The sequence below is a fragment of the Miscanthus floridulus genome, chromosome 5, assembly GCF_019320115.1.
Source record: "Miscanthus floridulus cultivar M001 chromosome 5, ASM1932011v1, whole genome shotgun sequence".
NCBI lineage: Eukaryota > Viridiplantae > Streptophyta > Magnoliopsida > Poales > Poaceae > Miscanthus > Miscanthus floridulus.
The window spans coordinates 114,295,547-114,439,725 of record NC_089584.1 but is presented as its reverse complement, the minus strand read 5'-3'; the positions used below and the strand labels follow the sequence as shown (position 1 = coordinate 114,439,725).

The window sequence follows — 144,179 nt, the reverse complement described above, 5'->3', positions numbered from 1 at the left end:
ATGTGGCAGTCTTGAAAATAACACCATGAAACTCGTTGAGAATCACCAAAGAAAACATTTCCTTATCTCTCCTCCTTAATTGCAATGCCGCATCAGTATTTTGCTTACCTAGCGCCTTTAAATAATTCCCATGGAACCCACCCATTCGGTCCGGGCATTTGGTTATTTCGTTAAAATCGTTCGGTTAAATCAGCTATTAACTTCGGTAACCTGTTAATTGTAAAATACATACTATAGTTCTGCAAGAGATAAATGTAACAACATAAATATATTAGAAAGCACCTACAAGAAATGGTTCGTGTAATCAAACAAAAGGAAAAGCAACAAATAATGCTTCTAACAAATAAGATCCTATTGAAATACACTTAAATATGCAAATTGGCAAAATTTTAGTGTTTATTAATGTAATAGTTAAAAAAAAGTTTCGGTTAATACCAGTTTAAAACCGAAAAATTCCTAATAGCTAGTGCCAAAGTATTCACCGAATAGATTACAGAAATTTCGTTTAAATTGATTTCGATGAATTTTTGCCTGCCCCTAATGCTTGTTCACACCGTGAGCGGTGAGCCTATGACGATCTGTCGCAAGTCCAAGCTATAGCCTGCCAATCCCATGTTAGTTCTAAAGGGAGGGGGAAAAAGAATAATCGTTTCAGCTCGAAACTCCCCCATTTGTCGTGTTGCTTCCATCGAACCACTCAAATTTCAGCGAAACGAAGTGCCTGTTTAGTCCCCTTCCATTTTGCAAAATTTTTCCCTTCCATTTTACAAAAATTTTCAAGATTTCCCGTCACATCGAATCTTTGGACATATACATGAAGCATTAAATATAAATAAAAAATAAAACAAATTACACAGTTTAGACAAAATTTACGAGACGAATCTTTTAAGTCTAATTAGACTATGATTGGACACTAATTGCCAAATAACAACGAAAGTGCTACAGTGCTATTTCGCCAAAATATTCACCTATTTCGCCAAAAAATTCACCAACTAAACGAGGCCGAAAATGTTTGCGATTGGTGATGACGTAGGGCACGCATCAGATTCACCGTTGTCATGTTGCTTGCATCGAACCACCGACTGGGAGGCAAGCGGTAGACGTCGCCATTGATGGCTACATGTGCTGAGCTCGAGCCAGTCGCTCTCTTGACAGCAGGAGAATCCAGACAGACAGACAGAGATGGCTCCTGTTGTTTTGTGCTTTTTATCTGGGACTTGGGCTGGTGTGTGTGCTTATCCGGTAAAAGTCTGCTCGATCGGTTTCTTTCTGCTCCCAAATCTCGCTTCCCGACGAGCCAATTAGTTTGAACTTTGATCAAAATCATATAAAAAATACTAACATTCCTGATACAAAATTAATATTATTAGATTAGTCGTAGAATATATTTCCATAATAAATTTATTTAGGGACATAAATATTAATATTATTTACTATAAATTTAATTAAACTTGAGTTACTTTAACCAGCACGGATCTTATAATTACATTTTTTTTCCCGAACGTAGGGAGTATTTGTCGTACGTGCTGATGTTGGGTTTCACGTTACTTTGTGTAATGTACTTTGAAGTTGAAGGTGGGGAAAAAAAATAAAAAGAGCAAGACGTAGTATGGGTTTGTAATGTGGTGGCATGGTGCCGTAACGTAAATTAGGCTGTGTTTAGTGGCAGGAATTTGGATTTTGGGATACTGTAGCACGTTCGTTTTTATTTGGCAAATAGTGTTCAAACATGGACTAATTAGGCTCAAAACGTTCGTCTCGTAATTTCCCACAAAACTGTGCAATTAGTTTTTCTTTTCGTCTACATTTAATGCTCCATGCACGGGGCGCAAACATTCGATATGACAGGTACTGTAGCAACTTTTTGGAAGTTGCGATGGAACTAAACAAGGGCTTATTGTAGTATGCATTTGTTAGTCAGCTCTCCCGTCTTGTCAAGGAGGGGAACTCAAGACGAGAGCCATGTGCTTAGCCGTATCATATGCAGATATGCTATGACTGGATCTAACGGGATTTGGTAACCACATCCACTGATGCTCATGATGGTTGGTAAGATGATGAGCACATTGAAGTCGGCTGCTAGCAGCCTAGCAGGCTGTCGTGACTGTCGTCGTTTGCGTTGTGCAATCCGATTGCCTGCACACATGCCTGCATGCCTTGTTGCAGGCATGCGGCGGGCAGACGAGGCGATGATCGACGTTCAGTCAGATCGGAAGCCCGCGCATCCGCGGCGCAGGCGGCAGGCACGGACACACGGTCGCGCAGGCAGCAGATGCCGCGCCCGCCCGCACGTGCGTCCATACGTTCCCGGCCGGCGTCCGTCCGTCGCACGAGGCAGGTCGAGTGAGCACATGTCGCGCACGGACGGACGGAACCAATGCGACTCGATCAGTACGCGTCGGGTGTCGTCCAGCCAAGCACAAGATGCGCCTACACTTTTTAGCGGCCGCGGTGAATCCAAGGAGTTGTTAATCACTCAAAATGCGGCATCGGAAACCAAAATCGAGCGAGCGTGCGTGCGTGGGACCTGGGAGTGCGAGCGATCCCCCATCTCGGCGCTGCGAAGCCTGCCTGCCTGCCCCGATCCGCTCCCCGGCGCCTCTAAACAAACCTGCGCGTGTCGTTTCGTTCCTTTCGTGGCTACTACACCCTCTCTTTTTTTTGAAAATCGCGCCGGCGCCTCTAAACAAGCCGGTGAAGCTGTTTTCGTTGCGAGAGAAAAATACTGTAATAAGCCGAACAGGCCCTAGAGCCGGCAACCACTGTCATGTCACGATATACGCCAGGTCGGGCCGTCGGGGTGGGATGGGGGCGCAGACGAATTGGTTCGATTGGGCCGGGGCCGGCCAGCCGGGTGCCCAGGCCACCTGCCACAGAGAATTATGGTACCGCAGAGGAATTGGTTCCCCACTGGGACGGGGGGTCATGGCCCCGCCGGTGCCTCGCCGTGCCGCCCGTCTCTGCTCCCGTGCCCCGGCTAATTTACGCCGGGGATGGCACTGCGCGGCTCCGTTCCGGTCTGCTGCGTGCTAGTAATAGTCATACGGAGTACTAGTATCTGCTACGCCGTCCTGACGCTGGCAGTGAGATCGCTACCGGTTGATTGAAGAGTTGGCGCTGCCAGTGATCACCCAATGCAATCAAAGAGTGATTGCCAATACCAGTTGGCGCCGTCTGAACTCTGATCGGCTTGGCTGTTCTCAGAGGGCGTCGCGGAGGAAGCAGACATGACGGGAGGAGGTTCGATCATGTGTAGCAGTGTGTTCATGATTCCACACCACGTCATCACGAGCACAGCATAAGATCACCTATACCGTCCAAGCCAGGCTCCCAGATTACGTGCACAGGGAAGCTAATCTTTCGAGACAACCGCTTTCTGTTATTACGGAGTACCTCCGTTGAACGCTGGCATTCTCGGCGTACCGATTTTGAAAAGGTGCCTTTGGAGGCCCATAGGCCGAAGGCCACCATACAATATGCCTTTGGGCCTAATGTGTCACTGTGCTAAGTCGTTCGGTCTGTTCGCTCGTTGGTTTCAGCCAGTGCTTATCAGCCATGATATAGTGTTTTCCTCTCACAATAAACCAGCATCAGCTGGACTTATCAGTCCAGAAATCAACCAGCGAACAGGCTGGTTGACCTAAGCTTTTTTTTATTCGTTTTGAAAAAGCCTATTTTACATCCTCGAACTGTCGCCGTCGTTTGATTTTTCTCCTTGTCAACCTTGTTCCCTCTTTATACACCAATAACATGAATAGAAACATTAACTCAAACCAGGTTCATTTTACGACTAAAGTTTTCAAATGTAGTAAGCTAGTTATAATACACCTGGAAGCATTCACAAAGTTGGTCTAATAAGAAAATGCCATCCATTATACGTAAGTGAGGTCTTGTTTACAAGTGCTCTTGTGCATATAGATCACGACGATAGATGTAATTACATTTTAATTTTAGACAATTGGAGTGAAAGCTATGAAATTTTAAGATTGGAAATTACTTTTTGCATTCATAGATTCTTTTTTTTTGTTTCTTATCGAGATGACGGGAGTAAGGGTGCATTTGGTAGAGATCTAGATTCTTATAAACATTTCAGATCCAGATTCTCTCCATGTTTTGGGTGATGAATCAGAATCACTTTATGAAGCTGTTTGGCTAGTAGACTGGATTCTAATTTGGAAGGAAACATATTTTTTTCTTAAAAATCATATAAGCAAAAATATGCTTCAAAAAAATCCAAACTTTTTATGGTAAAGAACAACTTGATAGAACTCATTTTTTAACTTGTTGCACTAAGAAAGGATTATATTTGAAAAAATACAATTGCTGACATGTAAGGGAGGCAAAAGAAACATAAGAGAATCACTGCGAAGCCGGCCTTCAACCGATTCAAGAGTCCATGAAAAAAAAAACAGAAGAGAATCACTACTATCATGTTTGTTGTTGTTTCTCCCGATTCTATAGGGAATCGGGAACGATTTATGCAGCCAAAGGGAGCCTAAGTATGAGCGAAGTGTGGGAGCCCCTCATGCATACTACATAGAGGTGGAAATGCATTAAGATCTATATCCAAATTGAGAAGTCCAACTAAAATTAAAGGAAGAAAATCCAACATCCAATCCGAACCTAATGTAAAAACGACTAGTGTCTAATCCAATACTACTCCTTTTAGTTCAAGTCCATCCGATATGATCTGGTACTGATAAAACTAATTTGTGTACATATGGACCCTACATCTAACTCAAACCATGGAATTGAAAATCCATGCTCACACCTTCAAATTTTAGTTAGTTTGACTGAATTTTGTTGGAAACGACTCAATGTAATGGTAAGCAACTTTGTGCAAATCAGCATGGTTAGATCTAGATGTGTCTCATGTTAAAAATCGTACCTTGAAATTAAAACCTCATGTTCATAGCTTAAAATCATAGCAATATTGAGAGAAATTTATCAGAGATGACTCAAGCCAGCTACTTGGTGCATGTTAGTGTGGCAAGATCTACACCTATAGCCCACTTCAAAAGTGAGGACTTAGAATTAAAACATCATTCATACCTTAAAAGTTTAGAGAGATTGACTAAAATTTATTAGAAACAACTCAACGTGGCGATAAGTCTTCATGACAATTAGGATGTCCAACTCAACTCGTGGAGACAAATTAAGGAAGAACCTTATACTTGGGCCGCTATCCGTGGATAACACAATATAGAGACCAATACTACCAAAGCTTGAAATTGACATGGTTAAGCAATCAAGTGCACATAAAAAATCCAAATACATCATTATATCTAAATCCACTAAACACACAATCTAAAAAATGTATTTATCCATCTGATAATTCAAGTCCATACTACATGCTTTTAATCAAGTATCCGTCTAATAAGCTTACACTGCATTTTTACTTATTTAAAAAAAAAACTTACCTTCCAAAACAGGAAAGTCCGTAATAAAGAGAAGAGAAGAACAACCCAAACCAAACGGGAACGGGGGAAGAGGGAGGCGGGCGGTTCCCTTCCCGCCATTTCCTCCCCACCCACCCTTCCAGCGGCCATGGCCACCACCCAATCCCCCGCGCTATAGAATTCTCAGGTCGCCTCCTTGGGCTCCCCTACGGCTCCACAACCCCCAGCACCGTCATCCTCTCCGGGGGGGACGGACGCCGCTGCCCCTCCGCCGCCCCGTCGCCATGGGCAACTGCTGCCCGGGCTCCGGAGATTCGGAGCCTGCCCCCGCTTCTTCCGCCGACCCCTCCTCCCGCCTCCACTCCAGCGGCACGTCCCTCAAGGCCGGCGCTTCGGACGGGTCGGCCCCCAAGCCCACGAAGCCGCCCGCGCCCATTGGCCCGGTGCTGGGACGGCCCATGGAGGACGTGCGCAGCATCTACTCCGTGGGCAAGGAGCTCGGGCGCGGCCAGTTCGGCGTCACCAGCCTGTGCACGCACAAGGCCACCGGGGAGCGGTTCGCGTGCAAGACCATCGCCAAGCGGAAGCTGTCCACCAAGGAGGACGTGGAGGACGTGCGGCGCGAGGTGCAGATCATGTACCACCTTGCCGGGCAGCCCAACATCGTGGAGCTCAAGGGCGCTTACGAGGACAAGCAGTCGGTGCACCTCGTCATGGAGCTCTGCGCCGGCGGGGAGCTCTTCGACCGCATCATCGCCAAGGGCAAATACACCGAGCGCGCCGCCGCGTCCCTGCTCCGCACCATCGTCGAGATCGTGCACACCTGCCACTCCCTGGGCGTCATCCACCGCGACCTCAAGCCCGAGAACTTCCTCCTCCTCAGCAAGGACGAGAACGCGCCGCTCAAGGCCACTGACTTCGGCCTCTCCGTCTTCTTCAAGCAAGGGGAGGTGTTCAAGGACATCGTCGGCAGCGCCTACTACATCGCGCCGGAGGTGCTCAAGAGGAACTACGGGCCCGAGGCGGACATCTGGAGCATCGGCGTCATCGTCTACATCCTCCTCTGCGGAGTTCCGCCCTTCTGGGCCGGCAAGTCGTCCTCCATTTCTGCATGCACTTGCTTATTTTCAGCGCTTGCTTGCTTGTCGCTCCGATCCCACCTCCAGCAGGCATGTTCTGAAAGATGATGCGTTTCAGAATCCGAGCACGGCATCTTCAACTCCATCCTGAGGGGACAGGTGGACTTCACAAGCGACCCGTGGCCGCGCATTTCGCCGAGCGCAAAGGACCTCGTCAGGAAGATGCTCACCTCTGACCCCAAGAAGAGGATCTCTGCCTACGACGTCCTCAGTATGTTCTCCTTCTCCTCCTTCTGCACGCAGCTGACTCTTGTGCAGTTTTGACTTTTGAATCGCTGAATCGAAACGGCGGTATATATCTGTTTGCTGTGCAGATCATCCTTGGATCAAGGAAGATGGTGAAGCGCCTGACACGCCACTGGACAACGCTGTCATGAACAGGCTCAAGCAGTTCACGGCGATGAACCAGTTCAAGAAAGCCGCGCTGAGGGTAAGTGTATTTCTTCCAGGCACAACATTCTGAATTCAAGGACCTGCCTGACAGGTGAGGTGACCATTCTGAAATCCGGATTATCACTGAATCGAGCGAAGGTCATTGCCGGATGCCTGTCGGAGGAGGAGATCAGGGGTCTGAAGGAGATGTTCAAGAGCATGGACGCGGATAACAGCGGCACCATCACCGTGGACGAGCTGCGGCGAGGGCTGGCCAAGCAGGGCACCAAGCTCAGCGAGGCCGAAGTGGAGCAGCTGATGTCGGCCGTGAGTTTCCATTTCCATTTTTCACACACTTTGGCACCGGAATCCAATCCCTCACGTACGGGGTTCGGTGCTGAAGCTCTGAATGATATGGTTGCAAATAAAACAAATGCAGGCCGACGCGGACGGGAACGGGACGATCGACTACGAGGAGTTCATCACGGCGACGATGCACATGAACAGGATGGACAGGGAGGAGCACCTCTACACCGCGTTCCAGTACTTCGACAAGGACGGCAGCGGGTAACCCCTTCGCTCGCTCGCTCGCTCATTCAGAATCACACGATGCCATGCAATGCATCGCCGGTGTGAAACTGAAACGCCACAAAAAGAAAGAAAAACGCATGCCGCGAATTCTTAGCTGCTAGTCTCGTGGCTTATTGGCAGGTGCATCTCCATGGAGGAGCTGGAGCAGGCGCTCAAGGAGAAGGGTCTCCTGGACGGCAGGGACATCAAGGACATCATCTCGGAGGTCGACGCCGACAACGTAAGTCATCGGTTGCTGCATGGATTCTGAACGCGATGAGGTCGGTCGGTTGATCGATCGGTTGTTGGAATCTTTGGTGCTTGACGCAGGACGGGAGGATCGACTACAGCGAGTTCGTGGCGATGATGAGGAAAGGGACTGCCGAGCAGAACCCCAAGAAGCGGCGTGACGTCGTGTTGTAGCCTGTACCTGTAGGACCAGAGAGCTAGCTGCTGATATATGATATATCGAATGGTAATGGATCGGCGTCCAGCAGTTGATGCCACGACGTACGGATTGCTTGTACACTGGTTGAGCAGGGCAAGCCGCGGTGGCAGGGAGATGCATGCGCGCACTCGGCTGCGAATACATCGAAACATGCATGGTGCGCTGCAGCCTGGAGGGGCCAAGGATGCACGCATATACACCTTATTGACCGAGGACCCGTGCTGTGGAATCTGAACACAGCAGCATCTGTCTTAAATCTGTTGGTATGCATACTGACGGTTCGAGAATTCGTCAGTGACCACCTCTCGTCTCGACGTGCAATGGCCATGGACTGTGTATATATCTTCAGATGTGTAGGTGTAAACGTAAGGGAATAGCATATGTTGTTGGGTAAAGGGGCACGTTTGTGGACTGTTTTCCTTCCCTTTGTATCATTGGTTCGCGGTGACACAGAGAGAAGTAATGCATTAGACATCTGCACATTATTAGCACATGTATACATGGAAAAGAGATTAGATTCAGGCATTCAGCCAAGACAAGCTATTCCATGCAGGACTACAAACCTATAGCTTCTCTATGTAAGTCGAGAGAGAAATCGTGTCAAGGTGAAAGAACATTTCTATTAGGGCTCCTTTGGATATGCGAAAACCCGCCAGTATCCCCGCCGGTCCGCGGAAAGAGCTTGCTTCCCCGTCTAACCCCGGCACCCGTTTCGAGTCATGCAAGCCAGAAAAAGCGCGTGACTTTCTAGACTCTATCCTTCTCAATCGACGGGGGACAGAAAAAACTCCTCCGCACCCGTTTATTTCTTTCCCCGTCTGCTCGACGCTCGCTCGGTCCTTCCTCGCTGCTTCCGTTCGCCTCGCCCAAGAAAGCATGGCGGCTAGGGTTTGAGCGCCGCCGTCTCCATCGCTCACGCCAGCCGTTGTCGTCCTAGCCCCTCGTCACGCCGCAGCCGCCACTCCCGGATCCTACTCCGACTTTGATCCAGGCACACTTCCTGGATCGTTCCTGCCCTCGTCAAGCCGCCGCCGCCGCCTGTAATCCTCTATTTTTGTTTTTCAGATAGTGCACTGCAGCTGCATTTCAGAGTGTCAGTAGTAACTGACCATTGGAGAGTTCAGGTAAAGCTCAGTTGCAGACTTCGTGTTTCAGTCGGTTTAGAGATTTCTTTGTAGTAGTTGTTTGTTTTCCATCGGTTGCTAACTGTCTTAGCTCTTAAGTGCTTCATGTGCAGCTTCTGAATATTCAGGCTTTTGATAATAGTATTCACAGTTCAGTTCAGTGAGTGCTTTTCGATTCGTTTGGATAGCCTGTTAGCAGTAACACTTTTTATTAAATTAATTATGTTTACTCATTTCTTTCGTTTGCTTTCGTGATGTTTTAAGCAAGTACTCATTGTTCGTAAGGTCAGTATGTCACAAGTTGGCATAAGTGACTTTGACAATTAGAAGAGGGACGCGTTGGGTAATTTTAGAACATAGGCTTCAATTATAAATACATAAGTAGGCCAATATCTCAGCTGTTATAGAGCTGATGCTAATATCAGATATAAGGGTCACACTATGAATATGTGGACATGCCTCTGTTATTAGTTCGCCCATGCTTGCAGAATTAGTACTGCTACATGTGGTCTTGTACGGTTCAGAGAGAAAAATAAAGTACTAACACGTACTTTATTATAAATACATAAGTAGGCTAATATCTCAGCTTGTTTCTATTTGCAACTTTTAGATAATGGACTCTAAGAAGGAGAAAATTATAAAATTCATACAGATGGAAGAAGAAGATGATGATGAATTGTTTCTTGTCATTGTTCCTGCAATACTTGAATGTCTGAATGAAGAGAAGAGGTCAGAGCATACCTCCGAGTATACTGGTGCTAAGAAGGTGAAGGAAATTCTGGAGGGGCATGAGAATTGGTGTAAATCTGAGTTTCGTATAGAGACACGAATATTTAAGGAGACATGTAACTATCTTAGGCATGAGAGTCTATTGCGTGACACACAAGGTGTTACCGTTGAGGAGCAGCTAGGGATGTTTATGTATATGATTTCACACAATGCTAGCAATGATAGACTGAAGAAAGCATTTCAGCATAGTGGTGAAACTGTCCTCAGGCACATAAGGGCAGTTTTCAATATCATTCCCACTCTCACCTATAGATTTCTGAACCTTCCTACTTCCAACCAAACTCACCCCAAGATCGCTATGGATCCTAGATTTTGGTCCTTTTTCAGGTGAGGCATAACACTAGACCTTACTGTCTCTCCAATATTTTGCTCTGTTTTTAAGTTTCATTTTTTTATAGAATTGTATTGGTGCTATCGACGGCACACATGTGCCTATCACAATTGCAGAAGAGAAAGCCCCCATATAGGAATAGGAAAGGCACACTATCTCAGAATGTCATGGTAGCATATGACTTCAACCTGAACTTCACATTTATCTCTTGTGGGTGGGAAGGGTCTGCTTCAGATGCTGGAGTTCTTCAATCAGCTATTTCCAAGGGTTTCCAAGTTCCTGAGGGAAAGTTTTATCTTGTGGATGGTGGGTATGCAAATGCACCACAATTCCGTGCGCCTTATCAAGGAGTTAGATATCACATTGCTGAGTTTCGACGGCGCTCGTCTCGAAGAAGAGAATATGCTGATCACAAAGAGCTTTTCAATCATCATCATGCACTTCTTAGAAACCATATTGATTGGTGAAAGGATCTAGGATGTCGCCTAGAGGGGGGTGAATAGGCGTTTCTGAAAAATCAACACCTTTAAAAGCGGAAACGATTAGTAATAGGAGTTTTCAAAATGGAAACTCCAAATCAAAGTAATACAACCCCTCACAAGTTAGCCACAAAGTATATAAAAGATACTAGATAAACCTAGGGAGCCAAACAACGGCAACCAAAGAGTTGAATCAAAATGCACTAGTCAGTTAATGTCGGAAGTCCCGACAGTTTGGGTCAGAACTTCCGACGTGTCAGAAGTCCCGACGTTTGGGTCAGAACTTCTGACGTGTCAGAAGTCCCAACAGTTTGGGTCAGAACTTTCAACGCAATCTGTCAGCACTTCCGACCCCTACGGGAAATGAACTACAAGTGCTAAAATGAACTTTGTGATGCCGATAACTTACAAACCCACTTCCTAGTGGTAAGGTAAGGTGTTGGGTCACTCTCTTGACGTTGATAAGCCACCACTCCGTAGATCGAGGCCCAAACCCTAAGAAATAGCTAGAGAGAGGAAGATAACCAAATACATGTAAATTCGAGCAAATCACAACAACAACAAGCACGCGGGAGACAAGAATTTATCCCGAGGTTCGGCAGCCCCACAAAGGAGCTCCTACGTCCTTGTTGTTGAGGTGACCACATTGGTCGGAGTCTCTTCCACCTCCTTGCCTCACTCAAGGATACCACAAAGGTCACTTGAGTTTCTTCACTAGAAAACAAGGGTGATACAAACTTCCCAAGGCTCTTCCACAAGATGGAAGCTCTTGGGCGACGCCTCGTCGGCTAGGGGAAAATCCCCAAGAGTAACAAATGCAAATCAAACCGGCTTGACGAAGAAATCAAGTGCTCAAGCTTGCTCAAAGTGTTTTTCTCACTCAATCCACTCTCCAATCACTCAAACCCTTTAGGAATTGAAGTTGGAGGCAAAGGAGAGAAGAGTGGCGAGCCTAGAATGCTTGGGGGCTGTTTTGGCCGAGTGTTTGTTGCAATGAAATGAGTGGGCAACGGTTAGAATGAAGGAGACGGGTATATATACCCCAAGGCAAAATCTAACCGTTCAGATCTACGTCGGGAGTTCCGACGCAGATCTCGGGACTTCTGACGTATGAAGAAAACACTGTTCATGCGAGGTCAAAGTCCACCCGAGACAGCCAACGTCGGAACTTCCGACGAACGTCGGGACTTCCGACGGTCGGAACTTCCGACGAACGTCGGGACTTCCGACGTGCACAGTCAACCGGTCAGTAGAACCATCGATGCCGGGACTCCCGGCTTGGGTCGGGACTTCCGACGTCCACAGTCACCGCACAGGCAGTGACTGGGAGTCAGCACTTCCGGTAAGAGTCATGACTTCCGACTGTCGGGAGTTCCGGCTTACGTCGGGACTTCCGACGTCCACAGTCACCGCACAGGCAGTGACTGGGAGTCAGCACTTCCGGCAAGAGTCATGACTTCCGACTGTCGGGAGTTCCGGCTTACGTTGGGACTTCCGACACCGACAGTCACAGAAAATTATTCTTTGTGCTCGTGAAGTGCTAGAGTGTCTCTCTTTTGATTTAATTATTATGCTTGAGCACTCTATCTTCCTCAGACCGCCTAAACTTGCATCCCTCTTAATAGTACGGCATGTCTATTAACTCAAGATCAAAAGAAAAATGAAATTAAACCTTTTGAGTTGATCTTCTTTAAATTTGATGCCGTGTCTTTCAATCTTCATCAAGTGAGGGTGCAAACATGTCAATATTGATCTTGTCGCTTGAGCATAGCCATCTTGAGCACGTGACTTGATTCCATTCATCAAATATGAATAACTCCAAATGCATCAAGTCACTTTAATCAACTTGTCCAATATAGATTTGATCCTTCATATCAATATGACCATCTTAGCTTGATTAGTACCTCAACTAAATGCAAGTACTTTCTTCTTCACCCTAGCTAGGTTCTTCGGCCGCCAAGCCGTCGCTTGCCCTTCACCCTTGCTTAGTACCTCGAAGCCTTTCCTTGCTATCTTCACCATCTCAAGCCATTAAGTCACATCTTGTGTTGAATCATCCATTCATATGTATTGTTATCTTTTTCATTTCAATTTAGCAAGCTTCAAATATGAGACCATTCCATATGCAATCCCTTATGTCTCATTAACTAATACTCACGAGCTTGCTTTCACATAGTACATGGAAATCCCACAATAAACAAGCACTTGCATGAATTCCATTTGCATTGTTGTCTTGTGCTTGAACTAGATTGTTTATACATCAACACATCATTTTAGCTTTCATTAAGTACCTGTGAGATAACCTATTACCTGTCCACACTTAGCAAACGGGTTAGTCCTTTAATCACGTTGTCATTCAATCATCCAAAACCCACTAAAGGGCTAGATGCACTTTCAATCTCCCCCTTTTTGGTGATTGATGACAACTTGATTAAAGCTTACAAAATGATATAAACATTTAAACTTTTGGGTTCGATGATTTATGAGAGACTCCCCCTTAATATGTGCTTATGATTAGAATTCACAAAATGACCTCAAATGTCAATTGCACATACTAAAACATATAGGAGACTCCCCCTAAATCATTGCATCTGTGGGGTGCATGTGTGTGTGACAAAGAGAAACCGTGATGCATATGACAAGATATATCATACAAGAATAAATATAAAGGCATCACGTCAAATATTTTCATTCTAGCATGCATAGTCCTTATGAAAATAAATATAACACATGTAATTCACACATAGCACTCATTACACATTTTCTCAAGTCCACAAACCACTAAAATATAAATAAAGATCATGTCTCAAGAGATACATAGATAAAACATAAGTAAGTCTCATCTCACATATGATACAATCTATCTCAAATCCAAGATACATCAATGAAGCTCAAAAACAAGAACCGACAGCCTGCAGTACATATCTTCAGGTACAAAGATAAGCAAATGAAACTATCCTAAAGCTTTAATCAGTCTCTCTCCCCCTTTGTCATCTATCACCACAAAGGTCCAACAATGACATACTAAGGACAAAGGGGCTACAAGCTGTCACACAAAGCACAAAGGGTGCTTAAGGTTCAAACTTTGTACTAATCTCTCCCTTTGTATTAAACTCTCCCCCTTTGTCATCTTAAAGAGGTTGTACTTGTCACTTGTTTGCAATTCAAAATAGATCAAGTACATGGGTTTACTAGCTCATGAACAAACTCATACACTAACCACTAGATCATATAATCATTCAAGCAATAGTGGTAGTCTATGAATCTAAAAATTTTTATTTATAATGCATGATCCTATAAGCATGTACTATATGCACTAACCGCATACTAGTAAGGGATGAAAAATGATCATGCACAATACAATGATACCTTTGCTATATTGGAGAGGAAGATAGTCATATAGATTTCAATTCATTTCTCCAATAGCACCATGAAGTCCAATTATAAGCTTGGTGAAGACCAATAGATACCAATTCTTTGAATTCCTATTCTTCACCCATATGAATTGAGAATCACTAATGATCAAGTGCACTCTTCTTGTTGTGGTTGGCTTGCTTCTTCTTTGATCATTGCTTGCTTGAGAGAACTAAAAGATGCACCACTTGTAATACCACTTGAAATTTTATGATACCACTTGAAATTTCATGACTTGTTCTCTTTTGGGTGTTGCTTGCTTTCTAGACCAATCTCTTGATTTTCTTCAACCAAGTACCTCAAATGTCCCTTTAGATTACCACTTTGATTTTAGCCATCCAAGCCTAGGGCGAAGTGACCTCTCTCCAAAGAACCATCCTTGATACTTACTTGAAATAACTTAAAAGAAAATCACTTGATCCACTTGAAAGATTTTGTTTGATTGATCCATATTGTTGGACTTAATTTGATGAATAACTTTGAATCCTTCTTTAAGTCCTTTTCTTTCTACTTGTTTAAGTCCTTTTGTTTCTATCAAAAGATCTCCAATTATCACTAGAACTTAAACTTCATCTTCATCTTGATCTTGGTCTTGATCTCTAGCTTGAGTACCAAATGTGTACCAGATACACTCTTCAAACAAATTGTCTTGTACTCATCATTTGTCATGCTTCTATTTCAAACCAAAACCAAAACATAGGTACCTCAATCACTTATAGATATGATTCTAATTTGAGGACCTTTGAATCTAAGTGACTTTTGATCAATCCAATAATTGTCACTTTCCTGGCAGATTCTGTACTCTTCAAAGAATAAATCATATCTCCCAAAGTACATATCCAAAAACCACAAAATTTGGTAAAGATGTGACACACTAAGTCTTCTAGTAGCTGTAAAAATTTTAGCTTCTTTTGACTTCTATATTGCTACCAGATTTCATATCTTTCCACACTACTACATGCTGAAAACTGCTACACTATAGCTGACAAGATCTACTCCAAATCCGAAGTATCACTTATCCAAATCTCATGAAATTTGCACAGCAACTAATACCACAACTGTAGAGAATGCAGACCAAATTTCAAGCCAATACAAATAGATTTGGTTACTCAAACATGTCTATAATCACTGCTAGCTCAGATTTTCAATATTTGACAGATTTCAATAATTGAGCTATTTTTCTCCAAATTGAACCAAACTTGAAATCAACTTGTTTGAATACTCTCACAAGACATATGTCCATTCAAACCACTTACTAGAAGAAATCTTATGAACATATCCAATCAAACCAACTTCAAACTTGATTACTTAAGCATTTAATCCATTCAAACATCTCATAGCAAGCAACATATGCATATATATATCCAATTCAATTAACTCATATGCACCCAAATAAACTTTGATCAACAAGAGATATACCTTGATAGCTTATGATCATCTTTGCAAGCTTCAACTCCACTTATTTGCAGGCCTTCAAATACATCAATAAATTCCCACAACTTGAATATGACACTTGTATGTTGATAGCATATGGACTTCACTCAATTTTGACTTGGCATTGGGATAGAATTGCACTAGGTTTTAATACTTGACTCAACATAAGATGAACAATAATAATTTCATTGAATCAAGTCTCCAATGCCATGGTACCTACAAACGATCATCCACTTTTCGATGGTACCCAAACTAGTTTGGGTCCTCTCATGTTAGACGCAACATACTTAGGCATAGCCTTAGTATGAATAGCGGAATTTTCTTTTTGCAATACTAACCAATAAGGTACAATAACAAACCTTCCTAGGCATAATATTTGCATCAATTGAAATAGGCTTAGGATTCTCACTTAGGGGACATGTATTAGCTAAGAATTGATTTTCTCTTTTTCAAATATTTGGCAAATTTATGATTTTCAAAACTTGAGAGAGATTTTAGAGGGACATAGAGATTTTTATGGACTTGAGAGAACCATGTCACATGTGATTAGGCAAATAATCAACCAAGGGTAGCAATAATCACAATATGACATGACTAAGTCACAAAGACCCAAAAACCACATGATTTTCAAAAACCACACCACCTACACATGCTAGTTAGGGATTTTGAAAAACATATATCCTATATCACACAAATGCACACACTAGCATATAAAGGGCCTTAGATGCACTTACAATGCATGTATGTAAATACATACCTTTGCCTTGAGCCCACAATATCACCACTGAGATAATACATGGCATTACAAACATCATGTTGACCTCACTTGTCAAATAATCATACCATATATGAAATCAATTTTCATCTAAAGGACTACAAATAATGCTAGATAAATTTATTAGTCCACAATGGTGCAAAATAGAAACTGAGCTCCCCCTAAATAAGTATCACAAGTAATTTGAATGACTTTCAACAAGCACTTTATTCTTTTAAGAATTTGGGAGTCAATTTTCTATTTTTACCAACACAAAGTAATTTGCCATATTTAAATTTCGTTGAGACATACTCATAACCCACTTAGGTTTGATAGATCACAAGCTTCTGAGCGAATTAAGGATATATGAAATCAAATGGATCAAACCTCAATTGCATCTCAATTAGTGCTCTGGTTCCTGCCATACCGGACACGTCCGGCATGTGAAGAACATAAACACTTTTCCTTTCTGCCCTGGCCATACCGGACACGTTCAGTAGATGCAGGACAGAAACAATTGAAGCGCTGCTTGTGATTCTTCGTTTAGTACTTCTTGTATGCCTGCATCTGAACAAATGCATTGCTCTACTAGAGAGCCATTAAAAGCATCACATGGCAAATATGATAATGATTAAATAAAATTAATTAGTCACTTCCAATTATTTCACAAATATGCTTATTTGTGAGCCATTGAGCACTAAACACAAAGTGGCTATCCTATAAGGTCTTTAGATACTTGTTACCAATGGTAGAGATGAAGTAAACGATATGGTCATTGATTTATCTTTGGGTCAACCATATATGAGATTATGATAAGAATTGATTGATAGATTGAGTGAATATTTTCAATTTACTTGCTCAACCACCCCAAACCTTTCATCTCACCACCAAGTACCTACATTATCAACCTAAGCACATTTTGGTACCCAACTCTTGTTGGGTCCTTTTGGGTTAGTCAACAAGTGCTTAGGCACCCAAATGGCCTTAGTACTAGTTTGTGGTGAACACATCACCTTGCTAGTGCTAATTCCATTTGTGGTCTTCCTAAGCATATTATCATAAACAAATGTGTTCGGCTTAGGGATGTTACCATTTGGGCAATCATAGCTTAGATGCCCCTTTCTTCCACAAGCATAGCATATGCGACCTTTGTTTGCTCTACGCTTGTTTTGCTTGTATGGACATCTATCAACCTTGTGGCCCATCTCATTGCATTCATAGCATCTTCTTGTTGCAACTTGGGCTACCTTTCTTGACTCTTGATATATTGGGCATTTCTTGGTAGGATGCCCCAATTTCTTGCTCATGAGACAAGCGCTTTGTCCATCACTCTTCACTTGCTTGGCCTCCTTGATTGAAGCCTTTTGAGTGGTGGCTTCAACCTTGTTGGCCCAATTCTTATGTGGACACGTAGCCCACTCATGTCCATACAATCCACAACCATAGCACATACTTTTTCCATGTTTCTTGCTCTTGGTTGTGTTGGCCTTGCTTGAAATGTGATTCCTTTGTTGGGTTTTGAAGGAAGCAAGGTTTGAACCCTTCTCAAGCTTCTTCACCATGTTATCACGGTTATCTTGAGAAGGTTGTGCTTTCTCCTTACCCTTCAATCGAATCACATCTTTCTTTAATCTTTTCACCTCTTCTTTGAGCTCTATGTTTTCTATAAATTTTTGCTCAATCGAAGATTGGCTTGCTTGAGAAGCACACTCATTAGCACAAGAAATATTCAATTGAGATTGTGTACAAGTGAGTGTGTGAGTGGGAGGTTGAGATGATTTTACCGTTGTAATCACAACCTCATGAGCCACCTCAAGCATGATGCTTGATTCTACTAATTCTTCATGAGAGCACTTGAGATGAACATAGTTTGCTTGTAGCACATTATATTTGCCTGAGAGTTCATCTAATTTTGCCTTGAGCTCAAAGTTTTCCTTCTCTAGTTGTGAAACACTAGAAGAGGAGTTAGTAACTAAAGCATGCTCAATTGATAATTTTTCATACCTCTCATTTATGGCCTTTAGCTCTTGCAATTTGGAGATGAGAAACTTTTCTTGATTTTGAAGTGATTGCTCTTGTTTCTCATTCTCTTCCTCTAGCTCATCATTCTTCTCAACTAGCTTCATGAGAATGAGCTTGTCTTTGTTGCTTAGATGATCAAGAGTGTAGCTATCTTCAATTTCAATATCACTCTCTTCTTGATCATCTACTCGTGCTATCTCCTTGGCTTGATCTTTCTTGCTAGCCTTCTTCTTGCTTTTCTTGGCCATGAGACACAAGTGATGAGTATCATGAGATACTAAGGTTGACTCATCACTTGGCCGCCACCAAGCTTGAGCCTCATCATCACAGACTGCCTGCTGTCCGGCTGCCTCAGCCATACCGGACACATTTGGCAGGGATACCAAACACGTCCGGTATGTGCTTGCAGACAGCGCAGTCGCCTCGGCTTGCACCTCTTGCTCCAGCTCGACGCTCTTGAGGTCTTGTGAGGCTTCTTCGCCGCATGAAGACATAATGGACATATTTTCCATTGACTCGACCTCAAGTGCATCATCGCATTTGGATTTTCCATATACCTCAACGAGTTTGGTCCAAATGAGATGAGCACTCTCAGGAGGTGATTGTCCATTGAATATTGCCTCATCTTGAACCTCTACACTCAATGTACTCAAAATGATATTAATAGCTTGAGCATTGAGTTGCACGCATATTTCTTCCTCTTTTGATAAATTCTTATAGTTGCTCCAATCAACTATAGAAAGAGGTATGCTTGCAAACACAATATGCTCAACAAGAGGACTAATATCTCTAAAAGCATTGAGTACATGAATTGACCAAGATAGAAACTTTTGAACCATCATTTTGGAGAAGCATCGGCTCCAACTCGATAGGCGTCGACATCCTTTTCTCACGGCGGTGAAGCTTTAGGTGAGAACCTCGCTCTGATACCAATTGAAAGGATCTAGGATGTCGCCTAGAGGGGGGTGAATAGGTGTTTCTGAAAAATCAACACCTTTAAAAGCGGAAACGATTAGTAATAGGAGTTTTCAAAATGGAAACTCCAAATCAAAGTAATACAACCCCTCACAAGTTAGCCACAAAGTATATAAAAGATACTAGATAAACCTAGGGAGCCAAACAACGGCAACCAAAGAGTTGAATCAAAATGCACTAGTCAGTTAATGTCGGAAGTCCCGACAGTTTGGGTCAGAACTTCCGACGTGTCAGAAGTCCCGATGTTTGGGTCAGAACTTCTGACGTGTCAGAAGTCCCAACAGTTTGGGTTAGAACTTTCAACGCAATCTGTCAGCACTTCCGACCCCTACGGGAAATGAACTACAAGTGCTAAAATGAACTTTGTGATGCCGATAACTTACAAACCCACTTCCTAGTGGTAAGGTAAGGTGTTGGGTCACTCTCTTGACGTTGATAAGCCACCACTCCGTAGATCGAGGCCCAAACCCTAAGAAATAGCTAGAGAGAGGAAGATAACCAAATACATGTAAATTCGAGCAAATCACAACAACAACAAGCACGCGGGAGACAAGAATTTATCCCGAGGTTCGGCAGCCCCACAAAGGAGCTCCTACGTCCTCGTTGTTGAGGTGACCACATTGGTCGGAGTCTCTTCCACCTCCTTGCCTCACTCAAGGATACCACAAAGGTCACTTGAGTTTCTTCACTAGAAAACAAGGGTGATACAAACTTCCCAAGGCTCTTCCACAAGATGGAAGCTCTTGGGCGACGCCTCGTCGGCTAGGGGAAAATCCCCAAGAGTAACAAATGCAAATCAAACCGGCTTGACGAAGAAATCAAGTGCTCAAGCTTGCTCAAAGTGTTTTTCTCACTCAATCCACTCTCCAATCACTCAAACCCTTTAGGAATTGAAGTTGGAGGCAAAGGAGAGAAGAGTGGCGAGCCTAGAATGCTTGGGGGCTGTTTTGGCCGAGTGTTTGTTGCAATGAAATGAGTGGGCAACGGTTAGAATGAAGGAGACGGGTATATATACCCCAAGGCAAAATCTAACCGTTCAGATCTACGTCGGGAGTTCCGACGTAGATCTCGGGACTTCCGACGTATGAAGAAAACACTGTTCATGCGAGGTCAAAGTCCACCCGAGACAGCCAACGTCGGAACTTCTGACGAACGTCGGGACTTCCGACGGTCGGAACTTCCGACGAACGTCGAGACTTCCGACGTGCACAGTCAACCGGTCAGTAGAACCATCGATGCCGGGACTCCCGGCTTGGGTCGGGACTTCCGACTGTCGGGAGTTCCGACTCACGTCGGGACTTCCGACGTCCACAGTCACCGCACAGGCAGTGACTGGGAGTCAGCACTTCCGGCAAGAGTCATGACTTCCGACTGTCGGGAGTTCCGGCTTACGTTGGGACTTCCGACGTCCACAGTCACCGCACAGGCAGTGATTGGGAGTCAGCACTTCCAGCAAGAGTCATGACTTCCGACTGTCGGGAGTTCCGGCTTACGTCGGGACTTCCGACACCGACAGTCACAGAAAATTATTCTTTGTGCTCGTGAAGTGCTAGAGTGTCTCTCTTTTGATTTAATTATTATGCTTGAGCACTCTATCTTCCTCAGACCGCCTAAACTTGCATCCCTCTTAATAGTACGGCATGTCTATTAACTCAAGATCAAAAGAAAAATGAAATTAAACCTTTTGAGTTGATCTTCTTTAAATTTGATGCCGTGTCTTTCAATCTTCATCAAGTGAGGGTGCAAACATGTCAATATTGATCTTGTCGCTTGAGCATAGCCATCTTGAGCACGTGACTTGATTCCATTCATCAAATATGAATAACTCCAAATGCATCAAGTCACTTTAATCAACTTGTCCAATATAGATTTGATCCTTCATATCAATATGACCATCTTAGCTTGATTAGTACCTCAACTAAATGCAAGTACTTTCTTCTTCACCCTAGCTAGGTTCTTCGGCCGCCAAGCCGTCGCTTGCCCTTCACCCTTGCTTAGTACCTCAAAGCCTTTCCTTGCTATCTTCACCATCTCAAGCCATTAAGTCACATCTTGTGTTGAATCATCCATTCATATGTATTGTTATCTTTTTCATTTCAATTTAGCAAGCTTCAAATATGAGACCATTCCATATGCAATCCCTTATGTCTCATTAACTAATACTCACGAGCTTGCTTTCACATAGTACATGGAAATCCCACAATAAACAAGCACTTGCATGAATTCCATTTGCATTGTTGTCTTGTGCTTGAACTAGATTGTTTATACATCAACACATCATTTTAGCTTTCATTAAGTACCTGTGAGATAACCTATTACCTGTCCACACTTAGCAAACGGGTTAGTCCTTTAATCACGTTGTCATTCAATCATCCAAAACCCACTAAAGGGCTAGATGCACTTTCAATTGGGCTATTGGGATTCTTAAGAAAAGGTTTCAAATTCTAAAAGTAGGAACACATCATCACATAGAATCTCAAATAAAAATTCCAACAACAGCCGCTGCATTTCATAACATAATTAGATGTCTAAATGGTGACGAGAATTGGCTAGATCACCAACCTACTTATATACCAGAAACTAATCATGTTGATTTGCCACAAGGAGATGATAATCATCAAAATGATGTGCAGTCGCCGAATTTACAAGACCATGCTACGTGCTAAGAGATCCGATTGCCATGCAAATGTGGCAACGCTACAATCAAAATCATGCTTAGGAAGTAGCAGTCAAGTCGTAGAGCACGAAGATTATTTTGTAGTGTGTTATGTAATAAATGTTAAACATGCCAATGTGCTATTGTATAAGACATTTATGTCTATGACTTCCTATTTATGTGAGTTATGTTATATATCGTCAAACTATTACAGTTGTGTTTGAATGTTATTTTTTGTAAACTCTAGCTATGACTAAAGGACAAAGCTCAAGAGCATCATGGAGCTTTAATTATGAGAAAGGACTTCTTGATGTACTTCAAGAATACAATCATGAAAGGTTTAACGGCCAAAATGGTTGGTCACCTAAAGGATGGAGATGTATCATAAAGCATTTCAATGAGAAGTTTTCATCCGCTGGATTTTTTAAGGCACAGATTCAAGACAAGGAGAAGGACATTAAAGGAAACTACAAGGCCATTTGGGTAGGGATTAAGAAAAGTGGAGTTGGCTGGAATGATTCTTTGTGTATGATCAATACTTTACCAGACAAATGGAAGAAACTTATTGATGTATGTTGTAATATCATTTCACTTGCTAGATAAATTAGCTTGTTACTATGCTGTTGTCGGTGTTTCGAACAAACATCGGCAAGTAAATTTATAATTGTTGCGCGTTAGGCCCGTATGGTGCACTAAAGGACACAAGGTTTATACTGGTTCGGGCTAAATGTCCCTATGTCTAGTCTGTTGTTGCTCGTGTTATTAGTACCGAAAAAGGTTCGTAGTAGGGGGTACAAACGATCGAGAGAGGGACAGGTCCCAAGTCTCTGATGGAGTGGTCCAAAGGACGCCAAGAGCTCGGTTGCTGCTTGGGTGTGTGTTGTGTTGAATTGATTCGTCAAAAGTCGGTCCCTTTAGTCTGGTGCCCTGCCCTCCCTTTTATAGACCAAGGGGGGAGCAGGGGTTACAGATGGGAGAAAGAGGAAAAAAACCAAAGGCAGAGAAAGTCCTTCGAGGGTGCCGGGTCTTCCTTTTCTCTTGAGCCTGCCTTGCTGACATGGCAGACCATGCCAGAGATAGCATGTTCCACTGATCCTGATAGGGTCGGGCTCTGACTTTGTTACAGCGAGTGGTCATGTCCCATCCTCTCCCGGCGGACGGTGCAATGCGGTGCGGTGTGTCAGGGCTCTGAGCCATGACTCTACAGAGAGTAGATGGGGAAATGACTATACGCCTGTCACTCTAGATGATGTGAGTTCTTCCTTGGATTATAGCGGTTGTCGTATGCCTATGTTAGTATCCACGCCCGAGGGCTGATGACGGCGCCTACAACACTGTGGGACAAAAGTCGATGCCTACAATACTATTCGAGCACTGTTAGGTCGAAAAGGGCTTAAAGCGCCCATCCCATCGTATCCTAACGGTACCTTCCTGCAGGCGTGCAGGGCATGGTTCTCGATATGGCGGTTGACTCGAATGTCATGTCGTACCCTATGCTTGTCAGCATGAAGGAGCAGGGTGCAGTCATCGGGCGGGCGGAGCCCACCCTCGAACGTCGGGCGGGACGGAACTAGCCCTCGGACGTCGGGCGAGGCAGAACCAATCTTCCATCATTCGGGCAAGAAGCGTAGTAGCTTTCTTGTCTGACCGGAAGCGCCAACGTTCGATGGTTATTAGTTCCACCTTATTGGGTACCCTGGTATTAGGTCCCCGATAACTGCTAACTTTAGTTTGTATTTGCCAGGATCATCCAAGGCTTAAGAAGTTCCAAGCAAAAGCATTTCCTTTGTATCACGAGTGTGAGAAAGTGTATGAAGGTAAACTTTTTATTCAACTACTAGTGCAGATAGCTTTTTTACCTGTCCTACAATAGTGTTTAGTATTTAGATTTTTTGAGCTACTAGCATGTGTTTTGAGATAGTGTTGATGCAGAAGGGGATACTGCAAACACAAAGGGCTAATACCCGAATCGATATCCAAAGCGTGCCAGTCGATTTGACCTGCTAATCGACAAGGATGAAAATACGAACACTTTAGTCCTGACAACAGCGATACGCCCGGAAGTCACGGCCAAGAGGTGCTCACGCGGAACTCGAGAATCGCCGAAGGTCGCACTGAAACGATGCAGCTCGCCGATTCAATGAGAACTCGTAAAAAAGAAAAAGTATGCAAATTGACGAAGTCGCCGAAAAGTAAGTAGATGCAAATAGGAGTAAAAGTTGGTTTTGATGTTGATTGATATATCTTTTTTCTTACATTGCCCCTCACTCCATATTTATACCCCGATCTAAAGAGACACAACCGAACACAACTAGGACACCAAGCCCATATCTAAGGAAACACGTGACTCTTACATGAACCATACTCTAACAAATATAAAAAAGGAAATCAACTCCTATCTATTTCCCTGTCCGCCTTAATTACGATGAAAACCTCGCCATCTTCCTTCCCATCGGCATATCCCCTGTTCCATCGGTAGTAACCTTCAAGCCTTCCTTCATCGTCATACTCACTGTTGCATCGGCAGTAGTCTTCAAACCTCCTCTCATCGGCATACTCACTGTTACATCGGCAGTAGTCTTTAAACCTCCTCTCATCGGCATCGACAATAACACCTCTAACTTCATCGGCAACGCCCGAATCTAAACCAACCTTTCCATCGACCATCACCAGCTATCGGCAACTATCTTTACAAGCTGGCTTCCATAGGCTATCAAAGTACACAGTAACCTTCCCTTCACCGATTAATCCACTCCGATCATCATCACGTACAAAAAACGGTGTCAACACATGCCCCCCAATTTCGGAGTATAAAACCATTAATGTTCCAAAATTTACTCCAGATAACACTTGCCTTTGCCCGATTACCGTAACTCATTCTCCAAGCCAAAACTTGATTTGTTATCAAATCCAATCAAATCTAATCTTGATTCACGCATTTCAGTAAATATCGCACAATCACCAACCACTCTTGCTTTGATTATGGTTAAGATACCGAAACAATAACCCATCGGCAAGATCTTAACATGATAACGCTGCCATTTTCAGAATTAAAATATCCTGTATCGATATCCCTTCCAAGTCATGATTACTTGTCATCAACTCATCTGTACAATCCCCTGATTATCGTGCGAACAGTTACCATATCCTTCTGAACCGTCTCGACCTATATGCGCGCGACATAGAGATAAGTCCAAAATACCCTTACTCCGGGCGGCTTATAAATAGATTTCTCCGGAACCCTCATTTTCTACCTTCAGCCTCCAATCCTTGGCATTTCCTCTCTCCGGCGGCGACTCCGACGAACAACCGCGCGACCTCAACCAAGAAGAACCCTTCTCCGGCGCTAACTTCAAGTTTCCTCAAGACCATGGACATCAACTTCGACGTCCCCGCGGTTCGCTCCACTTCCATTATTCTTTACTTTGATCTTTTCGCAAATTCATTCAGTTGGTGATTTTTCCTTTCTTCTGTTCTCTGGATTCTATAACCTTAGGAACTGCGCAACAAATTAGTTATCCCAACCGATCAGCCGCACGTCCAATGCCTCGGTCCAATGGGCAACCCAGATCCAACCGATCTGATCAATGCAGAGGTTAACAGAATCCCCTTTAGAGCCCAAAATTTCTCTCTGAATTTGTGGAAAGACACATTCCGATCTTGGCCCAAAACCACCAAGGGGTGGAAAGATTGGTACTTGAGAGTTAATAGATCGATGCAAGTATACTGGGCAGAACGAAGATTAGACCAATGCATTAGGCTATCTATTGCCGATATGCAGAAAAATGAATCAATGATGATTGCAGCTGCTTATTTCTGGTCAGACACGACCAATACTTTTATGTTTGGACATGGCCCAGCTACTCCTACCCTTGCCGATATCCATATGCTTACTGGCTTGGACATCTCAACTGCCGATGAAGGCTCCATCTATGGTAGAAAGCCTGAATACAGGGTAAATACCCGCAACATCGGCGGTTGGACAGGATATATTCAAGAATACCAGAAGACCGGGACACTTAGCCAGAGGGAACATGCCACATTCCTGAATATGTGGTTGGAAAAATTCATCTTCTGTGGTCGATCAGTAGGACCAACCAACGCCTTCCTCCCTGCAGCTGAACTTTTGGCTAATGGCGTAAGGTTTCCTCTTGGCCGATACCTTCTGAGCTCCACTTATCATCTTCTTCATCAAGTGTCTCAGAAACTTTTGCTCGGCGAACCCATCGGCAACCTGGGAGGCCCGTGGTGGTTTATCAACATGTGGCTGAATGCCCATATGCACAAACGTTTGCAATGGGACTTTTTTGCTCAACAATTCCCACGAGAAATTGCTGAAGACTATGTGCTTGGGGATGATGAATCGGCAACACGCTCACCCCTCAATTTTGGTGAAGCCATAATTGTCCTTCCTGGAACAGAAGCCAACGAAGACCAAATCGGCAGATTCTTTCAAAGCTTCTACAATGGTCTTTCTCGTGATCATAGGGCCTGGGTGCCTTATATTGACGAAGAAAACAGATTCCCCCTTCTTTTCAACTTTGCCGATAACACTCTGAATCAAGATAATGAGCTCATGATGGCTATCATCACTCCCAGGACAATTCCAGTAAACACATTCGGCAGCGGGAAAAACACCAACATTACGTATGAATTTTACAACCCATCGGCAGTATCCCGCCAATTGGCTTTTGGGCAATTGCCGATCAAACTCTGCTTTGCCGATGTGATCAAACCCAGGGAAACAATCACCTGCGGAACAGATTGGAACAAGGTAGTACAACTCTCCCCCGATGCCGATACTATAGATGTTGATATATCCACCTGGACACCAATATCTTTCATCACCGAGTCATATAAGCAATGGTGGCGAGAGTGGAAAGAACAACTGTTCGCAACTTCTGCTCACACATATCGGCACATGATCGACCCTGAATATGCCATCCCTGACGACGCGATAAGTTCCCTTTAACTCCCTTCTGCTTTTCCCTTCATATATCAGTAACCGATTCTCTTGTAACAGGTTAACAACCCAGCACCATCGGTGAGCAAAAGTGGGAAACCCTTCAATCTCCGGCCTGTTTCCCCAACATCGCTGATCGGCTACAACGCTCCCACCTTAGCCGCTTTGACCCACCAGAAGATTCGTACCAAGACCATCACTTCCAAGTCCAAATTGGCTACATCCAGGGCTACTCCATCGGCTGCTGCTGCAACCTTGGTCAAAGCATTTAAGGTAACAACCTCGTTTATCTTTACTTATGCCGATCACAAACTGTATTAACCTTAATCATCAGGGGGTAAGAGCTGCTACTGGATCATCATCGGCAATTCCGCCGATATCAAGCACCACTTCTTTCGACGAACCTTCAGAGGTAGCTTCTTGACTTTACATTTTATTTGTTAAATATCATCTCTTACACTTGTTTTGCAGCAACAATTGGGTACATCGGCAAACGTACCAGATGTCCAAGCTTCACAACCAACAAGTGCCGATGCCCCCCAGCCCATCGTTGCCGATGCCCAAGCAAAACGCAAAGCTTCAACAGATACTGAAGCACAGCCAAAACGACAAAGGTCTATGCCGATCCCTACATCTGCCCCAATGTCCTCGGCCGTCATACCTCAAGAGCCCACCACCGATGAAGTCACAGAGGATATCCCATCGGCAAGCTCAGCCGATCCCCCACACGACATACTCCAGGTTGCTTCCTCCAGTCAAGCACAGGAAATTGCCTTGAAACAGGTAAACCGATCAGCCTAGTTGATTTACAATACTCATACTTACCCCTAACTGATCTCCCTCTCTCTCTCTCAGGAACAAGACTCCCCGAACAGCCTATTTTCCTTTGCCATTGACATTTCTGACGACGATGGAGAGGAGACAAGTTCTTCCCTTGCACTGGGAACAATATCGGCAGAGACTAAATCCAAGTTGGAAACCCTCCTGAACTTGCTACAACAAGGTACCGCCCAACTGGTAGATGACTCAGACCCCGCAAAGGCAATTTTCAAAACAATTCGGGGCCAAGTCCCTACCGATGTTGAAGAAGTACTCTTCCCAGCAGCTCACTTAGAAAGCCGCCAACTGCAATATCAACGGGCCGCTCAGCGCATCGCCGATAGAGCAGCTCAGGCTCAACTCAAAGAAGAGATGCTACAACTGAAACAGATTGCCGATGAGAAGCACAAGGGCATCGGCAACTTGCAGACTTCGGGCGCTGAACTTAAGCAGAAAATCTTAGATTTATCAGCAAGGAAGATGGCTCTATTGGCTGAATTGAAAGAAGTCGAGGCAGCCTTAACTCATGCCCAACAAGAAGAAAGCCAGCTACCCGATGCCATCAAGGCCCTTCAGCAAGAAAGAGATATCCAAGCTCGCAAAGCTTTAGCCATGAAGAAAAAACTCAAGCCTGTGGAGGGTGCCGCCGATGATGATATCAAAGAAATGGAGGAAGCCGACCAGATTCGCCTGCGTGCGATATTAGCTATCCAATCCTTGTTGAACGTGTAATCTTATTTATTGTATCGGCACTTTATGAGACATTGACATCCTTGCATAATTCTAACCGATAATACTGTTATCGGCACTTATACTTTTATGCATCTATCCAGATACTAGGGTAATATTTCTTTAAATATTTTCCATTTAACGCTCTGGGAAACACAACCCCTTCGAGGGTTTCTAAAATATATGCATTACCAGGAACAGACTGATTTATCCGATATGGACCTTCCCAATTAGGAGACCACTTTCCAAACTTTGAACTTTTAGTCCCAATCGGTAAAATCAATTTCCAGACCAGATCTCCATCGGCAAACTCTTTTACTTTCACCTTCTTGTTATACCATCTAGCTACTCTTTTCTTATTTTCTTCGATACTAACTAAAGCCCTTAACCGATGACCCGCCACATCTTCCAACTCATCCTTCATAAGAGTATTATAATCATCGGCTGTCAGCTGATTTTGAGAACGTATTCGTCTAGAGCCAACCTTAATTTCCCAAGGCAATACTGCATCGTGTCCATATACTAACTGATAAGGCGTTACTTTGGTTGCACCATGACATGACATCCGATATGACCACAAGGCTTCATTTAATACTGTATGCCACCTCCTAGGATTTTCTTCAATTTTGCGCTTAATGAGTTTGATGATCCCTTTGTTAGAAGCCTCAGCTTGACCATTAGCTTGAGCATAATATGGAGAAGAATTTAAAATTTTAATTCCCATACCTACAGCAAACTCATCAAATTCTCCTGATGTAAACATAGTGCCCTGATCGGTAGTGATAGTCTGAGGAATACCAAATCGGTAAACAATATGCTCTTTCACAAAATCAATCATATTGACCGATGTCACCTTTTTTAAAGGAATTGCCCCAACCCACTTTGTAAAATAATCGGTAGCAACCAGGATAAATTTATGTCCTTTACTCGATGGCGGATAAATCTGACCAATGAGATCAATAGCCCATCCCCGGAACGGCCACGGTTTGATTATAGGATTCATAGCCGATGCAGGCGCTTTTTGAATATTACCAAACTTTTGACACCCCTGGCACCCTTTAAAATACTTAAAACAATCTTCAAGAATAGTCGGCCAATAGTATCCATTCCTTCTGATCATCCATTTCATCTTGAAAGCCGATTGATGTGCCCCACATACTCCTTCATGAATTTCACCCATCAAGCTTTTCGATTCATCATTGCTAACACATCTAAGTAAAACTCCATCTATAGTTCGATAATATAATTCATCATCGAGGAGCACATATTTGGTAGCTTGGAACCTTATACGTCTCTCAACCTTTCTATGTGGATCCTTTAAATAATCGACAATCTCTTTCCTCCAGTCATCGGTATCAACTGCCGATGTTAGCACTTCCTGAATAGGCTGATACCCTGAAGCATGCTGAGCTAGTCGATTAGCTTCCTCATTATGCAATCGAGAGATATGTTCAAGACGAAAACCTTTAAATCCTTTCAACAATTGCAAACATCTTTCATAATACGAAATCAAAGCTTCACTTCGGCATTCATAACTTCCAGCCAATTGATTTATAACTAGCATAGAATCACCAAAGATTTCAACAACATCAGCACGTATCTCCTTCAACAATTCTAACCCTTTTATCAAGGCTTGGTATTCAGCTTGATTGTTTGTTGCTGTAGCAACAATCGGCAATGAAAACTCATACTTCCTCCCTAGAGGTGAAATTAACACAATGCCGATACCTGCTCCTTCACCACATGTGGACCCATCGAAGAAAAGTGTCCAGGGAGCAATCCCCAGAAAGTCCACTGTATTACAATGCTGAGTGACAAAATCAGCCATCACTTGCCCTTTAACTGCCTTAGTTGATTCGTAACGTAGTTCAAATTCTGATAATGCTAAAATCCATTTGCCGATTCTACCACTTAATATCGGCATCGACAGCATATACTTGACCACATCATCTTTGCATATGACCGTACATTCGGCAGATAACAAATAATGCCTTAATTTGACACAAGAAAAGTATAAACACAGACACAATTTTTCGATGGCCGAATACCTCGTCTCAGCATCCACTAACCTTCTGCTCAAATAATAAATAACACGTTCTTTCCCTTCAAATTCTTGAATAAGAGCTGAACCGATAACTGTATCATCAGTTGACAAATATAACCTGAAAGGCTTTCCATGTTGAGGTGGAACTAACACTGGAGGATTTGATAAATATTTCTTAATTTCATCAAGGGCTAATTGCTGTTCAACTCCCCATACGAATTCCTGATCAGCTTTTAATTTAAGTAGTGGGCTGAAAGCCTTGATCTTACCCGACAGATTAGATATGAATCTTCTAATGAAATTAATCTTACCGATCAAAGATTGCAATTCAGTCTTATTGGCAGGAGCAATCACCTTGTTAATTGCATCAATAGACTTCCTACTGATTTCAATGCCCCGCTGATGCACCATAAAACCCAAGAATTGTCCTGCCGATACACCAAATGCACATTTATTAGGATTCATCTTCAATCCATGCTTCCTTGTGCACTCCAGTATCTTTCGCAGATCGGCTAAATGTGCTGTGATATCTCCAGACTTAATCACTACATCATCAATGTAGATCTCTACTAATGTGCCGATGTATTCATGAAAAATAAAGTTCATAGCTCTTTGATAAGTAGCACCGGCATTTTTCAAACCAAACGTCATGACTATCCACTCGAACAACCCCACATGACCTGGACATCTGAAAGCAGTTTTGGGAATATCTTCCTTAGCCATGAATATTTGATTGTAACCTGCATTACCATCCATGAAGCTGATAATTTGATGTCCAGCCGCAGCATCAATCAACAAATCAGCAATCGGCATTGGATAGCCATCCATTGGTGTGGCTTTGTTGAGATTCCTGAAATCAATACAAACACGAAGTTTTCCATTTTTCTTATAAACAGGAACCACATTAGAGATCCACTCTGCGTATCGACATTGCCGAATAAACTTTGCTTCAATTAATTTAGTTATTTCGGCCTTAATGTCAGGAAGTACATTAGGGTTGCATCGGCGCGCTGGCTGCTGATGTGGCCGAAATCCAGATTTGATAGGTAACCGATGTTCAACTATCGATCGGTCTAATCCAGGCATCTCAGTATAATTCTAAGCAAAACAATCTTTATATTCTTTTAACAAATCTGTTACTCACTGCTTACACTTGGAATCTAACTTAGCACTAATAAAAGTAGGTCTTGACCTATCACCATCACCAATATCTATTTCTACTAAATCATCTGCCGATGTGAACCCTTGACCTAATTTTCCATCATCGGCAAACCTATCCATTAAAACTCCTCTTCAGAACCGACTGCTTGGATCGGTGGAATTTCATAATCAGCAACTCTAAGGAACTCTTTTTCCCAAGCTTCTCCTGATATGCATTTAGTTCGCTCATAAGTATCTGATTCTGCCGATGCGATGATATAAGAAGAATCACCAGGGACGACCTCAATCTTATCCCCAATCCACTGTACGAGGCATTGATGCATTGTAGAAGGAACACAACAATTAGCATGAATCCAATCCCTCCCTAGAAGCAGATTATATGCACCCTTGCCGTTGATAACAAAGAACGTCGTTGGCAAGGTTTTGCTGCCGATGGTCAGTTCCACGCACACTGCCCCTTTAGCCGGTGACACGTTGCCTTCAAAATCTTTCAACATCATATCGGTTTTGGTCAAGTCTTGATCCCCCTTACCAAGTTTCTGATACATCACATAAGGCATAATATTAATCGCAGCCCCTCCATCAATAAGTACCTTAGACACAGGCTGCCCATCAACTCTGCCCTTCACAAATAAAGCCTTAAGATGCTGTCTCTCGTCATCGGTAGGTTTCTCAAAAACAGCCATCATTGGATCTAGTGTTAACTGAGCTACTTGATCAGAGAGAACAACTTCTTCCTCATTATCAGATAGTGCCAAAAACTCCATCGGCAACATGAATACCATATTAACATCTGCCGATGGACCCTTATTTTTGTGTTTTACCTGCCACTGCTGACGACCAGGCTTTTCATTGGAGGAATTTTCCTCTTGGTATAAATCCTCCTGACGCTCACGTTGCATCCTCCTCCTCTGCGTCTTTGTCAGACCCTCTGGGCACCATCGAGGAAACTTGGTTTTCCAAACCGGCTGATAACAAGTCCTAGTTGGTTCTACACGACGTATATTAGGGTCCCTGTAGAATATTTCCTCATCGGGAACTCTTGCGTTTGCCATCTCCTCAAGCTCCTCTTGATTCCTTGGAAAATATCCAGCGCGTTTACCAAGCCTCTCATGTACACTAAGTCTGCCCCCCAGCCGATCATGCACTGATGCTCTGCCTCTGATCGGCTCATTGATAGACGAACCCTGATTACCAAGTTGAAACCTCCTTTCTGAGCGATTGACTCCGTAATAACCATTACACTCAGGGCAATTTTTAACAGTTGGCAATTTAATACCTTCTTCCCAGCAATGGATGAAAAACGGACACCTCCAATGATCTTTATGTCGATTCCATTCTTCCCGACGTCTCACTTCTTGCTGTTGTCGATATCGGTCATTACGTTGACGCCAACCCTCCTGTTGCCTCCGATGAGTAATCACAATGCCAGGTCGAGGAGGATTTTTGGAACTACTGCTTTCTCCTAGCAAACCCTTACTTTTTGCATCATCGGTAGTTATCCGATGTTGGGGGTCCACTGACGCGTTTTTCTCAGCAGCCTCTGACGTCAAAACCTTGGTCTTTCCTTTGGCATCCAACATATTTGCTGGAAAAGGGTGTTGATCAATTTTCATCGGCTTCTGGGCCTTGGAAGTACCAAACTTAATCCTCCCAGATTCAATAGCCGATTGTAACTGTTGCCTGAATACCTTGCACTCATTTGTACTGTGTGAAGTTGCATTGTGCCATTTGCAGTACAAGATCTTCTTCAACTCTTCTGCCGATGGGATCACATGATTAGGTGACAGCTTAATTTGGCCCTCTTGAAGCAAAAGATCAAATATTTTATCGGCCTTGGTGATATCAAAGGTAAACTTTTATGGCTCTTTTTGACCAAAGGGACATGATATCGGCTTTTTATTCTTAACCCACTCAGCTAAGCCGATAACTGGTTCTTCATCAGAGTCAGAATCTCCTACTTCTTCAACAAATGATACCTTTTTACTCCAATTCTTTTTAGGCTCAAAAACCCTAGTATCTTGATCAGAGATCCTTTGCACAAGATGACTGAGGCTTTCAAACTCCTGAGAAGCATATCTGTCTTTAAGATGTGGCAATAACCCTTGGAAAGCCAGATCGGCAAGCTGCCGATCATCCAGCACCAGGCTGTAGCACTTATTTTTTACATCTCGTAGCCTTTGCACAAAGCTCTCTACCGATTCATCATTACGCTGTCTCAATTTTACTAAATCGGTAAGCTTCTTTTCATGGATTCCAGCAAAGAAATACTTATGGAATTGTTTTTCTAGATCAACCCAAGTAATAATAGAATTTGGTGGTAATGAAATGAACCATGTAAATGCTGATCCCGACAAAGATGATGAAAATAATCGAACTCTTAATTCATCTCTGTTAGCTGCTTCTCCACATTGAATAATGAAGCGATTGACATGTTCCATTGTTGATGTATCATCTTGCCCAGAGAATTTAGTGAAATCCGGTACCTTGTACCGATTTGGGAGAGGAATTAAATCGTATGCAGGAGGGTATGGAGTCCGATAAGAATAAGTATTGACCTTGGGCTTTATCCCAAACTGATCCTTCATAATTTCTGCTATCTTATCGGCCCAAAAAGCATCAGCCTCCTGCTGACGAACCGGTTGAATTTCTACAGGTGCCTGCTGACATCCCTCCACATATCTTTGTGGCCCACGATCTCCAGCAATCGGCATATTTGCCGTTACTTGTTGTCCATTAGCCTGTTGGAAAGGATTCATCGGCTGGGTTGCCGATGCTTGATTCTGGAAACCAGCTTGCATATGACCTTGTTGAATCCCTGCAACCTGCTGATTTCGCTGAACTGTATGTTGAACAGGTAACTGTCCTGACCAATCATTATTAGAACTCATCGGTACAAAACTTACCGATGGCTGGTAATTTGCTGATATCGTCGGATAATTAAAACCGGTTTGAGGCATGAACTGAACCCCAGTTTGACTCATAGCAGGGGCTTTCTGCTGCATCGGCAGTAAGCTCGCCGATGGACTTGAATTGAATGTTTGAACCATAGGCATCTGGAAACCTCCTGGAGTTGGTTGCACAGAAGTAGTTGCGGCATATTGAGGCACTTGAGCCATCGGCGAAACGGCCGATGGTATAGGCGCTCTTCCTACTGCATCAAACCCTTGAGGTAATCTAGGATTGAAAGCAGATGACTCCGGAGGCATGCCATATCCCCACCAATTAGTAGGAATCTGGCTATTCTGAGACACAGGGCCTGACATAGCTGATGCCGATAGATCTGTATTAAGCTGAACTCGCCCTCCTGGTAGTACCTGGTCTGATCGTATTGGTGTAGATTGAACATTAGGTGAGCCCGCCAATACTGGAGGGGAAGTAACTTCTGTACCCACAACGGCCGAAGGAGCCGATGGAGTTTTGACAGACGCTGGCTCTGGTTGATGATAGGCAGGCCCAACGTAATGTGGTGCCGCTTGTCCTTCTTTGAGAGTTCGAACCACAGCATTATGAACAGTATTGGACAGCACACTGGAATGATTAATCAAAGCATGATTTACTGCAGAATTAACCATCTCTTGAAGTTTACCAGGATTGGAGTCAAAGGTAACCTGCCGAGGCAACGGCAAATCTTGCTTCTGGATGACTTGTCCACTCTTGTTCAAGCTAAATGATCTCAGACAAAGCTGCTTGTATTCTTCTACAGCCTTTTCCATAGCCTGCCTCTGTTCTTCCTTGAGATCTTCTTCTGATACTGTGATAATGTTCCCCGAATCGATCTCGGAATTGAACATATTGATTGATTGGTCCCACTGGGCGTGCCAAAAGATGTGTTGATGCAGAAGGGGATACTGCAAACACAAAGGGCTAATACCCGAATCGATATCCAAAGCGTGCCAGTCGATTTGACCTGCTAATCGACAAGGATGAAAATACGAACACTTTAGTCCTGACAACAGCAATACGCCCGGAAGTCACGGCCAAGAGGTGCTCACGCGGAACTCGAGAATCGCCGAAGGTCGCACTGAAACGATGCAGCTCGCCGATTCAATGAGAACTCGTAAAAAAGAAAAAGTATGCAAATTGACGAAGTCGCCGAAAAGTAAGTAGATGCAAATAGGAGTAAAAGTTGGTTTTGATGTTGATTGATATATCTTTTTTCTTACATTGCCCCTCACTCCATATTTATACCCCGATCTAAAGAGACACAACCGAACACAACTAGGACACCAAGCCCATATCTAAGGAAACACGTGACTCTTACATGAACCATACTCTAACAAATATAAAAAAGGAAATCAACTCCTATCTATTTCCCTGTCCGCCTTAATTACGATGAAAACCTCGCCATCTTCCTTCCCATCGGCATATCCCCTGTTCCATCGGTAGTAACCTTCAAGCCTTCCTTCATCGTCATACTCACTGTTGCATCGGCAGTAGTCTTCAAACCTCCTCTCATCGGCATACTCACTGTTGCATCGGCAGTAGTCTTTAAACCTCCTCTCATCGGCATCGACAATAACACCTCTAACTTCATCGGCAACGCCCGAATCTAAACCAACCTTTCCATCGACCATCACCAGCTATCGGCAACTATCTTTACAAGCTGGCTTCCATAGGCTATCAAAGTACACAGTAACCTTCCCTTCACCGATTAATCCACTCCGATCATCATCACGTACAAAAAACGGTGTCAACAGATAGCTTTTTGTTAGACTACTACAACTGTGCAACTGTCCTGTAGATAGCTTTTTTGAACTATTAGCGTGTGTTTCTCAGACTGTGCAGCTGTGCAACTGTCCTGCAGATAGCTTTTTGAACTATTGAAATAAACTTTTTATTTCAATATGTGTTTTGTATAGTGGTAGCTTTCCTGCTACTACTATCCTTTTCTGCTAATATTTTTGGGACATTCTTGTGACTTGAGTTTATTTATCCACATGAAACAAGAAGCATTGCAACAGGTGAATTAAATTTCACATCAATAGAGCAACTTGAGCTGCACCCATCGTCTTCCACTCAACATGTCAACACCAGTAACATAGATGCTCCAGATAGCAGCATGAACCCTTTCTCTGCAAGTATGGATGATCATAGGGCATCAAGTGAACCTATAGACCTCACTGGAGCAGAACCAGCTTCCTCTGCTTGTTTGGGACAAAAGGGATCAGGAAGTGGGAAAAAGAGAAGCATTGCTGGAGTTCTACAAGGCTATTTGGACCACAAGATAAAGCAAAGCAAAACTTTTGTGAAATCACTAGATGAAACAAGTAAAGGAGACTATTCTATCAATAAGTGTATGGATCTTCTAGAATCCATGGAAGAGCTCTCAGATGAAGAGAAGGTGCAAGAAACAAGCGTCGTGAAATGTGAGGTGAACAGAGAAATTTTTATCAACTTCACAAACCCAAGAGTTCACCTATTGTGGATCAAGGGTGAGATTGCTCCAAAGGTAAGTTTACTGTTCTTGTGACTACCTACCTTACTAGTACTACCCCTTGTGTAAGAATTTTATGATACTCTGAGAAGTACATGGTCTTGTAGAATTCATTTATGAAATCTGAACTTCTGCCAGTGCCTAGTGCTGCAATTGACATTGGAGTCTATGAGTTTTACAGTGCCTTTGACTAAAACTAAAAACCCAAATGCCTAATTTTATAGTACTATGTAAAGCAGGACACTTTTCATTAATTTGGTTGTACAAGCAAAGTTTCTAATCTAGTGTGCATGTAGAAGAATGATACTGTCCGGTTCATAAACCCGGGGTCCCCAATGGACCCGCTTCCCTGCAAAACCTAGCCCAGCAGGCGGCGCAGCGACAGCACGCGCCTGGGCCGGCCTAGATACATAATGACAGGCCGAGACAATGATCCAGTCCCTGATCGGAAGGCCTGGCCAAGGTGGGACCGCAGTCTGACTCCGACCCCCTTCTCCGACCGAGGATACGCCGGACCTCTACTCGTTGCTCTTTCCTAACTGACACGGTCGGGACCGACTGGGAACGACTGACCGAGGATGCCTACTCGATGTGGGCCCAGGGAGCAGGTGGAGCAGATAAGGCAAGACGCTCAAGTCAACCATAATACCGAGGACTATACCCTGCCATGCCCTGCGCACCTATAGGACGGTGCCATCGAGGCATGTTAGACGCACACGGTAGAGCCTGCCAGACACGTCAGAGTATAAATAGTATTGTGGGCGCTGTTGTTTGTTGTACCAGGCAAACATGGTAGAGCCTGCTAGATGTGTCTGAACATAAACAATATTGTGGGCGCCGATGGCCATCCCGTACCCGATGGTGTGGGCAACAAGACTAGGCAGCACATGTATACACTCTCTCTCTCTTTTTTCTGACTCGTAAAGCCATCCCCTTCAACAATAAAAGGGGATGAGCTCTCTCCTAAAAGCCCCCCCAAAGACTGGTCGACTCGGCAGCTCAATAGCTCTAGGACTTGACAGCTACATAGTCTATATGCTCTCAATAGCTGATAAGCTCGGACACACAGAGCATACGTTCCAAATACCTAGCGCATGTTTGAGCATGCGTCACTCTCTTCCACTCGGTTTAGAGTCTGACCGGGCCTCTAACACCCCCCTTCTTATTCTTTACTCGTTTGTAACCCCACAATAAACTTTGAGCACCTAGGCTTAGGAATAAAGCCACCAATCGACCTCAACTAGACATAGGGCCTGTTGCCCGCACCAGTATAAATCATGTGTCATTGAGTGCTAGGTCACATCCGATCACAACGCATGGTACAACTATAAATATTTACTTGTTGGTCACTTTTCGCACCGACAGTTGACGTCGTCCATGGGGAGGATGCCGTGTGTTCATGCCTTTGGTCATCAGATGGCCCACCTTTCCACCATCTTCGGCATGGCGGGCTCGACTGATACGATTCGCTTCGGCTCGCTGGAGTTTCCCACTCTCCCACTTGTTGGGATGTTGGCTCCTCCTGTCTTCGTGCCACTCCAGACCTTCCTCTTCGAGAGTCTGGACTTTGTCACCGACCAGCTCGACGTACTTTGCCTCCACGAAGAGGCGCTTGTCTCGGCACCCACTAGAAAAGGAGCGCCCTCCACCAACTACAATGGGCCACTCGACGACCTCAACATCGAGACACCCGCGCTTTGCCTTGAGCCCATGCTGGGTTCAAACCCCACGGTGAGTGATGTACATATTGTTCTTTACTCACTATTTAACACCTTCCGCTGACTCTCTAGAGAGACCCTGTTGTCTCCACCGCGACCACTGTGCAACTGGTTCCCCTATGGCTTCGCATCCCCCGTGGACACATGCGCGCGGGGACTCCAAAGGATGCTAACGTCGCCCCCTCTCACGTCTGAGTTCCTAGGGATGGCGGGCTACACTCCTGCCTCCTTCCATGACCTCATTGATGACAACGTCGAAAGCGATGGCTCCAGCGTTGATGATGTCATGGCACCTGGCCACCCTCTGTCCTTAGAGTGCGCTATGGCGGACGCCCTAGGACAGCCACCGGAGGTAGTGGAGTCTCTACAGACTCACACCCCTCTAGACCACCATGCGCAGGCCCTTGTGCATGTGTAGCAGCACGGCAAGGAGTTACTACAAAGGTGGCAGAGCTAGTCGCCGCCTACGCCGGAGCGCCCGGCGCATCACGCTGTGCCATATGCGTGTAACCTAGCAAGTGGCACTCAGGGTCATGCCCATTAGGTCCAACATAACATACTGGATGGAGGGGACGACCCCCCTCAGTTTGCTCAGGCTGGCCAGAACATCATTGCTGCATCGATGCTTCTGTGCGGCCTCCCCAAGCCTGCCGACCCCTAGGAACAGGCAATCCACTAGAACCTCCGAGTGCTGGTGGAGACCACCGCCATTCAGCAAGTGGAAAGCTCCATGTCGTGACACCGGCTCATGGCCTCTTGCCCAACCGAGGGACTGGGGCCGCACCAGTCGAATTGCTCCATCCACTCACCGCAGCAGTTGCCGAGGGTGGAGCGGGAAGCCGCGACTGCACTATAGCCCAACCCAACGCCCGCTCCACACCGCCACCTATGCACCAACGGCTAGGGCTGAACCATGATGCTCATAGCGTCATCAACAATCGACGCCACGCATGGCACGATGATAACACCCATCTCATGGTGGCGAGAGCAGGCGGCATAGGCCCCGGCTTAACCATCGAGGAGTGTGAGGACACGCACCCTAGGCATGGTGGCTGACCAAACGACTAGAGCCCTAGCCCAAATGGTCTGGGGCCATAGTCCTTTGGTCATCGCATCCAGAAAGCGTCGTTCCCATAGCGCTTCTGACCGCCCACCAATATTGCCAGGTACACCGGGGAGATAAACCCCGGTATATGGCTTGAAGACTTCTAGCTCGCCTACTGAGCCAGAGGAGTGGATGATGACTACTTCATCATCCAATACCTCCCCATCTGCGTGGGGGAGGGTGTTTGAGCATGGCTTGAATTCCTTCCGCCTGACAGCATCCACGACTGGGCGGATCTCAAGAGGGTCTTTGTCAGAAATTTCCAGGGGATGTATGTCTGTCCTAGGAATTTCTGGGACCTCAAGAGCTACCAGCAGGAGCCAAATGAGTCCCTACGGGATTACATCAGCATGTTCTCAAAGCAGTGCAACTCCCTTCCTGATGTCATCGACGTGGACGTCATCAGCGTATTCTTATCTAGGACAACCTACGAGTCCTTGATCCACAAGCTCGGCTGTGTGAAGCCCCGTACCACCCATGACCTGCTCGACATCGCCATGAACCATGATGAGGAGGCAGTAGGGTGGTCTTCAGTGATGGTCAGGACAGGGGCAAGGCCAAGCACGAGGACCAAGGCAAGTGCCCCTCCACACAAAAGGGCAAGAAGAACAACAAGGATCAGCTCTGACCGGCCAACCCAGCTTTGGTCGCTATGGCCGACCGACCGGGCAAGCAGCCCTAGCAAGGCTAGCTTGACCACTTTGACAAGCTCATGGAGAGTCCATGCACCAACCATGCCTATCCCGTCAAACACCTCTACAAGGACTACGAGCTCCTCAAGCGCTTCCTGTGGCAAGCCTCCAAGCCAAAGGAAGGGAAAGGTAAGGAGGAGGAGGAGGCCACAAAAGGAGGCATAGCGAGCAAGGATGAAGATGGCTTCCCCGACCCTGAGGAATGCCTCATGATCTTTGGGGGATTCAACACTATCCACTCCAAGCGCCAGCACAAGGTACGCTGCAGAGAGGCATGCACCACAGAGTCGGCCATCCCCTCTTTCCTTAGCTGGTCGAACTCCCCGATCACTTTTGATTAGAGAGACCATCCTTCCCCACGTCGCCCAACTAGGTCGCTACCCACTCGTCATCGACCCCATCATCCGCAAGAAGCACCTCACTAAGGTGTTGATGGAAGGAGGTAGCAGTCTCAACATTCTCTACGTCGACACCCTCAACGCCATGTCCATCCCCCGGTCGGAGCTCTGCTCAATGAGCTCTGCCTTCCACTACGTGATCCTAGGGGCGTAGGCGTATCCACTCGGGTAGATCGACATACCCATCAGTCCATCACGTTTGGTGACTGCGCCAACTTTTGCTCAAAGGTCCTAGCCTTCGAGGTAGTGGACTTTCCGGGGTCCTACCACGCCATCTTGGGGCAGCCATGCTACGCCAAGTTTACGATGATCCCCAACTACACCTACCTCAAGCTAAAGATATCAGGTCCAAATGGCATCATCACCATAGGTAGTACCTTCTCGCACGCCTACACGTGCGACCGTGAGCATTACGAGCTCGCCACTGCCGTCATCAACTCAACCAAGCTCCCGGAGCTTAGGAATTCGATGACTCTAGCAGTCCCTGACTACAACGGGCCGACCTTCTCGAGTGCCTTCCATCCGACTAAGGAAACCAAGGCGGTGGAGATCGACCCCACCAACCTAACCAAGACGGTGTAGATCAGGACCAAGCTCCTGGCCAAATAGGAAAGCGAGCTCGCTGACTTCCTACGCGTAAATCGTGATGTCTTCGCGTGGAAGCCTTCTAACATGCCGGGCATACCGAGGGAGGTCGCCATGCATGCACTATGCGTCATCCCGGGATCAAAGCCCGCCAAGCAACGCATGCGTCACTTTGACGATAAAAGGCACAGGTCCATAGGCGAGGAGATCGCCAAACTTCTAGCAGCCGGATTCATCAAAGAGGTATACCACTTCAACTGGCTAGCTAATCCTGTTCTTGTGAAAAGAAGATTGGGAAGTGGAGAATGTGTGTTGACTATACTGGCCTCAATAAGGCGTGCCCAAAGGATCACTTCCCTTTACCACGCATAGATCAGATAGTCGACTCCACCTCAGGGTGTGAAATCCTCTCCTTCCTGGATGCCTACTCAGGCTACCACTAGATCACAATGAAAGAGTTCGACCAGGTCACGACTTCATTCATCACCCCGTATGGTTTGTACTATTATGTAACCATACCTTTCGGTCTGAAGAACGATGGCACCACCTATCAACGGTGCATGCAGCGATGCTTCACCGACAAATCAACCTGCTCGACCAACCTAACCAAGTCGAGCGGCCAAAACTAAAAATCGCCGTCTTTGTAGATGACGTAGTGGTGAAAACGGCTCAAGCTAGTGACCTGATCGCAAACTTGGCCACAACATTCACGAACCTCCAAAGGTTCAGCATCAAATTGAATCCCAAAAAATGTGTTTTTGGGGTTCCGAAGGGGAAGCTGCTCGGATACATCGTGTCTGAGCGCGGCATCAAAGCCAACCCCGAAAAAATCATGGGCATCTCCAACATGGGCCCGATACGCAACGTCAAGGGCGTACAGAGGCTCACCGGCTGTTTGGCCACCCTGAGCCGGTTCATCTCCCAACTAGGTGAACTAGGGATGCATCTCTACAAACTTCTCAAAAAGACAGACGCATTCGTCTGGACAAAGGAGGCACAATAGGCTTTGGAAAGCCTCAAAGCATCGCTGATGTCGGCACCAATCCTCGTCGCTCTCGAACGGAGAGAATCACTCCTCTATGTTGCGACAAGCAATCACATTGTGAGCGCCGCCCTCATCGTCGAGAGGGAGGAGCCAAGACACCCCCTGAAGGTCCAACGACAGATGTACTTCGTCAGTAAGGTACTCACCGACGCCAAAGTTCGCTACCCCCAGGTTCAAAACCTTCTGTACGCCGTGCTGATGGTGACCCGAAAGCTCCTGGACTACTTCACCGACCATGAGGTCATGGTCATCACCTCGTACCCACTCGAGGAGGTCGTTCGTAACCGCGACACCATCGATCGAATCTCCAAGTGGGCTCTCGAGCTCATGGGCCACGACATTATATATGTCCCCCGCACCGCTATTAAGTCTCAGGCTCTTGCCGACTTCTTCACCGAATGGATGGAAGTCTAGCTCTCGATCCTGGACGTCACCCACGAGTACTGGATGATGTACTTCGATGGATCGGTCATGGCACCTGGCTCGAGGGCTAGAGTGGTTCTAATCTCCCCGAATGGGAGCAGGCTCTGCTACTCGGTCCATCTTCATTTTTCAGCCTCGAACAATGTCGCGGAGTATGAGGCCCTCATCAATGGACTGTGCATCGCAGTCGAGCTCAACGCCACGTGGCTATATGTCCATGGCGACTCAGAGTTGGTCATTGACCAAGTCATGAAGGAGTCCTCCTACAAGAGCCTTCTCATGATGGTGTATTGCCAGGAGGTGCGCAAACTCAAGGACAAGTTCTGAGGGATCGAACTGCATCATGTCCCTCAAAAGGACAGCGACGCTGCGGACTTCCTTGCAAAATTGGTGGCCAGACAGGAATTGCCCGTCAACAGGGTCTTTGTAAATGACCTCCATGAGCCGTCTCCCCACATCCGAGAGGATCCGACCTAGATGTGCTCCAACACCAATCTGGCGTTCGGGGGCTCTAACCCCTCAACGTGCCCTGACCCTGACCGAGTGCTTAGGGGCTCCAACCTTGCTGCCTCCATGGCAACATCGCCTGGCGACATCGCCATGATGGCACTCAATCCGGTCAACTAGAGAGCACCACTGCTCGCCTACATCCTTGAGGAGGTTCTCCCACCAGAAACGACTGAAGCGCGATGAATCGCTCTTCATGTGGACTTTACAAGCGAAGTCCGTCGAGAGTGCTCATGAAGTGCATCCTGACTGACCAGGGGAAACAGCTTCTCCTCGAAGTCCATGCTAGAATTTGTGGACATCACGTGGCCCCAAGATCGCTGGTCGGGAAAGCCTTTCGCCAAAGTTTTTACTAGCGCACTGCGCTACGAGATACAGAGGAGGTGATCCGTAGATGTGAAGGATGCAAGTTCTACGCTTGGCAGACTCATCTGATGGTGTAGGAACTTCAGACCATCTCCATCACCTGGCCATTCATGGTTTGGGGCCTTAACATGGTCAGACCCCTCAAAAAGGCCCCATGTGGCTTCACTCACCTACTCGTGGCGGTGGACAAGTTCACCAAGTGGATAGAAGCGAAGCCCATTACCAATATCTGCTCGGAAGAGGTGGTCAAGTTCTTCCTCGACATCATCTATCGGTTTGGTGTCCCTAACTATATCATCACCGATCACGGAACAAACTTTACCGGGAAGAAGTTCCTAGACTTCTATGATGGATACGACATCAGGAACGATTAGGCCTCAGTCAGACACCCGCGTACTAACAGTCAGGTCGAGCGGGCCAATGGCATGGTCCTCCAAGGACTCAAGCCTTGCATTTTTGACCGACTCAAAAAGTATGCCGGACGATGGGTTGCAGAGGTCCCAATAATCCTCTAGAGCCTAAGAACGACCCTAAACCGGTCCACAGGGTTCACCCCTTTCTTCCTCGCATACGGAGCCGAAGCACTGTTGCCCTCCGACCTCGGTCACGGCGCCCCAAGAGTAAAGTCCTTCGACCGAGACCGAGCCGTGGAGGCTCAGCAGGACGTGATCGACCTGCTCGAGGAGGCTCATGAGACGACCGTCATCCACTCCGCTCGTTACCAGCAAACTCTCCGTAGGTACCATGAAAAAAAATTAGGGGGAGAATCCTCGAGGTCGGTGATCTTGTACTCCGGAGGACCCAGTCAACCAAGGAGAAACATAAGCTCTCTCCACCATGGGAAGGACCCTACACGGTGACCGAGGTGATCCAACCGGGCGCCTACTGACTGAAGGATGACAACGGCAACATTCTCACCAACACATGGAACATCGAACAGTTACATCGTTTCTTTCCCTAAAGCTTGGTCTTACCATTTATTTTCATTCAATGCTTGCTCCTACAGCGCCCCAGCCCGAGCACTCTCGGCCTAGGTCGCTCGGGGGCTCCACGAGGGTGTGATACCACCCCTTTTTTACTATCATATAGTAACACTTTTCACTCAAACAAAAGGGCATTCCGTTCCTTTGATTACCCTATGTAACTTGCGCTTTTAGCATCCCGATCGATCACACCCCGCCACGACCTATGGTTACGAGCAACTGAGCCTCGCGGGCCATGCCCAGGTTCTTAAGGTTGCAGCCTACGGGTCAACGGGCAAGTGCGACAAAGAAAGGACAAAAACAAAGCAACGTAAGGATAAAAACAAGGGCGGACGGGACAAGCTTCCCCTCACAAGTGATTTCATCACAAAAATGAACTTAAAATATTCACGAATGTAAAACTATTCACACGGGGGCTCCTCCATGAATTCATCTTTTACATAAACTAACTATTTCTACTATAACTCTATTATGGCCCCCCCGGCGGCATCGACTGACGGTTGACGAGGACGAAGGCAGTTCGGTTGTGGTCGGGACGACGACACTCAGTTCGGCTGTGGTCAGGACGATGTTCGGCTCGGTTGGGGGCGGGACGACGCTCGCCTCTGACCCGGCCTCCGCTGCCTCCGCAGGCTGGACGACATCTTCCCGACGTATGTCTGCAGCCACGGTCGAACGGCGAGCCTCCATCACCCACTGTGCGATGACCTGCTCAGCGACCATCTATGCATGCGGCACCAAACTCTCCCCTAGCGCATGGATTTCGTCTGCGCTCCACCCATCGGCGTATCCTCTGCAAATGGCCGCGAAGTCCATATCGGGGTAGTGGGTTGCCATCGAGGTCAGCACCCTCGACGTCCCGTAGAACATGCCATCGGAGATGAGCGCTCGAACTTCATTCGGGACCTTCGCTAGCTGGACGACGGGCGTACTGGTGCTCGGTCCTGACCCGAACACCTCGGAGATGACCACCTACGCAATATTGCAAAGCTGGTCGAGCTCTCCCTCGAGAACGCGTCGCTCCTCAAGGGACTAGGCTAGCGCCTCCACGCTCCGACCGACCACCGCTTTGACCGTCTCAAACTCTTGCTCCAGAGAGCCGATCTTTCCACCCAGTTCTGGAAACGGACGATAAATTCAGGAGTAAAGGAAAAAAAATCAAGGCATCAACCAAGGGCAGAACAGGTACGTACCGAGGTGGGCGCTTTCGAGAATGGAGAGCCCTTCCTTTTGCCAGGTCATCCTCTTGAGCAATTGAGCGTTCGTCTCCTTTACCCCAAGCATCTACCTCTAGAGCACGACCACTTCTTGCTCGGCGTCCGACTGGGCCTTCCGCTCTACCTCTAGAGCCTCAAGGACTTTTGGAGGGTCGCCTCGATCTCCACCAAGTAGGCCAATCCACGAATATGGAAAGTGTTTGATGTTAACCAGTGTTGGTCTTCTTTGCGCTTTCTCTTTGTGTTTAGTTCAATTTAGCAAAACTTTAGTTCGGAGAGTTTTACGCGTTGGATTGTTGTTCTATTATATTTTTATTGTTTATGAGTAATGAAATTTGGTTATGAAAAAAAAAGAACTCCATCCTCGAGAATAAAGATGTTGTCGTAGTACTGCCACTTGCTCGTCGGCTGGTTCTTCACTTCGAGAAAGCGGAAGCGGAAGGAGAGCCTGCGCCCTGCCTGTGCGTCCGTGTGGTTTTCGTCAGGTCAAACACTAATGGTGACCGAGCAGCCACTGTGACCAGCCGGCCGGCTGGATCCACGGCTTTTGTGGGGATCCTCCAGCTAGGTACCGTAGACGACGTCCGTTTGGACCCTGAGAAAATTGCTGTTATAGGACGTGAAATAATGAGCTTCGTTATTATAGGATTTCAATCGTCGATTTCGCTAAAACGATACTTGAAACGTTGACACTTTATTTTAGATGACATTTGGTGTATTTCTTAACTTTGGTAATCAAAATACATGTATTTTGCTCCTTAATTGACTCTTTTACCCTTGTGGCCTTACGTATCCTTTTGTATGAGCCCGACGTTTCGTTTCATCTTCCGACGTTTCTTCTGGCCGCCGCCGCCCGTCCAATCCTCCTCGACGCGCTGCCCATGCAGGAGACGAACTCGCCCCCACCGGATCCAGAAGGGCCGCTGACCGCCTCTGCCCTTACCGCGCTGCCCTCAGGCGTGGCCGCGTTGGTCGACCCTAGCCTGGCCGCCTGTGCCCTAGCCGCGCCGCCCTCTGGTGTGGCTGCGACCGCCGCCTCTAGCCTGGACGGGCTGGCTGAGGGCATGGCCGCGTGGGCAGTGGAGGGCATGGCCGAGCTGAGAGTCATATTATCAAGTTACACCAAAGGACCTATACTTGTCTTGAATGGCAGCACACTGGTAAGCCATGTCAACATGTATTGGCCTACGTAACCCGTCATCGGAGAGTTGACCTAGAACAGTTTGTACATGACTGCTACTCGGTCAATAGATTAAGGGCTGCTTATGGAAGAGAGATTGAGTCGATGACAGATAAAACACAATGGCCACAGGTTGACCTACCATTTTTAGTTGGTGCACCTCTTGCTAAACTACCTGTTGGACGACGAAGAAAACTAAGAATGAAGAGATGGATGAAAGGCGGACACAGGAAGAAAGGTTTCAAAGATGGTAAATTTACCAACGATGGTGAAGGTGAGAAGGGACGTGACAACGATGCAGCTCCAACAAATGGAAAGGGAAAGAAAATGATCAGAGGACATATGAGTTACAAAAAAATGCAGAGAAAAAGGTCATAGACAAGCTAGTGCCAAGTGCCCACTCAATGGGACCACAAAAAAAGAGGTATGAACTGATTTTCTTTATCTAGAAACTTGAATGTAAGGCCCCATTCGCTGGTCTGAAACTTGGCTGAAACTGGCTGAAAAACACTGTTCCGGCTGAATTGTTGTGAGAGAAAAACACTGTTCTGGCTGAAAAAAGAAACCGAACAAACCAAATATGGGGTAAGCCGAACAGAGCCTAAATGTCAATATTAATTTATTTGATTACTTGTAGGAAGCGTAGGCAACCTAGGAAGAATGTTACAAAAGCCGCGCCAGCAGAACCTAGCACCCCACGGAGGCCGACTAGAGAAGAAATCATACAGAATAGTCCAGGAAGGGTCACAAGAAGGTAAGGAACATTAACACATTTATCGTACATTAATTCTTTCCATACATCTAATTGTGGTATCGTATTTATGTGCAGCAAGCTTGCGATATTATTAGGAGAGGGCACATCTTCACAAACCGACAATACTTGTCCCGTGAGGATACCTACAGCGGCAGCACCAAAAAAGATGACTCCGAAGAGAAAGCTACACATTAGATGAATTATTTTTGCTGTGATGAGATGTAAACTCATGATTTATTTGATATGACTTGAATCTTGTTTGGAACAATATTATGATGTGAGATAAATTTATGTATACTTAATATTGTGTTATATGCCTAGAATTTTACTCTAATTTTCTAGGAATTTTTACTATATTTTTGTGATTTTTAATAATGTGTGACATACCCCGGCGGCGGCGGCAAGCGTGCCAGCCAGCTAGTCCAGGCGGCAGCGGCGGGCGGCAGCAGCCAACCAGCCTGCCTAGGCCAGGCGGTGGCGGCGGCGGCAGCCAGGCAGTCCACGCACCTGCCTGCCCACTCTTATGTGAATATGAATGAAGGGCAATACGGTCATCCCATGACAAAATACATGTATTTGAAATGAGAAAAGTGATTAAAAGGACCAAATGTTATATAAAATAAAGTGCCAACGTTTCAAATGTCGTTTTAGCGAAGTCGACGATTGAAGTCCTATAATAACGAAGTCTTTTGTTTCGCGTCCTATAATAACAATTTTCTCTTGCAGAATTATAGAGATTTTAAAAATTTAATAAAAAAGTCTCAAAATCCTACTATCCCAACAAGCAATTATGAAACTTTCTAACATTGGCTCTGTTCGCTTCTTTTATAATCCGTCTTTTTCAGCTTGTTGTTTCAGTCGGAACAGTGTTTTTCTCTCACAACAAATTAGTCAGAACAGTATTTCGGTTTATTTTTTCAGCGAAACGAATGGAGCGTAGAGACAATGAGATTTGGATAATAGGAATCACTTGACTCTAAGAATCTCTATCAATCCAAACAGGAATACTATATACTAGTCGCATTAAGAACCATCTATTTCTCCCTGTCGGCCTCCGTCGTCTCCAAAACAAAATCTCGGTTTCCTGCACGCACGAATTGACATTGAACCGTAGCACCTGCACCATCATGTGTTGTTCACTTGTTGGCGCAAGGGAATAACAAGTTGTTCTCGCTCTCTCTTTTCCCTGGAATTACAAGTCGAACAAATTGCATTTGGTATTCTGCAGTCTGCACTGCTAGCTCGATCCAAACGAATAGTGGCGCGGTACAGCCCGTGCAACGGCCATTTGATCGATATCCCTGATCAGGCATAGACGAGGACACAAATGATTGGAGTTGGAGATTTGTGTAGGGTCGGCACGATCGGTTTCAATTAGTCCAAAAAGTGGATCCTATGGCGTGCGGAAAATCTGGGATAGTAGATCTAGTATCGATAAAAACAAGGGTTATATATATCTTCTGTTCGGAAGTGCTTGCTGTAGCAGCATGTATACATGCTGGCACCGTGGCCTACATGTCCCCGACGCTACCATCATCAAATGGTCCTAATAAACTGAAGGTTGCTACTGTACGTCTGTACGTAGAGTAGAGAGCGCACGCGGGCACACGCGGGGTATTTTTCTTCATCGTCCCTGTTCGCTTCGCTGAAAAAGATAGACTAATAAATTCAAGCGAACAGGGTCCATCCACATGTTAGCAGCAGACCTTCGGCATTTATCAGGAAAGAGTGCTAGTTACCCGATCAATCATGGCTGACTCTGAGCAAACACAATGCTTAGCCCGTTCCGGTGGAGGTTTCAATCTCGTCAAATAGGATTTTACATAGGCAGAGATGCTGATATAGTAATAAGAAATAAAATTATCTATTTCCAAAGACTAAAAAACATGCTGGAGCCACTCTCAACGTTGGCTCAGATTGTATCATTCCTGTGCATCGTAAATTCGTAAGGAAATGCTAATGCTAGCTTGTCAAACTGCGAAATGAAACCAGTAGTTAAAAAACATCTCTAAATCGAGTATGGAGTCTTAAGTCATGACATTTACATTTTTACCAAGTATTACTACTTAGGCATGCGGGCATGTGGACCTCTATAGGCGTTTTATGCCTCAACGACTAGTTTCATTTCACGTTTTTTTATTTACAAAAACCCCATGGCATAAAGAGATGTTTGATGTGATGAATGAAATAAGACCTTCAATGCACTGCCTACCAAGGGTTTTGCACGAAGCAATATTGGAAACATGGAAGGAGATACCTTAGATATTGCGTGTATGGATCTGAGTACCTGCTCAAGTACATAATAAGTCTGTTCGTTTCGGCTGAAACGATAGATTATAATTCAGAAGTACTGCTGGCTGATTTGGCGTGAGAGAAAAATATTGTTCTGGCTTATAATTTACGATCGTTTACGACCAAGTGAACATGCTGAATGTAACACTTGAAAAGTATAATGTCATATTAAAGGGATATTTCTAAAAATCATTCCTTAGAATGCACAATGAACGCAATAGTTCTTTTGGAGCGACACCTAAAACCAACACGTAATGGTGTAATAATCTAAAAAAACCATTCCTTAGAATACACAGCGGACTTGTTAGTCTCGTGATTCTAAGGCTTCCATGCTCATATATGGTACGCCTTTAATAATATTATTATATTTAAAATACTTAATCAATCACCAAGTATTTCTAAATCATCGTAAAAAACACAGACAACTTGTACAATTTGGGTTGAAACAATAAAATCAAGTTTCAACTTCAATAATAAGCTATGTACCTCTATTTAATAAGGATGCAAGTGGACGACTAGTGAAATCTACATAGCTGTCATGCTTAAGTGATATTCACAGATTTGAACAATTCGTCATCCTTTATTGAGCTGGATGTGTGGTCCACGCTCCATAAAAACCCGGTACAGTACAGATATGCCTCACAGCTCACGAAACACCGCTCTTTCCAAGGAATGGGCTACGGATGTAGGGCCCCCGCACGCTATTTTTCTATAATTTTTATTTGCCCATTTCTTAACCGACACTACCCCGAAGCCTGGATGTAGGGCCACGCGCGTCATCCGCGTCGCGCGGAGGTATCGAGGGGCGGGTAAGGCAGGGCGGGCGGTGAGGAAGGATTATGGGTGTTTATGCTACGTCACAGTGGGGGCAACTGCTGACGCAGGCCCACCCTCTGCAGGCTCGACACGGCGTGAACGTAACCGGAGGTGGACCCGGGCACCCTATGCTTGTCTCTGTTGCCTCCTGTTTTGCATTAACCTCCTCGTAGACAGCACCGCTTTGCCGCTACCACCTGCCAAATGCTAGCTCCACACCATTTTTCAAGCGAAATCTGTCCATTTTTTACTGATGAATTGATGAAAGCTGTAAGCGTCCTCAATCAAAAGCAGGAAACAAACGGCCTCTTCGCGTGATGGGTTTCAGCCATGACTTATTAATTATGATATACTCCCTCCATCACAAATTGTAAGTCATTCCAAGAATCTTGGAGAGTCAAACTTTTTCAAGTTTGACTAAAATTATAGAGAGAAACACAAAGATTGATGACATCAAATAGGTATAATATGAAAATATAACTAATGAAGAATCTAATGATACTTACTTGGTATGATAAATATTATTATTTTGTTATATAAATTTGGTCAAACTTGAAAAACTTTGACTCTCCAAGATTTTTGGAATGACTTACAATTTGGGATGGAGGGAGTAGTATTTTTTTCTCATAATAAATCAGCATAGATCGGTCTTATTAGCCTAGAAATCAACCAGCGAACAGGCTGAAAAGGAGAACTCATTTTGCAAGTGACAGCACTAATACAATAGCAGAGATTGTTGCTAATGTTTAGCCTTTAAATTTGTAAAGCGATGCACCGGAGGAAAATAATAATAAAATGAATACGAACATTTACTTATCTAAATCTATTACATTATCTAACATGGCAATATTTCATCTGAACATTTCAAGGATGCTAATTTTTTATGAGAGAAAAACACATGTTCCTTTGCTGAAAAGTACTGCTAAAGTAGTGCTGAAGAACAAAACAAAGATATTTCTCGTTATATTTCAAAATGATACGGCATAGAAAAACTAGGCATAGTGTTTGTCAATTGCTGTACATTATTTGTTTTGAAACGTTTCCCTATCTCCGTATCCGTGTACATCATGTTCAAACCAGACCCCACATGGCTAGATGCATGGTAATAATGAAATGATATTTTCTATGCGTAGAGAGTACCTACATTTTATTAGTTTATATTGTGTGATGTCTAAGTCGCAGCCATATTTTTAATGCAGCGAAATACATTGGAGATCCTCAAGACTTTCTCATATTCTCATGTAGATCTACAAATCTAGCCTTATTTTATTTTCGGCCTTGTTTAGATTACCCCAAAATTCCAAGTTTTTTCACTCTCTCTCCATCACATCAATTTTTAGCCACTTGCATGGAGCATTAAATGTAGGTAAAAAAAAAACTAATTGCACAGTTTAGTTGGAAATCACGAGATGAATCTTTTGAACTTAGTTGGTCCACGATTGGACAATATTTACCAAATAAGACGAAAGTGCTACTATTCATCAGGTTGAAATTTTTCTCAATCTAAACAAGGCCTTCAATCGGTTTACTCCAAGAAAAGATGTCAGCCTCATCAAAACTGCTTGCCGCAGCAGTTGCTGCTGCGACAAGCCTGCACTTGCACTTACTGTTCGCAGTAGAAAATAAACAGCGGCAGCCGCTGCAGCTGCTTCAAAGGCACAAACAAGCATAGCCCTAGTTTATAACTATACCTAAAGTAAAACTATGATTAATCATTTGGAAAATGTAAGAGCCCGAATCCTCACTTTGAAAGCTAGTTTATAGTCCTGGATCAAATCAGAGAAAAAAATCAAGGACCATCACTGCATTTTGCTCTTTTAAATTTGTGCATATAACCATTCTTGATTTTCTCTAAACTTACAACAACCACATTCTTGGTAAAAGGGATTTTGTGGCGTACTCTCATTTGAAATATAGATATTCCTTTCCCTAATATTCCTTTAATTTGAAAAGCATATTTGTCTGCAGGGGCGGAGGCAGCTGTATGGCTATAGGTTTGGCTGCCGCCATACCTAAAATGTATACAAAACACTAGTATGTTATGTGTATATATGTGAAATATACATGACTGTTGTGTAACACCTCAGCCCATAAGTAGCCTGTAGTAGTTGTGAAGTTGGTCCGTGTGGTCCAAGTTGCTCATGTGTGGTTGTGGTTCTAAACGTAGTACCTCCGTGTTAACCCTTTTACACGAAGCGAGGACAAAAGTGTAAGAAGGATGCTACGCATACACAAGTCTGTTCGACGTGCAGAGTTGGGCCATATAAACAGTTTTTGGACGCGAGGTGTTACATACTTACATGTTGGCTGATGACCTGATGTACGGATGAATTTTGTTGCTGGGTTGGTATCTCATGGGCCTATCTCAAGAGCCCACCGTCCACGGAAGGAAGCTAGTACCTCGTTGGTCTTCCTGGCTGATCGGCTGCTCCAGGTTTCAGTCGCCGACGCCCAACGGTTCGTATTTCCTAAAGACCAAAACCTATCAGCTATCGCACATCCAAAAAACGGCGGCGCGTCAAGTGCAGAGGCGACGAGAGGCAAGGCGGCGAGCCGGCGATCGACGACGGCGAACGGGTCTACCGACTACGAGTCTGACATCCGAAGGAATCGACATAAAAAATGGATAATATTCTAGTGTGTCCTTGCATAGTTCGTAGTTGCAGTATATATGTCTGACCTTCATAAACCCGTCACACCTGAAAAATATTCGGGCCTCCGCCACGGTTTGTCTGTATCTCCATACAACATGAAAACACATTTCCTCAGTTATACAAAGATTTCCACTTTTACAGTGGTGCCATTAATACTTCTTCCCTTCGTTAGTAGCCTCAGTCAAGCGCAACAAGCATCAAAACTGCCAAGAGCTGAAAAGTTATGGCCAAGGCAAGGCACAACTTACGAATAAATTCTATAAGCCAGATAGATTTAATAGAGGGCATCTACATATGGTCCTTCGATGATGCTAAACTATTTGAGAATGGCTATAAATATTATTTTTTGGAACAAAGTGTTTTGACAATATTTCCTCTATTTAATGTATAAATTACTTCTAGACCCAAATTTATATGAGCTTTTTTAAATGTGAATATTTTGAAAGTACTTAGTAGTCATAGAAATATAAAAGATTCAACTTCATATATTTTCTAGAATATGTATTGTACCAAGCAAAGCTTGGTTATTATAACATCCAGGTACCCATTCAATAAAAAAATATTGGCACCTTCTATTCTCTTTGCAGAGTGAACTAGGTTGAACATTTAGGGCTTGTTTGGCGTACCTTTCGGTGGCTCAGAATTCTCTTATCCTACGGTAGCAACTGTAATAGCACTATTCTAACAAAACCATTTCTCTCACACACAAAATAAACAAGGAGACCAAAAAAGCCACGTTTTGTTACCTCTCCGGCTCTCCGGTTCATGCTTTGGCTATGGCCCTTTGGATACTGTAGCAAGGGACAACCACAAGCTTTAACTTCGTCTTTATATAAGTACAGCCTCACAAGGTACCGTTTCTTGGAAGCTTAGGGTTCGTTTGGTTGTAGATATTGGAAACGCTGAAATTGAATTGGTACCAATACCAAATCAAACCAATATTGGAAATGGACTAAATACCAAATCTGCTGTTTGGATGTAGATGAATTTTAATTTCTATCTAGAATCGAGTGACACATCAAATGCCAATTCCTATTTGGATGTACACATCTAGAAATTCACCAATCCCTACCGCGGCACCGAGCGCAGAGGCGGAGCTCGACCTCGGTCCGGCCATGGAGGAGCTCGGCCCCGGATGGAGGAGCCCGACCATGGGGAGCTTGACCCCGCCGGCCATGGAGGAGCCCGCCTCCATGACCGCTTGCGTCGGATGGGGAGGATCTCGGCCATGGAGGAGCTCGGCCCCGGTCCAACCATGGGGGAGCTGGACCCTGCCAGCCATGGGGGAGCTCAACCCCACCGGATATGGAGCCCACCTCCACGACCGCTCGCACTGGTTGGGGAGGAGATCGGCCACGGAGGAGCTCGGCCCCGGCCCGGCCAGGGGGAGCTCGACCTCTGTGACCGCTCGCTCGACCCCGGTCGCGGATGCGCTCATCTCCAATTCCGCCCAATACAGAGGGTGCAGGCTCTGTATTGGGGGTGACTGGTGCAGTTGTAGCCAATACCTCTTAGCATTGAAGGTGATTTCTAATTCCAATACTAAGACACTCCAAACAACGGCATTTTGTGTTGGTGGACATAGCCAATAGCTCTCGTCCAGACGACCAGAGATCACATGCCCGCCCCCATCTCTCTCCCCAAAACGAGGGGCTCGCCGCTCCCCTCCAAACTCTGGCCTCCGAGTCCGATCCATTACTCCACTCCACGGCGCCAGCGCCCACCTCCACCGCCCAGCTAAAAATTCCACCGTTCTCAACGCCTGTTTGTCCTTATTACATGGCCGGAGCCAGACGTCGCAGCAGCAGCCCTCGCCTCCACCCTCGCATTCCGAACACCCGCTTCCAACTCCTCCCCGGATCGCTGCTTCTCTAGTAGAGCTGAGCTGATCGATGGACCACGAGCAGCGGCGCCAGCGGCAGCAGCACAGTCCCAGGGGCAATGCTCCTGGGAGCGGGAGGTGCGGCACCTCGTCGGGGAAGCACAAGGGCGGCGGCGGCAAGGGCGGGGGCAAGAAGCCAATCAAGGTGGTGTACATCTCCAACCCCATGCGCGTCAAGACTAGCGCCGCTGGTTTCCGCGCTCTCGTCCAGGAGCTCACCGGCCGCGACGCCGACCCCTCCAAGTACAGCCCCGAGGACCTCGCCGGCGCCGCCGACGCCACCGTGGCGGCGCTTGACCTTGACTGCGCCGCCGCCCAGGGGCTCAGCCCTGGGGGCGCGGCCACGTCGTCCGAAACCATCGTTGCCATCCCCAGCCCCGCCGCGGCGGACCACCTGCCCGACGCCGCGGCCGAGGCCGCGCCGCACGGCGCGGACTACTACGACGAGGAGGAGGACGCGGATGGCTTCGGGTCGCAACTGCTGGAGAACAACTACATGGTGTTCTCGCCGCCGACGCTGCTCTACGACCACCACCCGCTCAGCAAGGTATGTGAACATGATACCCAAAAAGATCGATCGCCGCCGCTCAGCGTGACGCGTGCTTCCCTCTCTGCATGACATGAGCATACCTTTGTATTGTATGTACTGTGTGCCCCTAGCTAATCTGTATGCTCGTATGAGCGAATTGCTGGCTCCAATCCGACTCATAATCTGCTGCATACCATATGCCGAAGAGAGGTAGAACGAGAGCAAGACGAGTGTGTATGGTACCGTGCAGTAATATATCTGTGCTTTTGTGTTCTTTTCTTGTGTCCCAAATCATCTGTGCTTTCCTTTCAAAAGAAAAAAAAAATCATCTGTGCCTTTTCTTGCTGAGTTCGGGCGTTGCAACTTGCAAGCGATTGCGATGTGTTCTTGTCATCACCGTTGATCGACCGGCAAGTGCGATTCTCTTCATTTTTTCTCTCTCTGGGTTTCTTTGCTTTGAAAATGTTCTCTGATTTCATGGTGGGGATTGCAAAGGGGAGGCTTGAGACTTGAGAGGACGCCCTTTTTCTTATATAGTGGCCTAGTTATATAGCTGGCAGTTGCGCTAGCTTCTGGATCATCCGCACTACTTGAGTATAACCAAGGAGCCTAGACATAGAGTATAGAAGAATTGGCCTATGCTGTGGCGCACGCCGGCACAAGATGTCTCTTTTAGCAATCGCCAATATGCACGATCAAATCATACTGGTGTGTAAAAGAATCAGAATTTTCAATAGCTTTGATCAGGCCAAGAGGGATGAGAGCCAGCAAGCTGAGATGATTGTAAAGATCAGACTGTTTCCCCCCACTTGTGCAACTGATTTAGAATATCTGAATCCCACTTCAAAAAAGGATATTATTACATCATGATTCTATCTTTGTCTTCCATTTATAGTGGAGCGTGCGCGCATACACACACTTATCGGGGCCCAAGTTGCAACTTGCAAGCAAACAGTACGGCTTAGCTGATGTAGAATAATCCTAGTCTAAGCCAACAATATGCGTATGTTACGAAGGACTTGGTAATTTCAGTAGGAAAACAGATGAGTGCATTCTGCTATTGCAAGCATGTATAGGTGCCGTTATACTATAGTTTTGCCTTTTTAACATCCTATAAGTTTCGTGATCTTGGCAAATCCATATCAAATTCTTGAGTTACACTCATGTTAATTAATTAGTTTCATGCACCTTTTCATGTTTAATTAATTCGCTTTGTTCTTCCATTACTATTCGCTCATAATTAATATAGGATGAAATGACACGGAGCTCTCCTGCGTGTTTGAGAAAAAAAAAACTATTTGCTTCATATGGTGTGAGGTTTGTTACTCTTATTTTATGACGATTGTTCTACTTACGTGTCTTTGACTTTGCTTCATGCAATTACCTTTTTGTTCATTTGATCATTTCCTTTGTTTGATTTTATACTACTTTTGTTTTGTTGATTCTATTTGATTGATATCGCGGGATCAGTTTATCATTCCTCCGGTTTTCTAGTTCTCACTTCCATTCTTTTGACATTATTGGTTGATGAACCTAGTTTAGTATATATTCCCTTGATGTGGAGTATCTTTTAAATATATATATATATATAGGCTAGCATACACTGTTACAAATACATCATACATGGCACAAAGACTTATACCTAGAGCTTACAGTGAATATTTGTCTAGATGGCTTTATTAATCATTCTGCCAAAGCACGGTTCCGACTGATTTGTTGTGAGAGAAAAACACTATTCCAGCTGAAAAAATAAGCTGAAAAAGACGGATTATAAGAGAAGCGAACATGGCCATTGTTATGTGGTCCATGGTTCTACTGCTCCTTTTCAATTTGAATAATGCATGCCATTTGTACCAAGTCGAGACCTGCGCTTTCTCAAATGTATAATGGCACTGGTTTCTTTTGAAATGAGTATATCTGCAACAAAACAAATATAGAAATAATTATGCATCTTGATAATGCTTGTACTGCGTATGTGGTTTGACTATAGCATATATTTGAATTAAGGCATTAATTGATACACAACTGTAGTTACTAAATACTTTATTTGAAATCAGCATTAAAAAGTAATTTTTCTGCTTAAGCCTTAAGTAGCTACCACTTCTTTGTGCTGCTTTCCAAACCAACCCCGCTTTGTCATATAAATCGAGTGCTCAATATGGAGTTGCAGTAGGTGTTTGCTGCAGTGTAGTATCAGGTACGTCAGCGGAAATTGGTGTAGCAACAACTTGAGGAACCTCCACTTTAGTGGCTTCATCTTCTTATGGTCTAATATCATCAATTGCCAATTGGTTGATTGCTTCACATGGTGGATCCTCCTTTCCTACAACACTTGAATCAACTTGCTCTACTTGAGAGCCATTAGATTCATCAAATGTCACGTCTACCACAATCTCAACTCTCTCGGAGGTTTTGTTAAAGACACGGTAGGCATGCTCATTTGATCTATAACCAAGAAGAAAATCTTCATCAACTTTAGGTGCAAACTTAGAGGTTTTGGGTTTCTGGTTAAGTATGAAACACTTGTACCCAAACACTCTAAAGTAAGACACCTTAGACTTGTTACCGGTTAAAAGCTCATATGAAGTTTTCTTCAACTTCTTGTGTAGGTAGAGACGGTTGATAGCATGGTAAGCGGTGTTGACAGCGTCACACCAAAAGACGTCCTGCGTTTTGTACTCATCTAGCATTGTCCTTGCCATGTCAATGAGTGTATGGTTCTTTCTATCTACTACATCATTTTGTTGAGGGGTGTATGGAGTTGAAACTCATGCTTGATGCCCTCTTCATCAAGAAACTCCTCAACTAGAATATTCTTGAATTCGATCACATTGTCGTTTCTCACTTTCTTGATGGGAAGACCGAACTCCTTTTGAGTTCTTCTAACAAATATCTTCACCTTCTCTTGAACTTGGCATTAGGTAGGCAACCGGTCCAAAGAGATCCATATGTATTAGCTCCAATAGTTGCTTGGTGATCATAATGCTCTTTGGTGGGTGAGGTGCTTCAACTTGCTTTCCGACTTGACAAGCGCTATAAATTCTATCTTTCTCAAAGTGAACATTTGTTAGTGTAAGGATGTGTTCATCTTTTAGAAGTTTGGCCAAGTTCCTCATCCCAACATGGGCTAGTCAGCGATGCCAAAGCCAACATATGCTAGATTTTGCCACTAAACAAGTCTCAAGCTTAGCTTTACTTTTGTTGAAATTAAGTAAGTAAAGCTTGTTCTTTAATTGATCCATAAAGACAATAGAGGAATCCTCCATTCCAAAGTTCAAGAAGGCATTAGGCGCTTTCTAGGCGCTGACCCAGAGCCTAGAGCCTAGGCTAGCATAGGCCAGCCTAGACATTTCAAAACATTTTTCCTAAGCGTTTTGCCAATTTAGCACACAACATATATATATTATATAGCATAAAATACTGAATAAATTAGGTAAATAGAAGCATAGAGTAGCTGAATATAGTATATAAAAGAGATGACAGTAGACATACCTTAGTGGCTTACTGGCTTAGGCTCAATAATCAATAGACAGCTTGTTCCTAGTTCCTACAGCAAAGATTGATAGCTTGTAAATACTCAATAGACAACAAACAGTTTATAAAAAAATAGAAAATAGCAAGTTGACACTTATATGAATGATTTCAGCCATCTCCCATCCATGAACAGACCATATCAACAACTAGTAATTACAAATTTTAAAGCACAAATAAGTCGACAGGACAGCAGTACAAGTGCACAACACAATTCATAAATAAAAGGTCTTGTTCAGAGACCACATAGTTCTCACAAAAGAAAAAACACAGTCACACAACAGCAGTTCATAAGTTTCAGACATATATGAATGCATCATAAAAAATAAACCATGACATGATAAAAAGGCCCCACTACCATATCATCTTTCTTCTTTAATGGGGTTCCACATAATCATCCTCATCTTTATCAAACTGTTCTTCTTCGAACTCAAATTCTTCTCCTTCATAAAGCTGTCTCTTGCACTTCTACGCAGCTCAAGTTGTTCTTCTGCTCCCACTTCATCTCCAATAACAGACCAAGGTATCCCTGTACCTTCCATCTCATCTTCCTCATCTCTATAGACAACTAATGCACAATCATCTTCATTCTCATGCAGAAAACCTTAAGCTTTAGTTGTATCATTAGACAAGAGAACATCACTGATCTTCTTTGACTTGATCTTTTCTTTCTTATTAATCAGCTTGGAGTTAAATTGAATATAGACCAATTTGTTCAGGCGGGTTGTAGTAAGCCTATTTCTCTTCTTAGTGTGTACCTATAAATTTAAAATATGAACATTTTTAGGTCTGCAATTTAATTGTAATGCTGCTGCAATTTTCAGGTAGATAGGTACTAACCCCTTCAAATTCGCTCTAATTTCTTTCACAACCAGAAGAGCTTGATGTCAAAGATAGGATCTTTGTAGCCATCTTCTGTAAAACTGGTGTTTCAGTTCTATATAGCCGCCACCATGATGCTGAAATAAATGAAAAACACCTCTATTAGTTAGTAGCCATTTATTAATAGATGAAAACAACAAACAACCATGTTATAATCAAATTTATTGTAAATCCCAATGTGCATCACCTTGTCACAGAGTTTGCACTTCACCTTGTCCTTGTTGTTAGCATCAACAAGAACCCCATATTCCCATCCCACATCATCCGAATTCCATCTCATGAGATTCGCTCTCTCAGTGTTCGCTAGGCATACATTCAGATTTAGAGCACATATCAGGCTCTCTAACATTCATGCATTCAGAGTAGTCATTCAGAGCAGTTAGGCATCCAGAGTATTCAACTTCAGAGCAGGGGGGAGAGGAGCAGGGGAGGGGAGCAGCGAGCAGGGGAGGGGACTGACCTTGGGGCTGCTGCTTAGGGAGGACCGGAGGACACCGTCAGGGAGGGATGCGCCTGTGGGAGGGGTGCGCCGATAGGAAGATGAGACTGGTGGGGAGGAGCATCCAGGCGGGGAGCAGTGCGACTGGCGGGGAGGTGCTTAGGGACGGGCCACAAGGAGGAGATTCTAGATGGGGAAGAGCGTGGCCTACGGATCCACCTTCCCAGCACCGACAGGGAGGAGCGCGGCCATTGGGAGCAGCTTCCCGAAGGGGTCACAGGCGGAGGCGGGTGAGCGGCAGCGACCGTCTGAGAATGGGAGAAGCACGAAGCAGACAGGTGCGCGTCCTTTTCTCCCTTTCTTCCTCTTATCCTTCCTGCGCGAGGCTTCTTTTTTAACTTTGCTCCCTTCTAAATACTTTCACACCCTTATCCATAAAGAGACAATTATAGCCCATCTCAAACAATTGAGAAACAGACAATACGTTATAACTTAACGAATCAACATGCAATACATTTGTAATTGAATGCTCAAGGGTTATAGCAACTTTATCGAGACCAATTGAAAGGGTCGAGATGGCGACTAGAGGGGGGTGAATAGTCCTTTTTAAAACTTAATCACGTTGGCTAACCAAAACAAGTGCAGGATTAAAACTATCAGTCTAGCCAAGACTACACCTCTCTATCTATGTTCACTAGCACCTTGCAAAGATACTAATCAAGTAACAAAGGTGCCGGACTAGCTAGAGCTCACCTAACCAATTCTAGGAGCAAGATCACACAAACCTATGCCACTAGTACTTTAAGCAACAAGGAAGCTCCTACACATGCTAGTAAGCAAAAGCACAAAGCCAACTAAGCTCACTAGCAATGCTCAATAATAAGGCAACCAATGTCAAATTAGAGAGCGCAATTAGTTAGCTACACAAACTAAGCAATGTGACTAACAAGGTTACACAAATCAAATTAGCCACGCAAGGGAGCTACTTCTATGCTACACAAGCAAGAAGATAATTAGCAAGCTACGTGAGCTAACTAATTATTAAAGCAACAACACAAGCTCAATGTATATAAAAGTAATTGCAAGCTTGTGTAACGGGAATGCAAACCAACAGGAAGAACAAGGTTGACACGATGATTTTTCTCCCGAGGTTCACGTGTTTGCCAACACGCCAGTACCCGTTGTGTCGACGCTCACTTGGTGGTTCGGCGGCTAATTGGCATCACCCGCTAAGTCCGCACGTCGGGCGCCGCAAGAACCTACCCTGGAAGTGAGGGTAGCTCAATGACACGCTTTACTAAAGTTGCTCTTCGCGGCTCCCGCGGGGCGAGCACAATGCCCCTCACAAGCTCTTCTCCGGAGCGCCACACAAGCTTCTTACGGGCTTCCACGGAGACCACCATCAAGCCGTCTAGGAGGTGGCAACCTCCAAGAGTAACAAGCACCACCGGCTTGCAACTCGATCACCTAGTGCCACCGATGCAACCTCACGATGCAATCGCATTAGAATCGCTCACTCACACAATCGGATGATCACTATCAAGTATGTGTGAGATGGAGGGCTCCCAAACACTCACAAGCATGGACACTAAGTCTCCCGAGGTGCTCAGCACTCGCCATGGCCGAGACCCACTTCTATTTATAGCCCCAAGGGCTAAACTAGCCGTTGCCCCTTCACTGGACAAAAATCGGGTCGATCGGACGCTCCGGTCGTGTTGACCGGACGCTGGACCTTAGCGTCCGGTCGCCCACAGACGGCCACGTGTCCCGATTCCAACGGTCACTTGACCTGATCGGACGCAGCAGCTTCAACTGACCAGACGCAGCAACCCCAGCGTCCGGTCGTTTCCAGTAAGGTACTAGACATGACCGGACACGTCCGATCGCACGTGATCGGACGTAGCCCAGTGTCCGGTCACACTCCAGCTTCTTCGTCACCGTACGTCAGCCTGACCGGACGCACCCTGCCAGCGTCCGGTCACTTCCAGTGCCAGCGTCCGATCAAAGACCGACGCTACATGCTCTCGGCCACCACGTGACCAGCGTCCGATGCACTCTGTGAGACCCGGTCTTTTCTGTCTAGGGTGCCGGTGGCACCGTCGGACTGTCCGCACTCTACGGGCGGACACTCCGCCGGTGGAGTTTCTTCACCAAGTTGATCAATATCAACTCCAACTCCATCTCCTTTGTAAAATGTGTCAACACCACCAAGTGTACACCACCATGTGTATGTGTGTTAGCTTTTCACAATTATTTCCCAAAGGATGTTAGCCACTCAACTTGCCACGACACTCGATCCTAGCGACGATGCAAAGTTAGATCACTCGAGTGGCACTAGATGACCGATATGCAAACATGTTTGCCCATTTTGATAGTACGGCCATCTATCCTAAACCCGGTCATAAACTTTTCTATACACCTATGACCGGTGAAATGAAATGCTCTAGGTTATACCTTTGCCTTGCGCATTCCATTCCATCTCCTCCAATGTTGATGCAACACATGCACCAACATGATCAACAATGATATGATCCACTTCATATCATCACGTGATCATATTGGTTCATCGATCTTGACTTTCCTTGCTCTTCACCGTTGCCATCGTCCATCGGCGTCAAGTCTTGCTCAAGCTTCACCGCCACGCGGTCCATCACTCTAAAGCCTTCGACTTGCCCTTCACGCTTGCAACCGGTCCATCAAGCCAAGTCTTGTCTTGATCTTCTCCACCTTGATCACATAACTCAATGTCATGTCTCATGTGCATTTAAGCTCCTTCATCATCACATGTGTGAGCTTTGCAACATTTCAAAACCATTTTCACCTTCATGGCTTATGTTGCTCACACACATGTATCTGTGGACTAATCACCTATGTATCTTACATAAACATAATTAGTCCACCTAGGTTGTCACTCAATTACCAAAATCAAACAAGGACCTTTCACCAATCACACCCCCCTTTGAATTGTCTCCAAAGACAATATTTTTATTTGAGTGCGTCATCAGGGAATATGATGAGTACATACTCTTTTCTCCGATCATATGATTTGTACATCTACTATCAAGCACCCAACTTGATCCACCGGAGGAGTATGCCTACAAAATAAGTTTAGTTGCTAGATTTAGGTCCCCAATTTGGCTTGGGGCCTTGCATGTTAGGCACAAGAATCTTAGGAACCAAAATAGAAGTATTCTTATATATGTTGGTTTTCTTTCCAACATATTTTGTAACCACTTTCCCACTGATATTGTTCTTCAAAACAAAGTATGATGTCAAGCTTTGTCGAGGTGCATAAGTCTTCGGTTGATAGGCATACTTATTCTTGGTGGCCCCACTGATTCCTTAGGCTTCTGGAAAATCTGTTTCTCCTGGTACACCTTCTTGGGCTTAGTTTGATCAGGAGCAGAATTAGTAGCCTTCCTATTTTTGCGGAGCGTGGCACTGCCGCTGCACGACATTGCTGCTCGGGGACGCTGCACTGCCACGGTCTGTGTAGGCTGATCAGTACCAATTTTGTCTTCCTCTCAAACTGCACACACTCATAGCCTTTCACTATTCTTCTTCCATTTGTCTTGGCTCCTTTCGTGTGACCGAGCTCATGCTTGATTGAGGGATGCCTTTCTTGCTTGAATTGTGGCCCTTTTGATTCATCAACCTTCTTGTTATTGGATTGGGTCATACTTATCCACCCTTTTTCAATGACTTCATTGAGCTTAGCAATCTCCTTTCTCATAGCTTCCATATTTGCAAGGTTAGTGGAATAAGCATTCAAGTCAAGATTAAAATATTTTCCACAACCTTGACTAGTAGAGGGAGTAGATGTTTCCTTTGCCTTAGTGAGATGTGAGTTGCTATCCCAAAGAATGCTATATTGCATCTTAAGTTCTTTGTGCTTTTTATCTAAGTTACAATACTTTTTCTTGAGAGCTTTATTTGCTTTCTTTGTGATAGCATGATCCTTTTGCTCTTTGGCCAAGCCTTTATGCAAAGATTTCACCTCACTTCTCTCAAATGCAAGAGCTTCTTTGCTAGCAATATAGAGATCCTCTTATTGGATAAGAGTCTCTTCTCTAGATTCTAGCTCGGTTTGGACACTCTCTAGATCCTCTATTAGCTTAGTGATGAATAATTTGGTCTTTTCATCTAAATTTTTAGTTATTATGTTTATTTTTTCATCACTAGATTTATCATCACTAGAGCTATCACTAATATTACTACTAGAGATATCACTAGGAGGTGGAGGAGATTTGGCTTTTGATTTGGATTTTACCTTCTCACGCTGTACCATAAGACAAATGTGAGGGGAGTAATAGTCATCATCGGACATGTCGTTGAAGAGCCTTGGTGTAGGGGATGACTTGTGAATAGCAATAGTTGCAACCTTCTCATCCTCTTCACTTGTGCTCTCTTTAGTTGAGTCCTATTCATGCCCAATGTAAGTCTCTCCCATGTACTTCTTACTCTTTCTACGGTCGATCTTCTCCTTTTTTTTGTCCTTCTTGTATTTGTTGTCCTTGATCTCATATGGACACTTGGCAATGAAGTGATCGGTGCTTCCACAATTGTAGCATGTCCTCTTTTTCTTGTTTGGAAAGCTTCTCTTCACTATCTTGTAGCCTTGCTTCTTTAGCATCTTGTGATACCTCTTCATAAAGAGAGCAACATCATCAACTTTCTCATATTGATCATCATCATTTTCACTTTCACTTGAAGATGATGTGGTCTCTACTCTTTCTTGAACTTACTTGCTTGCTTTGGACTTGGTAGTTGAAGTTTGTTGGTGGATCTTGGACTTACTTGTAGAGCCTTGCTTGCTTAATTTGTTGGCCTTAAGAGCTACATCTTTAGTCTTGATGCCCTCTAGCTTTGCTTGTATTTCTTCAAGTTTCTTTCTCTCATTTGCTTTTTCTCTTTGCATGTCAAAGGTCAAGATCGTTCCAAGTACATCATTTGGTGTGAAGTACTCAAACTTCTTCTTGTCTCTAATTAGAGTGACTACGGTCTCATTTCTAGATGAATAAGCTTCCAACATAATCTTGACAACTTTGTGATATTCTAGCTCATCATAACCATAGCCTCTAATCTTGCCCACCATTGTCATCAAACTATCAAACATCTCTTGTGGCTCCTCTCCATCCAAGATTACAAACCGGCTGAGCTTTGACATCAATAAGTCAATTCTTGACTTTCTCACTTTGTCAACCCCTTCATGTGTTAGGTGCAAAGTGTCCCATATTTGCTTGGCAACATCAACTCCAATCACTCTATTGTACTCATCACCATCCAAGGCACTAAGCAACACACTTGTGGCTTGACCATTGAGGTAAATGATTCTCATCTCTTCTAGTGTTGGGTTCTTAGGATCAACCGGTGGCTCAAATCCATTGCAAGTAATCTCCCAAATGCCGGGGTGAAGACCTATAAGATAGGCTCTCATCAAGTGCTTCCACTTGGCAAAGTTAGTCCCATTGAAACGAGGTAACTTGCCCGTGGGCACATTGATGAAAGACCTCAGATCATAGTTAGTCATAGGAATAGAAGAGTAGTTAAAGGATACGGCGGCATATTTGTTGTTGTTGGCCTTGCTCTTTCTTTTCTTCTCCTTCTTGTTCCCCTCCAACACTTGGTATGACTCATCATCATCTTCATTTTCAGAACTACTTGATATGCTTGATGATGCACTTGTTGTCTTCTCTTCTTCTTCCTAGCTTCTCTTCTTTTTCATCTTGCTTCTCTCTTGAGCCTTCTTTCTTCTTTCATTTGCTTCTTCTCCTCTAACCGCCGCTCCTCCTCCTTCTCTCTTGCTTCTCTTTTTAGCTTTCTTTCTTCTTTCCTTCTTCTCTCATTCTCATTGAGAGCTCATTCGGCATCTGTAGCCTCAAGATGTGGTAGCGTGGTGTTGCTTGCTGTCGACGCGCTCAGCTCGCTGCTGTCCGGGTCGACATCCACCCGCTTCACGCCACTAGTTCCTCCTTCGGGCTCCATACCTCACGCGGTGAAGCATATATGAGGTAATCTGGCTCTAATACCACTTGTAGGATCTCTGGTTAACCTAGAGGGGGGTGAATAGACCTATCAAAACAAACAACTTTTATCAAATTCACCCTGCGACACTGCCGTTCTAGAGGGCGGCACTGCCGGACTGTGGCACTACCGGGCCAGAACAGCGGCACTACCGCACCTACAGACAACTTCGAATCACAGTTCAAAATCCGTGAATGAAAACTTAGATTGAAGAAATTTCCTATCCTACTGTAGGTATGATAATCACAGATCAAGAGCTAGAAATGGTAGAAACACCACACACAAGTAGATCGACTAGAAACACTAGAAATCACATCAACCACAATATGTCATGCAAGTAATGTTAATCAAGCACAAGTGACACAATGATTTATCTCTTGGTTTGGCTCGCCACCAAGGCTTGCCTACCTCCACGTTGTTGAGGTTAGCCACTAAGGGTTAGGGTTTTCCAACCCTTCCTCGTTCTCAAATCAAGAGACTTAACTGTTGAGATGAGGGGTGAGTTTACTAACTTCAAAAGGTGGTTACAAACCTCCCAAGGCCGCCACACAAGTTGGCAAGCTCCACGGGCGACGCTCTAGCCTGTTAGGAGCCAAGCTCCAAGAGTAACAAAAACAACTGCCGGCCAAAACGTGAACCAAGTGCTCTTTAGAGTTGGGGAATCAATGGAGCTGCTCTTTAATCGAGTTTTGGACCCTTTTCCCTCAAGGATTGATGGAAAATCAATGGATTTTCTTAGGGGCTTGAGGTCAACAATGGAGGAAGGGAGAGAGAGCTCCTACTCTGTTTTGGACGTGCTGAAGTGAGGAAGAAAAGGCAGAGAGCCATTTGGGAGGAAATGGAAAGGTATATATACCCCCAAGCCCTCAACGGTCACCGCACCCAAGGGGTCGGACGAGACGGAGCCTACGGCCTCGAGGTCGGGTGAGACAGAGCCCGCGACTTTGGGCAAGACAGAACCCGCGTCCTTGGGGTTGGGCGAGACAGAGCCCGCGACCTTGGGGTCAGGCGAGACCTTTTAATACGTCTCGAGCCATCCGGAGCGCGCTAACTTCTTTGTGCCGCGACTCAAGTGCGGCAGTGCCGCACCACGCAAGACAACAAAGGGTAATAGTGAAGTGTAGACTGTCTTGACTGTGAATCTGAGGATGCATGTGGTTGTTTGAGAACTTGGTAGCACATATTAGCTTAAGCATTGTGTCTCCCTTTATAGTACGGCTTTTCTTATACTCAAATTCAAAATATAAAAGAATTTAAACCTCCTTTGAGTTTGAAGCCATCTACGTTTATAATTGGGGGCTCCTCCATTTCGTGTAGCATCCTTGAATATAAATTCCCTGCTTGTCATCTCGATAAATCTCATTAGTTCTCTAATTGCGTGGTCATTATCATCAAAACCCACAATTAGGGCTTGATTGCACTAAGTCTCAATCAAAAGCTTGACCTCCAATGTTCACGAACTAAGGTCACTCTGTACACGAACACTAAGGGGTCAGAGTGATCAAGCTAGGAGGCACATCGAACTGATTTGAGGCTTCAACTACAGTGACCATTGAGAATTTGATAGCAGAACCCGTCGCTGGAAGCACTCCCATAGCAACACCCTTAGCAACACCTAGAATTGAAGGGGTGGTACAATGAGCAACGCCATGGGCGTGGCGTGGACCTAGCATCCGGACTGTTCTTCCATGGCCAAGAGTGGAACCACTGCACTAGGCAACCTATTGGCAACCTCAAGAAAACATTGGTGGCGGAAGAAGTGTATGTACGCAACGGGCGATGAAGGTTGTAGTAGCTTGGTGCGACTTGAGCTGGCAGGTAGGTGGCCCTAGATCCTGATATTTTGGAATGGATGGAGTAGCTAGGTTGGATACTGTTTCTCTATATATTTGTACTAACATCCCAACTAACCAAAACATCAGAGTTGTTCATGATGAGACCAAATAAAAATATCTAAAATAGTATTGCAGAACGCCAAATGTTTTACTTTTGCGTTGAAAAACAATAGGTGCCTTGACAAAATAGCGTTGCCTTACCAACTTCTAAAGCGAGCGATGAAGGTTGTAGCAGCTTGGTGCAACTTGAGCTGGCTAGTAGGTGGCCCTAGATCCTGATATTTTGGAATGGACGGAGTAGCTAGCTTGGATACAGTTTCTCTATATATTTGTACTAACATCCTAACTAACCAAAACATCAGAGTTGTTCATGATGAGACCAAATAAAAATATCTAAAATAGTATTGTAGAACGCCCGAAGTTTTACTTTTGGGGGGGTGAAAAACAATAGGGGCCTTGACAAAACCACGTTGGCTTACCAACTTCTTTCTAAAGCGAGGTATTGCGGAGCACTATTTCAAAGTTTCTGAAGGTCAGTAGAAAATCTTTAAATATGCAGTGATAATTGGCTTATTGATTCTGAAGTTTTTTCTTTCCTTGGATAATGTAATATACATGCAGAGTATTTTGCTGAATCATCTTCTCAATGGCTATATTGACACATGTTGTATAGCTATTAATTGGAACTCAGACTCTATGTTGAATGATTACTAACCATGTGCATTTTTCTTGTGTTTCTGCAGTTCCCATTTGGTTGAGGGCACATGTGAGGCTTGGAGTGTTACTCCTACACAATACTGGTAACGAAACATCAGGTGATGGTGGTCTGTATGCAGCTGCCTTTCAGAAACTTTATTGGCAACGGATGTGAATATATGATGGTTGGGGTCTGCAATTGGCCGTGTTATTTGTCCGTGGTCGTAGCGGGAGTAGTAGGCATGCATGTTAGCATGTAATGTAGGGAAGTCTGGTGTACTCTGTTTGTCCCGTGATGTCGTTTGGTCGATAAGCTCATGGTTCAGTCCTCTGATCGAGCAGTAATGAAACAGATTTGTCTCTGTACGTGAATCCACTGACGGAAAAGATGAGACCCCATAGACATGACTACCCTACGATGAAGGGGTTTAACACCAACGGTTCTTTGTCCTCCATTCTGCTGGTGCTGTTCTTCTCGCCTCGCCTGATATATAGCTTGGCTGAGCAAAGTTGAATGTAGAGGATCCAAGCATTCTCCGATTCCGCATGCGGTTTTGCCTTTTGCCAAGCGCCCACAGGCAGACACCTGGAGCGTGCTGCGCCGTCATGAGTGAGTTTCTGGCGGGTGACGGGGCCGCCGTGCCCGCGCCCTCGGCGTGCAAATTTCCAATTTTCCATGCCGCGCGGCCAAGCGACCGCTCCCATTGTCCGTGACGCCACGCGCGGCTTGTGTACGGGTCGCGGGGAAGGCGAATGCTCCACGAGACCAAGCGGGTGGGCCGGGCGGGGGAGCTGCTTGGTTTCGGCTGCTCAAGCGGTGGCAGCAGATCAAGTCAATCAATAAGAGAAATACATGGGTCTGGAAACGGGCCCATGCTCAAGACTGTTTTGGAGGCCTGGAGCCCATTGCTTCTCTCGCGGGCCTAAACTGTTTACCTCTGGGCTCTCACCTAGATTTTTCCCAAAGGGAAAAGATCTCCCCTCCCTCCCTCTTTCTAAAAAAAAACCAGTACCCTAGTAGTGGTGAATCAGTGATGTGGTGCAATTTTAAACTCGATGTCTTTTCAAGGTTCCCGTGTTAGGTCGAATAATCGTCTTTTTCCCAAGTGCGCGGCTCCGATTCGACGACAGAACCGAGTCTTGTTTCACAAAGCCAGGCTGTGCGAAAACACCGATAGCTTTAAGTAAATCCGGAAAGCAGAGGCTCTAACATCCCTCGAGCGTGAGATGAACCTCTGACCTTTATACGACAGAAAAAGAAGCAATAAACCTGGCCGCCTCTGCGTGCATGCAGTGCGAAGTAGGCGCAAAAGCGAAGAGACAAGGCCAGCGAAAGCAGCAGCAAGCTGCCTGGCGAAGTGGACATTCGCACTATTTGCTTGAATTATAAGCCATATTTTTTCAACTAACGAACAATATTTTTCTCTTACGATAAATCAGTCAACGATACTTTCAGCCATGGGCCATGTTTAGATTGCAAAAAATTGCAACCCGGTGAATAGTAGCACTTTCGTCTTATTTGGTAAATATTGTCCAATCGTGGACCAACTAAGCTCAAAAGATTCATCTCGTGATTTCCAACTAAACTGTGTAATTAGTTATTTTTTTTACCCACATTTAATGCTCTATGCAAGCGGCTAAAAATTGATGTGATGAAGAGAGTGAAAAAACTTGGAATTTAGAGGTGATCTAAACAAGGCCATGGTTTACGAGCCAAGCTAACGGAGCAATTGACGTCGACGCATCAGTTGCCGCGGAATCCTCTTCTTTGTTTATGTCCCCCCGGCCCCTGCGCTGCGCTGCAGTTCCTCGGCTCCTCCTCCTGACCTCATCCATGGCTGCACTTTGGAAACCTGATTCCCCATGCCATGCCAATACGCCCATGCCCTTTCGAAAACGACTGTCGACACTGCCCCTCTCGCTCGCTTTCCACTCGATTCCGGCAGGCGTGCGTGGCCCAAGTACCCAACCCACCACCAGGTGGGCCCTCTGCTCCACCCCACTCCACTTTTACTGGCACAACTGCCTCACCGCCCGCCGCAGCCCCACCACTTCACGCCACACGACGCGACGCGAGACACGGCGCAATACAAAGGTGGACTGGCTGGTTCAACTCCTACCAGCACCAGGCACCCCACCACTCGACCAGACCACCAGGCACCAGCGGCCGACCGGGCAGGCAGAGAAAAGCAAACCAGACGAGACGTCTCGCGTCCCGTCCTGCCGTTTCCCTTCTTCAGTTCTCCCGCTGCTGCGTGCTGCTGCCCTCCGTCCGCGTCCAGATCCCGCCCACCAACCGATCTGGCGGCCTCCAGCATGGCGGCGGCGGGGGCGGGGGCGAGGGCGAAGGCGGCGGGAGCCCTGGCGCTGGCGCTCGTGCTCGCGCTCGCGGGGGCCAACTCCGAGGGCGACGCGCTCTCGGCGCTGCGCCGCAGCCTCAGGGACCCCGGCGGCGTGCTGCAGAGCTGGGACCCCACGCTCGTCAACCCCTGCACCTGGTTCCACGTCACCTGCGACCGCGACAACCGCGTCACCCGCCTGTGAGCCGCCGCCTCCTCCCAACTCTCCCTCGTTCTCGCCCCTTACCCCCCCCCCCCCCCCCCCCCCCCCCCCCCCCCCCCCCCCTGCGGCCAGCTTGAGCCGGGCCGCAGTGGATTGTGGATGGGGAGCGTATGTGTCGATTCCCAACTTCAATAAACGTTGATGGGGTACCTGTTGTTAGATGCGACCTCTAAACCTGTTAATCCGTGGACTTGTTTGGATGACATATTGGCTGTTAAATTGATGGCTTCCTAACGTTAGTTTGTGATTGGAAAAGGGGTGCCAACTAATGAGGTAGGCTGCGTAAGGGCTTAGGCAATCAATTAAGTGTTGGACTTCAAGCTGAGTTTAGGATTGTGTGATCTAGATTATCCTAAACTGATTAGGAAAGGTTAGCTTGCCAAATTTCTTTGGCTTGTGCAGCTAGCAGCTTAGTGAGTTAGTTAGGGGATTGTGGTCTTTGCAAGAGATCAGGGGATTGTGGTAGAGGATTGTTAAGGTTGTGGCGCCAAATAACAGTGGTGGTGGAACCTTCTACATAGAAGAGGCTGGTAACGCCCAAAAGGTTTGCTACTGTGCTGGAAGTATGGATTACAAACACCAGGCAAATAGTGTTAGAATGGTCGCTACCACTTAAAATCACCATAAGATTTCCATTGCTTTCATTCTCTCTTTCGGTATTTCAGTTTGGTTGTGGTTCAACTCATCTTTTGATATATATCTTTCTGTCCACCATTTATATGATAATAACTTTACTCAAAGGAAAACTCTGTAGATAACAGACTGGTCAGGATTTCATATTTTGTTGAAGTATTTATGACAATCTAAGACACACATGGTCTGTAGAAAATCTTTGGATGACAAGCTTGTATTGTATTGTACATCTTTCAAATTTCTAGTAGTACCGTTTTCTGATTGTTGCTTCGATACCTCTTCTAACAGAGATCTTGGTAATTTGAACTTATCTGGTCATCTGGTGCCTGAGCTTGGGAAATTGGAGCATCTGCAGTACCTGTAAGTTCTTACCCAAATGGTTTATATCATGGTAGTTGTTCAGAATAGGAAATTGGACCATACGTTCACTGATTCTTTTTTTCAACTGCTTTTGGGCATCAGGGCATGTAGTTCTGATCATTTATCAATGCCATTATGCCCCTTGAAAAGGCTCATGAATCCATTTACAGTGAAATCGCAAACACCAGTAGCTAGACTAGGATCAAACTACCTTTGTCCCACCCTCGATCAGTTTGTAGTTTTGACAATGGCTGATGTATACATGTGCTCATCAAATCATGTGTGGTTCTCTGCACATGGGCAGTACCTAATATATAATAGATGAGTCCATGATTGCAGCTTATAAAAGCTTTGTTAGGGTTATTGAGGCCTTTGTACCATACAGTCCCAGCCCCTTTTTATGTTCTAAGCTCCGTCAGTCAGTTTTGAATTTAGCAGTCTGGACATTTTCGTGATCGAGCATTATTGCACCACACCCTACACTATTAGAGCTAACATATTTCTGAACCGTATTCGTTTACCAGTATTTTTATCTAGCTGGTAGATGATAACCTTTTTATGACATAAAGAAAAATAATTATAAGGGCATGGCTTTACTACCGACGATGATCAAAATACCTTGATATATTTTAGTAAAAGAAGATATGTCATGCCTTCAGTTATACTATATAAAACTATGCTTGTCATCCTTGGTTAATTAGGTAGATAGGGTCCTGTTCTCCCTAGTAGGCTAGGACCCTCCTGAAATTTGTTCATGATTTTAGACATTCAATGCCTAATTTTCTAATTTTAAAAGGGAGGGAGGAACAATTTTCTATAACCTGCAAATTTGTCCATGTTATGTTTGTTTGCAGTTATGACTTATGATACAAGGGCTTGATATAGTTAGACATTTTTCACTTAGTTTGATATGCGCCTGTCAATTATTCATCCAATAATTATACTAGTACTGACCATTAGCATGAAACAGGGAACTTTACAAGAATAACATTCAAGGAACAATCCCTTCTGAGCTTGGCAATTTGAAGAATCTGATAAGCTTGGACTTGTACAAGAACAATGTTTCGGGGACAATACCTCCTGCCCTTGGAAAGTTGAAATCCCTTGTATTCTTGTAAGTTTATTTCTTTAAATTATGTTTACATATTGTAAAATAGCTGTCAGCTTGTTACATCTTAGCAACTAAACATGGATTTGATACTAGTTTAACTGAAGATGATCATTCCATCTTCTTTAAATTGTGTTAGGCTGTGGTAGGTCAAGCATTGTGCTGTTCATAATTAGGGATAGTTGCGCATACGTTGAGCTTTAACTGCGGTTTGACCTTTATTTATGGTCATTATTGTAATTTTAGATATGCTTTCACATCATTCTATCTTTGCTAACACGTGGTTGCGCTTCGTAGGCGGCTCAATGGCAATCGTTTGACTGGGCCGATCCCAAGGGAACTTGCTGGAATATCTAGTCTCAAAGTTGTGTGAGTAAAGATCAACTTCAAATGTTTAGTGTTCTATCCTCTCCAAGTTAATACTCAATTTGACAATCTACCCACCTTGTTCTTTCAGTGATGTTTCAAGCAATGATTTATGTGGGACGATTCCCACATCTGGACCATTTGAACACATTCCTCTGAGCAAGTAAGTTTCATTGCCAGTTTGTATCTTCTTGCAAACTTTGTAAAGATAAACTCAAAACATTTAGGCTCCCTCTTCCAGACAAGTGCAGTAAGTTCATCTGTTAGATATGTTTCATGTCCGCTCCTGTCAGTTCAGCATCGTTATATGACACTTCATTTTGTATTTTGCACTCATTTGTATGTATATGTAATTGATCATTAAATAACTAGTTCAAGGTTTACCCCATGTTGTATTATTGCCGACATGCCTGGATAATTTTTTAACAGGAAAAATAGAGGCCATTTACTTTTTTTTCTTTTACTTTTAGATCAATGATTTGAAATGATATGCCTAGAATCTTATCTTATCATCTGAGAGGGCATCCAGGTCCACAGAAATATTACTCTATATCTTGTTTAATTGAAATAGTCCTAGTGTCCTGCACTCGACCTAGTGGCTTCCTGGAATTTGAGAATAATGGAGTAGGTCAATCCAAGTTCCAAGCACTTTGTGTCCATTGTGTGTGTAGTGTTATGAGGGCATCTTTCTATGAACTACATTTTCTCTGGGTCAAAATACTGGGGGCTGTTGACAAGCTGTTGTGTGCATTTTCTTTTCTGGTCATAAGAACAGTAGAACAGGAGTGCTCTCTATCCTGGACTATGTTAAGTGCAGTCAGAACGTTGTATTCTCCAGCATGCATGTTTTGTGTAACACGATGCATGTTTTACTTATCCATGTGCTTCCCTAAAGAAGTAACTTGTTCATGTTATGTACTTATGTTTCCCCCTGCAGCTTTGAGAAGAACCCACGCTTGGAAGGTCCAGAGCTACAAGGCCTGGCCATATATGACACCAACTGCTAGAGGGCACCACGAAGAAAAGAATCGCTAGAAAGTAATGAGTGTACAAGGTTACCAAAAATTGGGTGATATAGATTTATTAGGTCTGGTTCTGCTGCCTCTCTGTAATCCTCCCTGCATAGCTCTTATTTGTAGCTTGCTGTCTGCACGAAAGTTGATGTATGTTTTAGCAGAATGCTTTCTGTCCGTGAAAGTAAACTTGAAACTGCTTATTATGACTGAAATGATATTGTCATTTCCCCTGCCATGAGTTTTGGGTTCCTTGTGTTTTCTACATCGAACATACTGCTGTGGCAAATTTATGGAAAGATGGTCATGATATCGATCGACTGAGGACATGCTGAGAACATACCAACACATGCTTCGCCAGGTGATTGAAATCATGGCACAAAAGAAGTAACAGGCAATTCATTCCAGCATTAAGGAAGCACCGGCAATTCTTGAACTCGATGATCTCTTAGTTTAAGAGGACATGCTGTTTACTGCAATCTTCAAGCTAAACACCATATACTCATGCTGGCATGACTTTACAGTCCTAGATTGCCAAGCGTGGTTGCACTTGTACCGTGCATGGTCGTTAATACACGAAGTAGCCTCAGCTGGTAGATATGTGAAGTATGATGTAAAATTGAACTTGGATTGGTCTGGCAACTGCTTGATTTTTTCATCCTACTTGCTGAGCCGAAGTAGATGAAGTTGGTGAATCAAGTCGATACCAGTGTCCTACGTCCAGAATACTACACTGATGAGGCCAACCTAACCTGCCAACCGAGTTAATTTTAGAAAACAAAGGAAAAAACAGTAGCACTCATGCTAACACGTGATGAACAAGATAGCTCATAGCTGTCACTGCTGCTAGCTGAAGCATGTGTTGGTGAGTGGTGACCATGGTAACACTGCCCCTAATCTTGCTGAACCGACGAATACAGGCTGGTTTGCAGTTACCAACTGTCATTGTCAGCACTGCAGAGCGTCATCAGGGCCAAACAACTCAGAAAAACGCCATTGTCGTGTTCGTGCACGTGCAGTGGTTTCTCATGGTAGCTATAATTAACTCGCGGTAGCAAGGCAACGACAACTGCACATAATTGGGAGAATCGTATGAGCATGCGCAGATACCCATAGCCCGTCGTGATCGGTTGTAGATGCTCAGCTCGATTCACACGAAGCAGCAGCGACGCTGTCTGGATTCTTGAAAGGCAGTGGTACTGACGAAGCTCAAATACTCCGGTGCTCCTCTGCTGCCTCCTTGCTTTGGCGGCAAGCCGGCAACGCAATGATTCAGTAGAACATATATGGATGTCCATGGTATACAGTGTGAATTGTGAAGCGTGTCATGTGCAACCTGACTCGTGTCGCTTGTTATGTTCATCGGCGAGGGGTGTGCGTAAACACGCGCGCAGAGCGCAGATGGGTGTGCCGTGCGCCCGTGCCGTTCTAGAGGCCGAAAGGACGCGAGAGCGGGGTACTGCCGCACTGGGCACCGGGCGCGCGCGGCGTCGATACCAGATTACAAAGTAGTCAAGTACGAGCTGCGCGCGGTCGCCAGGCTCCACCTGGCAACAAGTAGCCAAACAAAGCTCCGACGAGGCAGCGGCCAGCGGGGCATGCTCCTGCTGCGGCGCCTGGCCGGGGCCGCCCGCCCGCGGGGCCTCGCGGGTCGAGGCCTCGCCTCGGAGACCTCGGGGGCGCCGCGGGAGGCGGCGGACGCCGTGGTGGTGGGCGCGGGGGTCGTCGGCCTCGCGGCGGCGCGCGCGCTGGCGATGGCCGGGCGCGAGGTGGTCGTGGTCGAGGCGGCCCCCAGCTTCGGCACCGGCACCAGCTCCCGCAACAGCGAGGTCATCCACGCCGGAATCTACTACCCTCCGCGAAGCCTCAAGGTGTGCGCGCGCCCTTTGCTTTGACCCCCCGAATTCACCATATGTGCGCTGCGCAGGGGGTTCTGGTTCAGTGATTTCTAGCACTTGATGCTTGCTTGGACGTCCATTTGGGCTTCGAATGTGATCGCTATGGTTTAGCTTGTACTATGAGACTGTTGCCGTGCATACTTCCAGACTTATTAGGTACGGAGTACTTATTTGTTTGTCCAGACTTCAGACAGGTCGAAGAGCGTTGTGTAGTGGTACGGGCTACAGATAACCATTTAGCGATCCATGACAGGATTATGGATGTATCTATGAAATTTGTTCCAGATGACACCTGACACGTTGTATTCTGCAGGTTGATCTCTTAGTGTTTGGTGCAAAATGGGGCTTGTCAATTGATGCACCAGAGTTCACAGAAATCTCATGCTCCTCTAGTAATATTGCATTTCAGCTCTAACTTCTGTGGAAAGTGTTCAGCTAGATCTTATTCCTTCCAAAAATTAGCAGACCAGTTCTCATCATCTTAAATAACTGACACTCTACAGTGTCAGGGCGTTGACACAGTAGATGTGCTTTTGGATTTTAGACAGTTCAACAAACATTAGTATATAAGAAATGAGCATCTAACTTGAAAATAGTTCTAACTTTACAGGCGCTACATGAAACATCTATATGGAGCCCTTAATTAATGTATCACAGATTCTACCTGCGGATTGCCTTTTGTAGGCTACCCTTTGTGTAAGAGGAAAGGAAATGCTCTACAAGTACTGCGAAGAACGAGGCGTTGCCCACAAACGAATCAGCAAACTCATCGTTGCCACTGGTGCTGCAGAGATTCCAAAGTTGGACATGCTCCTCAGGAATGCCAAAGAAAATGGGGTGGATGACCTTCAGTTGATGGAGGGTTCTGAAGCTATGGAGATGGAACCTGAGCTTCGATGTCTTAAAGCTTTACTATCACCTAGTACCGGGATAATTGACTCTCATTCACTCATGCTCTCACTTTTGGTACGGTGGCCATCATATAAATCAGTCCAATTTAGAATTTTAGGCTGAATTTGCTTTCACTGTCATTTTATTTTGATTGTTTTTGTGATGCAGGCTGATGCTGAAAACTTGGGAGCAACTGTATCATACAACACAGCAGTTATCAGTGCCCATGTTGGATCCGAAGGCCTTGAACTCCATGTTTGTGAAAGCAAAGAGCTGCAGAACTATCATGTAGGGTCTCATGTGAATGCACAGCTTGTTTTGCTTCCAAAGCTTGTGATAAACTCAGCAGGTCTGAGTGCAGTTCCACTTGCCAAACAATTTCGTGGCCTTGACCAGGCATTTGTGCCCACTCCTCACTATGCACGTGGATGCTACTTCACCCTCTCTCAAACCAAGAGTCCTTTCAGGCGCTTAATATATCCTCTACCAGAGGATGGTGGCATAGGGGTCCATGTCACTATAGATTTGAATGGCCTTGTCAGATTTGGTCCAGATGTTGAATGGATATCTGATGGCGGAAAGGACCATGTGTCATGTTTTCTGAACAAGTAAGCAATTGCAAACATGTGTACATCCAGTTATTAAAATATGCCACTGTTTTTTTAAGCAAGAGACCCCACTCAATCGAATTATGTTTCCCTTCCTTTTTATGGGGCTGAAATTTTCATGCTTTTTCTAGGAACACGTTTAGCTTCTTAGTTCATGACCAAAGAAGGCTGTAATAAGTTATTCTAGATACCACCTTTTTTAACTGGCATGCTAATGCTAGTATTCTTATTTTGCTTATGATAGAATCTGTAGCAACTTACTAGTGATGATGATAAGGTAAGTTATAGATATACCCCTATGTCACATAACTGAACCTGTGTTTTCCCAAGAAAATGCAATTTGGTGCCGTACCATGTTTCTCATCATTCTTACTATCAGCATGATTTATGGAATCTGGAGCACAGTAGTAGAATATTTTAGTAATTATCACAAGGTTTGTAACTTTAGAATCTTCATCAGGTTTGATTACTCAGTAAGCCCCACCCGCTGTTCTGTATTTTACCCTGTGATAAGGAAGTATTTTCCAAATCTCAAAGATGGGTCTTTGGAACCTGGTTATTCTGGGATCCGACCAAAGCTTTCTGGTCCTGGACAACCTCCTTCAGATTTTGTTATTCAGGTGCTTACTGGTATCATATGTCAAGAACTTTGATAGCCATCTAGCTCTATATCAGATCCAAAAGCTTATTTTTCTCATGCACATTCATTACTGATTAGTTGAATGACTGCAGGGGTGGGATGTCCATGGTATTCCTGGACTAGTTAATTTGTTTGGAATAGAATCCCCTGGTTTGACATCAAGCTTGGCAATTGCTGAACACATTGTTTCAAAATATTTGTGATGGGAGTCTCCTAAACAAATCTTCATTGTCGGATGCTCCATGCACTGCAGAATAATGAGCCTGACGTGTCTGGACTAGGGTTCGCCAAAGAAAATAATCCAGTAAAGAACATTTTGAGCTGTTTTCTTTTTTTCCTAGATCTTTCCGATGCTTATTGCATGTAATTGTTAGAAGATGTAATTCACTGAAAGTTTGAGCGAAACATGAATATGATGGGGATTGAAGTGGTATATGACACTTTCAGGGCACGGAACCTGGTCTGGACTCTGAAGGTCACATGTGTTCTTTTGGTTACCATCGATTAGTTTGCATGTGGTTCTACCAAACTGGATTTCTGTGGCTTTGGCGGGTCTGAGCTTGTTGAATGCAAGGGAATGTATAGAGAAGCTTCCATAAATGAACATGGCCAAATATCAAGTGCAGCAATCCTCTTTTGTTGTATGGATTCTTTAAAATCCCCCTTCTTTGATTATACTTTGACTTGAGAATAGATGGCGCGACTCCACTTCTAGTTGTGCAAAAAAAAAAAAAAAAAAAAAAAGTGGTCAACCCAACGCTAGGATACATGGATCTATCCTCTTGTATCTGGCATTACTTGCTGACCTCAAGATGGATCACAAAACAGCCCATCACTAGGGGAATTCAACAGAATAGAGAACAATGAATTGAGATATGATGCATAGGATTGAGTCATACAGAATCCAATCTTGTATAAATTAAAGTTACTCTTACATCTTATCCTAATTCTTTTTTGCCCAACAGTTTGACAAAGACAGTAGTTCTTGCGGAGGGCTACTTTTACAGGGAAATATTTTAGGATCCAAAAAGAGCTGTTCAATTACCAGCTTTCTGTACGCCACTATGACCATACTTCCACTACTAATGCCTTGCCTTGTCCTCCCTTTGTCACCCATTCATATCATCTGAAAATTGAAGAATGAGGGTGAGCACAAATTAACAAGATCAGCACGGCAAAAAAAACTAACTTATGACCTCACCGCTTCCTCTGTGCTCGCCATTTATAAACAGGCTGTGATGTTGCATTATCCGTCTCCTCATCTTCATTGAGTTTCAGTTTCCTCTTGCGTCCAGGTTTCTGAACCAGCATTACAAATTGAAGAGTTACAAATGGTACAGAATTTTCTGTAAACTCTAAATATTAGCAGACAGACTTTCAATTATCAGCACAAGCTGGCAAGCGTCTGTGAATTCCCAGAAACTAAATGATTTAAAGATTCCAGATTAGCGCAATTTTAGCAAGCTGCCGCAATTACCCAGTTAAACTGGAAAACTGCCAGCTTCCAACTTATGCTCATTGTGTCATTAATTTTCTAGTTTTTTTTTCCTTGGCCAGTGAGAGTAGGTGCTGCCAATGACTTGAAAACGAAGCTTCCATATAATACTTAAATTTCCTTTCAGAAACATGCTGGAAAGTAACTATTTAACCAAGTAGCAGATTATTCAGCCAGTCTATACAGTACCATCCTTCTTTTTCCTATAACTTGAGCGGTCATCTGAGAACACAAAATATACCAATAACTTTTAGGGCAGTGTTGTGGCTAACGCCAACTAAAGGATGGATGCATTCCATCTGATACTGAAGTTAATTCCAGAAATTGGCTGGCAGCAGCACAAACCCAGTCCACAACACTTTTATATGTTGTTTCAATTGAACCTTTGAAAGTAGCACCCAAGTAAAGAAAAATTCAAAATACTGAGATGCAATACCTTCAATTCTTTTTGCAAGGCCATGTCTGCATACAATTTCTCAAGCTTTTGAAGCCGCTGCTTCCTCTCTTCTAGCTCCCTGTACGAAGAGGCAGTTTTTCTGGGGAAAAAACAAAGGATACAACAGGGGATAGCAGTCAATGAACTAAACTGCATAATATCATAACCCCATTTCAATCATGCATGCAATCATACTAGTCCTAGTTAAATGGACACAAACACAAATATAAATAATAAGATTAAACAGTGAAAATGACTCCCATAAGCATGATGCTATTAAGCACAGCTATAGAAGTGATACACATGTGCCATTCCGAAGAGGAGAGCATATTACTTCTTTATACGAGAAGGGATGTTGTCAAAACCAGGCATGTTGCTGCTTTGTCCTATCCTTGATTGTATTTCTTTCGCTTCTTCTCTGAAATAAAACAGCAAGCCACCTAAATGTCAGCACAAACTTAACTAGCAGATAGTTCCAAAAATGGTAGGCAAATGAACTCATTACTGTACCTGTCTTCGGCAAAATAAACATGCTTGTTTTGAGGCTTGTTATCCAGTTCATGAAGTGTTGACCTTAACTTTTCAATTTTCTGCAAAGTGACCCATCCAAATTAAAACATAATGAAGCATTCAGCCACAGGACACAAAATTGTACTTATTTGCTCTGAATACTTTAACATCATCACAAACCTTTTTTTCACTTTGAAGGCTCTGAAGGATATATCCCATATCTTTATTTTTCAACAGAAGAAGTTCCTCTTCAGTATACTTATTGTCTTCAGGCCTGAAATGTATGGCACAGTGAAAACTAAAACACACGGTAGACCAAACCTTACAATACTAGAGTTAAGAGGAGACGTGGGCTACATTGTACATACTTAGGTCTATGAATTCCACCAACAGTCCTACTGTTGATCATTTTAAAGTAGAACTCATCCGGGTTCCTAAATGTTGCCTTCTCCTTCAGTTTCTGTGAACAATTGCAAACAACAAGGATTTTAGATTATGCAGTCACAGCATCTGTAGACTAAGACAAGATAGCTAAAGATAGTTAAACTGCTAATAATATGCTAAAAGTATATCTAAATCTGATACAACAAGCAAGTTCCCAACTTCCTAAGCGCTATGCAAGGATTGGACAGAACAGAAGCATACCGCGATGGTTGCCTCCTTGATGTGGTAAGCTCGCGCCCGGACGACATAGTCCTTGTGTTTCTCCAAAAGCCCAAACTTCTTCCTCGCCTCCCTGCAAAACTACATTCAGACCAAAAAACAGCACCCTCCGTTTTCGGAGACGGCACGTCCAGCGGCGGCGCCATCCTCTCGGATTCGAATGGTAACAGGTAACATCTGTGGGCAGAGAACTTACGGCTGGGAGCGCTCCTTGTGAGCGCGCCGCGGGAGCGCATTCCGCAGCGACGACATCTTCCCCTCCTGTCTGCTGCTTCCGCTAGCGTGATTTTTTGTTGGCCTAGTCTTCGCTGCCGCGGATGTCGGAGGAGAGAGCAGCGCCGGGAGGAAAGGGGAAAAGAAATCAGCCGCTAGGGTTCAGGGTCTGGGGAGTGTCAACTGGTAGGAGCCCAGTCGAGCTCAATCCACCCTCGCGGGCCCAAATTTTTGCGGTGTTGGGCTGAATTTGTTTCGAGCGTGGGCTGTGGGCTCCTAGCCCAGGTCAACATTGTTTCTTTTTTTATTTCAGTAATGCTCAGGGCGTCCACACGTTCAGATGCCGCGCTCGCTCCCGCCAGCGACATCCAATCCCTTCCTCTGTGGCCTTTCTCGAGCGCAGGGCGCTGCACCGCGGGCACCGACCCGCCCACCCGCCGCGGCCTTCTCCAGTGCGGAGGTTGCTCACCGCGGCCATTGCACCCGCCCACCCGCTGCACCCCCACTCTGCGCTGGCGTCGATCTCCGCGCCGGCTGCGCGCTGACGAGCCTCAGCAAGGTCTGAAAACGCACGTTGCAAGCGTATGTTTGAAGTGTTTTGATGTTTCAGAGATATGTTGCAAATGTTTTTATATCGATGTTGCAAAAGTATATCGGGATATTGCACATGTTACAATGCATATACATGTATGTTCCAAATTTTTCATCTGTTTTAGATGTATGTTGCGAGTGTTTTTATGTGGATGTTGCAAAAGTAGATCTAGATGTTGCATATATATGCAAGTGTTTCATGTATTTTTATACGTTTGTTGTAAGTATTTCATCTGGATTTTTGCATATGTTTGCAACGACTACACACGTATTTTCAAGTTTTTTCTGATGTTTTGCAAGTGTTTCAGATGTATGTTGCAAGTGTTTCAGCCGTTTTTGACGTATGTTGCGAGCGTTTTCATTTGGATGTTGCAAAAGTAGATCGGTGTTGCACATTTTGCAATGGCACCCACCTATCGCAGCCTCCTGTTGCAGCTGCTAGGGCGTTGTGCCATGGGTCACTGTGCCGGCGCATGAGGTCGGCAGACGCATTCGTGGCGTGGCATCCATAGGCAGGGGCAGATGACTAGGACCCACGTGGTTTTCTATGTGTGGGCTCGGTGGTCAAGAGAAACAGAGCGAGCGCGATGGTAGGGTACACAGTGTGGGGTCCACATGGTGGGGCACGCGAAAACAGGCAACACGGGCTTCTTTCGCGTGCGGCATGGCCTCCTACGCGAAGAACCTGAGGCGTCCGATATTTTAGAGCGGCTCCAGACGTCCGGACGCTAGTAGCACCCTTTTTATTTCGAATTTTCTGTTGTTTAATGAAGCCTATAGGTGTAGGAAGTAGTTCCGACCATTAGATGAGAAGTAGTGGTAGACTTTAAAAAGATGAAATTTATAATGGCATTGATCTAATTAACCTGAGCTGTCATAGGCTCAGATATCTGAAGGGCGAATAAGTGCAAAAGAAAATTATTATATGCACGAATCATGCACTAATGTGGCGGACGAATGAATATCTTTGTATTATTCATCTCACTGCTTCTTGATTACAGACTACAGTTCTGATAGGAAATGAATCTGCCATGCTATTTGAGTTTCTGCCCAAACAGGAATTTACAACTAATTGTCAAAATTGTAAGATCAAAGAACAGCAACATCCGATTTACAGCATCATTAGTCTACCGTTTCCAAGGGACAAGGAGTCTGGAACAGTGACAGGTTTCAGGAGAGGCCGCACCCAGTGGCTAATCTGCTGCCACAGCTCAGGGTTCAGGCTTCAGAATTGAATGATCTCCTGTCGGATAGATGGCTTCAAGAAGGTGCGGTACTTTTACCGCTGCCATTGGCGGTCTTGTTGGTCAGCAACTCATACCGAAGGAGAAGATCCTCATACTGCTTTAGGCTGAACCTGTTCGAAGTCAAACACCTGAAACATCAAGCGCCGCACATCAGGTTTGCCATACACACAGTATGCAAGACCATGTAGCGCTTGCTGGACAGAGGTCGTCGAAGGATTCCTTAGACGTCGATTGTGTTCGAATCTGTCTTGCACTGTCTCCCCGTAGATAATGTAGTGCTGCAGGTGCTTGTCCCGCAGGTACCGTCCACAATACTTGTTCATCAACATCCTCCGATGCTTCTCCGCCAGCCACCTGCCTGGTGCATCGAGGTGCTTCATGAGTAGCCTCTCTGCCATTACTAGATCCTGGCACATAGAAGTTCAGACCTTCAGCATTGCTCTTGGCCAATTGAACAGTGGCAAGACACTGGAAACTACTCCCTCCATCAGGGAAAGAAGGTACAGCATACCTGAATTTTCTGGCCGACGTATTCAAGCCGCTCATAACAGAATCTTGGATGCTCAAACTTATGTTTTGACGGGTGCAAAAAGCACAGCTGCAGGGAAACAAAAGCACCATGATGGCCTGTCTGAGTCTGTTTTCTTGTATTGTAAATGTAATGGAAGCCAGCAGGTTTCTCTTTTCTATGTCATCAAGGGAATACAGAATACTTTTTTTCTAGAACGGAATACAGAATACTGATAAACCTGAACTCATGTTACAAGTGAAAAGTGGTATGTGATTAAGCCTGGAAGCAGTTTGACGATTAAGGTGCACACTACAGCAATGTGTGATGATCGAAATAAACTATTAGCCTGTTCGCTGGTTGGTTTCAGCCAGGGCTTATCAGCCATGATACAGTGTTTTCCTCTCACAACAAACCAGCACCAGCCGGACTTATCAGCCCAGAAACCAACCAGCGAACGAGCTGTATTTGTGTATCACTACATTCAAACCTAACCTAGCAATTTTTCAAATCTCGTAAACCAACACTTTTGGTTAAACTTCACTGCATCCCATCACGAATCATAGAACACTTAGATAAGATATGGTAACGCCAATCAGTCAGCCTCACCACAAATACACTCACTGCAGTTCAGTCTTCACAATCGATCCTCCAAACTATATTCCCTCATTACAGCTACATATATTATAGGATAAAAAATGGCATTCTCATGTTGAGTCAAAAGGACCTGTAATCTCGACTGTGTTGTTTTCTACATGTAAGAGTCAAGTTGTGCACTTCATTTCCTTTTCTGATTTACGATTCTAGCTAACTGCTATAGAAAATATAATTTCAAAAGGCTACTTATGTATCAATTTCCTTTTCTGATTTATGATTATGGCTAATTGCCACAGAAAATAGAATTTCAAAAGGCTAACTATGTAAAATATCGGGAACATGCTTCGCAGATAGTTAAATAAAATTTTTGAAATAAATGACAAAAGGGGAGAAAAGCTGGTCTGGCGATGTTGAGTTACCTGAAGGCCAAGTCCAAGCTCTATATTCCTTGCTTCTGTGATTTCTGGAATTCTGTCATTCATTGGCAAGGGATATCCTAGGGTATTCATAACCTTGGGTCTACTGTCAAAATCCCAAATATTTCCTCTGAAGCGATGCATGCCTGGTGGCACACAAGCTCGGAAAAGCCTAGGATGAGCAAAAAGAGCATCTGGTGGTGGCTGCATGAGATGTGACAAGATAAGATAGGAGCAAAGAGTGAAGATATAGGGAAAACAATAATAAGAACCATTACCCTGTAGGCAGCAACATCCTGCCATGTAAGCTGCCTCTTTTCAAACTCCACTGAAACATAATCAACATCCTCTAGTTGACGACGCAATTTTGGCTGACAGCTCTCATCGTCTGGGTCCATCCCAAACGCCTCAAAAAGAACACGATAGACTTCAGGCATTCCAAAGCACAAATATATAGCTCCAAATATTGCCCAGAATACAGCCCTGCAATGCAACACAACTAGGCATTTTACTAAAGTTTATCAAATAGGCATGCCAACCAGCAGCACACATTCCTACACGGCTCTAAATCAGCATGCATTCTCATGCTACTAAGTTTTTCACAGTGGGTTAGCACATCAAAAGGAGTATAGATCAATATAAAATAAAGGGATGGAACATTGTAAATTTGTAATAATGTATCATTGTATCATTTATATTATACATACATGGAGACAACTTGATCATAAAGGCCACAGAAAATTCATCTTGCAACATTGAATCATATCGTGAAAAAAGGGAAAAAATGTACAATAGGCAAACACCTTATCATGCTTAAACTAGCGAAATCTATATAAAATTCAATGACTAATGGGAAGACCAATATAAAATCTACATAACACTCACTTGGATGGCGGCTCCCGATCCTTTCGTATCATCTTATCCAAATCGTCATAGGGGAAGACCAAATTGTGCAGGCTGGCTGCCTTGAGCCATCGGGGCAACACCTTCTTCCCAATCAGAGCGAACACCCGCTCCCTCATCGGCCCAGGAGACTCCCTGGGATACCTCTGCAAGAAGAACTCGCAGAACGCGAGCTCCAGAACGTACTGACCCAGGAACCAGAGCCTGGAGTGGCCGTTCCGTACGTGCCGCGTCCGTGTGCGCTCGGAGGAGGGGTCCAGGTGCTGGAACGCGAGGTAGAGCAGCACATCGAAATGACGCGCGGGGCAGTCATCGCCTTCACCGAGCGTCTCCGAGGGCGCGAGCGGGTACCCGAGCGCCTGCTTGGCCTCGAGGAGGTACTCGTCCATCCATGTCCTGTCGGCGGTGGAGAGCGGCGCGGAGGGGAGGCAGGAAGAGAGCAGTGGGAGCGCCTTGAGCGACAGCTGCGGGCTGCTGAGGAACCGCCGGGTGAGGCGCTCGTCGTCGAGAGGTGGCTTCAGGATGAAGCGACGCGGCGGGTGCTTCTTCTTAGGGGATACGGCCTTCTTCCGCTGCGCGAGCTCCCGAAGGAGGCGGTTAGGGCTGTTCGCCGGCTCCGAAGGGGGGACCGGCGGCGGCGGAGGGGTCTGGTCGGCCGCGACGGCAAGCACGCGAACGCGGACGCGGCGTCTCGAGCTGTGGAGTGAGAAGGGGAGTGGTGTGAGGGTGAGGGCTTGGAACGCCATGGCGGGTGGCCCCATTGGTGGTGGCGACCGGCGACCGCGAGCTCCGGCTGGGTTTTTGCAGGGTACTGGTTGAAGTTGGGGAAGAGAAAGGAGAGGATAAGCGGACGAGAATTATGAGCCGGTCATTTCCAGATCGATGGCTGCGATGGGGTGGATCAGTGAGCGAGCCGGGAAAAAATATGAGACTTTTCCATGTATGCCATTATAAAAGATCGTAATCTCCTGTGTGTCTCGGAAAAAATTTAGCGGTCTTCAGCACCACTACTCTAATTTTTTCGTGTCCTCCATACTACTTCCGTCAATTTGAACTCTAACGCCGTCAAACTGCAGGTGTGAAAAGACGAAAATGCCCTTAAGTTCAAATATGTTATTAATTTTTTTGAGCATCTTAACGACTTCAAATGAAAAAACTCAAAACTAAAAAGTTGTAGATCTCGTCGACATCTATAATTTTCATATAAAAATTATTTTCATTTAATTCCGCAAAAAAATATGATTTGATATGATTAATATATCTTAGAAAAATCATATTATTTTTTTTGCGGAATTAAATAAAAAAAATTATATGAAAATTATAGATCTCGACGAGATCTACAACTTTCTAGTTTTGAGTTTTTTCATTTGAAGTCGTTAAGATGCTCAAAAAAATTAATAACATATTTAAACTTAAGGGTATTTTCGTCTTTTCACACCTGCAGTTTGACGGCGTTGGAGCCTAAACTGACGGAAGTGGCATTGAGGACACGAAAAAGTTGGAGTAGTGGCGCTGAAGACCGCTGAATTTTTTTAGGGGCACACAGGGGATTACGATCTTTTATAATGGCACACAGATAAAAGTCTCAAAAAATATCTATCCTTCAAAATGACGTGGCAAAGCAGAGCAATACTGTTTTGTCGTTTGTGTTGTACAGTACTAGACTGTACTATGTAAAATTGCAAATGACAGCCCACCGAAATAATCGCCTTCCAAATTTCGGCCCAAATTGACAAGTACGGCTGTAACGGTAATGCTCTCCCGTGACGCTCCGGACGTGCGGAGCCTAATACGAAGCTTGCTTGTAGCTTTTAAAAAACGATTTCGTCGTCTCCTTCTCTAACTCAACCGCCCGCTGCTGGCTGGTCCTGGCGGCGTTGATCTCGGCGCGAAGGCACGCGTTCTCGCCCGGGAGCCGCGACGTCAGTCTCAAGGAATAGCACGATGATGATGGTCTCCTCGAGGATCTTGTGCTCCAGTAGCTTGGCGCAGAGGCGGGACTCCTACTCGCGGAGTTTCTTGACGAGACTGATGAGGTCCGCGACGGCGGGGCCTGACGGCGGCTCGGCGGCCAGTCACATGCACCCGCTGCACTACACGGACGACTGCGAGAACGAGAATGGCCCGCCAGGGCTACGCAGTCGCTCGCCCGCTGGTATCTCCCCCCTTCCACTCCGCGGCATGCATCGGGCTCTGCATCGACGAGACTTTATTCATCCAACGAGCAAGTAGATGTAGATGCTACGCTGAAGGCGTATATTGCAAGGTATGTTAAGTGTTTTTAGATGTTTTAGATGCATGTTGCAAATGTTGTATTGTATATTAATGTTGCAAAAGTAGATCGGGATGTTGCACATATTTTAATAGTTGTACACGTATATTTCAAATGTATGTTCCAAATGTATCATCTGTTGTAGAAGTATGTTGCAGGTGTTTTATCTGGATGTTGCAAAAGTAGATCTTGATGTTTACATGTACATGCATGTTGCAAACGTATGTTTTAATTGTTCCAAGTGTTTTTATACGCATGTTGGTAAGTGTTTCATCTGGATGTTGTATATATTTGCAATGATTTTCAAGTGTTTTTCAGACGTTTTCCACAAATATTCAGACGCTTGTTTTAAATATTTCATCTATCTTTAGATGTATATTACAAATGTTGTATCAACCATACATCTCCCTTCTCGTTCTCGCCTCGCTGCTTCCTCATATTCTTGACGCTGGCTGGGCTTCCGCCGCTCTCTCTTTCTTTCTGGATGCTGGGGACAGCGTGGGCTATACAAAACGGCACGAAAAATGGCTACACACGATGGAGTCCGTACGTCCTGTCTGTCCGGACCTCCGGGCGCCGGCAAGCCCGTGTAACGGTAATGCTTCTGCCGTCTGGGCCCCAGCTGATTCGAGTAGCGAAACGAGACGGGCCCAGGCACAAGAGCCAGGCTGTACAGGCCGTTGAACCCGTGGGCTCGGCGCCTCAGCGGCTCAGCCCATTGCGGCGTCGGCAAGGCAGCAACCCGTCCCCACGAACAGCTCGCCGCCACCGCCGATCCGCCGGGCGGCGACCGTCGACGACGAACCCGAGGCGAGCCATCGCGCTGCACATCCTGACGCAGTCGCCTCCTCTCCCGACTACCGCCGTCGCCCTTCCACCTCACTCCTCTCTGGCGTCGTCGCTGCTCCACTTCCTGAAGCGGCCGGCGTCCTTCCCTTTCCTTCTCTCACTCTTTGTCCTCACCTGGCTCTCGCTCCGCTTCCACCACCCCTCGCCGCCACCGTCGCTCGGCGGCCGCCCCTCCGCCGTGCACGATCCTGAAGCAAACCTCGTCCGTTTCCCCGCGGAGCTCCACCCCACCCCCATCGCCCGCGACGGGCGCGGGTGGCTCCTGGACCCCGTCGCCGCCGCCCGCGATGCCGGCCTTCCAGGTGAGCGCTCCTCAACTCACGCCTCCTATGATGAGCCAATCGCTGCTGCAATTGTAACAAGAGTGCTGTGAAGATAATTAACGTTGGATAGTGTGGTGAAATTCCATAGATTAGATCAAAATGCGTTGGCTAAAGTTGAAGTTTATCTGCGAGACTGTAGCTCCCGTTTGCTCAGTTGGTAGTTAGTGAACGGGAGAACTGATGTTCTGAAGTTGAAGCTAGTGAACTGCAATTCTGCAAAAGCATCTTTCATATCCATAAGTGGATGTAAATATGCTAGCGTCTCTTCTGTACTCATCATGCTTCATAGAACACTGATCCTTTTTGTGTATCATTGAGGTTTCAACTTCTGTCTGAGGGTATCAAGTTAAATCCCATATTCACCTATCTGCATCTTACGTCAAATGCTGCTGGTCTATTGATATTAGACGATTTTAGCCACCAAATAATTTGTAGTGCCCTATAGATTCTATATTAGTTATATATCTCTATCTTCTACAAATGTGGAAAAATACGTGATGGATAAGTCGCTGTTGGCGGGTCTTTGTGGCGCTGCAGCAAGGACAACATCCTTAACTGGCTAGGACAACATCCTAGCATCTAGGACTAGCATCTAGTACAACATCTAGGACAACATCTTAGCATCTAGGACTAGCATTTTGGCATATGCTTGGCTGGCTAGCAGTCTATAAATATGTATCCCCAACCCCTCAGGTTGGTATGACATTTGTGTGAAAAATAAATCAGAAAATTGCCCCAACTCCTAGTGTCATCCTCTCTTGATGAGAGTAAGAATTCTACTACTACCAAGAGTAAGAATTCAGCGACTAACAACTGGTATCAGAGCCGTACTATCCTGTAGCCTAAGCATCTCCTGCTCATCTCCTTTCCCAGCCGCGCAACAGCCCCAGCTGGGAGCAGCAGCAGCTCCGGTCGCTCCTGCTCACTCCTCTCCCTCTGCGCACTCGTCTGAAGCAGCCCTGTCCCCACGCAGCAGCCCCCCGGTAGCGCGTCATGTCCGCAGGGCAGTCTCAGCGCTCGGTCGCCTCGAGCACGCGGCGTCGGCAGGAGGCCGAACTTGTCGCGACAGAGGAATGCGAGCGAGCGGCGGCAGAGACCGCTGCGGCGGCGGCAAGGGCGTCGAGGCTGGCAGCGGCGGAGCTGGTAGCAGCCAGAGCGGAGGCGGAAGCAGCGGCGGCAGCAGATGCAGCGCGTGCGGCGGCAACAGAGGTCGAGGCTCTGCGCGGCAGCATCAGCAGCTCCGTTTCTGCTGACGACAGCGCCGACGCGGACCTCGAGCTGCTGTGGAGGGAGGCAGCGCGAGCGCGGGCGGCGCAGTGGGCAGCCGCGCACGCCCACGAGCGCGGCGGCAGCCCAGACAGGCGCGTGTGGCGCTCCTGGAGGAGGCGCGCACGGCAATGGTGGCGGACGGGTCGATGGAGAGCGCGGCCTTCACAGGCAGCGTGGCTCTCTCTCCCCGGATTGGTACCGTGGTTACCACGGGCTCCAGGCTGTTGTCGGGGACGTCGGCTCCGGCGATGGGTGGCCTACCCTCACTAAGACCAACTACGTCGAGTGGGCTGCGGTGATGAGGGTAAAGCTTCAGGTGCGGCACATGTGGGAGGCAGTCCGGTACAGCGACATCGACTACGACCATGATCGACGGGCGCTGGATGCCCTCATCGCTGCAGTCCCGTCCGAGATGCAGTTCTCGCTTACCAACAAACAGACTACCAAAGAGGCTTGGGACACCATCGTTGCGGCACGCATCAGCAGCGCCCGCGCCCGTAAGTCCACACTGCAAGCACTTCGCAAGGAGTGGGAGAACCTGGCCTTCAAGCCAGGTGAGGACGTTGATGACTTTGCTCTCCGTCTCAACACTCTGTTGCAGAAGATGGTGCAGTTCGGCGATGACACCTACGGCGGGGAGAGAGCTGTCGAAAAGCTCTTCCGCTGCGTCCCCGAGAAGTACAAGCAGATGGCTCGCTCGATCGAGTCCCTGTTGGATCTCTCCACGATGTCGATCGAGGAGGCGATAGGTCGCCTCAAGGTCATCGACAGCGATGAGCCACGGTCTCTCTCGAGGCCCATCACCACTGGCGGGAAGCTCCTTCTCACTCGGGAGCAGTGGGCTGCCTGCCAAGGTGACCGGAAGAAGGGAGAGCCTTCTTCCGCGACAGGCGGCCGCAAGCGTGGCAAGCCGCACAGAGACGCCCAGACCGGGGTGCAAGGACGTGCTAAGGGTGATGCCCGCGGAGGCGCCCAGGGCGGCGCCGCCGGCAAGCACAAACCGGCACGAGACGACACCTGCCGCAACTGCGGCCAGCTTGGCCATTGGGCCAAGGACTGTCGACAGCCACGACACGGCCAGGCCCATGTCGCACAGGCGGAGGAGGAGGAGCCGGCTCTATTCATGGCACATGCAAGCATCGAGCTACCTCCAGCGGCACCGCCCACAGCGGCTCTCCTCCACCTTGATGAGCCAAAAGCACACGCCCTCCTCGACGACGGCTCCGGCAACGACAAGATTGACAGGTGGTGCCTCGACACCGGCGCCACCCATCACATGATTGGTCGACGGGAGTTCTTCACCGAGCTTGACTCTAGCGTCCGAGGCTCCATCAAGTTTGGGGATGCCTCCGGCGTGGAGATCAAGGGCGTCGGCTCCGTCATCTTCACCGCCGTGTCTGGTGAGCACAGGCTGCTCACCGGAGTCTACTACATCCCTGCGTTGAGAAACTCCATCATCAGCTTGGGACACATGACCGGTCGACAGGAGTTCTTCACCGAGCTTGACTCTAGCGTCCGAGGCTCCGTCAAGTTTGGGGATGCCTCCGGCGTGGAGATCAAGGGCGTCGGCTCCGTCATCTTCACCGCCGTGTCTGGTGAGCACAGGCTGCTCATTGGAGTCTACTACATCCCCGCGTTGAAAAACTCCATCATCAGCTTGGGACAGCTGGATGAGAACGGTTCGCGCGTGGTGGTTGAGGATGGAGTCATCCATCACATGACCGGTCGACGGGAGTTCTTCACTGAGCTTGACTCTAGCGTCCGAGGCTCTGTCAAGTTTGGAGATGCCTCTGGTGTGGAGATCAATGGCGTCGGCTCCGTCATCTTCACCGCCGTGTCTGGTGAGCACAGGCTGCTTACCGGAGTCTACTACATCCCCGCGTTGAGAAACTCCATCATCAGCTTGGGATAGCTGGATGAGAACGGTTCGTGCGTGGTGATTGAGGATGGAGTCATGAGGATTTGGGATCGCCGTCGCCGCCTTCTTGCCAAGGTATCCAGAAGCGCAAATTGACTCTACGTCCTTAACGTGCAGGTGGCACAACCCCTCTATCTCGCTGCTCGTCGGGATGACGAGGCGTGGCAGTGGCACGAGCGCTTCGGGCACCTTCACTTCGAGGCCCTGAAGCGGCTCAGTGCCACGGAGATGGTGCGAGGCCTGCCGTGCCTCGACCATGTGGAGCAGCTCTGCGACGTCTGCATGTTGACGAAGCAGAGGCGACTCCCCTTTCCCCAGCGGGCGAGCTTTTGAGCCAAGGAGAGGCTCGAGCTTGTGCACGAGGACTTGTGTGGCCCGGTGACACCGGCCACACTGGGAGGACGACGCTACTTCCTGTTGCTCGTCGACGACCTCTCCCGCTACATGTGGGTGATGGTCCACGACAGTAAGGGAGAGGCTGTGGACGCCATCAGGCGCTCGCAGGCTGCTGCGGAGGTGGAGTGTGGCTGCGCACCGACAACGGCGGCGAATTCACGACGGCTGAATTCACGTCGTACTGCGCTGATGAGGGCATTCAGCGCCACTACTCCGCGCTGTACAACCCGCAGCAGAACGGCGTCGTCGAGCGGCGCAACCAGACGGTTGTGGGGATGGCTTGGGCCCTTCTCAAGCAGAGGGGGATGCCGACTGTCTTCTGGGGAGAGGCGGTGGTGTCGGCCGTCTACATCCTCAACCGCTCGCCTACCAAGGTGCTCGATGGCAGGACACCGTACGAGGCTTGGCATGGGCGCAAGTCGACGGTCTCCCACTTGCGGGTCTTCGGCTGCCTCGCGTTCGCCAAGGAGCTTGGTCACATCAGCAAGCTCGACGACAGGAGCACTCTGGGAGTGTTCATCGGCTACGCGGAGGGCTCGAAGGCCTACCGCATCCTCGACCCGAAGACACAGCGTGTGCGCACGGCGTGTGACATTGTGTTCGACGAAGGGCGAGGATAGGCGTGGGATAAGGCGGTGGACGATGGCTCGGCTCTGACGTACGACGACTTCACTGTCGAGTACGTCCACTTCGAGGGTGCTAGGGGAGTAGGCAGCTCTTCTTCGACGAGCATGTCTACCCAGTCCTCGAGCCTCCACCGACCCCGGCGCCCGCTACTCCGACAGCACCACACTCTCTAGCTAGGACCTCGGCTACGATGAGTTCTTCGTCGGCTCCACCACAGCCGGCACCGCCACATACTCCAGCACCGACAGGCACCTCTCCGGGCACGTCTACTCCAACACCAGCTCGTGTCGAGCACAGCCCGGTTGAGCTCGCTACTCCGCTCTCTCACGACTAGGAGCGCATCGACGCGTACCACGACGACGAGCCGTTGCGGTGCCGTACGATGGAGAACCTTCTCGGTGACCAGCCGGTGCTGGGACTGGTGCCTCATGACCTAGAGGCGCAGTTGCACCTTGCGTGTGACGACGGCGAGCCTCGGTCGTTTGTAGAGGCCGAGAGACACGCGGCATGGCGTGCCGCAATGTAATTGGAGATGGATGCGGTTGAGAAGAACCGCACCTAGGAGCTTGCTGACCTTCCTCGTGGTCACCGCGCGATCACCCTTAAGTGGGTGTACAAGCTGAAGAGGGATGAAGCCGGCGTCGTCGTCAAGCACAAGGCTCGCTTGGTGGCACGAGGTTTCGTGCAGCAGGAGGGGGTCGACTTCGACGACGCCTTTGCTCCCGTTTCACGGATGGAGTCCGTGTGACTCCTCCTTGCGCTAGCTGCCCAGGAGGGCTGGCGTGTTCATCACATGGACGTCAAGTCGGCGTTCCTTAACGGCGACTTGAAGGAGGAGGTCTACGTGCACCAGCCGCCGGGATTTGTGTTCCCCAGCAAAGAGGGCAAGGTGCTCCGCCTGCGCAAGGCCCTCTATGGCTTGCGGCAGGCACCAAGGGCGTGGAATGCCAAGTTGGATTCCACGCTAAAGGGGATGGGCTTCGAGCAAAGCTCGCACGAGGCGGCCATCTACCGACGGGGCAGTGGGGGAAATGCTCTGCTAGTGGGTGTCTACGTCGACGACTTGGTGATCACCGACACTAAGGATGCGGAGGTGGCGACATTCAAGGAAGAGATGAAGGCCACCTTTCAGATGAGTGACCTGGGGCATCTCTCCTTCTACATAGGAATCGAGGTGCACCAGGATGACTTCGGGATCACGCTTCGACAGACCGCCTACGCCAAGCGCGTCGTTGAGCTAGCTAGGCTCATCGACTGCAACCCAGCTCTCACTCCGATGGAGGAGAGGCTGAAGTTGAGCCGCGACAGCATGACGGAGGAGGTGGACGCAATGCAGTACCGGCGTCTTGTGGGGAGCCTTCGCTATCTCGCCCACACACGGCCCGACTTGGCATTCTCCGTCGGCTACGTTAGTCGTTTCATGCAGCGACCGACGACGGAGCACCAGCAGACTGTGAAGAGGATCATCCACTACGTTGCGAGGACTCTCGACCACGGCCTCTACTACCCTAGGTGCCCGGGGGCGGCACACTTCGTCGGGTACAGCGACAGCGACCACGCCGGCGACATCGACACCAGCAAGAGCACGAGCGGGATCCTCTTCCTCCTCGGCAAGTGCCACGTTAGCTGGCAGTCGGTCAAGCAGCAGGTGGTGGCCCTGTCCAGCTGCGTGGCCGAGTACATAGCGGCCTCCACCGCTTCGACTCAGGCGCTCTGGCTCGCTCGACTGCTTAGTGATTTCCTCGGCAGAGACACTAAAGCGGTGGAGCTCAGGATGGACAACAAGTCCGCTCTGGCCCTGGTAAAAAACCTCGTTTTTCATGAATGGAGTAAGCACATCTAGGTGAGGTACCACTTCATCCGAGGCTGTTTGGAGGAAGGGAGCATCAAGGCGAGCTACATCAACACTAAGGACCAGCTTGCGGACTTGCTTACCAAGCCTCTTGGGAGGATCAAGTTCCTTGAGCTCTGCTCTAGGACCGGGATGGTTCAACTTTCCCACAAGACGACGCACAAGACTTAGGGGGAGAATGATGGATAAGTCTCTGTGCTGGCTGGTCTTTGTGGGGCTGCAGCAAGGACAACATTCTTGACTGGCTAGGACATCATCTTAGCATCTAGGACTAGCATCTAGGACATCATCTAGGACTAGCATCTAGGACAGCATCTTAGCATCTTGGCATATGCTTGGCTTGGTAGCAGTCTATAAATATATATCCCCAATCCCCCAGGTTGGCATGGCATTTATGTGAGAAATAAACCAGAAAATTGCCCCAACTCCTAGTGTCATCCTCTCTCGATGAGAATAAGAATTCTACTACTACCAAGAGTAAGAATTCAGCGACTAACAATACAAGCCTCAAATCTACAAATATGGAAAATCCATGCTATTTCTGAATAAAAAATCTGACTCTTGTCATAGGATAAAAAAATGAATTCAGTGTTCATCCGTTAGCTGCATAGCTGCGAGCATATTCCATTGTTTGGTGATTATCACGTGCTAGTGGCTAGCCTACCAAAACTTGCTGTGGTCTAAAAGGCGGTGTTGTTGTTGTTGTGTCTATAAGCCATAATTCAAAATGTTGCATTTCACAGAAAAAAAATGGTGTATGCACTTAGGCTGTGTTTGTTTGCATGCATTAGTCCATATCCAAACTTGTGCAGTGCAACTTACTCGTGTTTAGTTGCCCGCAACACAATCCTCAAAGCAGCCTAAGTCTGCATTAGCTGGTACGTGAGATTTGGTTGTGTTAGAAAATGTAGGCTTGCACAAGCCAATAGCGCTCATAAAAATGGGATCTCCTCACCTTCCCCGCCTCTACTTTAACATGAAGGTGTACAATGCAAGCAACCAAACACAATCTTACTAAATGCAGTTTGCGTATACAAGACAACCAAACATAAACATATTGCATACATTTATGCCAGCTTGGGTTGTGCTGCATAAAGCCTGATACAGGTTAAGGCTAACGAAAGCAACCAATCACACCATTGATATTTATGCCGCATGCAATCGTGTCTTTTGTTATGGGAGAATAGACGTAGATGGGGATAGTAACCTTGCTGAAATAGCTATGATAAACATTGTATACATTGTCACTCTGCCTACCTCCCTCATGAAAGAGTCAAATTTTTTTAGCGCTATATTTTTCCTTTCTTTACTTTCCCTTTTTGTTGGTGGCACATGCTAGGTTTCAACTCTAGCCTACCTCAACTTGCTTGGACTAAACGGTTTTCTTTGCTGTTATTGTTGTTGTGTCAGGTGGGGCACTGGTCTGTTTACTACTTCACGTCGGACAGATCCAACCAGGTGGTTTACGTGGCAACCATCGTCACCATACTTGCAATGAAACATTCGTCATCTGGGGGGCCAAGACAAAATTCAGTGTAATAATAGCCGTCACCCTTTTTGTAAAGAATTGGATGCTTCTAGTGGTGACTGTTTGTTTCACTTAATTGACAGTTGGAAAATGCTGACATAAAAGATAAAGGATACGGTGAAGCCATGATTGCTGCTGACGAGAGGTCGCTATTGTTGCAAGTGCAAGATCCACTGCACATGCCTTGATCAATATGGATGTTCAACCAACATTTTTCTTAGGATGTCAGGATACACCAATAAATCCCAACAGCTCAAATACTGACTACAAGGTCTGGAAAGACCTATGAGAATTGCTGCATCATTCCTGGATCTGAGGGTAGGCAATTGACAGGCCAAGAAGATAATGGAAATGCATGACATCAAGGCCTATGAGAGTTGCTGCATTATTCCAGTATCTAAGGGTGAGCAATTGACAGGCCAAGAAGATACTGGAAATGCATGACGCCTCCAAAATTATCTTGTTACCATAGGGGGTTGTTTCTCTCATTCTACGGTCAGATATTTGTGCATAGCTTTGGGAACACGAGCAGCTGGTTACTGATTTTTGTTGGTCATGCCTATTTTTTTTTGTACCTTGTAACCTTCTCCTATTGTAATATAGTCTCAATCTGTGTGCTCTCGTTCAGTAGATACCCTATTTGCTTTCACAAATGATTGTAGCTTGCTAGTTTGTTTGGATTCAATGTTATTTTAGAAAGCCACTTGCAGCTGCAACATTTATCTGTGGAACTGCTACTTGGAGTTCCATGTTTTTCAGCGACTTTCTGTTGAGTTGATAGTATGCACGTTAGTGCCGTGTGTCAATCTTCACACACAATATTGAAAACGTGATGGGTCATTCAGATAAGTCTGTAATTTTATTTTATATTTTTTACTAACGGATAATGGTTCCGTTCGGCTTACCCCATGTTCGGCTTGTTCGGCTTGTTTTTTCAGTCGGAATGGTATTTTTCTCTCACACCAATTCAGCCAGAACAGTATTTTTCAGCCAGTTTCAGCCAAGATTTAGACCAGCGAACGGGGAAAATGTCTTTTCAGGATGATGAGCTCAGCTTTATCTGTTGTGCAGCTTCAGTTTCATTATCATTTTAACAAGGTGGATTTTGTGACTATGGGTTACGCAGTCCCCGTCAGTAAATTCAGCATGTTGCACATAACAAATATTGTGCATGGGTTGCTCAACTGCTCATCAGATAGGAACACAGCATGTTTCAAGAGAAATACAGTGTCAGAGGAAGGATCAGATACCAATGCCACGAGGACCAAAGTTGAATGACCACTCGTCAGGTCTATCTATCTGTCGTTGGGCCATTCCATTCCATTCCTCCATATATAAATGGGGGAATTGCTTGTGTGTTATTAAAAAAGATCGTAATGATATGTAAGTCTATAGAAAAGTTCTGCGGTCTTCAGCGTCATTGCTTTAATTTTTTTGTACCCTCCATACCACTGTCATCAGTTTGGGCTCTAACGGTGTCAAACTGCAGGCGTGAAAAATCGAAAATACCCTTAAGTCTAAATATATCATTAATTTTTTGAGCATCTTAACGACTTCAAATGAAAAAACTCAAAACTAGAAAGTTGTAGATTTCATCGAGATCTATAATTTTCATATAAAATTATCTTCATTTAATTTCGCAAAAAAAGATATGATTTTTCTAAGATATATTAATCATATTAAATCATATTTTTTTACAGAAATAAATGAAGATAATTTTTATATGAAAATTATAGATCTCGACGAGATCTACAACTTTCTAATTTTGAGTTTTTTCATTTGAAGTCGTTAAGATGTAAAAAAAATTAACGACATATTTAGACTTAATGATATTTTCGATTTTTCACACCTGCAGTTTGACACCGTTAAAGCCTAAACTGACGGCAATAGTATGGAGGGCACAAAAAAAATTAGAGCAATGACGTTTAAGACCGCTGAACTTTTCTTAGGACTCAGGACATTGCGATCTTTTTTTTTAATGATATATAAATCCGAGCTGCTCACTGTCTCGCGCACCAGCGCAGAATCAGCAAACGCGCCATTAACGCGAACTCGTAGCCTTGCGTGCTTCCCTCGTCTTCTCGGACGTTCCGTTCCATCGCCATGGCGGACCAGCTCAGCGAAGACCAGATTACCGAGTTCAAGGAAGCTTTCAGCCTCTTCGACAAGGACGACGACGGTATCAATCTTCTCGCTCCCCTCCCGTTTCCCCAACGCTCCTTCTACTCTCTTGGTTGACCTGACCTCTCGCGGCCACACCGATCGAGCAAAATCTATCCGATCATGCGTTTTACTAGTAGCTTTTAGTGTGTCGGTCAACTGTCGCGATGTTCTTATGTGATTCTCGGCCGTGTCTCGCAAACGAAGCGCCTCTGTGCTGTCGGCGAGTCAAACCTGTCTTCTGGTTGAGCAGAATCTGAAAGGATTTTAGTAGGAACAAGGATATACAAATACCGTTTAAACGTGAGAGGAATCATGCTATGGAATTCAATGATTTTCGATTACGGTTTTCAACATAGCTGATTGGCCATGTTGCTTCTGAAACAAAATGACCTGTGCTCCAGCATCCAGCCATTGCCATGTTCCATCGCAAGGGATTCTGTTTCCCTTTCAGCTAGGAGAAATTTTTTCGCCCTTTGAGAAAGGAATCAAGCCTAGAAACATCTGATCCAAGCACCTACTTTCCCAAATTTGCTGATAATACGTACACAGTCTCGATAGAACAACTTGTCAGCCACCACTTAGAGTTTGATAAATTTAGGCAGAATAAGGACAACGCCAAAGATTAGGAAGTGAGCTTGCGCCTCTGCTGCCAGTGCCACTCATTTTCGACATCCAGGAAGAGAGCTCCTAACACTTCAACTTTGGAAGCGTTTGGCCTAGCCTCGTAGGACTTCCTTGCCGACGCACTTGGCGTAGACAGAACCAAGGCCAAATCCAACCGCTGCATGATTAGTATCTCACCTAGCTTCAAACCAGGCACCAAGGAGAAGCTCCGAGCCGCTAGACACTTGCTCCGCAGCGGGAGCGCTGTTGAATCAGCGAGGAGGCAATCTTCCACAACACTTGCTTGGTGAAATTCTTGAGATGGTGCACGACAAAGGTGTCGTTGTCCATGACCAGATGGCCATATCGTGGCAGCATATTGAGCAGTCCAACATCCGCTGTGAGCTCGGACGGACTAAAGCCTAACGTGTAGCCCTCGTCCTCTGTGGATGCGTTAGCACTAGGGGGCGGTCTGTGCCACCCGCAGCTGCGTGACCTGTGTCTGCCCTTGCTCAGGCGACTCCGTCGGTGAGTCTCTACCCACTAAGGGCTCCTTTGGGAGACCCAATCCACGGGGGTTTCCCCGCGTTTTTCCCGGGCCAGGCCTCCGCGTGGATTTCGGCCACGGGGAGAAGCCCCCTTGCATTTGGAAGCCCGTCACCCGGGAGAGGTCGACCCGAGCCCCATACTTTCCACGGGGTGGCTCGTCCCGCACCCAGGGGTCCGGGCGTCTCTTCCCCGACCCGAGCGAGGGCGACGAAGAGGAAGCACCGCCGCCGCCGTCCTCCCGCCACCGAGCTCACCCCCCATCGCCGCCACCACCACCGAGCTCGCCGCGCCCCCCCACCCCACCCCCCCCCCCGCCCCCGCCGCCGCCGAGCTCGCCCCCGCCGGCTTCTTCCTTATCTTCCGTCGCCGGCCTCGCGACTACCACCACCACCGTCCGAGCTTAAAGATCTACTCTAGGTTAGCTCCAAGAACCCGTCCAAGTTCCTCACCTAGATCTAGTTCGAATTGAAGTGTGCACGATGGATGCACTAGCCAGATCCAAAGCGCAATACCATTTAAATTGCATACTATTTCTGGATCATCGTTTCTACGTGCAATCTGCAGTTAATAACGAGTAAACTGAGGCTAGGCTAGCTAGACTCAAAGTGGAGCTGGATCTGGATCTGTTAAATTATCCTAGAAAAATCAAGGATCTACCATTTTTTGCTATAATGTACTGGTTGACCAGTGAATGAATGTTGTTCTATTTATTGCTGTAATACCAACAGATTTACCTATAGTTAAAATTAGATATTTGCTTGTCATCTTAGTTTGCTTCATCTACAATTCTCAGTTGACAGATTGTTTTCATGGTGAAGACAAGAAGTGACCCAGCAAGTTCCACTTCCTTGCTTAGCAGCTTAGGTACTTTTGTTTGTCTCTGTTACTTATTCCTCTCCCTTGTTCATTTGAGCTGTGATTCCATGAATTTGCTGCTTTGGTTATATGTTTCGATTTTGGTAATATTTGGACGACATCTGGTAATATTTGTCAACAAAGCAGAGGATCTGGTAATATTTTGATGACATTTGTGAATTATGGTTAAAAGAAAAACATTGGCAAAGACCTGCTGCTAGTTGCTAGAAGGCATAATGCACTCATACACCAGTCTTATGTCTGCCTGCATTATATAGAACAAAAAAGAAGCCTGCATCATATAGAACAAAAAGAATAATGAGACCCGTCCAGGACATACTAATCTTTTGCAGTGTGTCACATACTCACATAGTCACATGTCTCAGTAATTAGTACTTTGTTATGTCTTCTGCAACTTTGAATAAGCTTTTATTGAAATTATATTAACATCTACAAGTTGGAACGAATGAACTATCATAAATGCTTCTGTGTTTTAATAGAACTCAAGCGGTTCATATTTTCTAGGTCAACAAATAAAACATCTTTAAAGTTATATAATTTTGTTTATTTTCTGTAAACCTGGTCAAATTCTGAGTATATATGATGAAATCCTATGAGTATGCTCATTCCAGTACCAGCCCACATTGTTAGAGTATATATCACAACTAAGGATAGATAGATTTAGTTAGGATTAAGACCCCGTTTATCTACTTGACCCCAAATCCTATGAATATGCCAAGTCAATGCAAATAATATATCAACCCTCCTGTTCCTGTCCCATCTACTTTGATCCTGAACCTATGAGAGAGAGAGGGGTGAGGAAAAGGAAAGCAAGGGGCCGGGCAGGGGCACAGGCACAGGCAGCTCACCTGAGCTGGAGAGGAAAGGGGTCAAAGACTGGAACAGCCTAGGGGCATGTGGGGGGGGGGCTCTTGCTTTCCTACCGGTACCCAGTGCCTGCACACATCATTTTTGCAGATTCTTTTGTGTTTTCTTTTGCCCTCCCTTTTTTGATTAAGATGGATGACAGGATGACTGGATGAGCGAGCCATGTTTGCCTTCTTGGTTGCTCAAATCTTTGTTCATTACTGTACTTGATATGTTCATCAGGAATAGGCTAAATGCTGGATGAACAGCTAACATTTATCAAAATTTCATTATATTGGTATAAAAAACCCCTCATTTCTGTACAGAGAAAAACATAATAGCAGACCAGACAAAGATGATGAAAGCAAGAATTTCACTAGGACATACAAAGAACCAAAACAAGAAATAAATGAGTAGGAAAATGCCTAACACAAGAATCACATTTTGCTACAGAGATGTATTGCAGGGAACTCTTCTTTTATGTATTGCAGTTCATAGAACTCTTCTTTTCTGTTTGGCACATCAGTTATAATTCTTGTTTTTAGTTATATTATATCCTATTTAATAATATTATCCCTATATAATAGATAATGGGTTCTTGGGAGGAGGATGTTAGGCAGTTCATGTTAGATGAGGAAGAATTGGACGATGAACTTTTCTTTGTTATTGTCCCTGCTGTCATGTCATGTCTCTATGATGAAAAGATGCCAGAACACACGTCATCTCTTCCTGGTGCCACAAAGGTCAAAGAAATCCTAGAAGGCCACGAAAATTGGTGCAAGTCAGAGTTTAGAATGGAGGTTGAGATCTTTAGAGCTATAGCAAATCTTCTCAGAGCAGAAAACTTATTACGCGACACACGCGGTGTTAAGATTGAGGAGCAATTAGGAATGTTTTTGTTCATGCTCTCCCATAATGCTAGCATTGAAACGCTGAAGAAAGCATTCCAACACAGCGGTGAGACAATTCATAGGAAAGTCAATGAGGTCTTCGATATAATTCCAACATTGACTCATAGATTCATCAAGCTTCCAAATCCAAACCAAACACATGCCAAGATTTTATCAAACCCTCGGTTCATGCCGTTCTTCCAGGTTAGTCATATATGCTGCTTGCCCTTGTATCATTCTAAACACACTATTCCAACAATCTTAGGTTCCTTTTTACGTGCAGAACTGCATTGGCGCCATTGATGGGACACATATCCCTATTACTATCAATGAAGATAAGGCCCCTCCTTTTAGAAACAGAAAAGGGACATTGTCCCAGAATGTTATGTTCGCTTGTGACTTTGATCTCAAATTCACTTTCATCTCTTGTGGGTGGGAAGGATCTGCGTCTGATGCAGGAGTCCTACGTTCTGCTCTTACGAAGGGTTTTCATGTACCGCTAGGGAAATTCTACCTTGTAGATGGCGGATATGCTAACACTCCATCATTCATAGCACCGTACCGAGGAGTTAGGTACCACCTTGGCGAGTTTAGAAGGCGTGGATCATCGCAGAGAAATGAGTATGCAAACTACAAGGAGTTGTTTAATCATCGGCATGCACAACTTCGGAATCATATTGAAAGGGCATTTGGGGTGTTGAAAAAATGGTTTCCAATTCTGAAAGTGGGAACACACTATCCAATTGAGACTCAGATCAAGATTCCTGCAGCAGCAGCGGTATTTCACAATATAATTAGAGCGCACAGTGGGCAAGATAATTGGCTAGATCACCAACCACAATATATCAATCCAACCACTTTTGTTGATATGCCGGAGGGGGATAACAGTTATCCAAGCGAGATAGAATCGAGTGATGGTAACACATTACGAGATCAAATCGCGCAAGCGATGTGGGCTGCCTATAATAATTAGATGGTAATTTAGAGCATTGTTCATCATTTTCAGCATTTTACCTTACATTTATATTTCTATAATTTTAGCTTATATTTATCTTTCACCATTTTTCAGCAATGTCAACGTCCCAGGGTACAAGGGCTGCATGGACCTACACGTATGAGAAAGGGCTGGTGGATGTAATGAAAGAGCATGTCAATATCCCAATGTATAGGGCACAAAATGGCTGGACAGCAGATGGTTGGAGAAATATTGCTAAACGTTTCAATGAAACCTTCCCTTTAGCTCATTTTTCAAAACAACAAATGCAAGAGAAGGAGAAGGAGTTGAAAGGAAACTATAGGACAGTTAGAGATGCCAGAAAAGAGAGTGGTGTTGGTTGGAATGAGACATTAAGCATGATAATTGCCGAACCAAAGAAATGGGAAGACCTAATTGAGGTTAGTCACTTTCTGTCAATTATATAGTACTGTGTTTTCACTATTTTAAGAAGCTAACCAAAATGTTGCTTTGTTGCATTTAATAGAAGTATCCCAAAGTCAGTAAGTTCCAAAAGAAGCCACTTCCTCTTTATGAACACCTGGCATCATTGTATGCAGGTAATTTTCCTTTGTTTGCTCATGAATACATTAAGTTTTTGTTGTGCTGGACACTACTTAGCCTATAGCGTAAGGCTTCTCAGTGACATTTGCTCAAACTTCAAACTTCATATTACCATCATCCAAATTCCATTGGGTTCCTTTTAGAATCCTGCTTCTTCCCGTTGCTGTCATCACATCTCAATTAACATAGGAGTTTATGCTACTAGCTGGTACTAATTGTTTATGCGCGGCGGCGTCACTACCTAATTTTGATTTTGTATAAGCATATAGTACTTTGATGACTCAAGCTTAATTTGGTTCGACTAGGAGGTATATAAAAATCTATATATGCATATACATACACCGGTGGTTGGTGCAAGCTGCTGCAATCATGCATCTATTGATGATGCAAGATCGATGCTAGCATCAGCGGCTTCGAGCTAGCTAATGAACAGCTAGCTTCACGCCTTCGCTTAAGCTATAGCTAGCTTATGGTCGTCTCGGCCGGCACTGCTACAATTGGCACTGCAGGGAGCAAGTACGAGAACTAGCCGCTGCTATATGTCACAACGAACTCCTTGTTGATAGCTGCAGCTAGTACATGGAGAGCTTGGGCACATGCAGGCAGGTCACACTGGTAGATGCGTATGGCTGATTCGGTGACTGAAATGGTGGCCATGAGGGACTAGCCGTCATGGGCACTGCCTGAGGGGTTGTGATGAGCGGGGAATTATTGACTCCCTGAATAGCTTGAACCATGTTAGCCCGCTGCATCTGGTCCACCTTTTGCATCTTTTGTTGACGGCCTGCAGCAGCAGCCTTTAGTTGACCGCCTCTTTCTGGCCAAAACTGACCCTGATAGATATCATTTTCATGTAGTCGATCTGACAAACCAAAATATTAAATTAGGCCGGAAGCAAGTGAGGCTGAATCCATCAAATCCAAACCAAAATAAGATGTGGATTATATATAGAAGACTCCCAGCTGCGTAGCATTTCTTTCTTGCAAGTGGGCATAATGTTAATCAGCAGAAGCATGTAAACAAATGCAGAACACTGGAAACTAGCCTGAAATCTGAAACTGAAGCACATTGTGTCCGTGGTACTGGATTGGTGTAAGTGAGGAGGAGATTAGTATGGCTCACCATGTCTGTGGCTTTCTCGAATGTGGCCTCCTCGAAACCAGCTACATATTGGTTGAGGCCCTCCAGAGGTGATCTGTCCTTGTGCAGAGCCCTGCATAATCCAGCCCTGCATAATTCCTGAACACGATGTTGTTCCTTCTCTTCAAGCATGTCAAAGAATAAAATGATGGATTTACAGTTTTGTATAATGGCTAGTGGCGCCCTGTTACGCCTTGACCAAATCTTCGCCGCTGCCCGAACCGACTTTAGCCGTCCAGCAAGAGTTGCAGCCGCATCGGAGGACGTTCGAGCCTGATGCCAAGCCGGCAGTGTAGATCTACAGTGTCATTTCGTTTTCCCCCTTTTTGCTTTCTTTTTTTCTTATATCCACCACTGATCTAGGCAAGCCACAACATAGTCATATTTAGAATCCACCACTGCATCAAGCTACTGGTTTCAATTGGATCAACAGCTAACATATCATTATGAAATCAGTGAAACCAAAGTCTTACTGCTGCACCTGTAATTGAGCCCCATCAGTCTTTAGAATCCTAACACCTATAGGTAATTTTCCTTTGTTTCCTCATGAATACAATTTTTGTGGTGCTGTATTCATGAGCTAGCTGTATCGTAAATCTGAATTGATAAACATGTGCCTATGGTGCTGAATAACTTTGAATAATACCTAAGAGTGCATCTGTGATGTGTATTGATAGGAAGTATAGCCACTGGAGATTTGAATTTTACATCAACCGAGCCACCTAACATGACAGCACAACCTCCAATTGAAAGAAGTCACTCTGAGCAAAGTACACAGAACACGGCTGCTGGCTCTGATTCTATTGGCATCAATTTTGGTACAAATCCTTTTTCTCAAATTGAGGGCCCAGAAGTGCAATCTGCACCACCCTATCTCAATCTAGAGGAGGGAGCAAGTGCTAGTGGAAAAAAACGCAAGCAAAGTCAAATGTCAGCTAAACTCGGCGAATTCATAGACTTGAGAAAGATCCAAATGGAGAAAAATCAGGAAAAACTAGATGAGAAGAAGAAAAAAGAAGATGACTATTCTGTAGAAAAGTGCATTGCTGTCGTGGATACCATAGAAGACCTAACTATTGAGCAGAAGGCAGATGCTAATGAGCTCTTTCAATCTGAGATGAATCGACAGATATTTATGATGACAAAAAATCTAGCTGTTCGACTAGTTTGGCTAAAGAAAAAAATTTCACAGGTATGTTTGCTTGTTGTCTTAGTGTTCTTCTCTTGTAGCATTAGATCATCTAAACTAAACTTGTATTCTGAGATGATTCTTGCCTCATTAATTGCAGATGTCCCAGTGACTAACTGGTGGAGAAGTATGATTCTGTTTCAAAGGTAAACCCACGTTTGAGTACACTACTGTCTATATTTCCTGTTTCAGTGTGGCCAGTGAAAGATGCAAGCTTTAATCTATTATGAAACTGCAGTGTACTTGCAGTGCAATTATATCTTGTTGGATTTCATTAGACTGACTTGTAGTGGTGATCGCTTCTCTAGCCGTTTGTATCTATTAAATTTCACTGACTTGTAGTGGTGGCCAGCAAGTACATAGTGGTCACTGGCTCCTAGCTTTCAGCTTGTGTTTTTGTTTTTGTCACAGGAATTACTAGCTCCTGCAACATACATGTTTAACTGATTCCACAAACAACGCACTGATATGAAACACTCTTCGCATATGATTCTGAAATTTCCATTGACAGTATTCAGTTACTGTAGTAGATATTTGGTGAAGGAAATGTAGTTTTCTAGTCCTATAGACATACTGAACATATGTAATTGAGCACAAAAAAGTTACTCAAAGAAATGAGCATATGAACTTTGTATACTGAAACTAACTTGATGCTTGTTTGTCCTAACTGCAGATGTCCTAGTGAACATAATTGTTGCAGAAGTATTAGTTCATCTCAGGTTATGTGAGTTGCAAACAAAGTTATCTGTTTCAGTTGATGATTCATGAATGATCCGATGTAATAGTGGCTATTACTAGTAGAGTTTATTCTCTGGATCTTAATAAAAATAGGAATATCTTTCTATTATTTAGTGCTGCCATTTTGAATAGAAGGTGCAATAACAATTTCAAGACAATTACAAGCTGCTATCTGGATGTTACCTTGTGTACTGCCTTTTAGTTTGGTTCTTGAGATACATTTATGCTCGAGTTGAAGGTATTTGGCGCCAGGTTCTGGAAGAATTTTTTTGTGTTATAATTGCATCTTTGTCCATTTTTTACTTTATTATGGCATTGAATTATTGAATATGTATTGAATTTCGTTGATTTTTCTCAATTTTTGGGCTTGTTTACCTTGCTCCTGTACTCTCTTTTCCTTTTTTTGTTTCTTTTTTAATTGAATTTGAACGGCAAAGGATGGTTTTTTTCTAAAATCCAAGGCAGCCGTCGATTCTAACAGCCACCCTGGGCTTGCCTCCCATGTGCTTGCTTCCAAACAGCGCCAGAGAACAGGACTCATCTCCCCTGGCGTGGAGGGGGATGTGACCGTCCACAAAAATCCCCCTAGGGGCTGCTATTCCCTAGGCTGAGCTGCCCCGAGCTCCCAAAGGAAGCCTTAGCAATTGGTGCGCGTTCGCCTTGCGCACACGCTCCTACACTACCCTCCATGCTGAGTGCGCGATGCGCTTTTGGGCCAGAGAACCGAGCAAGTCTATTGCGACAGAGTGCATAATAGCCACCATGAGACTGACTCCAACGGTGGTACCAAACCTAAAAATAAGTCCCGCACAGTACTTTGCCTATCAAATACCCGCTCCAACAGCTGACCCATCCGCGCGACGCATTTTGGCAACCGGGCCAAAGGAAACGCAAAAAACATCCTTCTCTCTTCTCGACCCATATCTCTACGGCGCGACGGCGTGAAGGAGGCAAGGCGGGAGCGGGAGTCCGGCGCGACCGCGCAGGGGAGGGAGCTCTTCATGTGCGGCCTCCGGTTCTTCTCCACATCCTTCCTCTCCAGCTTGCATCCCCCGCCACCGCCGCTGCTGTGTGTGTTCGCCTCCCCCGCGGCGCACGCGGCCGAACTGCCCCGCTGCTCTGCCTCCGGCTCTTCATCTCAATCGACCACTCTACTCTGGTCTGCTCTCACCTTGGCTCGTCGCGTCGCTGCTGCTGCTGCCGGTGTGTAGTGTAGTCTCGAGCTTGCCTTTGGTTAGGACAAGAGAGGCTGGAGAGCTGCTGCTGTGCTTTGCTTGCTGCCTTGGGCGGGGTCTGCTGGCTGCTCATTTATACAGGGAGTGAGTATGGGCCAGGTGAGAGAGCCTTGTAAAGATGATGCGTTCGTGATTTAGCTGTGCTTGTTGTCTAATTTCGTGCTAAATCTTTGATTCCCGTGCGTTTTTCTTTTTCCTATCTTCGGAGCCTTTTTTGGGGGATTTTTTTGTTCTTCGTGTTTGAGCCCGAATCTCGTGGAATTGGTTGAGGGGAAATGTTGCTAGGACCTTAGGGAGCATCTTTGATATGATCCCCCTCCAAATCCCTCACGAATTCGACTTGAATTTTGAATTTCATTTTTGGGGACTTTTTCGTGTTCTTGGCCATGATCTGTTTTTCCCAGAGATTGAGGTTGGTTTGAGCCATGATCTTGTAGGAGTAGCTTGACAACTTCCTTATGATGGCCTGTGCAAAGTTTGGGAACGAATCATTGTGATTTGACCGATTTTTGGTTGATTTTGTGTCCGCCGTTCTCTGTCTTCGGTTCGTGCGTTGTCTTTTCTGTTCTTTCTTTGCAGCATCGCTGTTCTTCAGTGGAGGGGCTCGTCCGTGTGAAGGGGCCGCATGCCTCGCCGGAGCTCGCAACTCGGTGGCCGGCCGTGGGGAAGACAAAGACGGAGGAGTAAGCGACATCGCTATTGGAGAAGGAAGGTTTTGGGTCCGTGACCCTTTCTCTATACGTGACTCAAATCATGAAATAGGTCTCGTGTTTGCCTTCTTATCGTTGGAGACAGTCTGACGAGCCTGTCCTCCAAGCTGAGCCGCTCGCCCCCTTGACGACGCGCTCAATGACCAAGCTGCCCCAACCGCCCAACGTTCGTGACGAGGAGCTGGCGATGATAATAACCAACAACGCGGCGGCGGCGAGTGTCCACCCGGGAGGGTCCGTGGCGTCTAAGAGGGTGAATTAGGCAACTTAGAAACTACTTCTAAAACTAAGACCTCTAATTTTCACCTAGATGTGTAACTAAGGTTTTGCTAGATATATTGCTATCTCTACCGTAAAAGAGTTATGTGACCTAGTTTCAGTCCCATTACTAGCTTATTAAACTAAAGCTAGGAATGTAAAGCACGCAACCAAGGCACATAATATAAATGTGGACGGTAAAGGGCATAGAGATGCAAATTCTCATTCAATGATGCCGGTATTTTTACTGAGGTATTGAGAAGCTCATGCTTTCCTAGTCCTCGTTCAAGCCTCCTCGCAAGGGCCAAACTCCTGATCGGGTAACTCCATGGATAGCCCCCGGGTCTTCCCCACGCGCAAGTAGGTCTCCGAGATGGCCTCTCCTAGATCACTCCCCATCGTCTTCAATACTATTGATCAGTTTCTGACCAAACCGTCGTGGGTCTTACCATTGGTACACGGTGGTGGCCACGCCACAAACACAACTGGTGTGGCCTCGCAAGACTATAAGCTCCTTCGATGTACAACAATGGTGCGCGCAAACACCGAGTGGTAAATGGTATGTAAACCTCACTAAACACTAGACCTAAACCTAGAGCAAGCGCATTAGTGGTTGTCTAACTAGCCTAATCACTTCGCAAAGCACCTACACTAATCACCTAATACTTCCCTAAGCACTTTTGATGTCTAGAGCATGAATGAATGAGCCTCAACTCTCCACACACTTCCCTCAGTTGTGGCACACCTCAAATGGCCAAGCAATGGGGTATCTATAGCCCCAACATCCAAAAGTAATCGTTACTATAGTCATTACACACCTTTTTATGAGCATCGGGATGTTCCTATGCCTACAATCGTAGCATCCGATGGTGCCACGTCGATTAGCCATTGAAAGTAGTTGTTTCACACTTTTTCTATGAGCATCAGATGTTCCTATGGCCATCGGATTGGTAGCATCAGACTATATGTTACCCTATTTTTCCATTTTGCCTTGTGAGCATTGAATTATTCATGTGACCATCGAATTGTTCCTATGACCATCGGATTGGTAGCCTCAGACTATATACTACCCTGTTTTTAGCATGACATGCTTTCATATTTTGGGGCATAACTTTTAGCTCCAAACTCCGATTTGATGATCTTGGACTTTACGGAAAAAGCCAATGAAGAGCTCTGCAACTTTGGGTTGATATCATCTTAATTGGACCAATTCATCCATCTCTTTTATCTTGGCTTCAGTGGCTTCAATTTGTTTGTCTTTGCATCTGGGATTATACTTATTGGTGTCTTACTTCTAGCATGTCTTGTAGATCTTCAACATGGCTTCTAATGTCTTGCTTGAGGTGTTGATCATCCAGATCATCACTTTGCCTAAGTTCAAGTCCACCTTGTATCCATTTGAATTATACCTTTATACTAGCAAACATTGTTAGTTCAAATGGTCATGTTAATCATCAAATACCAAAATCCAAACTAAATGAGTCATAGGGTCCATTTTCCTTACACACTGCCACCAAGAAGCGACACAGAGCACACCGAATGGAAGAACATGCCATAGAGGATTGGTTATGGCTCTAGTACCAAATGTTGGAGATGACCAACGACCTCCGGTCACTGATGTGCTCAAGACCCACTCAAGAACAACTCAACGCGGTCACACAATGAACATGGAGGTTTTGGTGCTGTCACAATTGACAATGTTTTCTATTGTATTGCATAACTATATAGAGATTACAAGATGCAAATCATGCAGGTATAATCCCGCTGCTTGGTTGTGCCATCCCACAACTAGGGCATGTAGGCCACACACCACTGCTCCTACTTCCTAGTTCACGATCAATTGGAAGATGCATGCAAGCACTCATCTAAAAATCCAACTTAAAACTAAAGCATTATGAAACAAAGCTAATTGAACTTAAATGAATGGAAGCCTACGGATAGCCTGGCATATAAACCTAACTACTACAAACCAAAACATGGCTTACTCTCACTTCTCCTTTCGTTCTAGATTTGACTTCTTTTACAACACTAACAACAACCAAAACCCAAGAAACACCAACAAAAATACAAGATTATACCACCGAAGATGTAATTCCATTGAAACCTAGGTTTACAAATCTGTATGCCTGAATCTCCTAGACTTGGCCACTCTGGATCTTTTAGCTGTCCTATAAGCAACTTCTTTATAAATGTAAACACGTATATATAGATATATGTGTCATATAGGTAACTCAAAAACATGTCTTTGATCCATGAATAGAGATATGCATACACACTATATTGTAGATCATGATGTAGACAAGTAAAAACACTAAGACAGTGACTGACCCTGTACAAATGCCCATCCCAATGCATACATCGCCTCTAACCTGCTATAAACCAATAAAACAAATTTAATAGTTGTGAACATGGTTTTAAATAGCTTTTCGGAGGGTCTACCGCTACGCTATTATCAATTGTTCCTCTATTGCTGTCACTGAATTTTTTAGCTCCGCTAAGCACTACTATTTGGTTTAGCTGTGATATATCTTTAGCGCCACTATCATGATCGAGGTAGATATTCATTCTTTAGTCTAAAAGACTATAATCTATATCTCTCTCCTTTAGGTTTTTACTTAATAAATGATGTATAAACCAAATAATTATTGAACTATTGAATACTGAGTGCTGATCACAATACTATATTAATCAATATGATGAATGTTAAGTAATGTGTTGAAACTGAACGTTCCAAACAGAAGAGAGAGAAAGGGAGGGAGGGGCTCGGTGGTGGAGAGGGGACACACTAGGATTTTGAATAGTAGAAATGAGTAGGAGGTGAAGTCTCTTGCCCTCGTGCCCTTGGACACATATAGGCAATGGCTATTGACAAGTGGCCCCTTGGTGAGCTTGGATTTCACATGACACTACGCTAGCTACTAGTTGGGACTCTTCTAGAGGGAGATTTGGCCAACATACCTCATAGGCTCACCCAATAGTAGCCCCTTAGCTATTAGGTTATGGCTAGTACAACATGACCTAATAGATGTTCATACTAGAAGAGGTGCAAATAGAACTTGAACCATTGTCGCGAGGATCACCCTTCGCAACCTACATGTCTGCGTCTTACTAAAAATTCCATCCCAGAACCATGTGGGAAAAAGGGCATGGAGAAAAGGGCACACACACGTCTCTAGCCTATACAAGTGCTATCTTAGAAAGCTATTGACTCTAAGTGCCTTGATGTCGATCTCCCCTATATCTTCATATTTGGGGTTTGGCTTCCTTGATCGCATCTATGACATGGATTGTTAGCTTCACTTGACATGCCGGTCTTTGCCTTTGGGACCTTCTTGTTGTGTAGATCTTTGTCTCTAGGATCTACTCGGCATGCAGATCTTCGCCTTCAGGACCTTCTCATCTAAGGGTTTGCATCAAGACACACCTTGTCTTTATGAATGGGTGTAGCCATTGTAGTCATAGCTAAAAGTTTCCATAAAGCCTCCAAACCTTCTCTCCTAAGCGTAAGGCAAAAGACTTCACCCCCTAAAGTGTAAGTCCTCTAGTATGCTCCCCTAGCTCTCGAGCTATTGAAGTGGCCAAAGATGATAGTGAAGCCCCTCCTGCTGAAGTGTTGGTGGACACAAGTCATCATAGTCATTGAAGATGTTGGCAAAGCCACTCATACCGAAGTGTTGGTGGAGGTGAGTCGCTATGGACACCGAAGATGTTGGCGAAGGCGTCATGCCAAAGGCGTTGACAAAGGTGATGATGGTGTAGATGTTGACAACAAAGTCCCTCATGCTAAAGTTTTGGTGGAGGCAAGTTGTTGTAGTTGCCGAAGATATTGATGAAGATACGTTGCTGGTGCTAACATTAGAGATTGTTGGAGAAGCCCCTTTACCTGTTGGCATCACAGGTTAGTCATTGCAGTCACCGAAGATAATGTTAAGGACCCTCCCGTTGAAGTGTTGGCATGGGTTTGTCGTTATAGTCGTTGAAGTGTTGACAAAGCTCCTCTTGCTGAAGTGTTTGTCAGGGGCGATGTTGAGGGACACCATGAGGTATATTGGTCAAGTCTCCCCCTAGAAGAGGCCCAACTAACAACTATAGTAGTGTCATGTGACGAACCCTGATAAGGGGCCACTTGTAAATAGCCATTGCCTATATAAGTGTCGTAGGGCATGAGGGCAAGGGACCTCACCTTCTACCCATTTCTACTTGTTCAAAACCCTAGTGTGTGTCCCCTCTCCACCACCGAGCTCTCTACTCTCCTATTTGGAACCACTAGTTCCAACATAATGGACTTGAAACATATTCTTCTAGATATTCTACATGTATTTGAGAAGTTGTATTCATAAAATTTTTGTGCATAATTCATTAAGAATTTTCATGTTTCCTATAAACCGCTAAATGGCTAGCTTCGCTACAGTCTGCTATAGTTTTTATAGCTTTTGGAGAAGGTCACCACTAAATATCATAGACCCATATTTAAAACATTGGTTGCGACATAAGAGAGAAAGACGTTTTGGCAAAAAGCATGATTGGCACCTATGCAGATTATCTACGATGAGGGTTGCCACAGCTCATGAGGGTGTGCGCAACATAGACACGACGTGTTGGCCACCGATCAGCTTAGTGGTTGTGCATGCTGATTGTGGGCTCGCTTGGAAGGATGAGAGGTCGGTAGCACACTCGGCACGCATCTGTGCATGGGCCCAGGATAGCGGCAGTGATAAGTAACCGGTGTGGTGGCTCCTAGGCTCACCATAGAGTGCTTGGCGACTGGCTTGCCGTACCAAAAGGTCCTGATGGCTATAGGGAGGGTGAATAGCCTAATAAAATTCTCTACAAATTACTAGAGAAAGGTGTTAGTCAAATAATAAGCGAAGCTTTTTGTTGTAGCTCTAGTCAAGGTTGCAAGCTACCTAACCCAACAATTCTAGTATGTTAAGATCTCTCGGCACAATCAAGGAGCTAAGTCACTACTCTTACTCTAGTTAAGCTAGCAAGTAACTTAAGCAACTAACTAAACAACTAGTAAGCTACTCAACTAGGCAAACTAGAGAGCTACACTACACAAGTATAACAAGTAAAGTAAATACAAGTAATGTAGGAGAGTATACCAAACGTGGGAAGAGGATATGATCACCAAGTGAAATACCAATGAAAGCCAAGGGACAATTGACACACAATTTTTATCCTGAGGTTCACGTGCTTGCCGGCACGCTATGTCCTCACTGTGAAGGTTGATTCACTTGGTGGTTCACGACTAGCGAGCTAATTGCATGGCACCACGCCAAGCCCTACACTAGGGAGCCACAAGAACCTACACAAGATGAGGGCACTCAACTTTACGAGCAATCCACTAGAGGTGCTTTTGGTGCTCCACCAGGAAATAAGCCCAAGAACCCCTCACAAATCCATTGGGAGATGGCCACAAACAATCACTAACTTGTGCCAACCTCCTCAAGCTACTCCAAGCCATCTAGGTGATGGCAACCATCAAGAGTAACAAGAAAACCGCAGCTCCAATGATCCCCAAGTGCCACTAGATGTAATCATTCAAGCAAATGCACTAAGGATCACTACCAATCTCACTTTGATGATGAATCAATGGAGGAGATGAGTGGGAGGTGTTTGCTTTAGCTCAGAAGGATGTATCACTGATGAAAATGTGCAAGAGAGTGAGCTCAATCCATCCCTCTTCTATTTATAGCTCAAAGAACTCCACTTGCCATTATGCCTTGGGGTCCATGAAAGGTCCTAATGGCTAGAGGGGGGTGAATAGCCTATTAAAAATCTACAATAATACTAAGCCAAGTGGTTAGACAAATATGAGGTGAAGCAAGTTTTGCGCTAGCCTACTAAAAATGCAAGCCACCTACCATAATTCTTGTTGCTATAGTCTATAAGCACACAAAGTCTAGGTCACTACCACTAAGTTAGTGAGCTCTCAAAGACTAACAAAAGATCTTCACTAACCAAACTACACAAGCAAGAAAGCTAGCTCTCAAAACTAATTACACTAAAGAGCTTAGGTACACTAAGAAAGTTAATGCATGGTAGAGTAGTGGGGATATACCGCCATGGCAAGAGATCAATCAAGAATACCAATGAATACCAAGGAAACAATGATGACACAAGATTTTTCCTCCGAGGTTCACTTGCTTGCCGGCAAGCTAGTTGTGGTAGAACCGCCCGAAATAGCACGCTTTCGGAGGCGCTCGTCTTCTACTAGACGCTAAGCACCCCGAAAGTAAGCTACATCAAACGGTTCCGTCGAGCACACCCCAAGGAAGAACTCGAACAATCCACGTTTTTCACCCATGATCCAATAATAAGATCGAGTTTACATCACTTAGTCCATTTCATACAACAATAGTTCTCGAAAATACATTATTACAATACCAAGTTCAAAGTGCAGAATTTAAACAGTGGAATTGAAATAAACATCTAATGATAAGATACAAGGATCTATTTGTACCCACTAGAAGAATCCTCCACACAACAGTCACTCCTCAAGCTACACCTACAATAGGGGTAAATAAACCCAGAGTATATAATGTACTCGCAAGACTTACCTGACTAGTGGGAATAATTTTCCAACTCCAAAGGATATGATAAGCTTTATGGTATACTGGATTTCCTTTTTGTTTGCGAAAAGCACTACTAGTAGTGAATCCTTATGTATGTGTTTTATTAGCAGTCCTGATTAGTTCATTAGCTAACCATTCTATGTAAGCACATGTTCTACTTTCAAGCAAGAGTTGAGCAATCAGATCTATTCATTCCCTTTCATCTTTTAGTTTCTTACTATGGTGCTGATCGTAGCCAAGCCATACCGTATCACATGGTGATTCATGAACCAATGTATCCTAGCTGGGTACCCCAAAACACACACCCTGCTTGTACCCTAGGCACAAGCAAGACCAACCCACCACTCTCCTATCAAGGGGTCTAGGCCCCCGTCCAAACTTGGACTCCAAGCCCCCACTCCTAAGTCCTGGACTCAGTGTGGTGCTTAGACCTCCACCATCCCCGCCTCCAATCAGTTAGTCCGGAAAGAGCTAGAACCCATGACAAGAGAGCAACAAGCCTTCCCGCTCCCATAAGCAAGTATGTGCTTAGGATAATAAGTATGTGACCTGACTAGAATCCACTGCAATGGATGGTCCTTAACTGACACGGACAGGGAAAACAGTGTAACCAAGCTATGCCCCATTGGCCGCGGGACACAACCTATTACACCCACCAAGACCCATACTATATCCCTATCCGGTCTCCATTTTCTTTTACTATTTTGTCATGAGAGTAATAATAATCACCTATTGTGAGTAACAGCGGGTTACTCACGCTACCGATAGCCTAAGCAAAGTAGCTACTCGACCTATGCTAGTAGGACTCATAGGTAGGTTTATCTATGCATGTAGTTTCAATATAGATCCTGTAATGGAAATGTACATCAAATATATATATATATATATATATATATATATATATATATATATATATATATATATATATATATATATTCAGTGATTATAAAAAATAAGGGTTATGCAATGGGGCTTGCCTTGGGCAGGCGGGGTGTCAGCAAAGTCAGCCACTAGTGGCTTCGGGGCTCCCTCCTATACAAAAACCTCCTCCTCATACTCCTCAATCACCTCCTCGTATTCTTGCTCTCCAGCGGTCACAAACTCCACCAACGCATTCTCTACATGCTTGCAATGATTATGTAACACTTAGCATTTTTGCAACAACAGCTCTTAAATTAAGAATATATTCACTAAGCTGCTAAACTAACTCTAATGACTAAGGTGCTAAGCTACCCATCTTTTCCATTAAACAGGCATGAAACATTCAAGTATTATCTTAGCAACAAAAATGCATTTCTTACTTTGTTTATGATTTCATATATACTAAAACAAGGAGTACTTAGCTAACATATTTTTCAACCTATTCTAAGGCTACAAAAATTACAGTGAGCACATAATAATATAATCAATCTACTATAAAAATTTCATGGCCAAAGCTATTACCAATTTGCCACAAAAATTCCTATAATTATTAATTTAAATAACATTAAACACTTTCAAATGATTTAAAAGACCTTAGCATCCACACAAACATGTATAAACTAACCATACTATCAGATAGACAACATTTTTAGAAACTCAACAAAATTTATTTCATAATTTTTGGACACTTATATGAATTGATATTAATTATCAAAGATCAGCCCAGAAATAAAATGATATAACTATTTCTAATTTCTCAGGAAAAAGAAAAAGCAAATTTGGCCTCGTGGCCCACGATGGCACGGCCCACGCGCTAGGGAGCCCGTGCACGCTGACACATTTGCACAAAAGTCCCCGTGCTTAAACGAAATCATGCATCCACTATGTGTGCTGTTCATGGAGTCAGCAATCATGCACTAATGACCCTATAATAATTCACCTTCGCATCGGGGAGGTCCCAGGCGCCCCTGCGCTCGCTGGTGTGGTGACACAGCACTGGCCGGCCATGCCGGCCACCTAAGGTTCTCACCAGCCCAGCTAGCGGGCCAACCTCCATCTATGGTCCTAGCGCCTATGCTAAGTGGGGGTATGGGAGCAGCGGAGCTCTCAGAAGCAGTGGCCACGGCGAGCGGTCGCTCGTGATGGTGGTGCGGCCGTACTGGCCACCCTAGACCACCGCACAACTATCTAGCTATTGTGAGAGCATCCTTAGCTTACCCTAGACTCGACCATAGCGTTCGTTGGAGCCAGGGGGTGGTGGAGAAGGCTGGCCGCATGCGACTAGAGGGGTGAGGCGGTGCTCTATGATGGCACAGCCATGTTAGCTGCGGCATGAAGGCAGTAGAGGTTAGGTAGTGGTGCACAGGGTGAAGTGGAGAGGGAGGCAAAGCTTGTGATGCGATTGGTTGAACGTGAAAGGCTCTGGGGTGGATGAATGCTCTCGGCATTTGCCGATGTGGCCTTAGAGGCCCGGCCATGAGCGACTCCAAAATTGGAGTTTGTCGTGACATGAGTCAAGGCAGGGTAGGGTCAGGTGGCTAGACGACTCATAGGCGGAGCCAGAGAGGCAGTGAATCGACATGAGGTGTCATGTATCTGCCGAATTTAAGGAAGCGACTTCATTGGGCATGGTGACATGGAAGAAAAAGCCAAGGAGGGGGAAGAGGTAGGTCTAGCTCAGTCTGTCCTCACCTTGGCGGGGTGCGGTCGATGCTAGCAGGGCGACACTTGCTTAGGAGCCAAAGCCAAAATGTGCGCGTGCAGGCGGTGGGGTAGCGTGGCATGCGTGGCCGTAGCACCGTTAATGGCAAGGCGACGGCGGGAGACAGCAAGGGGCAAACCCATGTGCTCGGAGACACGATGGGCAGCAACATCATGACATGAGACCACAAGGGCAGCAACACAGCATAGTGATGTGATGACAACAGCAGTGGCTATGCTACGACGCAACATCAAGCTGGCAACACGAGGTGGGGCAATGGGCACATGATGGGGTTAGTGGCCCACTGCGACCGGCCTTGGCCAAGCCAAGGTGGCTCGATCGACCCAACATGATAGCGCGGCGCGTGAGATGCAACCAAGTACATGGCATGGGGTGGCCACGTGGTGACCGCACCCACAGCACCAGACCGCTCGAACTGTGACTTGCACAAATTTTAAAGCTTCAACCATGACCCATCTAGCTCGGTTATGACCCAACCAACTCGGCCAAGCTGAAGATGGTACCTAAGGCTACTAGATGGAGCAAAATACTCAAACCAAGGTAGACTAGAGAAGAAAATATGGGCATGCCAAGTTGGTGCTGCCAACCGACGCCCAAAACCCTAGACTAGCTGTCCAAACATCATTTTCTAACTTTTTGTATCAATTAATTGATGATCAAAACACATACCAACTAAACCAACCCCTATACCATTGAAAAGTACTCACTTTGATGCAACCCACTAAGGAAAAACATAATACTAATGTTTAATCCAATTTTTAGAATTAAATTGCCAAAGTAACATTGACACTACCAACTATTAGACTTAGAAGAATTTAAAGCTAAGGCTGACTTGAATTTCCAATTCAAATTCTAAGCTCCTAAAAGTACTAATTAACAACCCATATTCTTGAAAGGCAAAGTTGCATTGTCATCTACAAAGTTTGTACTTCAAACTTTATTTAGACATCACCTATATGTTTTATAGCGTTTTTGTTCAATAAAAATTAGTTAACATCTCTACTTGCTAACTTTATAGATCGTGAATTAACTTTCTGTTTTATGTTTTTACGACTCGTTTAAGTCACAATGCTTTACCTATCCAACACACCACATGCAATATCACTTAAGTATGATGCTCATGACATGTTTTAGCAAGTGATTCACTGTGTAACACCGAGGGTGTTACACTAGTCTCTGTTGTGGCGATTCACTCACTTGGAGGTTCACGCGCTAATAGGCATCACACGCCTAACCCGCAATCGGGTACTACACAACCAACACAAGACGAGGATCCACAAGCCACGCACAATCTACTAGAGTTGCCTATGGTGCTCCGCTGGTAAAGGCACAAGAACCCCTCACAACCACAATGATCGGAGCCAGAGACAATCACCTTCCTCAGCTCGATGATCCACCAATCACCGGGCCATCTAGGTGTCGAAAAACACCAAGAGTAACAAGCTCTTCACCAGCCCAAATCACCCAACTAGTGCCATAAGATGCTAGACCACTAAGCAACGCACTAGAGGCTCTCCAAACTCACTCATGATGATGAAATCAAGTGTGCAAGTGAGTGGAGTGGTGTCCTCAGCTTCCAAAGGGTGTATGCAGGTGTAAGAGGTGCTAAGAGAGTGGCCAAGGCCGGTCACACCCTCTATTTATAAGCCCACAAGCAAATAGAGCCATTACCCCCTTTAGAGCAGCTTCTGCGAGGTCACCAGACATGTCGGTGCGGTCACCGAACATGGGGTGGTGGTGCCCCTCCAACGGTCATCTAATGGCTAGTTTCACTAGCTGTTATGGCACCGGACAGGTGGTGGTGGCACCACCCCTGGGGTGGCGGTGACCACCCAGCTAAGCCCCCGAGAGACCAAGTCTTTGGAAAAAAGTGGCGGTGCACTGCCCTAAGGGTGGCGATGCCCACGGCGGTGCCTAGCTCTCCTTCCCCTGCTCTCTGGATAAAAGAGGCGGTGCCACCGCCCCACCAGTGGCGGTGTCCAGGTGGTGAACACCAAACGCGCTGATGCCACCCTTCGCTATGCCTCTTCTCTACTAGGTCCTGGTGGGCACCGGCCTAGGGGTGGTGGTGCCACCGAATAGGGTGGCAGTGACCCACCAGGACACCACCCTCTCGGCCTCATCAGCCGATCACCGCCACAGGGGTGGTGATGCACCAGACAGGGCATGGCGGTGCCCTTGGGGCAACACCCCGAGCCCAGTTATGCCTCCTTTTCTTCACCTTTTTCACCACCTTTGCAAATGTGATAACACTCCAAGTGTTCCACCATCACTTGCAAGTATGTTAGCATTTTCATAATCATTTTTCAAAGGTTAATCACTTTCTCACCGATTGTGCACTAGGCCAACATATGCAAGTTTTCCAACACCTAGTGGCACTAGATGATTGAGTTGTCCGATAAGTGCTCCCCTCTTAATAGTACGACCATCTATCCTAAATATGATTACACTCTCTATAGTGTCTTGATCATCAAAATAAAATGGCCCTATTCATTATACCTTTGCCTTGAGCCTATTTTGTTTTTCTCTTTCTTGTTTTCCAAATCCTAGAGCTTGATCATCACAAGTCTACACCACCACCATGGACTTCATTTCATGTGGCCATCTCCATCCATGAGTGCCACTTAGCTCCTTCACTTGGATTGGACCATCCTATCTAGTCACACACTTAGATACAAAGATTAGTCCAAATATGTTTCATCAATTAACTGAAACCAAACTAGGGCTTTCAATCTCCCCCTTTTTGGTAATTGATGACAACCTCTACAAAGATATGAAATAAATTCAAATTTGAATCCATGTTGCTTGCCCAAGCATTTTTACCATGTGTAAAGGATTTAGACAAGTTTCATGAACCCCCATTGGTAGCATTTGCTCCCCCTACATATGTGCTAAGAGTTTAGATTGAAAGCATGCACATATGCATAGATTTGAGTTGTGGGAGAGTAAAGTCTACCAAATGATGCTAAGGTATAAGAGATGGACCTGTGAAGCGTGATAACAATCGGAGTGCACCAAATATACCATCCTTAGCACCATGGTTAGTTGGATACCACTTGGAATTACTTGCAAAGCACAAACACTAGATACATTGTGAGATCAACATTATATGCAAGGTTCTAGTACCACTTGTGAAAATAAAGCAAGTAAGCAAGGTATATCTAACTATCACCTATGCATGCTAGTTTTTCATTTCATCAATCAATCCTACAACTAGCATACACCACACAAGCATGGAATTTTAAAATTAAAACTTGTGCCATACAAGCAAACATATAAAATGCACATTCAAATGCATCAATCAAGTTTATGAGCTTGCTCCCCCTACTTGTGTGCTCAAAATTTTAATTTGATCTCCTTACTTTCATATTCCTCTCCCCCTATCTTTGTGAATTACTTCTCCCCCTTTGTCATCAATGACCACAAAGGTTCAATTTTAGATAGGTTATGATTATCAATGTCAATCAATGGGGTGAGAATCATTTTTCCAAATTTGGTTCAATCTAGAACACTTGCCAAAGATATTTAATTTGGTTTGATCCAAGCACAAGCTTCTTCACACCTCGCTTCAAGGGTTATCTTGACCATGTTGAGTTAAACACTTATAGCTCATTTTCTAGATCAAACACTAGGATTGCAAGCCCACAAACATGTCATATGCTATCACTAGATCAAGTTAAGCATAGAGGCAATAGTGGTACCATAAAACATCAAATTCATTTGATTTTCATGAATGAGCCCATAAAACATAAGGAATGACTAGATGCACTAAACATGTCCTTAGCAAAGGTTGTATATATGCCAATCAACTTTTACCTTGGATTGCTTGAAAGAGAGGCATGTCATATAAGTGGGGGGGTGCATCAACACGTATTTGAGAAGTCCAATATGTTCAACTCATTCCTTAGCTTGCAAAATCTATTCTTTTCTAATGGCTTGGTGAATATATTGGCAAGTTGATCTTTGGTGCCCACACTCTCAATTGAAATGTCCCCTTTTTGTTGATGATCTCTTATGAAATGGTGGCAGACATCAATGTGCTTTATTCTTGCATGTTGAACCGGATTGTTGGTTAACTTGATTGCACTCTCATTGTCACATAGCAATGGCACTCTCTTGAACTTGATTCCAAAGTCATTCCAGGGTCTGGATAGAAATAGAGAAGTCCATAGAGGGCGATTTGCCTCTGGACTTGTTGACACAAAAATATGGCGATGCAATCAACACATAGCAAGCCAAATGATCTGAACAGAATGAGATTGGAGATCTGCTTGGATTCAACACAGGACCAGTAGATTATGAAAACCCAATGGTGTGCCAGTCAATTTAACCTAGAATTTACAAGGAGAAAAAAATATTATCAGTAGTTTAAGGCGGAACATGTCGGTGTTGCTCTAGACAGTTCCAAATATGTGGCTAAACAGCCGATTCGAAAGGGCTATCGACTAAATAGTCGATATCCAACATATCAGTAAAGTGAGGATCAATGAATTGAAGGTTATCGGCTAATTTCAATGATGATGGTACGAATTCAAAATAACCGATACTCATGGGTCATAAAGATTTTATTATGATTGATTAATCCAAACAGAACAAGTACAATACACCCAAATATAAGTAATATAAAGAAACATCATCAGCCATGGTTTAATTATTGGATTCATAGTCGATGCAGGCGATTTCTGAATATTACCAAAACGTTGACAATCCTGACACCCATTGTAATATTCAAAATAATATTCTAGTATTGTTGGCCAGAAATATCCAGACCTACGAATAATCCATTTCATCTTATAAGCCAATTGATGAGCTCCACATATCCCTTCATGTACTTCACCCATCAACACTTTAGCTTCTTCTTGATTTAAGCATTTAAGCAACACCCCATCGACTGTCTTGTAATATAACTGATCATCTAACAAAACATACTTAGTCGATTTATACCTTAGTTTCCTGACAACCTGCTATGATGGATTCTTAAGGTAATCGACTATTTCAACTCTCCAATCATTAGTCAAGGTTTCACTGCTTAAGATCTCTTGAAATACTCGATAACCTGACGCACTCTAAGCTAACCGATTAGCATCTTGATTCTGTGCTCTTGGAATATGCTGAAAACAAATATGGGGAAACTCCTTGAGTAACCTCTGGCATTCATCATAGTATCCCCTCATAATATCATCTTTACATTCATATAGGCCGATCAACTGATCAATAACTAACTGTGAATCTCCAAATACTTCAACTGACTCGGCCTTTACTTCATGAAGAAGTTGAAGTCCCTTAAGAATAGCTTCATATTCTGCTTGATTGTTGGTAGTCATTGGTTTAATTTAAAAAGCAAACTCAAAACTTGCCCCCCCCCCGAGGTGAAACAATAACAATACAAATGCCACCACTTTGCTTGCACGATGATCCATCAAAGAATAATGTCCAAGGTATCAATTCTACATAGCCAATACTTGGTTTATGATGCTGAGTAATAAAATTGGCTATTACTTGCCCCTTGACTGCTTTAGCCGATTCGTACCTCAAGTCAAATTCCGATAATGCAAGAATCCACTTTCCCATTCTTACATTTAATATTGGCATTGATAACACGTGCTTGATCACATCAGCCTTAGACATAGTTGTACACTCAGCCGATAACAAGTAATGTCGTAGCTTAGTGCAAGAGAAATATAAGCATAAGTATAACTTTTCAATAGGAGAATATCTTGTTTCTGGATCCAAAAGCCTTCTACTTAAATAGAAAACAAGTTGTTCTTTTCCTTCAAACTCTTGCATTAAGGCCGATCCAATTGTTTGGCTATCGGCCGACACATACAACTTAAAAGGTTTACCTTGCTAAGGAGGGACCAACATAGGTGGAGACTTCATATATTCTTTTATCTCCTCAAACGCCTTTTGTTATACGTCGCCCCATTTAAATTCTTGATCATTTTTCAACTTCAACAAAGGAGAAAATGACAAAACCCTTTCTAACAAATTTAAAATAAACCTTCTGATAAAATTAATCTTACCAAGCAAAGATTGTAACTCTGTTTTAGTAGTCGGGGGTATTGCCTCATCGATTGCTTTCATACTTTTTTTTACCAATTTCAATTCCTCTCTTGTGGACCATAAAACCCAAAAATTGTCCAGATGATACTCCAAAGGCACACTTATTAGGATTCATCTTTAAACCATATTTTCTTGTGCACTCCAAAGTCTCCCGCAAATTAGCTAGATGTTCTTTGTACCCTTTGGATTTCACCACCACATCATCAATGTAGATTTCAACAATCCTACCGATCAACTTATGAAAAATATAATTCATTGCCCTCTGATAAGTTGCACTAGCATTCTTCAAACCAAAGGTCATCACAACCTATTTAAATAAGCCGATTGCGCCAGGGCACCTAAAAGCTATTTTTGCTATGTCTTCCTTAGCCATAAAAATTTGATTATATCCTGCATTGCCATCCATAAAACTAATAACCTTGTGCCCGGCTGCTGCATCTACCAACATATCGACTATTGGCATCGGATAACCATCCATGGGTGTAGCCTTGTTTAGATCTCTGAAATAGATGCAAAGTCTTAACTTCCTATTTTTTCTTATACACAGGAACAACACTCGATATCCACTCTGCATAACGGCATGGTCAGATAAATTTTGCTTCTAGTAATCTTTCAGATTCCTTTTTGATATCATCAAGAATATTTTGGTTAAATCTCCTCAGAGCTTGTTTAAATGGCTGATATCCATGTTTGATTGGCAACCGATGTTCAACAATTGATCGATCTAAACCAGGCATCTCATAATATTCCCAAGCAAAACAATCTTTAAATTCCTTTAATAAATCTATCAACTCTCGCTTATACTCAGGATCTAACTTGGCACTTACATACGTTGACATAGGCCTATCTCCAGGACCAATATCTATCTCCTCTAATTCATCGATCGATGAAAGGCATGTCCTAGTTTACCATCTATACCATCTATTGGATTATCCATTAAAACAAACTCTCAGAGCCGACTACTAGGATCGGCTGTTGGCTTTCATCATTGATCTTAATAAAGCCTCCTTCCCATCGCTTGCTAGAAAAACACTCAAAATCTTCTAGTTCTCAATACATTGGGCCAGTTGTTGCTATACTCATAAAATCATCAGCATGAACCAGCTCAACATCATCTCCATGCCACTTAATCAAGCATTGATGCATAGTCGATGATACACAACAATTTGCATAAATCCAATCATGACCAAGGAGTAAACTGTATGAATCGTTTCCATTAATGACAAAGAATATAATGAGCAAAGTCTTACTTCTAATTGTCAATTCAACGTTTATTGCCCCCTAGTCTTGGATGCATTACCCCTAAAATCCTTAAGCATCATATCAGTCTCAATCAAATCTCCTAGTCCCTTACCAAGCTTGCGAAAAATAGTATAAGACATAAGATTAACAAAAGCACCTACATCCACCAATATTTTGCTCATCGGCTTTCCATCAACAAAACCTTTCACATATAAAGCATTCAAGTGCTGATGCTTGACTGGCTTTTCAAATATAGCCAGCTGTATCACTGTTAATTTGTCAACCATCTCTTCATATTCCGATTCATCAAAATCTGAATAGATTTCTTAATCTACTGGAGCTCTAAATTCTGACAACAAAAGAAAAGCCATTTGAATATTGGTCGATGGTTGACCCTTATCGACTGTTTGTTTTGCACGCCATACTTGAGGTTTACCAGATTTCTAAGCCTGTTCTAGCTCTCTATTCCTTAGATGTTGTACCCTTCTTTTCTTACTTCTTGTTAAACCTGCTGGACACCATTGCCCTTCCTGCTAAACATACTCTTCCTCATCACCTTCTTCATAATTAGCCCAATTTTGATCAACAACTCGCTTCCCAAGCCGATCATGAACACTTCTATTTTTTAAGCGCCGATCCATATTATGATGATACTCAATTTGAGCATGGATAGACCGGCGGTTAGTTTGAGATTGCCTAAACTCCCAGTATTGTTCACTACACTCTGGGCAATTATTTCTAGTAGACAATTTCAAACCTTCATTCCAATAATGTCTGAAAAAAGGACAATTCCAATGTGATTCAGCTTGTTCTCTTTCATACCTCTTATCTTCTTGTTGACGCTGATATTCTTTCTCTTCTAACCAACGTTGATAATCCTTTTCTTTCTACCATTGTCATTTATTCAACAAAATTCGAGATGTAACACGCGGCCTCTTCGTCCTGTTTCTTGATGTCTCTCCCTGCTCATATCGGTTCTTCTGTTGGTCATGATGCCTTTTAATTTCTCTATATTCATCAGCCGATATTTACATCTCAGGATCAACTGTTCCAGTTTCTTTTGCCCTAGTTGATGTTAGAACTTTAGTCTTTCCTTTGAGTAACTTAGCATTAATCATATTCTGATCTTTTGGGAAAGCATTATCATCAACTTTTATCTTCCGAGGTGTATCAAATTTAACCTTCCCTTGCTTAATAGCCCTCTATATATGTTGCCGGAAAATTCTACACTCATTAGAAGAATGAGAAGTAGTGTTATGAAATTTGCAAAACTTCTTATTCTTCAACTGATTAGGAGGTAATATAATATGATTGGCGAGCAATTTGATCTGTCCTTTCTCAAGCAAAAAATCAAAGAGCTTGTCTGATTTTGTGACGTCAAAATCATAACTTTCTTCAACTTCTTTTCCCCAAGGATTTGGAACCATCACTACTTCTTACCCCAATTCCATTCAGCTGCAGCAATCTCCTCTTCTTCATCATCCTCACCGTCATCATCAACTAAATATGGATTATAAGCTTCAGCAATTGTGGCATTCTTCTAGAATCGGGTATCTCTACGCATATTTTGGAATTGGCTATTAAGTATTGCCACCCGTTGAGCCAACTGACCTAAATTCTCATACTCTTACCCAAGCAGTTTTTCTCTCCATGTTGGCAACATTCCTTGAACAGTCAAAGTAGCTAGCTGATCATCAGTCATATTAAATGAAAAGCACAAATTTCTTGTTTCTCGAAACCTCTGAAGAAACTCAGCACCTGATTCATTAGTTCTTTGCCTTATGGTCGTCAAATCTATGATTTTCCTTTCTCCTATCCCAGTATAGAAATATGTATGAAATTTCTTCTCCAGATCAGTCCAATTGACAATAGAATTAATTGGTAACGATGAAAACCAGGTAAAAGTTGGTCCTGACAAGGACAAAGAGAAGAAACAAACTCGATGAGCTTCTTCAATGGATGCTTTACCCAACTAAGTAAGATACCGACTGATATGTTCTATTGTACTTATACTATCTTGACCAGTGAACTTAGCAAATTCTGGAAGCCTGTAATTGGTAAGAAGAGCAACTAAATCATACCACTCAGGATATGGACATTTATATGAAAAGGTATGTACTTTTGGTTTTAAACCAAACTAATTCTTCCTCATTTCAGTTACTCTGAGCAACAACTCATCAACATTTGAATTTGGATTTCTTTACAATTGTTGACCCATCCGTGGATTAAAATTTTGGGTACCTTGATACCTTGGATTTGGAATCATATGAAGGGTATTATAATCTGTGTAATAATGATATTCTATTGGAATCTATATCTGGTGAGACCTTTGCTGATTTGCTGCTTGAAGTTTCTGATTGTAAATGTTGGGATCTATATCTCTACGAATCCTTTGAACTGATGGTGCTATTTTTTGAGCCGACGGCGGTATTTGGCCTGATGTGCCAAAATTAATTATTTGATTCTAAACTTGCCCTGTCGGCTATTGCACATGCTACACTGATGATCTATGATTATATTGTGTTTGATTAGTAGTAGTACCTTAAACTTGCTCAGATGAGCTCTGAACTGCCTGGGCATCATCATTGCCAGCTGGTGCTGCTTCTTGATGGCTAGTACCGGCTTGATTAGTCCCCTGAGTCGACGGATATAGAATGTTGTAATAAGCCGATCCAATCTGATCAATTGGATATCCATGAAACACCTCCATGGTATTATGAAATGTGTTCAAGAAAGCTATATTATGATTCAACATGGCATCATGAACAGATTTGTTGACAGCATCTACAAAGAAATGCCTATCATCAGCTTCATCTGTATCTGACTGTCCATGTATCAAAACTCTTGGTAGTGGATATTTCTGAACAACTTTATTGTCATGCGTCTTGGTGTAGGATAACAAACACTTGTTCTGAAACTCCTCTATAGCTTTACCAATGACGTCTTTATCCTCATCAGGTGAGTCTTCATAAGACACCATAAGAATGCCCCTGTTGTTGTGAGCTGCCATGACAATTGTGGTCCCACCGGGCGTGCCAAAAAGTGTGTTGACGTAAAAATGTGGCGATGCAATCAACACACAGCAAGTCGGACGATCTAAATGGAGTGAGATTAGAGATCTGTCTGGCTTCAACACAGGACCAGTCGATTCTAAAAACCCAACGACGTGCCAGTCAATTTGACCTGCAATTGACAAGGAGAGAAAATCTTATCAGTAGTTTAAGGCGGAACATGTCGGTGTTGCTCTAGATAGTTCGAAATATGCGGCTAAACAGCCGATTCGATAGGGCTATCGACTAAATAGTTGATATCCAACATATCAGTAAAGCGAGGATCGCTGAATTGAAGATTATCGGCTAATTTCAATGATGATGGTACGAATTCAAAATAACCGATACTCATGGGTCATAGCGATTTTATTATGATTGATTAATCCAAACAGAACAAGTACAATACACCCAAATATAAGTAATATAAAGAAACATCATCAGCTAGATGGACATAACCAGTATAAAGCATTGGGCTGATAAGTTTAACGAGAAAGGATATAACATGCGAACAAATTGACTGTCTAGTATAAATGAATTTACAAATGCTCTGAATCTAATCTGTTACTATCAACAGTGAGGTTCGATCGGATCAATATAGCTATGATAATGATAACAAACTAAAGCCAAAGAATCTATAAAATCATCTATATATTGATAGGTTCATGAAAAACCTGCTATATGTGTGAAAGCACAGGTGAATCGGCTAAAATAGCCGATACATGCATAGCAAATAAACAGAGTACATATCTCGATCATGAACAAAACCACTAATCGATAATCTCTAATCCAACGTCTTACTAATGAGGTTCGACCGGGTCGATGCAGCTATAGTTGTGTCATTAGATTAGATCTTATTAACTAGTGAACTTACTCAAGATTGGAACATGTCTTTGAATGCATCATATGTTTGACTAGAATAGAAATAAAACAACCGATCTAGCAGAATTAAGCCATCAATTATAAGATTCAAAGTGTGACTAGACTAGAAGACAATTAAGATGATGTGATGCCGATTCTATCTCTATCTCAATCAGATGATTTGTTATAATTAATAAAACATTAATTATAACAAGATCAATAACCGATGAATCAATCAAAAACGGCAAGGAAAATCTTGCTAATCTTAGTAGATTCGATAACTAGTGATATTGTGTTAAACAAGTTATTTAACACAAGATTGATAACTTTGATCTACATTATGGTTCGTAAGAGATCAATTAGCTGATGCAGCCTTACAAACAACAATATGAATCGATAACTAACTTTTACTACAACTCGTAAGAGATCAATCGGCTGATGCAACCTTACAAGTAATAATAAAAGTCATGACGGTACTCACAGACAAGACGAAGGTCAATCAGTCGATGCAGCCCTACTTGTTAAAGAACTCGTTGAGATCTACAATACTCCTACTCCTAATGCGATGGCGAAAGCCGAAAAGGTTGTGTTGATTGATTGTTCGTGTCCTTGTACAATAATCGGGGTTCAATATTTATACCCAGAACCTAAACATGAATCCTACTCAAATATGACTCATTACAATTCTTGGAATAAAAGAAAACATTCCTAACTTAAAATAAGTTGGACCCTAATCTTTTCCTTTCTGTAGAGTCCGACACATCTTTCCCCGTAGTCCATTGACGTCGTCTCCTGATGTTATCCAAAAAGAGCCAATTCCAGTACCGCATCTGAATCAGCTAACATCGATCTTTACGCAATCGATTCCTTGATGACACAACCCCGAAAGCTTCGAGTTCCCACACTCTCCTTCCAAATTTTTGGTGTAAATAGGATCGAGTCTAGCTTGGATATCCTCCTTGCGCCACATTGCTCTATGCCTACGAGCAGACCAGCCAGACTCGCGGAACCAGAGTCCAGACCGCGTCGTGCCTGGGTCTAGAGCTGTGGGGGTATGACCCCCAATACCCATAGGGCTGTACATGGGCCGAGCCATTTGGGGAGGCCCTGCCCACAAGATTGTGCATGGGTCGCGCTATTAGTGGAGGCCTAGCTTACAAGACGACATCGCGTGAAGCACGGCATAGGTCGGTGTGCCTCGCAAGACTGCGTGAAGATCCTCGGTGATCTAGGAAACATGCTCGGATATGCTAGGTCCCATAATATCTGTAACTTCCTATCTTGTAAATCGATCAGGATAGAAACAACTGATCTATAACCCTACCCCTGGGCTATATTAGGTGAGTAGGGACCCTCCCTCATTTTCATCTGATCATATGCAATACAACCCATTGAAAGACACATGACATAGGGTATTACGCCAAGTCGGCGGCCTAAACCTGCCTAATCGTTGTCTCTTGTGTTCTGTGTCACTGTCTGATTCCCTCATGCGCACCTCTACCGATTCATCTACTACCGTGGGCATACCCCTCGGTAGACTACCGACTAGATTTCATCGATAGGAGCAGGGGCCGATCCGCGCTACTTACTGCGCCAGTAGCTGAGTCCCAACCGGACTCTGCCGAGATGGTCTGGAACCCACAAAACGCAGGGTCCAAAACCGACCTCGCTGCCCTCAGGCTAGGGTTTGAGTTTGGACCGGACTCACCCCTGGGTCCGGAACCCCTACGCCAGCAGGGTTCGGTCCATAACCTCTTCTCCTATTCTTTTTCTCTCTTCAACTACTTCACCCTTGCTTCTAAGTTGCTAGCCACAATATGTATAATCTATGTGCACGTGTGTTAGCATTTTTTCAAACGTTTTTCAAGAGTTAATTGTTAGCACACTAGGTCCTAATGCATATGCATGAATCACTTCACCTAGTGGCACTTGATAACCGCTTTAACCATAATTTCTCCTCTTCATAGTACAGCTATCTATCCTAAACACACTCACACCCTCTATGATGTCTTAAGTGCCAGAACAAAAACATATTTGATACCTTTGCCTTGATCTCCTTGATTTTTGTTTTTCTCTTTCTTCTTTTCTAAGTTGGAGCTTGATCACCATCATCACATGACCATCTTTATCTCCATGGACTTCATCTTGCTCTACCACTTGGTCTTGGACCATCCTATCTTGTTTATACACTTATAACAAGGATTTGTCTATAGATTTCATCAATTTAGCCAAAACTAAACTAGGGCTTTCACGTACTCGCGGCGAGGCTCGGCAGCCCTGCGCGTGCGCACCCATGCTTGTGGCGCCGGAAGTCGCAACGACGTGATGGCTCAAGGCTGGACAATGCGCTTGGGGTGTGCGGGCGTCTGTGCTCCCGGCGCTAGGTCACGTCCCTGTTTTAGTTTTTTTTCATGAGCGAACAAGCGACATTAAATCCACTAGAATGATGTCACTCATTCATATAATTTGTAAATTTCTTTAACATTTTATAGATCTAATAAATAATTTATTACCCTATTTTTATTTAAAGAAACTGATATATATGAATTGACATATCAAGAATTCAATTAATATTCTCATTGCATTTGAAATAATTTTCATACACACGTGCATGCCACACGGATATATTTGCTAGTCATAAGAAAGTGTGAGTTATCTTATCATTTTATCTCTTTTTTACTCAATAAAAATATTTTGTGAGCTAGTTTTTTAATACTGTTGGCGCTGTCTCAGAAGAAATATCTTTTTCTTTTCTTACAAAGTCGTTATCGGGATCAGGGATATCTGGATACTGAATGAACGGATGCAAATTTAAGTCATACATCAAGCTAACTTGCTTATGAACGGCAACGGGGCACGTCAGCCGAGTAAAGTGTTACAATGGTACTATATGAATAAAATAAATAACAACTAGAAACATGCGTGGTTTTGATCTGTTTGCTTTGCTGAAAAGACAAGTTAAAAAGTATTGTTGACTGATTTGTTGTAAGATAAAAACACTGTTCATTCGCTGAAAAAGTACGGCTACAAACAGGGCCTTTGCCACGCCTACACCAGATTTGGGCCAGTGTAGAATTTGGTGTGAGCCACATTGAGTAGTGACAGAGTTCCCTCCAGATGCTGTATTCACCTGAATATACGTCATGGTCAGTGTATATGGTATCCGACGATGTTTCGACCTAAGTCTGTGGCCCAGGTTAAAAAGTGTATAGTCATCGATTAACATAAGGAGGTAAGAATGCTAGGAGTTGCATTGAGCTACAAATTCTCTTGAAAATGGCTGTGGCATCTGACATAGTTGCTATATGTGGCCTGCTTTAACAACACAGGTCCATGCCTATCAGAACTTGCATTATAATATCACTATTCAGTTAATGCATTATAAGGCAATGACCACTGAAAGGAATACAGTAGTATTTTGTTTGTTTGCCTTCGTCTCTTTTGGTCCTATACCTCAGTTAGGAGCCGACTCCATCTCACGCATCATTCTCATGCACACATTTAGCCCAAATTGTTCCGTCCTCCCTACTCTCTCGATAGCCTCCTTCTCTCCCCCTCCATGGTTCCTAATACAGAAGAACATCGTATTATTAGGCTATGTTTAGTTGGACGAAATTTGAGAATTTGGCTACTGTAACACTTTCGTTTTTATTTGATAATTAGTATTCAATCATGGACTAATTAGGCTCAAAACGTTCGTCTCGCGATTTCCAACCAAACTATGCAATTAGTTTTTTTTCGTCTACATTTAATGCTCCATGCACGTATCGCAAGATTCGATGTGATGGCTACTGTAGCACTTTTTGAAAAAACTTTTTGAAACTAAACAAGACCTTACCTGTAGAAAGGACTGGTAGCAAGCAGAGAGAAAAGCTGGGCAGAGATGTAACATTAACAATCATCAAACCAAAGGAAGAGGACTACCTGCACATAAATGTCAAAAGGACCTGGTAAATATTACTCGGACCATGATGTCTCTGATGATTACTCTGATCTTTGCCGAAGGGAGACATGAAGTACTTTTGAAGCTAGGTGATGCCATGTAGGCTTTCAGTTGCTGAGATGATCAAATATCAACGCATTAAGAGTGGTTTCATGAAGAATAATTTATATGATTAGCAAAAGACAACACTGAAATTTGTTTGCACGCTCCCCCCCTCCTCCGCCCCCGCCCCCGCACGCCGCCCCCAGCCCAGATCCGCCGCCGCCGGCCGCGGCCCTCGGTCGCCGCGTGCTACAGCACGCTCCCCTCCCCACGGTCGCCCTCCTCATCCCACTCGCATCGCCCGCGGTGGCTCACAGCCACAGATCGAGCCTGTCTCCCACCGTTCCCCACCCCGTGCGTCGCCTCCCCGCCGCCCAGTCGCCGTGTGGCCGAGTTTCCGCCTCGGCGCGCCCGCTGCGGCCCACGACGCGTCCCCGGTCCCCATCCCGGTCGCTGCGGGGCCAGACCTCCGCCTCGGTGCTACCACCGCTACTCCCGCTGCTGCTGCTGGTGGGTCGGACATGACAGGAAGCACGTCGGCCAGGCGCGTGATGTTCGCCTCCCCCCTCTGCAACTGGCCGGTGAGGTGTTACTACTCCGCCAGCGCTACGCCTACCAAATCTTGCCTCAGATCCGCTGCAGTAGGGCATGGCGCTCAATCCATCGGGCATTCAACTCCTCCACTCCGGTCTGCAACGCCCTGCCTTCAAGGGGATTTCCCCTATCGAGGGGGGGGGGGCAGCTCAGGGCTATCACCGGGGCATGGCAGCAAGCCGGTGGGGCGCATTCACGCGCGAGCCTCACGTCAGAAGACGAAGACGGATGGTCAATGGTGTGCCCGAGACGCTGGTGGCGTCTCCCCGAGTTCAAAAGCACAACGCATTCAACACCCTCAACCGCCCAGATCAAATCGGCGCGCCACCACCACCACAGCGATGAACTACAGCGGCGCTTGAGAGGTAAATGCTTCCGTTGTCTCTCCCCTGGCCACGCTGCGGTGGACTACAGGGACCCGTTGCGCTGCTTCTCTTATGGCCGCTGGGGGCATAAAAGTTATGCGTGCAATGGCAGACCATCAGCCTCTAGGCAGCAACCCCCCCTCCCCCGCCCAAGACTGCTCCTCCACCCCTCAACGACACCAACTTCCCACCTCTGCGTTCGTGCGTGATGGCCAAGCCCGGGGACCCCTCTGTCCGTCCCCTGGACACCTGTGTCGTGGCCTTCTCCGTCGAGAGCATGGACCATGAGCTCGACCGCCTCTCCATGCATGGCATGGTGGCCTGGCTAGGGAGGAACCGCCCGGTGGTGGGGCCTGAGGTCATCAAGAGGGCCATCTGCCACCAGTTTCCGGTCCGTTCGGAGGATGTCACCATCATCAGGCACGCACCCGAGGACTTCTTCATCGACTTCAAGCACCGCCACCACCGCGATGAGGCCGTGGCGCAGGGGACTTCCCCTATCACAACTTCAACATCCACATAAGGCCGTGGCAGCTGGTCATGCACGGCGACATCTGCGACCTCAAGTTCCGCGTTCGCCTATGCCTGGAGGGCATCCCCCTCCATGCCTAGAACGAGAGCATCGCCAAGAGGGCAGTCGCCAGAGCTTGCGACCTTGACTACGTCGAGAAGTCTTCGCTGGACCATGCTGACACCAGGGCACTCTGTGTCTGGGCCTGGACACACAACCCGTCTGACATTCTGAAGGTAACCTGGCTGACCTTGTCGTGCAGGAAAGCCGAGTTCCATAGTTCGCAGCCTGCTCGCGGACGTCGGGGACTCACCTTTAGGGTGCTAGTGCACCTTGACCTGGTGGAGGACCCTCTAGACAGAGACGGACATGCTGCTGCTCCCCAAGTGTACACGTGGGACTACGGAGTCATCGATGGAGAAAGGACATCACGCGACCGCCACGACCCTCCGCCTGCTGACATCCACGGCAGCCATCACGACGACGACAACGACCGTCGTGGACGTCGTGAACGCCAGGGTGACAACTGGTACTCGCGGCTCACCCGTAGCCTTTCACGGGCGCCCAAGGACCGCGAGCGGGAGCGCTCGGAGTCTAGGCACGGAGGTCGTCGACACCGGAGCCCAGAACATGGAGGTCGCCGACGCCCACTGCACGACGTTGTTGCTGGCCATGGTGCCCGCCAAGCTACCCCAGGCGACACTGTAGGCGCAAACATGAGGGCTCGGCAGTAGCTCACCAGGCCCACTGCCCCCGGCCGCCAGGTGGATGTCCATCGCGGAGCCAGGGGACGGAGCAGGGAACAGACGCCCCACCGAAGGCCGCATAGGCGCGCGCATTCGGAGCCGAGGACTGCGACGGCACGTTCAGAATCCCCGTCGCCACGCCTGCGCTGCAAGTCACCTGATTTTAGCGGTGGCGACGGCAACAACCACCACCCATCACCAAGTCCTCCTAAGGTTCCTCCCATCTATGACCAGGACATTGCGACGCAGCAGCGCTCCCACCTCGCTGTAGAATGTCGCTTCCGCATAGGCCAGGTCTACTCTAGGCGGCCATGTGTTCCCCACAGGCACCGGAACCACGCATAATAGGCCGAAGACACCCAGGTGGTGCATTTCCGCCCTGGCCTCATCTACTCCAGATGCTATGCCCAAGCTTCAGCAAGCAACTGCTCTCGTCGTCCTTACATGGCAATTGACCTCCAGCACCAACAGCCGGTGCACACCAGTGACACTCTAGAGGTGAATGACGCTGGCCAAAGCACTACTATCACCACAGCGGCGGTGTCAGATTTCCTACAGGGGATCTCACAGCCTCTGCCTGCACCCATCTTGCAGGTCCTGGTGCACCAGCCCAGCCCGCCATAGTGACGCAAGAGGCCCCTGGTCCCGGCACGCAGGAGCGTCCGCATAGCTGCCATGAACTGGCCAAGGGGTGACACTCAGGCGAAGGCCAGGCAAGTGCTCATGAAAAGGCTTGGCATCCTCGACGTGGAAGGACTCAGCCATGACGACGCATTGCTGTGCTACTTCAGCCTATTTAGGGGACCACTCACCGACGACACCATGAAGGCGCTGACGACGTTATGTGGCCTCGACGCTATGGCAGCGCTGCCCGCTACGCATGCCTAGATAGCTACTGTTGTGCATGGGTAGAGCATTGTAATAATGTTAGTAATCGATCACTACTCTAGGAGCTCTAGGAGCTCTGCATCTTTTGTGAGCGTCTAGTCATGGTGCTTGTGTGGGGCGATAGCCAGAGGCCTACAGTCGCCTCCCCACCGCACTACAACGACCCTTCATCTAGTAGTTAGTTGTAGCAAAAACTCGGTGACCAAGAAATGCTTGCTTTGTATCACTAAGTCGACAACCACTGGCTTTCGAATGCATCGACCACTCCAATTTGATGCTTTCATGACCATGTGCCTCTGTGTGTTTATCTTTGTGCTCATCGCCAGTGCCACATCCCCGGATGGCTTCCTGCTTGTCTCCCTCCAAGGAATAACCTTAAATAGGGGCCCATTGGTTTCCATATGGCACAGCTGAATTGTCAATTACTTAACTGGAACGTCAGGGGTTTGAATGACGGCGCCCGGCAAGACTCGGTCAGTGAGTTAGTGAGAACTACTAGCACCACCATCGTTTGTCTACAAGAAACAAAGATGCAAGTTATGGATCATAATGTGGTGGGTCGAACAGTCGGAGCGAAATTTGTAAACTCCTATATTGTGCTGCCTACGGAACAAACCCGAGGGGGCATCTTCCTTACGGTAAACGAAGACTTCTTCGACCTCTCCAACATTGTACTTACCTCGAACGCTATAACCGCGCAGATCAACATGAGGGCAGATGGAACAAGGTGGCAAATTACAGTGGTATACGGCCCGCAAGGAGAGGCGACCAAACTTCAATTCCTCCAAGAATTGAAAAACATTCCACCACCAGAGAATGATAGATGGCTCATCTTGGGAGATTTCAATCTCATCTACCAGGCAGAAGACAAGAACAACTCCAATCTAAACCAGTGACTCATGGGGGCATTTAGAGCGATGATCGATCATTTGAGGCTCAAAGAAATCAAGCTAAACGGACGCCGCTTCACTTGGAGCAATCAACAGGACAACCCGACGCTCACTAGAATTGACAGACTACTATGTACCCCTGAGTGGGAGCTGTTCTTCCCCTCATGTTTCTTACACTCCCTTCCATCGCTCATGTCGGACCATACCCCGTTGCTACTCCAAGGAGAACTTGACCACCATCACAGCACGTCCTTCCGCTTCAAAAATTACTGGACCAAGATGGAAGGCTTTCAAGATCTTGTCCAAAACACTTGGAATAGACTGGCCGCCTCCACTCTTCCTATGAAATGCTTGCATATCAAATTGGCACGTGTGGCAAAAGGTATCAAGCGTTGGAAGAAAGACAAGATAGGGGATACGAGGATGCGGCTCGCCATAGTGAAAGAAGTACTGTTACAATTAGAAGCAGCCCAAGAGCATAGGTTGCTCACTGCCATGGAGCTTCACCTATGTCGTCGCCTCAAAGACCGTAGCACTGGGCTCGCAACCATCGAAAAATCGAGAATCAGACAAAGATCGAGACTAACATACATACAGTGTGGAGATGCTAACACTAAATTCTTCCACAGTAGAGCTAATGCACGCCGGAGAAAGAATTACATACATTGTCTATATACGGATGGGGGGATCGCGGTGGCCCATCAAGAGAAAGAAAAGGTGATTCGAGATTATTTCAAAAATCACATTGGCTCCGTGGCTCCAAGAGCTTCCACAGTAAATTGGCAATCCCTTGGCTACAACCAACATGATCTCTTCGATTTGGAGGTGCCTTTCTCCCAGGAAGAGATAAAAAACACTATATATTCCATGCCTTCCGGCAAAGCTCCAGGACCGGATGGCTTCACGAGTGCCTTCTTCAAAGCTTGTTGGGAAATCATCAAGGATGATCTTATGGCAACCATGAACAGCCTATTCACTTTGAATGCCCAGGGCTTTGAATGGCTAAACTCGGCTTGCATCATCCTTCTACCCAAAAGAACGGATGCAACAAGAATTACTGATTTTAGACCCATCAGCCTCGTCCATAGCATTGCAAAGATCTTCTCCAAAGTGTTAGCTAACAGACTTGCCCCTCGACTGAACTCCCTCGTCTTCAACTGCCATAGCGCATTTATAAAAAAGAGAAGCATCCATCATAATTTCCTTTATGTCCAGGGCGCGGTACAAAGGCTACACAAGCAGAAGATACCGGCTTTGTTCATGAAACTAGACATCCATAAAGCTTTTGATACGGTCAATTGGGGGTACCTGCTCGAGATTCTTCAAGCTCTGGGCTTTGGACAGCGATGGCGTGAATGGATCTCTATCCTTCTACGTACATCCACTTCCACACCCTTGCTTAATGGGCGGCAGGGTGCCGCTTTTAGCCATGCCAGAGGCGTCCAGCAGGGAGATCCACTCTCACCCATGCTATTCATCCTAGCTATGGACCCGCTTCAACGTTTGCTTGATCGGGCAACCGAACATGGGATACTCACCCCCTTACCAATCACGGCGGCAAAATGGAGAACCTCCATGTATGCGGACTCAAGTTGCAGGCGGGGCGGGTTGTTAACGTAACCCGCCCGCTCGCCCCGCAAAACTGGGCTTCGTGGCTATTGTGGACCCGCTGCAATTTTTTCGTGGCCCAAAGACTTTCAACCCTCCAAGCCCGTTGGACGAGCGAGAAGCCTCGCAACAACCTGCAAGACCCGCAACACCCTCCTCTGCTCTCCCTTCCATCGCAAGCAACTGACGCAAACAACTAGTCTGAATCTGACTGTTGCTCTGCCTGACTGACTGCTGTCCGCAAGCAACTGACGCAAACAACTAGTCTGAATCTGATACACACTGACTTGACTACTCAAATCCACATGTAACCTGGATGGAGTACTCCATTTGCAACTAGGCGATACCTGTGCGTTGTGGCGGGAATTACTGGAATAAACTGTAAATTGACGATTGAAGATGCTCCGCAGCCAGATATTCTTGCCTATGAGATAGAAGAATCTGAATCTACAGACTTGAAAGTTGTTCTGGGTGATATGCCCTTTTTACCAAGTAACAGATAATCATAAAAAGCACGTCTAGACGTCCAGTCATATTATATACTGAAGAAATTCTTATACTCATTTACTCCTTGCTAATATACAGCTTAGCTAGATTGATTGCTTACCGTACACTAACTGATTACAGCAATTTGAAAGTCAGTCCAAAAGAATATATTTGTTGCAACTTCTGAAATGCACAGGCCTAACGTAGGGCAATTGATGGAGGGCCTCTGGACAAAGGTCAGACTTGAGCTTGGGGATACTAATAATTTTTAGATATTGTAATGTACGTCTTGCGGGTCTTGCGGGTTTTGCATACAAGTTTGTTGTGTCCGCGGAACACTTGTCCGCAAGATCCGCAGCTTTGTGGCAAGCCGCAAGCCCGCTAATAAACTTTGCGGCAAGCGAGGCGGGTTAGCGGCCGGCCGCGAACGAGCCCGCCTGCAAGTTGAATGCGGACGATGAGGCCATTTTCATCAGCCCGATAAAAGATGATGTAGAAGCCGTCAAATCCATCCTAGAGGCATTTGGCACATTCTCGGGTCTCCATATTAACCTACAAAAGAGCTCGGTACATCCGATCAGCTGCACAAACGTACACCTTGACCAAGTTCTCTCACCTTTCACCGGTACTAGAGGGAGCTTCCCATGCAAGTATTTGGGGCTGCAACTCCACATCAGATCGCTGCAAAAGATCCATGTGCAACCTCTCATAGACCGTATTGGGCAAAGGTTACCCAAGTGGAAAGGAAGATGGCTTAACAGAGCGGGACGCCTCACTCTAGTGACCTCTGTCCTCTCCTCCATGCCAACCTACCACCTGACGGTGTTTCCTCTGGCTGCATGGGCTAAGAAAAAGATCGACAAAATCAGGAGATCGTTCCTGTGGACGGGGGAGGAGAATGCCAATGGCGGGCACTGCCTTGTTAACTGGCGCACAATTACCAAGCCAAAAGACCTCGGTGGTTTAGGCATCCCCGACCTTGATAGATTTGGAACAGCCCTCCGGTTGCGATGGCTTTGGCAGGAATGGGTGGACGATTCTAAGCCTTGGAGCGGCTCCAAGCTTCCATGTTCTGATGATGATCGTCTCCTCTTCAACTCCTCAATCATTATAACTTTGGGGGACGGTGCAAAGACTAAGTTTTGGCACCACAATTGGCTCGATGGACAGGCTCCTAGATACCTAGCCCCGAACTGTTTCGCCTAGTTGCAAGGACAAACCAAACGGTGCAACAAGAGATCCGGAACAACAATTGGATGCACAAGCTAGGAAGGAAAATCACATCTGCTGTCCACATAGAGGAGTTTGTGTCCCTTTGGATACGGATACAAGATGTGCACCTACAACAGGGCGTCCAGGACACCATCATCTGGCGATGGACCAATGACGGGAACTACTCCACCCGCTCGGCCTACAGAACACAATTCAAAGGCTCCCTTGTCCCCTTCCGTACGGATTTGATCTGGAAAGTGCATGTGGAGAACAGATGCAAGATCTTCACCTAGATCTTAGCGCAAGATAAAATTCTAACGGCGCAAAATCTACAGAGGAGAGGGTGGCCATACCAACAACAATGCGTCCTCTGCAATGGAGCCTTAGAGACCAGCCTCCACCTATGCCTATGTTGCCCTTTTGCAAAGGCGGTTTGGGATCAAATCCTTTCGTGGGAAAACTTCAATCAAATTCTACAGCAACCACAGGTGGAGCCCACCAATATCAGTTCATGGTGGGAAGAGGTGGCGAGGAAAGTGCCAAGATCCGAGCGTAGGCGGCTTAACGGGGTAGTAATCTACACCTTTTGGAATATTTGGAAAGAGAGAAATAGGAGAATCTTCGACAACAACATAGAAACGGTACCGCAAGTGGCCGCAAGGATAAAGGATGACATAGAGCAAAGGAAGAGAGCACTCGCTTATGTGTAGTTGTTGCCCCCAACCCTTTCGGCCTATGTGTCTCCCTACTTTGTATGCTAGTGGGGGTTGAAAACCTAATCTCAAGTGCCTCTGATTGTACATAAACTTGATTTCCCTATCTTAATTGAAAGGCTGAGCTCCTGCCATTGCGTTCAAAAAAAATTTGTTTGCAAGGTTTAAATGTTAATTATACCCAAATGTAAACCACTATGTTGTTAGATTTAATTTAAGACTTCCAACTTTCTAAGTCCCTTAATGATTCTTGAAGAACAATCATGTTTGGAATGTAAGGAATATAAACCTATCTTCTTCAGTAGATATAGAAAATAACAGGATGGTATGCAATCTCAAAATGTAGTCTGTCTGATGTAGGCAAGCATTTATACATCTCTAGTGCTAAATGAAACATTCTGAGGTAGATTTTTTGGGTCAATGGAAGTTGTGCGCAGCAATTGTCACTACAGTGTTGATGACAGAAGCGCACATGAGGTCGGTATTTACCTATTTCAGCTCGTGTGAATAATTGAGGTCACCAGGCTTCAGGTCAGAAAGAAGTTTGAAAACTATGCTGACTGATCGATCTTAAATAAAATTAGTTATTAGTTATAAGTATATTTTCCTCAATATATGCATAATGAAATAGGTAAATGATGCATTTGTCAGCTAAATGTATGAGTACATTTTCTATGAACTATCAGT

The 144,179-nt window shown here is 45.3% G+C and overlaps 9 protein-coding genes and 1 pseudogene across 9 annotated transcripts; 8 read left to right on the top strand and 2 right to left on the bottom strand.

The window, feature by feature from the left end:
- Positions 1-5,629: 5,629 nt before the first annotated feature.
- Positions 5,630-8,471, top strand: LOC136453134 (calcium-dependent protein kinase 2-like). The gene is made up of 7 exons (XM_066453710.1): positions 5,630-6,488; positions 6,597-6,749; positions 6,853-6,968; positions 7,070-7,237; positions 7,350-7,477; positions 7,622-7,721; positions 7,811-8,471. Exons 1-7 carry the CDS (start codon positions 5,684-5,686, stop codon positions 7,901-7,903), a joined length of 1,563 nt encoding a protein of 520 aa, XP_066309807.1. The 5' UTR covers positions 5,630-5,683; the 3' UTR covers positions 7,904-8,471.
- Positions 8,472-9,665: 1,194 nt separating this feature from the next.
- On the top strand, positions 9,666-10,639 carry LOC136455158 (uncharacterized). The gene is made up of 2 exons (XM_066455300.1): positions 9,666-10,168; positions 10,240-10,639. Exons 1-2 carry the CDS (start codon positions 9,666-9,668, stop codon positions 10,637-10,639), a joined length of 903 nt encoding a protein of 300 aa, XP_066311397.1.
- Positions 10,640-47,383: 36,744 nt separating this feature from the next.
- On the top strand, positions 47,384-48,231 carry LOC136455157 (uncharacterized; annotated as a pseudogene).
- Positions 48,232-55,439: 7,208 nt separating this feature from the next.
- Positions 55,440-70,081, top strand: LOC136453133 (uncharacterized). Its single transcript, XM_066453709.1, has 2 exons — positions 55,440-56,223; positions 69,660-70,081. Exons 1-2 carry the CDS (start codon positions 55,687-55,689, stop codon positions 69,672-69,674), a joined length of 552 nt encoding a protein of 183 aa, XP_066309806.1. The 5' UTR covers positions 55,440-55,686; the 3' UTR covers positions 69,675-70,081.
- Positions 70,082-71,727: 1,646 nt separating this feature from the next.
- Positions 71,728-80,165, top strand: LOC136455156 (L-2-hydroxyglutarate dehydrogenase, mitochondrial-like). The gene is made up of 12 exons (XM_066455298.1): positions 71,728-72,152; positions 73,096-73,167; positions 74,138-74,281; positions 74,573-74,644; positions 74,733-74,804; positions 75,579-75,643; positions 75,768-75,838; positions 77,049-77,525; positions 78,237-78,518; positions 78,612-79,051; positions 79,512-79,671; positions 79,784-80,165. Exons 1-12 carry the CDS (start codon positions 71,929-71,931, stop codon positions 79,892-79,894), a joined length of 2,190 nt encoding a protein of 729 aa, XP_066311395.1. The 5' UTR covers positions 71,728-71,928; the 3' UTR covers positions 79,895-80,165.
- Positions 79,781-88,115, bottom strand: LOC136455155 (ribonuclease III domain-containing protein RNC1, chloroplastic-like). Its single transcript, XM_066455297.1, has 17 exons — positions 87,253-88,115; positions 86,646-86,850; positions 86,371-86,571; positions 85,358-85,444; positions 84,942-85,253; positions 84,715-84,797; positions 84,585-84,645; positions 84,466-84,489; positions 82,992-83,167; positions 82,778-82,868; positions 82,501-82,592; positions 82,313-82,406; positions 82,133-82,212; positions 81,957-82,040; positions 81,623-81,722; positions 80,893-80,990; positions 79,781-80,817 (listed from the first exon to the last, which is right to left on the bottom strand). Exons 1-17 carry the CDS (start codon positions 88,029-88,031, stop codon positions 80,814-80,816), a joined length of 2,571 nt encoding a protein of 856 aa, XP_066311394.1. The 5' UTR covers positions 88,032-88,115; the 3' UTR covers positions 79,781-80,813.
- A 2,025-nt stretch (positions 88,116-90,140) lies between these two features.
- On the top strand, positions 90,141-99,152 carry LOC136455153 (uncharacterized). The gene is given in 4 exon segments (XM_066455296.1): positions 90,141-90,693; positions 98,187-98,311; positions 98,388-98,444; positions 98,447-99,152. Coding segments are annotated over 4 exon segments (882 nt in total). The 3' UTR covers positions 98,594-99,152.
- On the bottom strand, positions 92,126-93,256 carry LOC136453132 (uncharacterized; the record flags this gene model as incomplete). Its single annotated transcript, XM_066453708.1, is given in 1 exon segment — positions 92,126-93,256. A coding segment is annotated over 1 exon segment (1,131 nt), but the record flags the coding sequence as incomplete, so codon positions are not given.
- Positions 99,153-102,437: 3,285 nt separating the features above from the next.
- LOC136453131 (uncharacterized) lies at positions 102,438-109,095 on the top strand. Its single transcript, XM_066453707.1, has 6 exons — positions 102,438-102,483; positions 105,301-105,626; positions 105,713-105,785; positions 107,607-108,121; positions 108,219-108,264; positions 108,792-109,095. The coding sequence occupies exons 2-5, from the start codon at positions 105,303-105,305 to the stop codon at positions 108,228-108,230; spliced, it is 924 nt and encodes a 307-aa protein (XP_066309804.1). The 5' UTR covers positions 102,438-102,483; positions 105,301-105,302; the 3' UTR covers positions 108,231-108,264; positions 108,792-109,095.
- On the top strand, positions 103,863-105,328 carry LOC136453130 (protein ALP1-like). The gene is made up of 2 exons (XM_066453706.1): positions 103,863-104,435; positions 104,515-105,328. Exons 1-2 carry the CDS (start codon positions 103,932-103,934, stop codon positions 105,202-105,204), a joined length of 1,194 nt encoding a protein of 397 aa, XP_066309803.1. The 5' UTR covers positions 103,863-103,931; the 3' UTR covers positions 105,205-105,328.
- Positions 109,096-144,179: the final 35,084 nt, after the last annotated feature.

What these genes read in the sequence shown, in the direction of transcription:
- LOC136455156 (XM_066455298.1), top strand. Translation starts at nt 71,929, where the DNA reads ATGGCGGCGGCGGGGGCGGGGGCGAGGGCGAAGGCGGCGGGAGCCCTG. An exon ending in TTGGAGCATCTGCAGTACCT is followed by an intron (nt 73,168 to 74,137) that starts GTAAGTTCTTAC and finishes AGCATGAAACAG; the next exon opens with GGAACTTTACAAGAATAACA. An exon ending in GGCCATATATGACACCAACT is followed by an intron (nt 75,644 to 75,767) that starts GCTAGAGGGCAC and finishes CTCCCTGCATAG; the next exon opens with CTCTTATTTGTAGCTTGCTG.
- LOC136453131 (XM_066453707.1), top strand. Translation starts at nt 105,303, where the DNA reads ATGTCAACGTCCCAGGGTACAAGGGCTGCATGGACCTACACGTATGAG. An exon ending in AATGGGAAGACCTAATTGAG is followed by an intron (nt 105,627 to 105,712) that starts GTTAGTCACTTT and finishes TGCATTTAATAG; the next exon opens with AAGTATCCCAAAGTCAGTAA. An exon ending in CCTGGCATCATTGTATGCAG is followed by an intron (nt 105,786 to 107,606) that starts GTAATTTTCCTT and finishes GTGTATTGATAG; the next exon opens with GAAGTATAGCCACTGGAGAT.
- LOC136453133 (XM_066453709.1), top strand. Translation starts at nt 55,687, where the DNA reads ATGGACCACGAGCAGCGGCGCCAGCGGCAGCAGCACAGTCCCAGGGGC.
- LOC136455155 (XM_066455297.1), bottom strand. Translation starts at nt 88,031, where the DNA reads ATGGGGCCACCCGCCATGGCGTTCCAAGCCCTCACCCTCACACCACTC. An exon ending in CTGAGCCTATGACAGCTCAG is followed by an intron (nt 83,168 to 84,465) that starts GTTAATTAGATC and finishes AGACCCTGAACC; the next exon opens with CTAGCGGCTGATTTCTTTTC. An exon ending in GGTGGAATTCATAGACCTAA is followed by an intron (nt 82,407 to 82,500) that starts GTATGTACAATG and finishes CATACATTTCAG; the next exon opens with GCCTGAAGACAATAAGTATA.
- LOC136455158 (XM_066455300.1), top strand. Translation starts at nt 9,666, where the DNA reads ATGGACTCTAAGAAGGAGAAAATTATAAAATTCATACAGATGGAAGAA. An exon ending in AGATTTTGGTCCTTTTTCAG is followed by an intron (nt 10,169 to 10,239) that starts GTGAGGCATAAC and finishes ATTTTTTTATAG; the next exon opens with AATTGTATTGGTGCTATCGA.
- LOC136453134 (XM_066453710.1), top strand. Translation starts at nt 5,684, where the DNA reads ATGGGCAACTGCTGCCCGGGCTCCGGAGATTCGGAGCCTGCCCCCGCT. An exon ending in AGTTCCGCCCTTCTGGGCCG is followed by an intron (nt 6,489 to 6,596) that starts GCAAGTCGTCCT and finishes GATGCGTTTCAG; the next exon opens with AATCCGAGCACGGCATCTTC. An exon ending in TCAAGAAAGCCGCGCTGAGG is followed by an intron (nt 6,969 to 7,069) that starts GTAAGTGTATTT and finishes AATCGAGCGAAG; the next exon opens with GTCATTGCCGGATGCCTGTC.
- LOC136453130 (XM_066453706.1), top strand. Translation starts at nt 103,932, where the DNA reads ATGGGTTCTTGGGAGGAGGATGTTAGGCAGTTCATGTTAGATGAGGAA. An exon ending in GGTTCATGCCGTTCTTCCAG is followed by an intron (nt 104,436 to 104,514) that starts GTTAGTCATATA and finishes TTTTACGTGCAG; the next exon opens with AACTGCATTGGCGCCATTGA.